Genomic DNA, 139300 nt, shown 5'->3' on the forward strand with positions numbered 1-139300 from the left:
ACACCAGTCCCTTAGCAGCTCAGTTGCCCTCTGATGGCTTTGGCAAGGGTCCCCCCAACACCTCTGCCAGTCTGACACCTGAGGGGGCTGCATGAGGTGATCTGGCCATGCACAGGCCACCGTGGAGTCCTCTAGACAGCACGCCTGCTCTGCCCTCTGCCAGCAGATGCAGTGCCTGTGTCACACCAAATCATGTCCCAGGCTGCCCTCTGGGCCCACCGCGCCCGCACCCCAGACGAAGAAGGCCCAGCTCTCCGGCTGGCATCTGTCTCGGTGGGAAGGCCGCAGTTAAGTGGCCAGATGTGCAGCTGTGTGTGAGTGGGGGTGCTGTGGATTCTGCCTTCATCCCAGCGATGCAGGAAGCTGCCTGCACAGCAGAGTCCTACCCGCCCCCTAAGCTTCGCCAGGGACTGGCCTGGCCTTCCTCCCCGAGCAGGCTGTCCCTGCAGGAGGCAGAGAGCTTGGAAAGGGTGAGTGAGAGAGAGGGAGTGAGGGATGGGGTGAGGATTGGAGGGAGTGGGCTCGAGGCACAGTGTCAGCACCAAGGCAGGGGGTGGTCCAGGTAGAGGACGCTGGCCCCTTCAGGATGGTGATGGTCACCTATGTGGTCATGGTCACACCTGCAACTCACACCTCTCTGCTCACACTTGTGGGTCGCGTCTGTGGGTGTGACCCACAGACCCTCACCTGTGGCTGGTGCCCAGAGAGCAGCAAGCATGCACGCCAGCCCCGCATGTTCTTAACCCGCACCCCTCTCCTGCTGGCCCACCTCCGGCGCTTGTCCCACAGTCGAGTCACGCCCTGCTGCCAACACTCCCACTCTGTCTCCATTCATGATACGGGTGACACATCTGCACAAAGCTGAAGTTACACCAACTGTGTTAAGCCTTGTACCGGATCAGAAATGAACCCATCGCGAAAGGCAGGCGTCATCTCCTATTCTGACGTGTAGGTGGGTGGGGCTGGCCCAACAAGCTCGGCAGCCAAGCAGGCTGTCCTGGCTAGTCCGGACACCGGAGGCACTGGACGGAGGGGAAGGGGCGTGCCTGCGGTGCTCACAGGCCGCCAGGACCATCACCCTCCAAGCCCACAGCATCGCCGCGCTTCATTCTGCTCTGTGGACACCAGCGACCACCACTGCCTGGCACTGTCTGGCCCCCCAGCTGGGGCGCCCAGTGTCGGCGGCGAGGGGACGTGTCTGCAGCACACACGGAGGGGGGCCCAGGGAGATCCAACAGGGAGCCGGATCTGCAGGGTCTTCGTGGAATGCTGGCGAGGTTCCACTTCTACCCCGCGAAACGAGGCTGCTGCTTGTGGAGCACCTACTGCCCACTTGCATTTGAACTTAGTCTTACTTAGTGTCCATCCAGTCAGGTCCAGATAATGCCTGAACTTTATGCAGGAGAAATCAAAGGTTCCGATAAATAAGTTTCCTTAAATTATATTGCAGGTACCCAGCCCGGGATGTGTTGCTCTCAACTTGCCTTGTTTTGTTCTGAAAGATGATCTTCCTCCACCCAGCTATGCCTCTTCACGCGTTTTCCACCAATGGAAGCTTGTTGGGCAGTCAGCGACGGGGACGCTCCCGGAGGCTTTCCTACAAGGAGAGCTGTGATTCTGTGTGTCAGGACCGATTCCTCCATGGAAGCCTCACCACTGGACTCCGCTCCCTGCTGTGTGGACGGGCCTGGCTTAGCTGCCAGGTGGAAAGAAGTCCGTGCGTTCATGTGCCCAGGAAGCTCCAGTTATGAGACTTAGAGAAGTCACCAAGAGAGGACATCAGCGAAGTGATGCGGATGAGAGACCTCCAGGGCGCAGTGTGACTGGCTCCCAGACTGCGTGATCAGACATAGCTGTAGGTGCGCGTGGTACGTCAGACGGCTGACATTGTTCGAGCAGGAAGGAACCCAACGTTAGCATGCGACAGACAGCTGGAGGTGGATACAGAGCCGAGTTCCTGCAGTTGGCTCCGTGGCTGAGATGCCCCTCGAGGCGGCTGCAGCCCACATCAGAGTGCCAAGTGTGGGCTCCAACTCTGCCTCCACTTCCAGCTTCCGCATGCCTTGGGAACAGCAGCTGCACGAACTCCTGGCACCCCTGACACCCCGTGGGGACCAGCACGCCGTGCCCGGATCCCAGCTTCTGTCTGGCGTAGCTGTTGCAGAGACTTGGATGGGCAATCTTTCTGTGTGAATCTGCCTTTCTAGCGCTCTGCATTTACAGAAAAAAAAAATCAATATTTAGAATATTATTTTGATTATTAGGATTTGAAAGAACACATTTTTTTTCTTTGTTGTCCAGGCTATGAAAACACAACGTTTGCTTCATTTGAATTCAACAAAAAATAACAAACTCCTGTTTATGGATTTTTGCATATATTCATATGACTGTTGTATTTTAAAGATTAGAGGGCTAGGGTCCCGGCATGATAGCGTAGTGATTTAAGTCCTCACCTTGAGTGTGTGGGGATCCCATATGGTTCCAATTCCGGTGGCCCCACTTCCCATCCAGCTCCCTGCTTGTGGCCTGGGAAAGCAGTTGAGGACAGCCCAAAGCCTTGGGACCCTGCACCAGCATGGGAGACCCAGAAGAAGCTCCTAGCTCCTGGCTCCTGGCTTTGGATTGGCTCAGCTCCGGCCATTGCAGCGGCTTGGGGAGTGAATCATGAGATGGAAGATCTTCCTCTCTGTCTCGCCTCCTCTCCATATATCTGCCTTTCCAATAAAAATAAATAAATCTTTAAAAAAAAGAGTAGAGGGCTAACATGGTATTTCAGGAAAAACAAGAATACCAGACACGCTGACATTCAGTCCTGTGGCAGCTGGTTCTGGGCTTGATCTCCCAGTAAACCACTCAACGTTCCGGAAACAGATGGAGCGGCAGGGCTGGCTCCGGGCTGTGTCCACAGGGGACTGTGGCCGGGCTGGCTCCGGGCTGTGTCCACAGGGGACTGTGGCCGGGCTGGCTCCGGGCTGTGTCCACAGGGGACAGTGGCCGGGCTGGCTCCGGGCTGTGTCCACAGGGGACTGTGGCCGGGCTGGCTCCGGGCTGTGTCCACAGGGGACAGTGGCCGGGCTGGCTCCGGGCTGTGTCCACAGGGGACTGTGGCCGGGCTGGCTCCGGGCTGTGTCCACATTGACAGTGGCCGGGCTGGCTCCGGGCTGTGTCCACAGGGGACTGTGGCCGGGCTGGCTCCGGGCTGTGTCCACAGGGGACAGTGGCCGGGCTGGCTCCGGGCTGTGTCCACAGGGGACTGTGGCCGGGCTGGCTCCGGGCTGTGTCCACAGGGGACAGTGGCCGGGCTGGCTCCGGGCTGTGTCCACAGGGGACAGTGGCCGGGCTGGCTCCGGGCTGTGTCCACAGGGGACTGTGGCCGGGCTGGCTCCGGGCTGTGTCCACAGGGGACAGTGGCCGGGCTGGCTCCGGGCTGTGTCCACATTGACAGTGGCTGGGCTGGCTCCGGGCTGTGTCCACAGGGGACAGTGGCCGGGCTGGCTCCGGGCTGTGTCCACAGGGGACAGTGGCTGGGCTGGCTTTGGTTTCCAGAGAGAGAGAGGACATGAGCTGGGGCAAGGCAGGGGAGGGACAGGGGAATCTTTTTTTCTCAAAGGGATCTCACAAAATAAAAACTGCCATTAAAATAGCAATTACAGAGACCTACCACAGTCACACCACACACACCACACTGTTGGTACACACAGGCTCATCCCCACAGCACACACACATCACAGACACACTGCACACAGGTACAAAACCCCAGAAAACCCCTCACACCACACATGCATACCATGCAAGACAGATGCACTTCATAAAACATGCACCACCCACCCCTCACACCACACGCCTCCAATACCACACACTCCAGTTCCTATTACATGTTTGCTACATACATAGACACACATCGCAGAAAACACACACATGCAGATAACACACACAGCACGCACTTATCCCCTGCCACACAGATACAACACAATTATCACAGATACACCACACATTATACACACAAGACCACACCAAAACATACAAGACTCACACACGTACCAACACACATAACAACGTACCGACACACAGCACATGTACCGATACACACCACAAATCCACAGGTATACAAAACACCTCCCAAGAACACACCCATGTCACATCCGCACAAGCCCCCACCATATACACACATACACAGCACAAATATCACATTAACTTCACATGTGTTCACCACACACCACATATACTGCTAACCCTGTATCCACCTCACACACACACACACACACACACACACACTGCTAAGCCTGTAGCCAACACACACACACACAGAGTTAACCCTGTATCCATCACTCACACACACACAGACACAGAGTTAACCCTGTATCCATCACACACACACACACACACACGGTTAACTCTGTATCCATCACATACACACAGTTAACCCTGTATCCATCACACACACACACACACACACACACACACACGGTTAACTCTGTATCCATCACACACACACAGTTAACCCTGTATCCATCACACACACACACACACACACACACAGTTAACCCTGTATCCATCACACACACACACACACACACAGAGTTAACCCTGTATCCATCACACACACACACACACACACACACACACAGAGTTAACCCTGTATCCATCACACACACACACACACAGAGTTAACCCTGTATCCATCACACACACACACACACACACACACACACGGTTAACTCTGTATCCATCACATACACACAGTTAACCCTGTATCCATCACTCACACACACACACACACACAGAGTTAACCCTGTATCCATCACACACACACACACACACACACAGAGTTAACCCTGTATCCATCACTCACACACACATACACACAGTTAACCCTGTATCCATCACACACACACACACAGAGTTAACCCTGTATCCATCACACACACACACACACACACACACACACACACACACACACACACACACACACACTTAAGCCTTGATGCTGACACTGATGCTGCCCCAGACTTCTGCACTTGGAAGCTCGGGGTCTACTGAGTCGCTGTGGTTGGGAGTTCTCTCCCCACGATGCTGTGCACTGGGGTTTTAGCGTGGGTGTCTGCCAGCGGGTTAGGTTCAGCCAAGCAGGCTCCAGGAGATCTGGAAGGACTGTGGGTTTCCGCGGGGGAGGCAATAAGGGCTGTGGGAGGGCAGGGGCTGCCTAACTTTCCCCGCAGAACAGCTGGGCTCCTGGGTGCTCAGTCCTGCCCACTGGGAGTCCTTCCACATGTCCGGGATTCAGAGTCAAGTGCATGGAAGGGAGGGGACAGCTCTACTTGACAAGAACCAGGAATATCCTGGTCACGTGGCCCCCAGGTGTTGGGAACCCAATGGCCTCTGGGTAGGAGTGGAGTGGGTCTGTCTGCAGAGCTAGGCGACTCTGTACTCCTGCCCTACTTTTGCTCCTGGAAGAGGGGGCTGGAAGCGGGCAAAGGCTCTGTGTCTGCTGCCTGCAAGGGTTGGGGTTAGGGTGGCAGAGCGGAGGGACTAGGTGGGCCAACAGGCACATTCCACAGACCAAAGGTGCATGTGCAACAGGAAGACAGGGCCTTGGGGTCAGTCTCAGGGGCTTCTGTCCAGCAGGTCCTCGACCACAGAGGGCTGAGGCAGTAGAGGCAGAACGGGGGGGCAGAACCCCCAGGGAGAGCCACGTGGGCTCTGCGCTGTCTCTGCCGCCCGAGCCACTGACAGCCGCAGCGTCCATCAGGACCAGCTCCTCTGGCCAACGGTGCTGCGGAGACCCTCACGGGACAAGCTGGCCCTGCTCCTCCACGGACCCAGAGGCTGCCTGCTGGACAGGGCAGCAGGAACTCACGGCAGGTGACACAGGCAGCCGCCCATGGCAGCCGAATCACGCTGTCCGGTCTCTGCCTTCTGGAATTCGGCCCCTTGGCACTCGCTGGTTTGGAGACCCCAGGTCCAGAAACCCTCAGCCCTGCCCAGGTAAAGCTGGTGCTCATTCCCTCACAGCCTGCTCCGCCCATCGACACAGGGAAGGAGTGCCCACAATGCCCATTGTCCATGCCCCAAGCTCCCCCAGTGCCCTGGGCAGAGCTGCCAGGCCTGCTGTCACCCAATATGGGGGGTCTATGTCCCCTTGAGAAGTAACATGTGCTCGGTCATAGGTGCTTCCCCTGTGGGAAAACAGAATGAACCCTGCCACAGTGGCCGGCAAGATGGGCAGCGGAAGTGGCAGGCAGTCCAGCAGAACAGCGGGGGGGAGGGGCTGGGGGCTCCACTGCCCCACCCCTCTGTTGGAGCCAGGGAAGAGGGACAGGGCCACGTGTGATGTGGGGCAGGTTAACGTGAGACAGGCCATGACGCTCTTCAGCAAGAGGGAGGACTCGGTGGGCTCCAGGGCTGTACAAGCTCAGACTGTAGCGTCCGCCCATCTGATGGGTGGGGTCCTGCAGTCCCTGCGGGCTGCTGCTGCCCTGCCTGCGCCTTCCGGTTCCTGCCCTGCCCTGCATTGTCCACAGTCAGCCCTGCCCACGTGGTCAGGAGGCCATGGGGACAGAGCAAGGCACTGTGCCCTCTGGCCTGAAGCCAGTAGCTGACATGGCATGCCCTGGGCTGTGTCTGAGGCACGAGTGGACACACCTCCCCTCCGGTGGCCAGTGAGGTGGTGATGGACGCGCGGACCCAGACGCGCCTCACACGCACACGTGTGTGCACACACCACACACCCTGGATGGGCTGAGGGAGAACTAACCCGCGGGGAGGGGCTGCACAGTAGAGCCAGCGCAGCGGGCAGCAGGGGACCCCCGTCTGGAAGCTGCAGGCCTGAGGCTTCCTCAGAACAAGGCACAAAGGTGGCAGAGGAGGGAGAGACGGGGTGGGGAATGGAGGACAGGGAGGTGCGTGTGGGGCTCCGCCCAGGAGGGACAGGGTAAGAAAGGGGCACCAAGGCTGGCAGGGGCAGCAGGAACGGGAGTTGCACGGGGCTGGGCACCAAGGCTGGCAGGGGCAGCAGTAACGGGGGCTGCACGGGGCTGGGCAGCCAGAAAGGAAGCCAGTACCTGTGGGAGATGCCAGTGAGTTATGCATTCATAGCTGTCATTGTAGGAAAGATGAAGTTTCCAGGCCAAAGTGCCTGTTGAATGCCCACCACATGCCAGACCCTGGACCTCAGAGGGCACCTGCAGACACAGGGGCCCCATGAGAGCTGGGCAGTGAGCCTGGGCTAGAACATGCAGGTACATGTGTTCACACATATGCGAACACGTACACACACAGGTCAGGGGCTGGCAGCCAAGCAGGACAGCGTGCACACATGTGTTCACAAGCACACACACGTACACAATGTGGTCTCACATGCACACATGTATACAGTACTCCCACATGCATACTTGTTCACACTCATGCACACAGAACAAGGTCTGGTGGCTGAGCTAGGACACCATGCACACACGTGTAACATGGGAAAGGGGCTGAGAGAGCAGGGAGGCCCGGGTTCAGCTCCACATCTCACCGCACAGTGGACACATGTCACACACGGCCACGCATTGTCAGTGCATGCTGACCTGTGTGCACACACACGCAGTGGGGTTTCCTGGGGATGTGGGATCCCTTTGAATGTCCATGTCGAAGTTCTGAAGAGAAACACTGCCCCCTGGTGGGACTTCTGCTCTAGCGCCACCTCCTGAGACCTTGCCTGTCCCTCTGCCAGCCCACTGTGACCCCAGCAGGCTCTTCTGCTAGCCGGCCAGGCCTCTCCCAGCTCTGGGCGAAGACCCAGAGTGAAAGCACAAATGTCGCTACTTAGAGGCCTGCGTGGCTGAGTTCCCTGCAGGATGGGCGGGCTTGCGGGGCCAGGAGCAGCCAGCAGGACATGAAGCCACAGCAGGTGATAAGAGAAGCTAGGCAGCAGCTGCCATAACTGTCACCCTCAGAATCCATGAGGTTCATCAGGTTCTGGTCGGAGCCAAGAGGGCGTGCAAGTGGGCCTGTGTGAGAGGGAGAGCGGGGAGTCGGCCAGAGGTCCTTGCACGCCCTGATCGCCCTCAGTCCTCCCCGCCTATATCCTCCGCTGTGTCTGAGCTGCCACCCACAGTCAGGGGATTCTCGGTGAGTGTGGGAGCCAGGTGGGACTCTGAGGAGAGAACTCGGGGAGTCGGGGTCAAGAGACACCTTCTGAGGCCGCAGGGTCCTTGTGTCTGCTGGAGGGAGGGGACACCCCAGGGGACGCAGCCCAGGCGGCCACTTCAGGTGCGTCCATCCAGAAAAGCGTTCTGGGACAAAGGGGGAGTTTTTGCCTGCTGGGCCACAGCTGGGAAGCAGGTGGGACATGCTGCCCACCTCCCCAGTGGCCCAGCACGGGGACAGTCTGCGGCTCTGCGCCTGCTGGTGTCACGGGGGAGTGTCGGAGCAGCCCATGGCTCTGCGGGTCCCCAAGGACTGTGTGGCCCGATGTCGTCATTGTCATTCACAGTGCACCCTCCATCTGGACGCGGCCTTCGGCACGGTCAGCTGCGCCCGAAGTCTGGCTGCAGGATTACCACAGACCAAGAGTGCTGCAGTTGGCTCTTGTGCATTCAAAAGGCGTGTGGGCACCGACCGGGCAGGCTGGCAGCAGCGCTGGGCAGGGGCGGAGGAGCCAGACACGGGCCATCTCTCTGCCCGGGTCCTCCTGGGCGGGCTGGGGGCAGCGCCCGGAGGTGCTCCTTCCCGCCTGCCCTGCCCCTCGCCCCGCCCCCAGGTGGGAGCCAAGGGCCCGTTGTCGTTGTCCCCGAGCCGCCTCCCCCTCGGACGGAGCACTCCTGTTGGTAGCGGAGCGCGGCAGCCAGGCAGCCAGACAGCTCTGGGCCCCAGCCTCCAGTTCTGAGCCCCTCCTGGATGAGGGCCAGACTCCCAGCTTCGGCCCAGCCCAGCTCTGGGCGGTGTGCGCCAGCAGAGGGCACCCTCTGAGCTCTCATCTTTCCTCTCTTTCAAATAAGTCATTACTAATCTTTAAAATAAATTTGCTTGTTTGAACGTTACAGTTACTCAGAGAGAGGGACAGAGAGCTTCCATCCGCCGCTGCACTCCCCAAAGGGTCACAGTGTCGAGTTGATCTGATGTGGAGCCAGGAGCCCAGAGCTTCGTCTGGGTCTCCCATGGGGATGCAGGGGCGCAAGCCGCTGCCATCCCTGCTGCTCTCCCAGGTGCACTAGCAGGGAGCTGGGTGGGAAGCGGAGCAGCCGAGACACGAGCCAGAGCCCATGGTGCGGGTGCTGCAGGCAGCGGCTTTGTCTGCACGCTGGGCAGTTGTATCTTTAACGCGTCAGCTGCTGCATTAGCCTCCTTGGGGAGTGACACGTCCTTCAGTGAGCACAGCTCAGAACCTCACTAGACAGGAACAACTCGAGGCTTCTGTCCTGAGCCCACCTGCTACCCATGAGGCTGGGGTCTGCGGCCTGCTGGCCTCTGAGCCTCCAAACTGAGATCTCATGCTGTGTGACCTTGGGCTGAGGGGGCTGTGACCTCAGGCTGGGGGGGGGGCTGTGACCTTGAGCTGGGGGGCTGTGACCTCACGCTGGAGAGGCTGTGATGTCACAGTATTGGCCTCACTGGGTGGACACATGATGGGCTCTTAGCAAGACTCACTGTCAACAGGAGCGCTCTGCCCTGGCATGCTGAGGTTCCTGAAGATCACCTGTGGAGAGCAGCCTTGGGGGTTGGCCAGTGTCTTCGCCCCGCACGGTAGGACATAGGTCACTGGGAGCTCTGGGACAGGTCGCAGGCGCTTGCACCTGCCTGCCACCAGAGGGCACCACGGGCACTGCCCCGGGCCTCTCACCTTGGACCAGCGTCCACTTCCCAAGGAGGGACGTGAGGGGCAGCAAGGACGCCTTCCCCCGTGGAGCTCAGGGCAGCTCCTCAGGAGGGACGAGGCTGACTGACTGACGCCGGCCTCCTGCCCATGGTAGAGCCTCAGATCCAAGCCGGGGGCCAGGAATGCCTCGCTCTCGTGGCCCCAAAGCTGGACTGGCCTGGACACGGTTCAGGACCGTCCCAGCTGCCCCAGTCGGCCCCTCTTGCAGTTTCCTAACTGGGCCTCCCTGTCTGGGCCTGAGAAGGCCCTCCTGTGGGACTGGCGCCAGCATCCCACATGGGCACCTCCCCAAGCCCCGGCTGCTCTGCCTCCCATTACCTTACTACTCACGGGCCTGGGAGAGACAGACAGTTCAAACACTTGTTCTCTGCACCCCGTGGGAGTCCCAGAGAAGCTCCTGGCTTCAGCCTGGCCCAGCTGTGGCCATCGTGGCCTGCTCTGTTTCACTCACTCTGTCTCTCCAACAAGTAAGTGCGTCTAACAGGAGAGGCCACGCCTCCCCTTCTGACCTCGAGGTAGCAGCTGGGAGGCCTGCATGATGCCTGGCAGGGACCTTGCTGTGCAGTCAACGGGATCAGGGCAAAATGGGGGGCACCTGGGCAATGTCGCTGAGGGTCCCAAGTGGGCCATAGCCCTGGGAGTGTGGTCAGCCAGGCTCATTGGGCACATCTGTCTCAAGCCTGTTACAGCGTTAACCCCACGCTGTGCCATCAGGACCCTGCCCTGTCATCTGCCAGCTCAGTTGTCCCCAGGAGGCTGGCTGGGAGCCAATGTGGAGGTGACAGCAGCCCTCACCCGCCAGAATCCCCCACGTGGAGGTGACAGCGGCCTCACCCGTCAGAATCCCCCACGTGGAGGTGACAGCGGCCTCACCCGTCAGAATCCCCCACGTGGAGGCGACAGCGGCCTCACCCGCCAGAATCCCCCACGTGGAGGTGACAGCGGCCTCACCCGTCAGAATCCCCCACGTGGAGGTGACAGCGGCCTGCACCTGTTGGAATCCTCTCTGTGGAGGTGACGGTGGCCTGTGCTTGTCCGAATCTCCTACACGGGCAGTGAGGACTCCAACCAGGAGCCAGCACTAAGGTGCAGGGGAGGACCAGTTAGCAGGTGCAGGGACGCAGCCTCAGGTCAGCAGGCCCATGCGGCTCCTTAAAGAGAAGCGACTCTCGGCGGGTGGAAGCTGTGAGGCCCTCACACTCAGGAGCCTCCTTCTGTGTTCCCGCCCACAGAGGTCTGGGAGGGTGATGTGTCCATGTACAGTGGGTTGCGTGTGTGTTCTCGGAGCCGACATGGCTGCTTCTCTCCCCTCTGGCTTTGCCCGTCTCCTGGGTGACCTGCGGCCCTGCGGGGGCGGCTCCCAGCCCCAGCCCCTGCTTTCCTGCTCGGCCGGTTGTGCCAGTCACCTGCAGCCTGCGCACCTCTTGTGTCTTTGTGTCTTCCTATTTCCAAGCTTGACCTGAGGATTCCAATCCACTTCTGAGAGAGCTGTGTCCAAGGCCCACCTCAAAGCACAAGTCCAAGGACACCGCAGTGACCTCAGCCAGAGATCTGGCACGCCCCGAAGGCAGCCAAGGCCACGTGTGGGCCAACGATGGACAAGGGCCAACACTCCCTGTCCTATCGGGACCCAAGCATGGCTGATGCCAGCACCCATGGCAGGGAGGGTATTGTCCTTCCACTTGGGGTCCTCCTCTCTGTTTATTCCTCCACCGCACGGGAAAGGCCCAGGGACGGACTTCTCTTTGCATAACAAGGGCCTGTTTGTTGCTGGCTGGCATTTTCTTTCTTGGGTGGTTGGCAAAGCTAATACACCCCACCCAACCCCCTGATAGCTCTGGGTGGGGAAGACACCGCCCCCTCGGCGTAGCAACAGGGAGCCCTCCTTCCTGTGGGACATCCACCTGGTAGTCAAGCCCAGAGAAGTGTGCATGGCCTGCGAGCCGCTGGGAGTGCCACCTGTGCCCCGGGCAGCCGCACTGCGAGTCCCACACACCCTTGGCCTCCTGGCCCCACTAACATCATGCCCATCACCCAGGAGCGGCTCTGGTGCCAGCACACTCCCCATGCCCAGGACCAGGCTGCGAGTGTACTGGGTTCTGACAGCTGGTCCACAGTGACAGTGGGGACAGCCAAGGGGAGGGGGGGCCGTGTGAGAAGGATCCCTGTGCATTCGGTGCTGGCCACTCTGGGCTATCACCTGCAGGATCACACAGCCAGGAATAGGTCAGCTGAGGTGACCCAAGCCGTGCCTGCGGGGTGAGAAGTCACGGGGGAGGGCGAGCAGAGACACGGAGGTCCTGGTGCTCACTGAGGGTGGCTTTGTGGGACAGGTAGGTGACATGGACCAAGGGGAGCCTGCAGAATCGGCTGCCTGCAGTGTGACCCTGTGACCTGAACACGGAGGGCGGGTTGTTAGGGTGATGTTTCCCTGACGACAGTGGAGGTCAAGACGAGCGCTTGCCCAGTGTGGAGGCCTGACAAAGTCGGGGGATCACAGGCAACGGGTGGGGCAGATACTCCTGCAGGGGGACCCGACCTCAGCCATGGGTGCTTGGCTTCTGTGGGCGCCGTGGCCAGAGGAGGCACACACATGGGAGGAGGTAGGGTAACTAGGCCTACAGTGGGACTCTCGGGGTCAGATCCAGGGAGAGAGGCAGAGCGGGGTTTGGGGCAGGTGTGGGCGTCATGGAGGGTGGGGCAGGTGGGCATCAGGGGAGGGTGGGGCCGGTGTGGGCGTCAGGGCAGCATGGGCCCCTCCCCACATTTCCTCCTTCACACCCCCTCCCACACACACCTCCTCCCCAAACCTCCTCCCTATACCTCTTCCCTCAGACACCTCCTCCCTCACACCTCCTCCCTACACCTCCTCCTCCCTCACACCTCCTCCCTACACCTCCTCCCTCACACTTCCTCCCTCATCTCCTCCCTCACACCTTCTTCCTACACCTCCTCCTCCCTCACACCTCCCCCCTCAGACATCTTCTCCCTCACGCCTCCTCCCTACACCTCCTCCTCCCTCACACCTCCTCCCTCACCTCCTCCCTCACACCTCCTCCTCCCTCACACCTCCTCCCTCACCTCCTCCCTCACACCTCCTCCTCCCTCACACCTCCTCCTCCCTCACACCTCCTCCCTCACACCTCCTCCCTCACACCTCCTCCTCCCTCACACCTCCTCCCTCACACCTCCTCCCTCACACACCTCCTCCACCACACCTCCCCCCTCAGACATCTTCTCCCTCACACCTCCCCCCTCACACCTCCCCCCTCAGACATCTTCTCCCTCACACCTCCTCCCTCACACCTCCTCCCTCACACCTCCTCCTCCCTCACACCTTCTGCACACCCAGGGCAGACGTGTCTCTTCACAGTGTCTCCTCACAGCTCCCTTGGGGGCGTCAGACACTCTGTCTAGACCATGGCAGATTCTGCAGGCTGGTTGTAAAGGTAGGGACCCTGGGATTTGGGTGCCTCTCTGGAGCAGGGGAACATGGGGTCCAGCGTGGTTGCCTAAGGTGAATCCCACGGTGTTGGTCTTTGTGGGGATCGGCATTTTGAGTTCAAGGATCCATGTTACAGCCAACACTTGCTGTGCAGGACACAGACCTCAAGCCAGCCCCTGCTCACGGATGCTGCCGGGAGAAAGCTGCCCAGAGAATTATAAAAAAAATCAAGCCAAAGCCACATTTATTTATTTATAAGGAGAAGCAAATGAGAGAGAGAGAGAGAGAGACCGTCTGTCTCCTGGTTCATGTCCTGAGCAAAAGTGACAGAGTTGTTCACCTACCGGTTCACTCCCCAGACGTGGCGATAGCCAGGTCTGGGGCAGGGCACAGTCAGAAGCCAGCATTACATCTGGGCATCTAACGTGGGGGCGTCTCCAGCTGTCTGCCCAGGCTAATCTCTCCAGTGTGAGATGGCGGCATTGCCCGTGGTGGCTCAGCCTGCCACACCTGAGGCCTGTACCCTTAGCAGACTCAAATGAACAGGCTTCGTGGGGGAAAACAGGCCCTTCCAGGGCTGTGCGTGTTGCCTGATTGTTTATCAGCTTCCCTGTTTCCTGGAGCTGCAGGAGTGAGACGTTAACCTCTGGAAACCTGCTGGTTGTGAAAAACACGTTGGTCTACAGCATTGTGAAATAAACTTGATGCAGCTGGGACTCAACTGACTCCCTGTGGAAGGGTGAGTACGCCAGGTATTAATGGATTTCACATCTGTTAGCAGCTTCACTTGAATGTCCCTGAACCCATTCACATATGTGTACTCATGTACCCATGTACACACATGCACACACATGTACTGCTCTGTGTATCTGCGTACACACATGCACATACCTGTGCACTGGCTCTGTGTATCCATGCATACACACGCACTTACAGATATGCTTGTCCTGTGTATTTGTGTACATGCATGCACTTGCGCATGTACTGATCTGCGTATCCATGTACATGCATGCACTTACAATGCACCGCCCTGTGGATCCATGTACATGGTGCACATGTGTGCCATGCATCTGTGCACATACATGCACTTACACGTGTACTGCTCTGTGTATCTACATACATGGTACACACATGTGTACCATGTATCCGTGTACATACACGCACCTACACATGTGTATGTGGTCTCCTGTCCCAGTTCTCACGTGAGTCAGTCTACGTAGCCTCTTGTGTCTTCACTGATGGATGAGCTGGGGACAACCTTGACACGTGTCCATTACAAGGGAGTTGTCCTCAGCCAATCCCAGATTTGCACACTGACATGGCAGGGTCGTCCAGTCCATGGCAGCGAGAGGCAGGCTCAGACCAACAGCAGCCCAGACCCCGGCACTTGGCCACCAGCAGTAGCTGTCTGAAAGGAAGGAGGACTTGGAGTTTGACACAAGGCTCTTTTACAGTGGCTTCGGGAGATGTGAAATGGGCCACTAGCTCCTGACCACTCCTCTGACCCGGATGGTCACCACTCCACTGCGTGTGAGGGGCGCAGCCAAGGCCCTCTGCCTCTGGAGTGGAGGGCGGGACCTGACCAGGACAGGGGGTGGCTTTGTGGAGGAAGCTAGTGGCCACCGGTGCACCTGCTGGTCCCTGGGTGGCCTGTAGCGGGACTTGGCAGGCCTTGTCCACCAGCCCCAGCAGCCCTCTCACAGGCTCTGGGCTCATCTGGGGCTGGCTAGAGGAATGTTGGGGAGAAAGTATGCACTTGCTTGAGGGAATGGAGAAGGTCAGCCACGCCACATCTCCCCCAGAACCCCAGGATGATGCCCCCTGACACCCCACATCTCCCTCTTTGGCTGCTGCAGCAAGAGAAGGCCTGTCTTCAGTTAGCAGCTGACCTCCTGCCTTCCACAGCGTCCCTTGGGGCCCAGCGGTCACACCAGACAAGGGTCACCCGAACAAGGGACCTTGGTGGGGGCCCACCCCTGCCCCCTGGGTTCTTCCTTGCTGCTATTCTGGCCAGCACCAGGGACTCAGCAAGCTGCCTAGGCATGGAGCGCAAGTACTTGGCAAGGCCAAGGCTTGCAGCCATGTTGGCCTGCAGTGCAGGAGCCTCAGACCCAAGCCCAAGGTTGCCCAAGCAACCCACGGCCCACCCACGGCCCAGCACAGGTGTCCAAGGAGGGAGGCGGCACCCAAGAACCTGGCGTGGTGTGTGGATGGAGCAGCTGCGTGAGAAGGGATCCAAAGCCAGGGCCCTGGGCAGGAGGCACTGTCTCTGGAATTCCTCGAGTTGCCTTAGACCAGAATGCAGAAAGGACAGGTCACGTGCTACCTCTCGGGTCAGGGCGACGGGCCCTTGGCAAGGGGCTGCCAGAGGTCCAAGCCAGGCGTGGGTGCCAAAATTTGGTCACACCCAGGGAACTTTGCTTTAACCCAGTTCTTCCAGGGACAGCATCTCTCCCTTTAGCCCTGTTCCTTGTAGGTCACAGACAAGCCCTCCACATTGCCCTCACGCCCCAGGCTCCCCTTCCTGCAGGGACAGGGGTTGGGTGGACCACACAGGAGCTGCTAAGAGCTAGGAGCCATGCTGGGAGGCCCCCAGCACTTCCCCTGTGTGTAGCCTGGCTCCTGGGGTCCCCCCCACTAAGGTGCCAGCAGGTCCGCATGGCCCATGTCCCTTTGTGACCTGGGTAGGGCCTTTCATTCCCCAAAGCCTCAGCAGGCAGGGACGGGAGTGGGAGGCAGACAGAGTGGCAGCCAAGGTGGGAGGCCAGGTCTGTGTCTTCATTGTGAATTCACACAACAGTGCCCTGGGGGCCCTCGGAGCCAGCACTACTCACCCGAGGGTGGGGGGGCTTTGGACAGCCATTGTCCCTCGTCCTTCACCAGTGGCTCCGGGCACCGCCCAGGACACAGGCCACTGCTTGGAACAGCACAGTTCTGCTTGCCCTGCCCACCCACGGCCCAGGCTCTGTGCCACCTATGGAGGACCCTCGGGGCAAACTGGCTGCTGCAGCTCCCAGGGCCCCGCAGGCAACACCCCCCCCCCAGCAGCTCCCAGGGCCCCACCCCACACGGAGGTCCTGCTAGTGAGTCGCACCTCTCTGGGCTCCCACAGGTGCTCAGCCAGGCTCCTCCCCCTTTCCCGCCCACAGCCCCACCAGGAGTCAGCTGGGCAGGGGCGGGGCTGAAGGCTGAGCCAGGAGCAGGTGTTTACCCAGGGGAAGGTGGCTGGGTAACTGGAGGCAGTGGAGAGCGAGGCCCGGGGCTGCTGGCACCCCCACGAGGCAGCCCATGGCCATGGGCTCCTGCTGAGGGAGGGGCCCAGGGTGTGGGACTGCGGGGAGGGTGGCTGTACGGTCAGCAACTGAACCTCATCCCACCGGCTCGACCATACCTGCTGCTTGCTCCCAGCTCCTCGGAGACAGGTCAGGCTCCAGGCAGCTGCCCACGGTGGGAAGCCAGACTCAGCCACAGCCGAGGAGTGGCCAGGGCTTTGGGTCGGCACCCTTGAGGGCTGCCTGGGGGAAGGGGGTGTGGGACGGACATTGGCGTGGAGCATGGCCAGGTGGCAGCTTCTCCACGTTTGTTGGTACAGGCCCAGGGGACGCAAATGAGGCTGTGCTTTGGTTTAAGCTTCAGCCCTTCCTGTAAGAAAGCTTCTTACAAAATCGTGCTGGGTCTGGTGGGGAGGGCTTAGCCCGTGGTTAAGCCGCTGGTGAGGGCCCCAGCGTTCCTGGGCTCCGTTCTCAACTCTGGCTCCGGAGCGGCTCCCAGCCGAGCAGACCCCGGGAGGCAGCGCCGAGGGCTCCGATGCCTCCCACGTGGCACAGCTGCCTTGGATGGGAGCCTGTGGCATCAGTCGCCCAGTCCTGATGGTTGTGGGCATTGAGGAGTGAATCATCACGGAGCACGTTCTCTTGCCCTGCCAGTGGATAGAACTTGTAGTTTTAAGAACATTATTTTATAGCGTGGACACTCTTTCTGCAAATACGGAAATAATCTAAAAGGACCACAAAGACTGCCCAGCCCTTCTCCACTGACCTCCACTGCACGCTGAGGGCTGAGCCGTGCTCACACACGTGTGCAAGCTTCCTTCCCTGCAGAATGCACACTGGGGCACACGTGTGTGACTTCTCTAGACGGACTCATGCCACTTTCTGCTGAGACGGGGCAGTCATGCCTGAGGATCGTGGTCACTGGTCTAGCCCCTCGTGTCCGGCACCCTCCCCGTGGTTTTGCCCCTGATCTCCTCCAGAGTTGGCACTGAGAGAGCTACAGCCTCTGAACCGCCCCTTGCCACCGCTGGCGTGGACCAAGGCACTGCACAGTGGTTTCCCACAGTACTGTACCAAGGGGGCCATACAGGGCAGGACGACGCCCCAGCTCTGTGGGGGCTGTGGCACACAGTCATCTCCTGGGTTGCTGTGTTGTTTAGCATCACCACGGCTCAGCCCAAGCAGAGTGACCTCGTGGAAAGTCCCAGAACCTGGCCCACAGCCTGTGCTCAGCTCCCTACCTGCATTCCAGCGTTTGGCTTCCCTGCTCAGCACCATGCTGTCCTGGCAGGTGCCACGAATAATGGGGCTCTGGGCAGCTATAGAGCCAGACCGTCCAGTTCTGCCAGCGCGAGAGCTGTGTGCCCAGCTCAGCCATCCGTGGCCTCCACAGTTGACACATTTTCCATGTTAGCTACAGAGCAGGGCATTGTGGTTGCTCGGAATGTGAGTGTGCCTGGGATGGAGTCCCATCAGCACTCCTGGTCCGGTTTCCTGCTGGGTGCCATGTGAGGCAGCAGGCAGTGGGTCCCTGCCACTCACGCAAGACCTGGGCCCAGCCCTGGCTGTCGTGTGCCAGCAGATAGAAGAGCTCTCTCTTTGGCATTCAAATAAATGAAGATGAGACAGACTTCAAAAAAAAAAGAAGAAGGGAAGAAGGCACAGATTTAAACGCCGAGAACCCCCACCGGAGTCTGCTGACGGGAGAGCTTCGTCTGGACCAGGCTGGGGCTAGGCTTACGTCAGCAGCAGGTCCTCAGCTGCTTAGCAGGAAGCCTCTGATTCGCTTTTTTTTTCAAACAATTTAGTATAATCATTATTAGTTTTTAATTTTTTTTGAATGTGAAAAGCAAAGCTACAGAGAAACGGAGAGAGAGAGAGGGAGCGGGGGGGGGGGGGCGATCTCCCGTCTCCCGTTGACTCCCCAAATGGCTGCAGCAGCCAAAGCTGGGCCAGGCCAAAGCCAGGAGCCTCTTCCAGGTCTCCCATGCGGGTGCAGGGCTCAAGCGCTTGGGCCTCCTCTGCCTTCCCAGGCCATCAGCAGGGAGCTGGATCCAAAGCGCAGCCGCTGGGACTGGAACTGGTACACGGGATGCTGGCGACCCAGGTGGAAGTTTAGTTTGCAATGCCATGGCATTGGCCCAAATCTTCTGATTCAAATGTGACCTGACAGCACTCAGAACCTGGAAGCCTGTTGGCCTCCAGTGGCTGCCGACGTGGTTCATGCTGTGCAGTGGCCTGGGCTCTCTAGAACATTCCATCTGCAGCCATGTCCCCACAGGCTCCCCCTTGGACCTCCAGGAGGTGGTCGTGGTGGGGGAGCAAATGTCCAGAGGGGTGCCCGTCTTGCAACTGAGGGGTGTGGCCTTTGCGTTACGGGGCTGTGTGCCAGATGCCAGCCTTCGGAGGCCTGAGCCAGGCTCCCGGCTCCTGGCTCTGCTGGCCACAGGCAGAGCAGCTCTGAAGGTCAGGCCAACCTCAGGCATCCTCTCCCCGTCTGAGCGCACACAAGGGGACAACACAGTCAGGTGGGTGTGGAATAAAAGAGTCTTTAGAGCCAAAGTTCTTGAAATCCACATGTAACTTGTTAATAATACCCATTTCAGGTGAACTTTTTGAAGACCTTTCAAAGGCTGGAGTTCAAGGTCATTGCCATTAAAATAAGCTTTTATTTTAGAGAAAAGAGAGATTTATTTGAAAGGAAAGAGTGATAGAGAGAGGGACAAACACATCAGGAGATATTCCTTCCACCGCTTCACTCCCCAAATGGCCACAGCAGCCTAGGCCAGGCGCACGTCAGCAGCCTGGCACTCCATCCTGGTCTCCCACGTGCGGGCAGGGCCCCAGGCCGTGGGCGGTCTGTTGTTGCGTCTAAGGAGACGTTGGCAGCAGGTGGACTGGGCGAGGAGCAGCGAGACACCCTGTGACTGTGCAGCGGGCGCATGCGTCGCTGGGGCACCGGGCCCACAGCTCGCCCTGCCTCACTCCGAAGCTTCTGAAGTACTCTCCCCACCCCCACAAGAGTGTGTAGGCTGATGAGGAGGGCCTGGGCCCCCCGTAAAGAGCAGAGAATCCTTGGCCGCAGGTGGGAGCCCTGGGGTGGCCCCATGCTCCTCACAGCAAGCAGGACTTGCACCCTGGGTCTGCTTTGAGGGCCAAGGCCACTTGTAAAGCACCCTGATGGCTCGTCACGTAGATGCAGAGACATGGGGTGGGAGCGGCAGGCCAGAGCCAAGCGACTCAGATTGGAAGATGGGCAGTGGCAGCGAAAGGTAGGCGGGCCTCGCGAGCACGGGGTCCGAGCTGGGGCTTCGTGTTTTTTATTTATTTTGCACCACTGTGTTGCTTTCTGGGAGATGTGGGCTGACTGTGCAAAGATCTGGGATAGAAGCTTCAGAAAATTGCTCCCCAGCCCCTGGGCAGATGCTGTACATGGCACTGGTGAGATGAGGCGAACCGGAAGGAAGGGCAGCAGGTTCCAGCAGGTCCCAGGAAGGGCTCACGGGCAAGCCCACTGCAGGTAGCCACTGCCCGCTGGAGTCCAGACAAGTGGTGCCAGGATGTGGAAGGGAAGTCACTGTGTAAAAAAGTCCCCACCTTGCTGTGTGTTCCACATCCTTACAGTTCTCTCCAACTGTGTGTCCCTGAAGGTCAGCTGTCATCCGGTTCACGGTTGGTGGTGGTCAGCAGGTGCCACGGGCTCTTCCCAGCACCCAAAGCCATTCTCTTCCTGTTCCACAGACCCTGCCCTTTTCCAAGAGGAGCCTGTGGATCAGGCAGTGGCGAGAATCCTGAGGCCACCCCACGAAGGGCTCCCAGCCTGGGGCGTGCACCGACAGTGTCACACGTACAGGGGAACCTGCTGCTCTCACGTTGGCCTGAGCATGAAGCTGTGTGTGGAGTCGACGCAGAAACCCCCACGTCTCCTGCCTAAACCCCCGTGTTCCCAGGACTGAGCTGGGCTACAGGACTTGGCTGATTTCTGACTGGTTCGTATTCTGTTGTCTTTCCAGGCCTTTAGCAGGGGGTGGGAAGGAAGTGGAGGAGCTGGGACTCTGGTGCCCATGTGGGATGCTGGGATTGTAGGCAGTGGCTTTACTACTATGCCCAAGTTTTACTGACATTTGCATGGGAAATGGTTTTTCATGCTTACCAGCTTTGAAATTTGGAGCTGCCATTCTAATGCAGAGTTGCTCATTACACGTGGTTAAGTAAATTTTAATTAACTGAAATGAAATGTAACTTAGAATTCAGCTCTTCAAGACAGGTATTGTGGCACTGCGTGTAAAGCGCTATCTGAAGTGCTGGCAGCCAGTGAGGGTGCTGGTTTGAGTCCCGGCTGCTCCACTGCCAATCCAGCTATCTGCTGGTGCATCTGAAAGGGCAGAGGACAATGGTTCAGGTGCCTGGTCCACGTGGCCGGTGTCTGTTCCCTCCCTGCAGCCCTACAGTGCCCTGGGGTCGGGTGTGTGGTTGCTGTCTGATGCCCTTGTGGCACAGCGCTGCCCCACGGCACAGGGAAGCCACACCGGGCGGCAGCAGGAGCGGGAGGGCACCTGGCCAAGATGTGCAGGGCTGTGCAATCCCAGGCCTGAGGGATTCTGAGACTTTGGCCTGCACGGGGCCCCTGTCACCAGGTCAGCCTGTAACAGACAAGCGTTTTCCTGTTTGGGAGTCGACCTTTATGCTTTGCTCTGCAAGACTAAAGTCTGCTCTACTCCTGCCCCGACAGCTCTGGGTGTGGAAGACAACTCCATCTCGGGGTGTCAAACAGGGCGTGCCTGTTAGCAAAGCCCGGGGAATTGTGCGTGGTGTGTGAGCTGCTGGGAGCTGTGATCTGTGCCCCGGGGCAGGCTTGGCCTTGCAGCCCCACTAATATCTGTGTGCATTACCCAGGAGCAGCTGTGGTGACCAACACACTCCTAGTCGGCAAGGCTGCCGGTGCCCAGCACCTGCTGCTCCTGTACAGTCTCCTGCAGGGGCGTGGCAGCAGCGTGCCCGCCGGCTTTGGCGCGATGGAGCGGAGCCTGAGGAACGTCCTCGTGGTATCCTTGGGGTTCCTGCTGCTCTTCACAGCCTACGGGGGGCTGCAGAACTTGCAGGTGAGTGCTCTGTCAGGGTCTGCTGCCCACACATGTGCCAGCTGGAGGGCATGAACAACCCTGGTGAGAGACCCCGGGCCTGGGACACAGAGCTGCGAGAAACTGCTTGTCTGTGGGGGCCTCAGGGAAGTGCTGGTGGCGTGCACAGCTCTAGCCGTGGCTTGTTTGCCCACCCTCAGGGGGCCCCTGCCGACGACACCTGCTCCAGGTAGAACCATGAGCTTTGGCAAGGCAGTGTCTGTGCTGTGAGGTGTTTTGCTTTGCCTTGGCTATGAGCCACGGAAGGCTGAGGCGGGGCTGCCACCGCCTGGGAGGTGCCTTGGGGTGGGCTCCGCTGCAGCCTGAGATCCAGTCCCCAGGGAGCCTCTGATCGCTCCCAGGGGCTGCCACCCCAAGCCTGGGGTGTGGATGGGCAGGGCCGGTGGCCAGCCAGCCTGGGGAACGCATCCTGCTGGCTGGGGCAGTACAGGCAGGCCAGCCTTCCTCCCCAGTTGGCTGGCGGCCTGGGTCGCTGGGCAGGGAGAGGAGGGCTCCGTGCTGCCCACAGCCTCGCTGGCTCTGTGGCCCTGCTCAGGCACATTTGGCTGTAACAGGCATCCACCGGGGGATCAGAAGCTCTCGTCCCCACTCAGCAGTGCTGTCCTCGGTCTGTGTGGCTGCTGGCCTCCTGCCCACCATTCCAACGGCCCTTTGGAGCCCAATGCCAACTCCCTGACCCCCACGTCCGGAAGCTGGGGACTGGGCCAGGTGCCCCACAGGCCCACTGCTGTGGCTGGCACATTCTTGATGTGTGTCTACCCCAGTCCCTCACCACACCCTGCCCTTGCCTTGTCTCCACCCCTTGCACACTTGGCCTTCAGGCCTTTGGCCCTCTGGCTGCCTGGCCATCCCGTGCACACCTACCCCAGGGTCTCAGCCAGACAGCGGGAGCTCATGCAGAGCTGTGGCGGGAGGGTCCTCAGGGGTCTCCACGGGTGAGTGGACGGCACACAGGACTGCACAGCAGCTCTCCCGCATGGAGTCTTCATGTAGACGCATCTGTGGGTTGGCTCACGCAGCACATGCAAACCCCGGCCCTCTAACACCGGCACCGCAGAGCAGTCAGTGCGGACTGGCAGCACTGGGTGTCCGCTTGGGAAACGGCCCCACCTGCGTCATCGGGTCTTTGAGGTGAGACCCGTCCGTGCTACAGCACGCAGCCCTCTGCCAGGCCGTGTCTCCTGCTCTGCCTGGACACCCCCTGGGACAGACAGCTCCCTGGTGCCCAAGTGCGGTGTCCTGCAAGTCACAGAAAATAGAACAAAGTCCCAGGCAGGTCCGGATCTCCCACCCCCATGTCCTAGCCCCTCGAAAGACAGTCAGAAAGTTCCAGATCACCCTCCTTGGGGCAGCCAGCGCTCAGGCCCCTTCTCCTGCCGCCCCACCCCTCGGCTGTGCCCCGCTGCCCCTGCCAGTGCACGCGGTTCTGTCTCCACAGAGCAGCCTGCACAGCGAGGCCGGCCTCGGAGTGGCCACGCTCGGCACACTCTACGGCGGCGTCCTCCTGTCCTCTCTGTGCCTCCCGCCCATCCTCATCCGAAGCCTGGGCTGCAAGTGGACCATCGCCGTCTCCATGTGCGGCTACGTGGCCTTCTCGCTGGGCAACTTCTATGCCAGCTGGTATGGGGCCCCACCCCAAGCTCTGTCACACTCAGCCAGCCCCCCGGCCCACCACTGTCCCGGAGTGCCCTCATTGCTGGGACGGCCATGGCCTCCCTCTCAACCTCCTGTCGGACCTCCACCCCCACCCTGTCCCTGGAGCCCATTGCGGCAGGGGACCCCGGTAACCCCAGAAAGAAAGGGAATCAGGTTTGGAGGGAAGTCTCAGGGATTCAACCAGGGCTGGGACCTGCAGGCCAGACTGTACCTCAGCCCCGCTTGCAGGGAGTGAACCACGCCAACTGGTGCCTCCTCCCCCGAGCTGAGCTCCCCAGGTGCCAGTCACGGCCCAAGGCACCATGTTCCACATGGGCCCAGGGGGCATCCCCACGTGATCCAGCACGCACAGGTCATGGTGGCCTCGCTGGCATCTCTCCTGTGTGCCTGTGCGAGTGCCCATCCTGCCAACAGCCAGCAGCCAGTCACAGCACGAGGTTGTCGAAAACGGCTGCAGGGGCTTGGGGCTCCACTCACGAGTGGGAGTCAGGACAGACCTGGGCCCGTGGGTGGGGACAGGGTACAGCCTGCGTGTGCCTTGGTGCAGGTACACGCTGATCCCCACCTCCATCCTGCTGGGGCTCGGAGCAGCGCCCCTGTGGTCCGCCCAGAGCTCCTACCTCACCGTCCTCGGGCACGCCCACGCGGAGAAGACAGGCCGCCTCAGCAAGGATGTGGTGAACCAGTACTTTGGCCTCTTTTTCCTCATCTTCCAGTCGTCTGGCGTGTGGGGCAACCTGATTTCCTCTCTGGTGCTTGGCCAGACACCCACTCAGGGTAAGGGGAAGGCGGCCACAGACCGACCTGCCCACTCACCTAGCAAGGTTCTGTCCACCGGCCAAGAGCCAGGCTCCAGCCTGTGGCGGGCGCTGCTTGTCCAGGGCTAGCGGGAGGGGCTGGAGAGCATCTTGCCCTGAACCAGGCAGGTGACTCCTTGGGAGGGAGGCTGAGATGCCCCGGGGATGGGGTACCCTGGTAGGCCACCTCCGTCTGCCTGGCCACCTCCATCTGCCAGGCCTCTGTCTGCCTGGCCGGGCTCGCCTCCCTCAGGCTGGGTGTCAGCATCACATGTTAGGCCCACGATCCTGGCACTGACGGGAGTGACAGGTGTCCTGGCTCCACCCAGACCCCCACAGGAAGTGTGTGTCCAAGTGACACCTCTACCCGGGACAGGAAATGCTGCCTTGGCCTGAGCACAGCGCCGTCCCAGCCGGGCGCCTTAGGCCACAGCTGTGCAGGTGTGAAGGTGCATGTCAGCTTTCACGTGGTGTACGGGGGTTCGGAGACCGAGGGGCGGGGGTGCCCGATTCCGCACCCGTTTCAGGCACTGCCCCACACTTCTCTGTTCTGTGCCGTCCGCCTCCGACCCCACAGAGCCCGTCCCTGAGGAGCAGCTGGCATCCTGTGGGGCCCGTGACTGCCTCATGGCCACCACATCCACCAACAGCACCCAGCCGCCCTCGCAGGGGCTCATCTACACGCTTTTGGGCATCTACACAGGTAAGCACCCTGAGAGCCTGCAGGCCACAGGGAATGCTAGACCTGGCCATGCACCACCAGGGGCTGGGTGGACACTGCCTCTGTGGAGCAGTGGGGACCACGGACTCCGTGTGAGGTCCTCAACCCGTGGCCCTGTCCTGTCCCTGCAGGGAGCGGGGTCCTCAACCCGTGGCCCTGTCCTGTCCCTGCAGGGAGCGGGGTCCTGGCTGTGCTGCTCGTGGCCCTTTTCCTGGAGCCCATAGACAACGAACAGTCCAAGAGGGGAGGAGAGAAGGCGCCGGCCGTCTGGTCCACCTTGCTGTCCACCATCGGGCTCTTCCGGGACAGGCGCCTGTGTCTGCTGAGCCTGTTGCCGCTCTACAGTGGGCTGCAGCAGGGCTTCCTGTCGGGCGAGTACACCCGGGTAGGAGCCGAGCTGGAACGGCGCCGGCTGCAGCTAGGCCAGGACCACAGGGCTGGGCCCAGACTGCGGCACAGGGCTCCTGCCACCCCAGCCCTGCCCTGGCGGGCTTTCCCATTCAGGACGCCCGCTTTGGAGATCCCCTGGACTCCCATGAGCCCCTTATGTCGCTAGGGTGCCATCTTGCTTGACCTTGGCCTTTGTGGGGAAGGGCCAGGCCTGTATCCCTGATAGCCACTTGCAGGGTTCCTGGGGAGTCTCCCTGTACCCTCGACCTGCCACGTTCGATGTACCACCAGGCAGGTTCTCACACAAGTGTGGCCATCTCGACAGCCTTGGGGCTGTCCTGGCCCTGTTCAGAGGCCACATGGCCTGCAGCTGCTGTCCACCTGCCCCTGCCCGAGCACTGCGGGAAGAAGCCCAGGGCTGCTGGACACACTCTGGCCATCAACCTGGGACTGGCACAGTCCGAGCTGACCCTGGCTCACTTGTTCACATCCTCAAGGCCTCCAGTGTGGTGCAGCAGGCACCTGGGACGATGCACTGGGTGCCTGGCCGAGTCCAGGGCCTTTCAGATGACATCAGGGCAGCTGGAGGCGGCAGACCTCCTCCCCCAGGGGGCACGGGCCCAAGCCCCCACCTCGGCTGCCAGGCAAGGGAAGAAGCAGGTATGAGCCACTCCGAGCTCCAGGGTAGCCACACTCAGGGGCATGAGCGGCCCTGCGGGAACAGGTGTCTGATCCTCCTGCTAGTCCGCACACCCACAGCCTGGTGGAGACTCGGGCAGCTTCGAGAGTGACAGGAGGCCAGAAAGGCCACTGGTGTGCTGGCCATGTGCCAACAGGGCTCCTGGGTGGGGGACTGGCCTGACGCTGCTTCTTCCGCAGTCCTACATCACCTGCGCGCTGGGCATCCGCTTCGTAGGCTACGTGATGATCTGCTTCTCGGCCACAGACGCACTGTGCTCCATGCTCTACGGGAAGGTCTCACAGTTCACCGGCAGGATGGCCATCTACGCGCTCGGTGCGCGGCCGCGGCTGCAGGCCCAGCTCCAGACCCGAGCAGGGGGCGGGGGGGGTCTTGGCGGGGCACAGAGCCCTTTGAACTCGGTCTGCAGTGAAGCCCTCCCACCCTGCAGCCCCCACCCCTGCTCTCCAGCCTGGCTCTTTCCCTGCCACCCCTCCCCCCCTGCTCCTGCCTCCCTCCCTCCGCGCTCTAGCCCTCCCTCCCACCACCCTCCCGTCTGCCTGCCCTCCTTCCTCTCCCCCTTCCCTCCCTTCCTCCAGGAGCAACCCTGGCCAACACAGAGCCTGCTCTCTGTGGGGTCTCTGGGCTGGAGACCACAAGGTCTGTGGGGACACACACAGGGACACGGCGGGCTCCAGGCCGTGGGGTGGGGTCAAGGGCGCTGAGGGATGGCATGGCCTTGGCTACATCTGCCTGAGCCCAGCGGCCACCTTCCCGTGTGACTCCAGCTTCCCCCACCCTGGAGCAGGTGCCGTCGCCCACGTCTCCTGCATCCTGGCCCTCCTGCTGTGGAGTCCTCACCCCAGCCAGCACGCCCTGTTCTTTGTCTTCGCTGCCCTCTGGGGCCTGGCAGATGCCGTGTGGCAGACCCAGAACAGCGGTGAGAGTCCGGATCCCACCCTCGGCAACAGAACTCGCTGGGGGGCAGGCAGGGGCTTTGGGGAGTCCCAGTGTGAGAGAAGTAGGGGTGGAAATCAGGTGTGCATGTCGGGTGCTGGGACAGGGGGGATGCTGACAACGGGAGAAGGATGAAGGTAGGTTCCCTGTGTGCCCAAAAGCACCATGGAAGGCTCCGGAAAGGGGAGGTGTTACAGGCTTAAGCAGGAAAATTCTGTGCCTCTGGATGAACTGAGTCATGACTGAGGTTCCCCTGAGAAGGGGACAAAGATTAGAAGACATTATGAAGGTGAGACCTTCGTCTCTTACCTCTTCCTCCTCCTAACACCTCCTCCTCCTCCACACCTCCTCCTCCCTCACACCTCCTCCCTCACACCTCCACCTCACACCACCTCCACCTCACACCTCCTCCCTCACACCTCCTCCCTCACACCTCCTCCCTCACACCTCCTCCCTCACACCTCCTCCACCTCACACCTGCTCCACCTCACACCTCCTCCCTCACACCTCCTCCTCCACCTCACACCTCCTCCACCTCACACCTCCTCCACCTCACACCTGCTCCACCTCACACCTCCACCTCACACCTCTTCGCTCACACCTCCTCCACCTCACACCTGCTCCACCTCACACCTCCTCCACCTCACACCTCTTCCCTCACACCTCCTCCACCTCACACCTCCTCCACCTCACACCTCTTCCACCTCACACCTGCTCCACCTCACACCTCCTCCTCCCTCACACCTCCTCCACCTCACACCTCCTCCACCTCACACCTCCTCCACCTCACACCTCCTCCACCTCACACCTCCTCCACCTCACACCTCCTCCACCTCACACCTCCTCCACCTCACACCTCCTCCCTCACACCTGCTCCACCTCACACCTCCTCCTCCCTCACACCTCCTCCACCTCACACCTCTTCCACCTCACACCTGCTCCACCTCACACCTCCTCCTCCCTCACACCTGCTCCACCTCACACCTCCTCCACCTCACACCTCCTCCACCTCACACCCCCTCCCTCACACCTCCTCCACCTCACACCTCCTCCACCTCACACCTCCTCCACCTCACACCTCCTCCACCTCACACATCCTCCTCCCTCACACCTCCTCCCTCACACCTCCTCCACCTCACACCTCCTCCACCCTCACACCTCCTCTCTCACACCTCCTCCACCTCACACCACCTCCACCTCACACCTCCTCCCTCACACCTCCTCCACCTCACACCTCTTCCACCTCACACCTCCTCCACCTCACACCTCCTCCTCCCTCACACCTCCTCCCTCACACACCTCCTCCACCACACCTCCCCCCTCAGACATCTTCTCCCTCACACCTCCTCCCTCACACCTCCTCCCTCACACCTCCTCCACCTCACACCTCCTCCACCTCACACCTCCTCCATCTCACACCTCCTCCACCTCACACCTCCTCCACCTCACACCTCCTCCTCCCTCACACCTCCTCCCTCACACCTCCTCCACCTCACACCTCTTCCACCTCACACCTCCTCCACCTCACACCTCCTCCTCCCTCACACCTCCTCCCTCACACACCTCCTCCACCACACCTCCCCCCTCAGACATCTTCTCCCTCACACCTCCTCCCTCACACCTCCTCCCTCACACCTCCTCCCTCACACCTCCTCCACCTCACACCTCTTCCACCTCACACCTCCTCCACCTCACACCTCCTCCTCCCTCACACCTCCTCCCTCACACACCTCCTCCACCACACCTCCCCCCTCAGACATCTTCTCCCTCACACCTCCTCCCTCACACCTCCTCCCTCACACCTCCTCCCTCACACACCTCCTCCACCACACCTCCCCCCTCAGACATCTTCTCCCTCACACCTCCTCCCTCACACCTCCTCCCTCACACCTCCTCCACCTCACACCTCCTCCTCCCTCACACCTCTTCCTTCCTTACACACCCTCCCTCACACCTCCTCCCTCTCCAGGAATGTATCAACGATTAGAGACTACACTAACAGCTTCAATGAAGAAGCCCACATGCCCTCCCAGGACCTGACTTTTCCTCTGCTTAGCATGAGCAGCCCACCATGTCTTGGTGTGCCAGACAGGACCCCAGGCCGTCCTTCCTTCTTTTCCATAGATGGCCTGCTGGTGGATAGTGGGAGGGGGCACTGATGGGCTCCAAGTCTCAGCCATCCCAATCTCAGGGCTCCCCAGGACCAGAGCTGCCTCTGTGACCCCCAAATTGAGCCTGTGTGTCTGCCCCTCCCTTGCCCTCAGTTGGGCCTGGGGGAGCTGGAGGGAATCCAAGTGCCAGATAAGTTATTCCCCAGCCCCTTGAAGGATCCCTGACTTAGCCCACCCACTCGAATGCCCATTTCACAGCCTGAAACAGAGAGGGTGTCCGACCTTTCCTGCCTTCTCCAAGTGCAGTCTCAGAGCCACCCCCAGTGCCCCACGCCATGGCTCTCCAGACGGCCAAGGTGCTGCAGTCAGCCACGCCTGCTCTCCCTCCCAGAGCAGGCGAGCCCCCGGCTCAGCTGCCTTTCCCTCAGTGAGCTAGGGACACGGCCAGGCCCTGCTTGCGCTGCAGGTGCCTCAGCGCCAGTAGCAAGTTCCTCAGAGTGTGGAGTGAGCTTGTGAGGCCAGGAAAGAGGCACTAACAGGAAATGACTTTTGCACTTTGTTCAAAGACGAAGTTCCCACAGCAACTCCCCCACACCAGCGCACCGCCTCAGCGCAGGCCAGCTGGCTTGGGGTTGTTCCTGGGGAGAAGCTAGCCGTGGGCTCTCTCAGACAATGCTCTCCTGCCCTGTCTGCAGCTGACAGGATCGCCCGTGTGCTGCCTCTGTGTGCCCTCATTCAGGGGTGAGAACCAGCTCTGGCCACTTGGGCCTGCCAGCCCAGGGAGATGAGGTAGTCAGGCCAGCTGAGAGCTGTGCTGCCTGCCTCTCACGCACATGCTCGTTTAACAGTCCTCTCAGATTTACGCAGAGCTGACAAAACCCTTCCCCGAGAGCCTGTGCCCAGCACGCCCTGGTGTGACCTCTGGTACAGCCAGGGCCCTAGGCTGAAGTAGAAATTATCCCTGCTCAGTAGGTTCCAGAAAGTAGGGGTGACCAGAAAGCTCCCAGATAACAACACATGACATGAACGAACAAACAAAACCAGGCACGGATTTCTGTTCTCAAAGATTTACTTATTTGAAAGGCAGAGGGACCTTCAGCCGCCAGCTCAGGCTGCACGTGCCCACCATGCCCAAGAGCCTGAATTCCTGCGGGTCTCCCACGTGGGTGCAGGGCACCAAGCCTCTGGGCCATCTTCTGTTGCTTTCCCGGACACATCAGGAAGGAACTAGACCGGAAGTGAGGCAGCCAGGATTTGAACTTGCACTCTATGATAAGACCAGCATTGCAACAAGGCAGTTTAACCCACAGCACCTCAAAGCCAAGGCCCAGATTTCAACACTTACTGCGCCAGACACCCTGTCTGTGATCCCAGCCGTTATGCGGACTTGCTCTGAATCCTTCAGCTTTCCCACTGGCATGGTGGTCTGCCCGGGATGCCCCCCTGGGAGCAGGGTGTCCGAGGAGGTCATGACTCCACAGCTGTCCCCAGCAGCCCCTTCTTTTCCCTCTTTCCCATCACCTCCCCGCGTCTGAGGGTCACCGGGTCTCAGGGTGTGTCCGGTGCCCTTTACAGGCTGGGCTGGGGAGGAAGCGCCCCGTGGGGAAGCAACTGCCCACCCTCTGGTGTCAGGTGTCCCCCGAGGGCCGTGTGCAGACCATGCCACTTGGTCAGCGTGCCCCGGCCAGGTCTCTGAGGGCACTCATTCTACTTCACCCTCTCGACCTTCAGTTCTCGGGAGCCGCCCTCCAACCTCTGACCTCCAACCTCCAGGCCGCCAGGGGATGGGAACAAGTCCCTGCCTGCAGGCGAGGAGCGGCCACGTGGGTGCTCTTTCTCCTTGTGGAGTGTCTGAGCTTTATCCTCCTCACTCATTCCTTCTGCCCCGTTTCCCCTCCGCATTCACTTGTTCTGCCCCTGACAGACACCAACCAGCCCAGCTGTTCCTCGCAGGGCGTCTCCATCATGTCACCCACTCTGAGCACTAGGCTTTGCGGATTGGACCTCTGTCCACGGCAGCTCCACCTGGCCGTGGGACACAGACTCACAGTGCGTCCATCCTCCCTACCACTGCGGGCTTTCCCAGGCACACCCTGCGTGTCTCCTGCTGGAGCCCGAGGCTCAGCCATGCCTCCAAGCACCTCATGTTGCTTCAGTGGAGATCAATGTGAAAAACCCGAGACACGGGTGTGGGCTGTGCTCCTGGCTCCTGAGGCTGGGCCCTCTGTGGATGGTTGCAGGGCACGTGTGTGGACATGTGACCTGCCCCATGCACGCCCATCTCCTTCTCTGCTTGTGTCAGCACGCACAGGGGACACAGCAGGTCCCAGCACTCACTCAGCCCCGTGTGCATCAGCACGCTTGGGCCCAGCTCCCCTGCACACATCCCCAGCAGCTCTGGCATCCCGTTCCGCAGACTGTAAAGTGCTCTCCGAGTTGTTGAAAGGCCGTGTTAGCTGACTGCGTCACTGTCCTCCCCACTAGCCATGAGTCCCTACAACGTGACGTGACACTCAGCCACGCTTCTGTTTAGATTCAAATCAGACTCAAGGTGGGGCCAGGAGTGACCTTGGCATTGGGAACGAGGGGCTGCCCGGCCTGTGTGCTGCAGGGTTGGGGGGCTTCCCAGCCAGCACCAATTCCCCTGCACCTCTGAGGGCTGTGGGTGGGGCTGGTGGAGCCCCTATTTCAAAGAGCAAGAGGTGAGTGGCACAGTGGGCTGACTGAGGGACATAGCACCCAGTGTCAGCTGGGGCACAGGGCATTGTGCCCAGCACCAGCTTCCGGGCCCCTCGGGGTTGCACAGCGCCTGCTTCCCACCTGCCTTGCAGCTCTGTATGGAGTCCTGTTTGAGAAGCACAAGGAAGCTGCCTTCGCCAGCTACCGCCTCTGTGAGGCCCTGGGCTTTGTTGTCGCCTTTGGCTACAGCACTGCCCTCTGCGTCAGTGTCAAGCTCTACGTCCTGCTGGGGGTGCTCACCGTGAGCATGGTGGCCTACGGGACGGTGGAGCACTTGGAGGCCAGGCTGCCCGGCGAACTGCCAGCTGCCGGGCCCACGGCCCATGCGGAGCGGCAGGAAGTGCAGACAGCCATGTGAGAGCCGCCGCATGCCGGAGGCCTGGCAGGAGGCGCTGCACATAGCCCTGCATGGCCATGGAAGGTCTGCAAGCTTGCTTCTCCGTACTGCCTATCCACTCTGACGGATCTTCAGCCTCGCAGCAGAGACCAAGGGTGCACGTGACGACACAGTCAGTGTGGTCCGAGTCTGCACAGCCGGCCCTGCGCACTTGGCCAAGGCCGCTTGCTGTGGGCCGTGCTTGCTCCTAACAGGGCGGCCTGGCATCGTGCGTGTCACACACATGGCCACGCAGGTCACAGCGGGGCTTAGGGGTAGGAGAGACAGTCACACGCAGATCTGCTTCCTGAGGGGAACAGAGACTCAACCAATAAATAAATGTAGTATTTCATGGACTTCTCATGTGGCCAGAGAGATTTCTTAGAGCACTTACCACCTGTGTGTGTGCTATTCCCCACACACAGATAAAAACACAAAACCAGGGATGTCACCCACCATACACAGATACACAAATCATCTATGCCAGTCACCACCCGCTCCATCACCACCCGCTCCAATACCACCCGCTCCATCACCACCCGCTCCAACACCACCCGCTCCATCACCACCCGCTCTATCACCACCCGCTCCAACACCACCCGCTCCATCACCACCCGCTCCAACACCACCCGCTCCATCACCACCCGCTCCATCACCACCCGCTCCATCACCACCCGCTCCAATACCACCCGCTCCATCACCACCCGCTCCATCACCACCCGCTCCATCACCACCCGCTCCATCACCACCCGCTCCATCACCACCCACCCGCTCCATCACCACCCGCTCCATCACCACCCGCTCCATCACCACCCGCTCCATCACCACCCGCTCCAATACCACCCGCTCCATCACCACCCGCTCCAATACCACCTGCTCCATCACCACCCGCTCCAATACCACCCGCTCCATCACCACCCGCTCCATCACCACCCACCCGCTCCAACACCACCCGCTCCATCACCACCCGCTCCATCACCACCCGCTCCAATACCACCCGCTCCAATACCACCCGCTCCATCACCACCCGCTCCATCACCACCCGCTCCATCACCACCCGCTCCAACACCACCCACCCGCTCCATCACCACCCGCTCCATCACCACCCGCTCCATCACCACCCACCCGCTCCATCACCACCCGCTCCATCACCACCCGCTCCAACACCACCCGCTCCATCACCACCCGCTCCATCACCACCCGCTCCATCACCACCCGCTCCAACACCACCCGCTCCATCACCACCCACTCCCCTTGCTGCACCCATGCATCGCTTTCCCTTCCTAAGATGGGCGACTCTCTGCTCTGAGGTATTTGCTCTCTCTTAGTCCTCAGCTCTCTGTCACTGATCCTACGTGAAGCCACAGCAGCCTGAGCACCCGTGATGACCTCTGACCCTGCCTGGGCCCGGAGACATGAGTGCATGTGGCTGAGAAAAGCTGAAATACAGCTGTTACGTGTGTCATGGAGGCCATGCCCTGCACACCGCACAGAGCTGCGCAGCACGCAGCCACCTGGTGGAGGGTGGCCAGGTAAGCCACTTGTGCCTGAGGTTGGCTCTCAGACCAGCCGGCCCCTCCCTCCTGCCGCTGAGAGCCCTTCATCCTTGGCCAGCTTCTTATCTCCTTGGATTATCAGGATAAGCCAATTCAGCACAACCAAGGCCAGAGTCAGTCCACCGTCTGCTGGGTCCAGAGCAGCTTTCCAGCCTTAATCTGGTCTGCAGGGACATGTGGTTCCTACGAGCAAACCCACCACTCTCGTGCATTTATCAAAACAGAACAGACCCCTGTCCAGAGCCACTTCGGGAAATGTCTAGATTTTTTTCCCCTACAAAGCCCAGAAAGTGCATTATTCCTGAGCTCTCCTTAGGACTGCTCCGTGCTGAGCAGCACAGCACATCACGGCACTGCTATGGCCATGTCTGCTGCTCTCGAACACGTGTTTGAGAAATGGCTCCTCTTTTGTGTCTTGGGACCTTCTATACCTTTTAATACCAAAGTTCTGTGGCTGCAAATTTGTGTTTGTATTTTCTAAGAGACCTGGAAGACAAGGGAGGAAAAGTTTAAAGCTGTCAAGCTCTCGCTGGGCAGCACCAGGCCAGATACTATGCCACCCCCTGACCAGGGTGGGACCCCTGGGGTCACTGCCCAATCCTGGGGTCTCCTCCTTGTTCATCGAGCATAGGCACATGTGCTGGGATGCAGGGATCCTTGAGGGACACGCTCAGACACGAACAGCTGAGGGACCAAGCTTTGAACTAATTGCAAGATCCTTGCCCCCTGTATCCACCTCTGCAGCTGGGGGATGGAGCTCTGAGCTAGTCACAGGATCCCTGCCACACCCCTGCAGCCGGGGGATGGAGCTCTGAGCTAGTCACAGGATCCCTGCCCCCTGTATCCACCCCTGCAGCTGGGGGACGGAGCTCTGAGCTAGTCACAAGATCCCTGCCCTCTGTATCCACCCCTGCAGCTGGGGGACGGAGCTCTGAGCTAGTGTCACAGTATCCTTACCACACCCCTGTCCCAAGCCTTCACATGGCAGAGCTGATTCAATGCGGAGTGGGGACAGGGCTTTACAATCAGCTCCTGTCCTGAGCATCTTCCTAGTCAGGGTGCAGTATCCCTCCCCTCTTCCAGTGCAAAGCAGAATCCTAAGCTCGGGGGAGGGAGGGTGGCTCCAGAGTCCCCAAGGCGGTCAGCACCAGAATCCCCCCTGCTCTGGCCACACACGTACAGGGGCTTGGGCACCAGGCGGCATCCATGTACTACTTGTGGTCCAGGATGGTACGTCCAGTCTTGTCTTTGACCCTCACCCTCCCAGATGCAAACTTGGTCTCCTGGCAGCCATTGCAGTACACGGTCTTCACCGTGCCATCGGGGAATTGCCGCCTCTTGAACTGTGCCGTGTGGATCTCCCTCTGCCCATTGCTGAGCAGGACAGTCCTGTCACCATTCCTGCAGGGAAACAGCTGGTTAGAGGACCAGCCACAGCCAGCACCGAGGGCGTGTAACCGAAGCTGGCAGCCAGTACCCAGGCTCATGGCCAGGTCACAGGTAGGAGCATCAGCAGTTACAGGCACAATGGAGTGGAGGCCAGGAGTGGAGAGCCAGGGCTGGGGCTGGGCCAATCTTGAGACCCATGTGATGGCTGTGTGGGAACACAGAGAACACTGGTGTTAGCACAGGATGACATGTATGGGACAGGCCAAGGCTGCACAGAGGGAGGGGACCCTGCAGAGGGAGGGGGTCCTCGCAGAGGGAGGGAGTCTCTGCAGAGGGAGGGGTCACTGCAGAGGGAAGGGGTCACTGCAGAGGGAGGGGTCACTGCAGAGGGAAGGGGTCACTGCAGAGGGAGGGGTCACTGCAGAGGGAGGGGTCACTGCAGAGGCAGGGGTCACTGCAGAGGGAAGGGGTCACTGCCGAGGGAAGGGTCACTGCAGAGGGAAGGGTCACTGCAGAGGGAGGGGTCACTGCCGAGGGAAGGGGTCACTGCAGAGGGAGGGGTCACTGCAGAGGGAAGGGGTCACTGCCGAGGGAAGGGGTCACTGCAGAGGGAAGGGGTCACTGCAGAGGGAGGGGTCACTGCAGAGGGAGGGGTCACTGCAGAGGGAGGGGTCACTGCAGAGGAAGGGGTCACTGCCGAGGGAAGGGGTCACTGCAGAGGCAGGGGTCACTGCAGAGGGAAGGGGTCACTGCAGAGGGAAGGGGTCACTGCAGAGGGAGGGATCACTGCAGAGGGAGGGGTCACTGCAGAGGGAAGGGGTCACTGCAGAGGTAGGGGTCACTGCAGAGGGAGGGGTCACTGCAGAGGGAAGGGGTCACTGCAGAGGGAGGGGTCACTGCAGAGGCAGGGGTCACTGCAGAGGCAGGGGTTAGCACTGTGGTCCCCTGCTAGGGTGGGGAGCATTCCCACCGCCTCCGGGCAGCCACACTCAGGTTCCTGGGTCCCCACATGGAAGGCAGATGCTGCTGCTGGCCTGGCCTCCGTGGGCCCTTGCATTGCTGACCTGCTCACTTGAACAGTGGTCCCATCAGGAAACAGGGTTTCCTCGTGACCGTCCCTGAGGCGTTTCACGGTCCCGTCTGGAAACACTATCTCCTTGGAGCCATCGGGGTACAGCGTCTCTAAGGAACAACGGACAGGGAGTTGTTTCAGAGCCATGTCAGTGACGTCAGAGCAACATCAGAGCCATGCAGGCACATCAGCCCTGGATGCAGCACCCACGTGAGCACGGAGCAAGCAGGAGCCCCTGCCTGCGGGACTGCAGGGCCACGGCACAGAGGGTCCCGACTGAGGCATCTCGGGAGGGTGTCCCTGACTCGGTAGAAGCTGAGCTGGGGGTGAAGAGCCTAGGTGTTTTCTGCTTTTGTGATTCTGCCTTAATGGCTTGGCTGGGGGCTGTGTGAACTCCAGGCCTGTCTACGTGACACCTGGCAGGACACCTGGAGGGTCACGTAGGCAGACCACTCGTCAGGAAGGAGGTATCTGGTGTTTGATAAGATCCACTGCCCTATAGCTCATCGATTTGTACCTTTTGAAAGTTGCTTGCTTCAAACTCACCAATAGAAGCCTGCTAAATCATGACTGTATAATTAATAGCCTGAAATGGATAAGAACCCCTGTGCCGTTCATCCGGGGGTTCTCTCTCTCTTTCTCTTTTGTCCTCCCTGCGGATCCTGCAGCAGTCTCGGCTGCGCCTGCCCCTCCCCCACCCGGCCCTACTGGGAGGTCTAGGCTAACCTGAATAAACCACCTTTATGCCTTAGCTCCGACTTCAGACTGGATGATTTTCTGGGAATATCAAAATCCAGCACACCAGCAAACAATGGGCCTTGAGTCCACATCTGTGCTTGTTAAGCTGGCCAGCTGACTGGACAGGCTTAGCAAGTAAGAAAAATAACTCTCACCATGGCCCATAAAACAGGGGCTAAAAGACCCCAAGGCCAAAATCCGGTGAGTGGCCTGAGGCCAGCAGCCATCATGGGAGGTGGTGCCCTTCCCGAGTCAGAGCCTGTGCTGGCAACATTGGAATGGAGGACACAGGAGCCCACCCCAACCCCCTGAGAGCACCCCAATGCTCACAGCGTGAGCTGCAGGGGAGGGTGCACAGAGGCTGTGCCAAGCAGATGGGGCTCTAAAGCTGCTTCCATTGGCCAATCTCAGTGCCTAAGAAACTCCCCTTGTATGGCTCCACCAAGGCCTGGGCCTAAGAATCAGGCCAAGGCCAGGCAAGAAGGGGACACCCTCAGAGGCTGTAATCCCAGAAGAGCCTCCTGCTGGGCAAGGGCGGCCACAAGCCTCACCAGCCTCTCCCCTGGGCCCATCACCTGCAGGCCACACCTGCCTCTCCCCTGGGCCCATCACCTGCGGGCCACACCTGCCTCTCCCCTGGGCCCATCACCTGCAGGCCACACCTGCCTCTCCCCTGGGCCCATCACCTGCAGGCCACACCAGCCTCTCCCCTGGACCCAGGATCTACATTCCATCACCTGCAGGCCACACCAGCCTCTCCCCTAGGCCCAGGATCTGCATTCCATCACCTGCGGGCCACACCTGCCTCTCCCCTGGGCCCTGCATCTGGACTTCCTTCACCTGCAGGCCACAACTGAGAACTCAATTGCTGTGGGCACAGGCAGTAGGGCCCCTGACTGCAGCTGTGGAGTTGGGGTACAAGGCTGGGTGGCAGGGACTTACTCTTAACAGCAGTGACAAGGGAGTTTCTTAACTGTCAGCATAACCGCTATGTTTGGCTTCTGCGACCGTTGCCTGGCTTTGCTGCATGAAGAGCAGGACTGACGCCATGCTAGGCCTCAGGTCGGGGAGTAGGCCTAAGAGTCACTTCACTTCAAAGTTGCATTTTCCTCAGAGTGATGGAGTGGGCAGAGGCAGCGACCTTGGAGATGGGCCCATCGGGGCATCCGCACGTCTGCAGGCAGAATGTGTTCTGCACTGGCACGGGTTGCACGGGACGTGGCCTACACCGGTACGAGTTATACGGGACCAAGATAAGAATGCTTGCTGGAGACGTGTTGTGCGTGACTAGGAGGGCATAAAAAGAGTCCGAGGAGACCAGCGGGGTCCTCGTCAAGACTCTACTGTGATGGATGAGACTCGGACCCCAGCTCGAGCTAGCAATAAAGTTTCTTGGCCCTTGCATTGCTGCATGTGGAACCTGTCTGTCCGTGGTTCGGGGAGCTTTTGGACCTAACGAAGCGAACACAGAGCCAGGGGTGGATGCCCCATGCCAGCCGTCGGGAGCGAGGGCCTGCCATGCTCAGGAAAGCTGCCACAGGCACTTGGGGTGTAACGAGCGCATGGAAAACTGCTCCACTGTTCAGATTAAGCAAATTAAAGACACCCATGTCCATCCCCCCCTGCACATGGTGACAGCTTGGCTTCCCAGGGCACCGGCTGCCCTGTCACCCCAGGAGACATGGGGCACGGCCCCTGAGCCTGCTCTGCCCCGGCCATGCGCTCCACCTCAGGCCTGCAGTCAGCACCCCATGCCGGGTGGGTCTCTGCTTTTCCTGAAGACATGAGAAGCCTTTACATACTGGGAACCCAGAGAGACATCCAGGAGACCTCACGTGCTCACAGCTACTGGGAACCCAGAGAGAAATCCAGGAGACCCCACATGCTCACAGCTACTGGGAACCCAGAGAGACATCCAGGAGACCCCACATGCTCACAGCTACTGGGAACCCAGAGAGACATCCAGGAAACCCCACGTGCTCACAGCTACTGGGAACCCAGAGAGACATCCAGGAGACCCCACGTGCTCACAGCTACTGGGAACCCAGAGGGACATCCAGGAGACCCCACGTGCTCACAGCTACTGGGAACCCAGAGAGACATCCAGGAGACCCCACGTGCTCACAGATGCTGGGTGGGACAGCCCAGCATCTGCTCAGTTTTCACCTCTTTGTTCTGAAAATGAGGACACCCCACCCACTTCTGACACGTTGCAAGGGGCTGCGGCTACTGAACGCCCGTGTGGCTACGGACAAGAAGGCCAAGCCACAGGGCTACCCCGCAGACGCACTGCTCAGCGCACCTGGAGGTGCACAGGCCAGGCCGTGCTCAGTAACCATACTGCTCCATGTTAAGCCCTTGGCTCAGGGGCGGGTGGCAGGCATTGGCAGCATCTCAAAGAACACTAGGATGTGATGGGGAAGGTCCAACACCCAAGGCCGGCTCCAGGCAGGCCTGTTCCACACGCACCCACAGCAGCAAGGTCCGTTTGTTTCGTAAAGACCTCGGGCTTAACCATTCTTGCTGCTATCCTGTAGCGCACGCACGCGCACACACGACCATTGGGGCAGGGAGAAGAGAGCCACGTGAGCTAAGCACTGTTTGGGGTCTGCTGTAGAGGTACCTGTCCTCACGTGGCTGACGCACTGACTGCTGAGCCTCCCCTTGCTGGGGACAGATGCTGAGCGTCTGTGTGAGGACACAGGGGGAGCAGGCAGGAAGTGGGACTCCAGGCAGGGAGGGAACACGTACAGCAAGTTAGACGAGTCTCCCCAGAGGCCCCAGGACTAAACCTGGCCACTCTGTGAGAGCAATGATGCCATACCACATGGAAACATAAGCCACGCCACATGATGTCAGCCATACCACGTGGAAACATGAGTCACGCCACATGATGTCAACCATACCATGTAGAAACATAAGCCATGCCACATGATGTCAGCCCCAATCTGTGCTGAGCCACCAGGCTCCCTGAGTGGACTCTCACCTGTTTGCTTGTTGGGGAACTGCACCACCTGCTCTCCGCTGGGGTAGGTGGTGTGGGTCGTCTGTGCCTGAGCATAGTAGTAAACCTGAGGGTATGAGAGAGCAGGGTAGGGCAGGGCATGCCTGCTCGCTGGGTCACCCCAGGAAGGAATCACAAGAGGCTGCACCCCATAATGAACTCCAGGCAATGAGAAAGGGCCAGGGGTCGCACTGCCGAGTAGCAGCCAGAATAGGAGTATGCTCCACAGTCCCAGACAATGAAACCCACTTCTGACAGCGGCCTGAGACGGCGCAGAAAACACTCCAAACTCATCATCAGACCCAGGACAGAGCCTCACTGTGCCTCACTGTCCCTCACTGTCCCTCACTGTACCTCACTGTGCCTCACTGTGCCTCACTGTCACTCACTGTGCCTCACTGTCACTCACTGTCACTCACTGTGCCTCACTGTGCCTCACTGTCATTCACTGTGCCTCACTGTGCCTCACTGTGCCTCACTGTCATTCACTGTGCCTCACTGTCCCTGTCCCTCACTGTGCCTCACTGTGCCTCACTGTGCCTCACTGTCCCTCACTGTCCCTCACTGTGCCTCACTGTCATTCACTGTGCCTCACTGTGCCTCACTGTGCCTCACTGTCACTCACTGTCCCTCACTGTGCCTCCCTGTCCCTCACTGTGCCTCAGTGCCATTCACTGTCACTCACTGTGCCTCACTGTGCCTCACTGTGCCTCACTGTGCCTCACTGTCACTCACTGTCCCTCACTGTCCCTCACTGTCCCTCACTGTCTCACTGTGCCTCTCTGACCCTCACTGTCCCTCACTGTGCCTCACTGCCTCACTGTCCCTCACTGTGATTCACTGTGCCTCACTGTGGCTCACTGTCCCTCACTGTGCCTCACTGTCACTCACTGTCACTCACTGTGCCTCACTGTCCCTCACTGTGCCTCACTGTCATTCACTGTGCCTCACTGTGCCTCACCGTGCCTCACTGTCACTCACTGTCCCTGTCCCTCACTGTGCCTCACTGTGCCTCACTGTGCCTCACTGTGCCTCACTGTCATTCACTGTCCCTCACTGTCACTGTCCCTCACTGTGCCTCACTGTCCCTCACTGTGCCTCACTGTCCCTCACTGTGCCTCACTGTCCCTCACTGTCTCACTGTGCCTCACTGTGCCTCACTGTCCCTCACTGTCCCTCACTGTCCCTCACTGTCTCACTGTGCCTCACTGGCCCTCATTGTCCCTCACTGTGCCTCACTGTCCCTCACTGTCCCTCACTGTCCCTCACTGTCTCACTGTGCCTCACTGGCCCTCATTGTCCCTCACTGTGCCTCACTGCCCCTCACTGTCATTCATTGTGCCTCACTGTCCCTCACTGTGCCTCAGGAAGTTCTCAAGGGTGCTGACACTCTTAGTTCACAGGACAGGGCTATGAGTGTGAAAAAAAGCAAGAGAGCACCTGGAGTGTGGGAGGAGTTACAGAGGGACAGGTGTGTGGAGGAGGAGTTACAGAGGGACAGGTGTGGAGGAGGAGTTACAGAGGAACAGGTGTGTGGGAGGAGTTACAGAGGGACAGGTGTGTGGGAGGAGGAGTTACAGAGGGACAGGTGTGTGGGAGGAGGAGTTACAGAGGGACACGTGTGTGCGAGGAGGAATTACAGAGGGACAGGTGTGTGGGAGGAGTTACAGAGGGACAGGTGTGTGGGAACTGTGTTAGGAGGGAGATGTTTGATGGTTGAGCTGTGTTTTCAGTTTTTCGCCATTTGAACTGCGTTCCACACATCCAGAGACAGGCCTGACTCATGACTCAGCAGAGTAGTGAGATGTCCGAGCAGGAGGTTGGCCCAAGGTCTTGAGGCCTAGGGAACTGAAGGAGGCACCCTGGAGTGGGAGAGGTCGTGCACAGAGGTATGTCCAGTCCTACGCCTGGGCTCTGGTGTGCGCGTGTGGGCGCTGTGCTAGGCCTGGGCTCTGCCCATGCCCCTGTGGTGTGCGCAGGTGAGCCTGTCCTAAGGCTGGGCTCTGGCTGCCCCACTGAGCTGTGCATGGGTGGGCCCTATTCTAGGCCTGGGGTCTGCCCGTGCCCCTGGGGTGTGTGCAGGCGGGCCCTGTCCTAGGCCATCTCTCTGCCCGTGCCCCTGGGGTGTGTGCTGGCGGGCCCTGTCCTAGGCCATCTTTCTGCCCGTGCCCCTGGGGTGTGTGCAGGTGGGCCCTGCCTTAGGCCATCTCTCTGCCTGTGCCCCTGGTGTGCGTGGCTGCTCCTCTTGCCCCAGTGGCTCCCATGACCCTGCAGGCAGGTCTCAGGTGCGCACCACTCTCTGGTCTGGCTTGATCTTCTTTATGTCTCCGTTGAAAAACCGGATGGTGATGGACTTCCTGTCGGCGCTGACCTCCTTCTGCGTCCCGCTGGGGAAGGTGATGACTGTCCGGCCGTCGCCCAGGGTCTGCTCCCCCTGCGGGCACACACGATGCTCCCAGTGAGAGCTGCTCCCTGCCGCCTCATTGTTTATTTTCTTTCCGATCCGTTTCCTGTTTGCCTGCTGCTGGCATGGCACTGCAGGCATCGGCTGTGTTATTTCCATGAAAACACACACCAGGGTTGCCTCAGTGGGCTCCCAGTCTCCCGTCTGACGCTGCTGGGTAGGACGGGAGAGGCCCGTGGTCTGTCCCCACCCAGGTCTAATTTGCCAGACCCATTTGCCACCGTCCACATTGTCTTGGCCACTGGTTGCAGCTCATCTGGGCCCAAGGATCTGCAGCAGTGCTCCGGTTCTTTCCTCTCTGCCCCTTGCCTGGGCCCACAGCCCATGCTGCCGTGCCCCAGAGGGTGGGGACCCTCAGCATGCATGCCGCTAAGCCGGGAATTCACACCAAAGACACCTGTGTAAGTCACCCAAGAAAGAGAGCCTGATGGCGATCTTGGGGATCTCCCGTGAATCCCTGGAAACCACGAGAGTGGTGCGATTTCCGTAGCTACACCCCCTGCTGCCCCTGCCCGTGGGCAGAACACCAAACTTACCACAGGGAAACTGCAGTGGAAGCCGGCTATGCAGGCACAGGGCCCAGCAGCCAGGGGACTCGGGCCCCAGCAGCCAGGGGACATGAGCCCAGCAGCCAGGGGACTCGGGCCCCAGCAGCCAGGGGACATGGGCCCCAGCAGCCAGCCAGGGGACATGGGCCCAGCAGCCAGGGGACGCGGGCCCCAGCAGTCAGCCAGGGGACTCCAGCGCACACCACCTGCTGGCTGTTTGCACAGCTGAGCCACGCCCCCAGGGGTGGGACACTTAGTTAGATGGGGCAGGACTCCGTCAGGGTCGCTCAGCACAGCCTCCTGACGGAGTCCTGGCGGCCTCACCACAGACCAGAGAGACAGAACACACTCCCTTGCTCAGCTGCCATGAGAAGAGCTGAGAACTGATGGGGCCCTGCCCTCAGGCTGTGAACCCCCGCAACCAGCAGCAGAGTCAACCCTGCTCTCTGACACTGGCTGCCTCAGGCATCTTGTCGTCATCCTCAAATCTGACGAGTGCAGGGGCGGGGCCAGGCATCCACGGCTGGGGCAGGAATGAGGTGTGCAGAGAAGCATGTGCAGCGGAGCCTCCCCGTCCTCGGGGTCTGCATGGTGCTCCGTGTGGCCCCCGCAGCTACTGCGGCTTCCAATCCCTGCTGAGCTGCTCGGGACCAGGCGTGGGCCTCAGGGCTGAGGCAGACAGGACAAGAGGTGCTGGGCCTGTAACAGGCATGTTTTCCGCTTCGCCCTCATCGCAGGGATCAGGGTCCCGACCTGGCTGTCTGGTGGCTGGCATCCCCGCCTTCCTGGGGTTGTATCTGTGGGGCGCTGCGCCTCTCAGGACGCCGCTGCCTGCGCAGGAATGTCCTGCAGCCACGGCAGACCCGCGGGGCCGTCACGGGCAGCACACTGGGGCCTGGGCAGAAGAGGAGAGCCCAGGAGCAGCTTGCTTGGGTGCAAGAGACAGAGGCATGAACTATGTGTCCGAGAGGCCGTGGACAGCATGTGTCAGGAAGACCACGGTGCGTGGGAGCACAGGTGCTCGCCTCCCTAGGCTGTTTTCCACACACTTTCCCAAGTGCCCACAAATGGCTGCACCTGCTGGTGGCCACACGGGGCTTGCCCTGCACAACCACTGAGCCCCGCTTGTGTGCTGGACCCGGCTCCAGAGTCACGCCAACCCTCAGCTGTGTGGCTCTGAGGGGAGCCTCACGCCCTGAGTCCCCCCGAAAGAAAACCTAGACGAAACACCAGGGCACTGGCCCTGCTGCTGTGGCCGCCCCATCCCAGGATGCCGGCGAGGGGATGCCGTTCCCTGCTCTCTCCGGGCAGTGGCCACGCACTGCTGGCTCGGCTTGGAGGTCATTTGCTAACCTGCCTTTGGCTCCTCTCTCTCTGCCAGAGAGTTCTCAACTGAACAAGAGAGCGAGCTTGGATCTGGGGAACTCGTAGGCCATCCCGTGGCGCCACGAGGGACGTTTCTGGCTCAGGTGGGGTCCAGCCAGAGTAGGAACCTCTGCCGGCGCCCCTGCTTGCCGTGAGCGCTGGAAGCTTAGGAAGTGCCAGCTGTGCCTGCCCCAAACCCACTGCCCTGCAGCTCAGCCTGCTCACCTGCGGCTCGCCAGGGTCTGGGGAGGAACGGGTGGGTCCATCGGGGGGGACGCTGGTGGCCAGTCCATCCTGGGGCCCCGACGTCCCTGAAAGAGCAGAGCAGCTGGACTACCGGGCACAGTGGCTGCTGAAAGGCAGCTGGACTACAGGGCACAGCGGCTGCTGAAAGGCATCTGCTGGTTGGTCAGGGGTTCACTCTGCGAGCGTCCAGCAGCCTTGCAGGCGCCCTAGGAGCCACACGGCCCACCAAGTAGATTGTGTGTGTGTGTGTGTGTGTGTGTGTGTGTGTGTGTGTGTGTGTGTGAGTGCTGCAGTGGACAAGGCACTGACCTGGCCTGAAGGTGCTGATGCTGCCCGGGCCACACACGGGGATCAAAGGCCAGCATGGTGCGGGTGACTTGCGGTCAACAGGAGGAGTGGGTTGGGGCCCATCAGGGACTCTGGAGGGTGCAGGTGCTGTAGGTCCGGTGGGGAGTGGACACCCACAGGAGTGCAGGGACGAGAGGTGCCCCATGCTATGCCAACGGGGAACTGAGAGCAGCAGCACAGCTAGGCAGGGAGGGAGCCGTGTGCTGAGTGTGGGCCATGTCCACGAAGCCCGCTCCAGAGCCAGGAAGGCACGTCGCAGGGCAGGGTCACTGTCTACCAACTGACCTGGCTGGCCAGCTCTTGGCCTGTCCTCCCCACGAGCTGGCGCCGCCCATCTCCTGCCAGGTAGTGTTTGTGGTCCTCGGGAGCACGCGTCAGGCACCTGAGAGTACATCAGTCAGAGACTCACACGTCACTGCCCTCCTGCCCTCCCAGCACAGCCCAGGCCTGGGGACACAGAGCCTGTGACAGCTGTCTGGGTCTTCAGCAACCTTGCCCACAGGCTGAGCTCGGTAGTGTGAGACACACAATTGAAAAACACACAGGAGCTGGCGCTGTGGTATGGTGGGCAAAGCTGCTGCCTGCAGTGCTGGAGCCACCAGTTCCTGTCCTGGCTGCTCCACTTCCCATCTAGCTCCCCGTTTAGGGCCTGGGAAAACAATGGAGGATGGCCCAAGGGAGGTTCCTGGCTCCTGGCTTCAGACCGACTTAACACTGTCCATTGCAGTCATTTGGAAAGTGAAGTAATGGGTGGAAGATTTTCTCTCTCTCTCTCTCTCTCTCTCTCTCTCTCTCTCTCCTCAACCCCTCTCCCAACATTAATTTTGACTTTCAAGGTAACTAAATTAAAATAAAAAGCTGTTTAAAGAAAAAAGGGGAAAAGGCAGAATACGGCAAAGCAATATTTTTATATATTTTTTGCAATTCTAGGTGCGTTTGAGAATATTCAATTTGCAATCTGCGCGAACAATTATATCTGAGACATGGCTCTGTCCACAGTGGGGCAGCCCCTGTGTAAGGTCACCTGGCCATGGCACCCGACCCCTCTGCCAGGGGGCAGACCTCCCATCCAAGTACTGGGGACCAGCCATCCTGCCATCCACCAGGGGGCAGCTCTTCCGCTGAGCACTGGGACACAAAGCCGTCCTTCTCTCCAGTCCCAGGGTGGACTCCTGCCTTCAGATCCGCTGGCTGGAAGGACCAGCGGCCATCGGTCTGCATTCAGGACCATCCTGTGATCCAGATCACAGCATCACACTGTCCTGGCAACGCACGCCCTCAGAGCATGGAAGGGACAGCCTCTCAAAGATTCCTTTATTGGAAAGGCAGAACTACGAAGTGCCCATCTGTTGCTGCCCTCCCTGGTGACTGCAGCGGCTGGGGCTGGACCTGTCCGAAGCCAGGAGCTTCTTCCAGGTCTCCCAGGAGCCTTAGCGGGGAGCTGGATTGGAACTGGAGCAGCCAGGATTCGAACCAGTGCCCGTCGGAGATGCAGGCAGAGGCTTAGCCCACAGCACCATGGTGCCAGCCCTACATCTAAATGTTGATGGCTCTGACGTGTGTGAGCCACTGTTCTCTCACTGGACCACACGAGAGCTAGCCGATGACACAATAGACACCCAGTTAATCCCGTGGAATACAGAAACACAGGAGGACACATCTCAAAGGCACCAGAGCCCCTCGCCCTCCCATCCTCTCCCTGTCTGTCCCTCTCTCTCCCTCCCCCCCCCTCTCACTCACTTTCTCTCTCCATCTCTCATGTTCTCTCTCTCTCCCTCCCCCCTCTCCCTCTCTCTCTCTCTCTCTCCCTCCATCTCTCTCTCTCTCCCTCTCTCTCTCTCACTTCTCTCTCTCCCTCTCTCTCTCTCACTTCTCTCTCTCCCTCCCCCTTCTCTCTCTCTCTCTCTCCCTCCCCCTCTCTCCCTCCCCCCCTCCCTCTCTCTCTCCCCCTTCTCCCTCTCTCTCTCCCCCTCTCTCTCCCTCTCTCTCCCTCCATCTCCCTCTGCCTGTCAGAAAGAAAACCAGCAGACAGCTCAAAGCATGTCCACCTGCATCAACAGACCCTAAACATGGCGACGGTTCCCCGCGTGGTCACCCCCACCGCGTGTGCCCCCAGGAACACTGCCAACAGGAAGTGGACTCTGCCCCAGGCCTGGGCGCCTGTGTGGGGATGTGGTGTCCCTGCGCTCCGAGGAGGAGCAGTGCCCTCTGGGGCGGAGCTGCAGACCTGCCACTGCCCCCCATGAAGTGTGAGTTCCCGGGCTCACCGTGACTGGGGCCAAGCTTGGCTGTGATTGCTTCTGCTCCAAGACCGTGGTGCCATGGCTGCCACTGTCCCAGCGCCTCGGTGTCATTTCCTCTTCAGCTGCCAGTGTTTTTTTCCCACAGGAGGAGTCTGATACCTGGCGGGTGACGCAGTGCAGGCCCAGCTCTGGGACGCTCTGACAGAGCCGGGCGGTAGGGGCCGCCGGGTAAATGCAAAGTTCATTGGGCAGCAATGGAATGCTCCAGAACAAGGGAGATGCTACAGGCCAGTCTTGGGCTGTTGATAGGGGGGGCGGGTCCCCAGAGCAGGTGGAACCCGTGGGCACTGTGTCCGTCACTCGGAGTGACCCCAGTGTCAGGGCTGCTCCATCCTTCAGTTTAACCCCAGGGCACATACCCAGTGTTCACAGGATCTGTGTGCCACACATGCCTGGTCATGAGTGCACGAGGAGCGAGCCCAGCACCACCCCCGTGGCCATGACCGCTGCAGTCACTGCATCCGGGGGAGGGGGCCCCGCCCAGGGAGCGTGCGCTAAAGAACACTTTGGTACCGGATGGTCCCACGGGCATCCCGTGAGGTCCCTGTGGCCTTCTGGCTGCTGCCTCCGGGCAGCCGTCAGCTCACTCCACAGCCAGAGGTTCTGCCTCCCCAGCACGTCCACCTGGCCCTGGAGCTGGCTGACCACCGCCGACCACCGCCACTCATGCTGTTGGAGCTGCCGCTGCAGCCTGGCCACTTGCTGCTGCAGGAGCTGCCACGGGGACTGAGGTCATGATGCTGGGCAGCGTCAGCCCTCCAGCCCTGCCCACCCGCCCAGCAAAGCTCACCAGCCAGCAGCCTGGCAGCCCCTGAGGACAGAGGCAGGGCCTCAGCGCAGCTCACCCTCATCTCCTGGGCCTGGCTGTCTCTCCTGGGCAGCCGGACTGTGGCAGCTGGTGCCTTGGGGTTGGGCCCTGCTGCCCGGCTGCGGTCCTCCGTGCCACCCACCTCTGCTAGCTCCCCAGCCTCCATGTAACCTCTCGGTGTCCTATCTGGAAAAATGGTCACAGAGTCCTGTGCCCAGCCAGAGGTGTGGGGTGGACCCCATCTCACCCTGGGCTGCTCACGCTGCCCAGCCCAGGACTGGCCAAGCGGAAGGATGGCCCGGAGTGGCAGGGACCCGCAGCACACTCATGGCCTGAGCTGGGCATGGATTCCCACAGGTCCCATGGCACATGTCTCCTGACGTCAGGGTCCCAGGGGGCTCATGGCCAAGGCCTGGGTCCCGCTGGGTCCCTGGGAGGGCCAGGGGTCACATCTCAGAGAACACCCTTCCCCTCAAGCCCCCTCAAGCCCCCTCCCCGCAGTGAGAGAAGGCCCCACCTGCCTCACCACAGCCACCCCAGCCGACCACGTGGCACCGTGGCCCACACCCATTCCTCCTGCCTGGTCCCCTGCTCACCTGGGCTGCGGAGTCCTACCCTGCAGAAGTCTGGGCCATTCTAAACGGACTCCTGTCTTAAAGGGGCAGCCCGCGGTCTCTGGCGCTCGTGCGGGTGAAGCACTCACAGGTCAGAGCTGTGATTTGCACGCATGAGCGCATCGCTGCAGGACACACGTGTGCACACGTCACGGCAGAGCCAGGTTCCCCTCCTGCTGAGGGAAGTGGTCTGTTTCCTGGTCTCACTGTGGGAGGGTCCAAGTTCAAATTCTACCCAGATATGGGCTCCTTGTAGTGCCCTGGTCAGGCAGACCCCGGGGTCTCCTGCCTGGGTGGAGAAGCAAGCGTGCTGGCCGTGCTGGGCAGAGCTGGACATGGCGTGGACGGGGCAGCCTCAGAATCCTGGCAGGATCTCCCAGCCCCACCTGCAGACTCAGTGACAGGGTCGCCCGCCTTACTGAAGCCGGAGGCTCTCCCCACATCTGTGTGCAGAGGGCAGGCTGACCACATGACCTCCACAGAACAGGCACAACCCAGGTCCCAGGGCCACTAGCAATGGACACTCAGCTGTTGGCACAAGTGACGGGACAGGGGCTCAACCCTCTTTATGAACCTGGGCACACAAGTTACCTGTGCTGCTGCCAGGTCCGAGCCTCTCCACTGGGCTCGGGACTGCCGTGTGCCCCTGCCCAGGCCAGGCTTCCCTCAGCAATGCCTGTCTTCATTCTCTTTTCTCCCTTTCATTCTCAGGGCCCTGAGGAAGCCGCAGCTGGGGGAAAGGTGTGGAAGGCTGAACAGAATCCCCAGGGGACACCCTCTCTGTCATACCCACTCTCCTAGCTCTCAGCTCCCCCTGTCCAAAAGCATGAATTGTCAAAGCTACACCTCCTGCACTGGTCTCCATGGCAACAGCATCCCCCACCCTCTGGGTATGTGATGACACATTCCTCTCCCATGCTCATCATGCAGACCTCCAGCAGGCCTGAGGCCCACTCCAGAGACGTGGAGGGCTGAGTTCTTCCTGCAAGCCTCTCCACCAGCACCCCGGGCCTGCAGGGGCAGCGAGGCTCTGGGTGTCCAGTCCTAAGCCCCCCAGATGGCTGTCACCCCAGGGCTGTGCCATCTGGGGTCACCCCTGGAAAACCCCAGTGGAGCCTTGGAATGGGTCTGTGCCCTAAGCCCCTGGGTGACCCCTGGGAGGAGCCCTCCACTCTGATCGGCCTGGCCCTCCCAGGGTGGGCACCAGCCCCCAGGTCATGCCAGACCCAGCCCTGGCCTCGGTGAGTATGGGCAGATCCTCCGGCTGCCTCTGCTTCCACTCACGCACCAAGATCTAGCCAGGATCTCAGGTCACTGGGCAGGGACTCAGGGGCCAGCAGGCTGCTCCATCTCACCTCGCTCTGCAGCCTGTGACAAACCACAAGAGCAACCTCAACTTTCCCCGTCTGTGAAATGGGACACACACACACACACACACACACACACACACACCCTGAAAGTACTGGAAAGTTCAGTTAGCAGCACAACAAAGCCCTCGTCCAGGTCTCAGAGGTCAGCTGGAGTTTTGGGTGCCGCCCACAGCCGTGGCAAGGCCTCCCCCATCCTTACACAGGCCCTGCCCATGGCCCTTGCTCATCAGCAGATCACCCCTGGACCTTGGCCTGCTCCCTGGTGGGCACAACTCACTCACAGCTTACCTGCCCTTGACCCGAGGCACTGCTCCGCCATGCGGGTGGACATGACTGGATGGTCTAAAGGGACAGGAATGCCTTCTAGTCAATTACGGTGACGTAGATTGGCAGGAGTCGGGGGGACTGTTGGGAGATGCCCTTCTGTGCTCCGCTTTCCTAGTCTATATAAGTTTGTGCTGGCTTTACAATAAACGGACATTGCCCACCAGATGTCCCTGGCAGATCCTAGGTCGAAGAACACCGTTGCCTCACGCCCTGGTGGTTTTGGGGCCTGCTGGGAGGAATTTAGCCAAGATTCCTCTGCAAACAGGATGCTACAAAACGCGGTGCATCCCAAGGTTTGCCACTCTCGCTCTTGTCCAGGAACACAGAGATTTGCTCAGATCTGGATGACTGGGTTCCATTCATGGCGCTTGGTGGAGACTGCTCTGTTGGGATGGGGTTGGAGGACAGGGAGATGTACGGAGGACATTATCACCCCTGCTATGGAGGGAAGGGCGGCCGACCAGGACCATCTCACAGCCACACACATGGAACGGGCCCCTGTGGCTCTGAACTCCCCAAGGATAGTAAATGAGGAAAGTAGGTCAGGCCTGGTCAGCACCAACATCTGGGTGCCAGAGGGCAGTACTGCAGGGGGAGGGCAGAGCCCAGGAGGGGACCAGAGAGGGCACTAGGGCAGGGGGAGGGCAGAGGGCAGAGACCAGAGAGGGCACTACGGCAGGGGGGAGGGCAGAGCCCAGGAGGGGACCAGAGAGCTGGAAACAAGGAGGAATGCCGCATATGTGGAACTGGAAAGTGAACAGTCCAAAGGGAACAGAGAACATGTGCCCGTGTCCCTCTGTCCTTAGAGGACAGTGCCCGTGTCCCTCTGTCCTGTCCTTAGAGGACAGTGCCCGTGTCCCTCTGTCCTCAGAGGATAGTGCTCGTGTCCCTAAGTCCTGTCCTTAGAGGACAGTGCCCGTGTCCCTCTGTCCTTCCTTAGAGGACAGTGCCCGTGTCCCTCTGTTCTTAGAGGACAGTGCCCGTGTACCTCTGTCCTGTCCCTGGGGACAGTCTTCATAAGAAGTCTACTGTTTGCTTCTGGAATGCGTCCTGCAGGAGGACGCTTCTAGCTGAGCTCTGAATGCTTGTGGCCTCAGCCACTGAAGCCTTCTGGGACACAGTGCCAGTCCGTGTTGAGGCCTCCTTGGATCCTTGTGTTGGTGTGCTAGAAATTTCCCTGGCTTGCCTATGGGTCACTGTGGAGCCAGGTGGCACACACAGTCACTTTTATACCTGTGGTGTTGGCAAGCCTTTGGTTAACGCTCTCCTTGGATCCCTGTCCTGTAACTCTAGGGGTGAGAACGGACCTGCTGAAGCCCCCATATGTGTGCAGGCACCGGCACGTATGTTCCACGCAAGCTTAGCCCGCACCTGGGAGCCACATGCCTGCACACGTGGCCAGTCGTCTAGAAAGTTCTTGCACATGTGCCCCCGCCTCCATCCTCAGCAGCACCTTGAGGCAAATGGCGGAGCCAGCAGTGCTGCCCCCTGCTGAGGTGACCCTGCCACAGCTAGAGGAGAACCAGGAGCCCGGGAGAATTATGGCTGTGTGCATTTGTAAACACACACAGGTACCATGTGGCAACAGAACAATCACATGTTGTGGCGGTACTAATTATATATAGGGATCACACGTGTGCACTCAAACATCGATTATGGGTTGTTTATTAATAAGATAGATGCAGGTCCTAGCTCACCTCCCTACTGCCACACAGCTGTGCCAGGTGCAGGTGGGTGGGGGCACAGGCAGAGTACGGGGACAGGAGGAGAAGGCACACAGGCCTGGCCCTGCAGGGGCGAGGCATGGCCAGGGAGACAGACAGGGCAGCGGTGGGTGCGTAAAGTCCAGGGTTTAGTAAGACTCTGGGGAGACCTGTGCTGTGGACGCCTTGTAGCTGGACGCGTGAGGCCTCATTGCCGTGACCCGCATAGTTAGGTGAGGGAGCAGAGCCAGCTGTTGGCTGTGTCCAGGAGCAGGTGGGCCAGGCCCCAGGCAGGTTCCCCACATGCACTCCCCCTGGGTTGAGGCCACGCGCCTGTCAGACAAACACGAGAGGCCCAGCCACATTTCTTTCCCGATCTCTGGGGTCTGGGCGAGCATCGTCAGGAGCTGTAGGGCGTCGTCCTGCGTCTCCTGGCAAGGCAGAGGCCGAGGCTTGATGAGCAAGGCACACGTGTGCTGGCACCTCCGCCCTTCGTGGTGGGACTCTCCAAGTATGAGTGTTTCCACTGTGCAACCAGTGTCCCATTCCTGAATGGGCACCATGGCCACTTGCCACCCTGGGCAACATGCTGACTGCCTGCCCAGCTGGGGTGGCCACCGAGGGCCTGGAGGGAGGAAGGAGGTGTGACTCTGCTCTCCCTCTGACTTCTCGGGTGTCAGTGGGGAAATGTGTGGGCACTGCCGGACGTAGGCTCCGTCCTCTTCTCTCTCTTTTTTCTGACCACTTTTTTTTTTTTTTTTTTGAGATTTGTCTGTAGGGGGCAAAGTCAGAGATGGGAGAGAGAGAGAGAGAGAGAGAGAGAGAGAGAGAGAGAGAGGAGAGAGATCCATCTTCCATCCTTCCATCCTTTGGTTCACTCCGCAAATGGTTGAAAAGGTTGGATCTGGGCCAGGCTGAAGCCAGAAGCCAGGAGCTTCTTCTGGGTCTCCCACGAGGGTATAGGGTGCCAGAGATCTGAGCCATCCTCCTGTGCTTTCGCAGGCCGTTGGCACGGAGCTGGAAGTGGAGCAGCCAGGACATGAGCTGATGCCCCTGTGGGATGCTGATGCTGCAGGCGGCAGCACTTCATTGTTAAAGCTGTGCACAAGCCGGAAGTGGCCAGCTCATACTGCTTTAGGAACTTGTCTGGAAACGTCCAGGCTTGCAAACAAGTCCCTGTGACCCAGTTTGCCCAAGCCCCAAGGGGGTGGCGGGGTCTGGGTTCACCAGCATTTCTTGGGAAGGACATTTGGGGATCTCACAAGGACCCATGTGACCCGAGAGCACGCTGCAGCCCTGGCCTAGGACGAGGACACCGGCCACATCCTGTCGGGCATTCCCCTGTAGCCATGGTGTCCTCCACCCATCACATGGTAAAGGACGACACATTGTCGTTGTCCACGGTCTCACTGGCCAGCCTGGCGGCGCCAGTCTCGGAGTAGGCCCTAGAGGAAGAGCTGCCGGGCACTGGGCGCTTCCTGCCCAAACACCAGAAGTCCTTCATGATCTTGAGGAAGTAGCTCCTGAACTTGTGGCCGATGAAGGCGTAGAGCACGGGGTTGAGGCAGCAGTGCAGGAAGGCCAGCACCTCCGTCACGTTCTTGACGTAGCCGAGCAGACGCTCACGCTCGCAGGAGCGGCCCGTGCGGCCCAGGTTGGCAGCGGTCACCAGCTGCACCGCGTTGTGGGGGATCTGGCAGGCCAGGAACACCAGCACCACAGCCAGAATGACACGGATGGCTCTGTGCCGCTTGGAATTCTGGGCCTGCACCAGCGTCTTGACGATGAACAGGTAGCAAAAGCCCATGCAGGCCAGCGGCACGAAGAAGCCGAAGAGCAGCTCGAGGCCCAGCACCAGCAGCTTCCACCGGACCGGCTCCAGCACAGTCTGGTACCTGGGCTCGCACACCTGGCGGCCCTGCAGCTCGTACTTCTGGCTGAAGGTAAAGGCCGAGCTGGAGATGACGATGGCCAGCAGCCACACGGCCAGGCAGACGGCCTTGCTGTGCGCCAAGGTCCTGGAGCGGAGCCGGAAGGACCTGGTGGCCTGCACGATGGCCACGTAGCGGTCCAGGCTCACGCAGGTGAGCAGCAGCATGCCACAGTGGAAGTTGACAGCGTAGGTGCCCTTCAGGACTTTGCACAGGGCGTTACTGAACACCCACGTCCCAGCTGCATGGTCGACGGCCCAGAACGGCAGCGTGAGGACAAACAGCACGTCGGCCAAGGCCATGTGCAGGAGGTAGACGTCTGTCATGGACTTGGCCTTCTTGTAGCAAGCGAAGGTGATCACCACCAGCGTGTTGCCCAGCAGGCCAAAGACGCAGATGAGGGAATAGGCCACAGGTACAAACACCCGGGAGAAGTCCCGCGCGCCCTGCTGGGAGCAGAGGAGGGCGCCGTCGTTGATGGGGTAGTAGGAGGCATTGCCATAGCTGGTGTAATCGCCCTCGAAATAGTAGGCGTCGCTGGAGTTCAGTGTGTCCTACAGCACGGGACAAGGCAGAGTTAGCAAGGTGTGAGTCCCAAGGGGCCATGGCCCACCCAGAGGACCCCGCCCCCTGCAAGTGCGTGGGAGAGCCTCACCTCGTCCATCGTGCTGTTGGGTGTGGCCTGGAAGAGGAGGCGACAGCCAGCTCAGCCACGCAGGCTCGTCGGCAGAGGGGACAGCAGAGCAGGGAGGATCTGAGGAGGAGAGGAAGCAAACGCAGCCTGGGTGAGACTGGGCTGCTCAAGACACAGGTCATGTTGCTAGTGCCGTTGGAACACGGCACTGCACGCATTTCACACGCCACACACGTGGTCGCTGGGAACAGGCCAGCAGCCTGAAAGTCACTAGCAACCAGTGCCACTGGAACGTGGCGCTGCACACAGTCCCTGGGAACAGGCCCTGCGTCCTCCTGTCCAGGCCCCGTGGCCTCTGTCACGGTGGCTCAGCCGGGCTTTTGCAGCCACTGCCTGTTGAGTCCCGCTGGCTGCAGGCTGAGCACCATAACCACCAAGTGCCGGGAGGACAGGCTGAGCTGGTGCAGTCACGGAGGCCCCTTGGGGGAGGAGGCCGCGGCAGAAGGAGCAGAGCAAGCTCTCCCACTGGCCGCCAGGCTGAAGCAGAGCCTGGTCAACAGCCAGCAGCCGCAGGGAACGGCGACAGAAGCCGGGCAGGCTGCGGCCTCAGGCACCACAGTGACCAGACCAGGAAGCCAGGCAAGTCCCTCCTCTGTGATTGGCATCCGCTAGCATCTGCTACCAGACCGTACCAAAGCAGTGTGGGAAGTCATAGGTTTCTGGGAGTGGTTGGGAGGTGGGGCAGTAAGGGGCTGAGCAGGGACACAGTGTGGGGGCTGCCGCTGGGTCTCCTTAGGGTAACTGGAGCCGCCATCGTGGGCACATGGAGGACACTCCTGGCTTTTGGCTGGCCAAGCCCTGACTGCTGCTGCCAGCTGCGGAGCAAACCAGCAGGTGCAAGCTCTCTCTCTTTGTTTCTGTCTGTAGCTCTGACTTCAAATAAGTGAATAAATCTAACGTCAATCACTTGAAACAGCTTCAACACCCTGGGGCTGCCTGCCCAACTCCAGTGACTGACGCCTCTGGGCAGGAGCACAGACTGGGGCAAGAGCCCACAGCTCTGTGGCCGAAAGCGAGGGAGACAGCACAGTCAGGCTGGGCCAGGATACATCTCCTAAGGACCAGAGCCAGGCTGGGCCCGGGACGTGTCACTCAGGAGGGACAGAGCCAGGCTGGGCCCGGGACGTGTCACTCAGGAGGGACAGAGCCAGGCTGGCCCAGGGTGTGTCACTCAGGAGGGACAAAGCCAGGCTGGCCCAGGGTGTGTCACTCAGGAGGGACAGAGCCAGGCTGGCCTGGGACATGTCACAGAGGAGGGACAGAGCCAGGCTGGGCCTGTTCCTTGGGGCCACGTGGGCTCACTCATGTGGTATGCACACCAGCCCCCTTCCCATGCAGTCACATCTCAGCAAATTAAGGAAGTGTAGACCCGTGACTCAATCTGAAATCTGGATGTCATTGAGATGGGGAACTGGTTTGCTTGTGGTAGGGACAGCTCGAGGTGGTGACAGCTGCCCACATGGGTTGCTCCACTGGGGAAGACCTCCAGGCACCGGGCTGACAGTGGGAAGGTGGCTTCCTGCTGCAAGCGGCGGCGAGGGCCTCCGCCCTTTCCCTGGAGATGTTGCTGACATGCTGCAAGAGACGAGAGGGCCACCACAACAAACTCCAGATGGAACCAGCTCAAAGCCGGAATGGCAAAATCCAGCAGGGAGCACAGCAGACCTGGCACAAACGAGTCTACCACCTGAGCGTGTCCCTACCGTGGCAATGAGAGCTGGGTGGAGGGGCCGAGTGAAAGGCATCAAGCCGGGCCTTAGCCTGGCCCACCCACGTGCTCCACCCAATCCCAGCTGGGCTCAGGAGTGATACAGAGGGAGTGTGCGTTCAGTCCTGCAAGTGTGGAAGGCAGAGGGGCCCGGCCACACAGCGTGGGCTGCTTCACGGTGCTTGCCAAGGAGCAGGAAGACAGGCATATCAGCTCTGCCCACGGCCGCCGAGCAGGGCGCGGACCCTCCCCTGGGGCTCTGCCGGCACCGTGGATTTTGGCCTAGGGAGACCTGTACAAGATCTCAGAGCCAGGGGTGGGGGTGACCAGCTGCGAGCTTCGGGAGCTTCACGTGGGGCAAGTCACCAAGCCACAAGCCTGCACTGAGGGCCACAGCCTGGGGAAGGCAGCCAGCAGCTGACATTCCGGCACTGGTAGCAAAGCCGGCAGTCCATGGTGCTAAGTCAAGCCACGAAAGACGCAGCCACAGGAAGCAGCGGACACAAAGCAGCCGCAGCGATGAAAACCCAGCCCAGGTTGGAACCAGATGTTCAGGCCCAAACCAGGGGAGGCAGGCAGATCAGAGCCATCCACTCCTCTCCAAACAGGCTCCAGGCATCCCTTCCCCGAAGCACGTGGGGCTGCAGAGTGACACGTGAACCTCAACTCAGGGAGACAGCCCAACCCCCTTGAGTGGCCTGTATCGGCCTCACTCTGGGGCGGGGCGATGCTGGGTGGTGGCTCAGACCTCCCAGGATTAGAATGGTGGGATTTTTCAGAGCAAGGGGCTTGCAGGGCCGCCCCTCTGCTCTCCCTGCCCGGGCTCCCAGAGCCCTCCACAGACTTTCGTGGGAGGCAGCCGCTCCTTGGCTGGGCCATGCTTTAGGCGGGGCAGCCACAGGCCTGAAGGCTCCTGGCACTGTCCACGCTGGAGTGTGGTTGAGGGGCACAGGGACCACAGGAGGAGAGCACGTAGCCAGTAGGTGCCAGTGTCCGGGGGCTACCCTCAAACATATGTGCCCCACACAGGGCGTGGCGGGCTGGCACGGGCCTCTGCCTTCGGCATCGTGGAGCACTCAGGTGGTCAAGAAGCCCTGTTAGTGCCACGGGTGTCGCTGTGGGGTCTGGCACTTCACGTTAATCTGGTCTGTACTGCACCCCGTGTGGGGGGTCGGTTCCTTCAGAGGGAGGCAGCCCCCGGAGTCGAGAGCAGCATTTGGAAGCGGTCCTAGAGACGCCGAGGGTGGGCGAGGGAGGGGCTGCTCCGCTCTGCCTGGCCTGTCCGCCAATCAGGGCCCAAGCAGCCCACCCTCCCATGGAGCCCTCAGGCTCAGGGTCAGCTGGGGGGGGGACAAGTGGCCTCCTTCCCTGTCTGGAGCCAGGCCCAGTGGCTTCTGGGGCTAGCGCTGTGCCCGCAGCAGGAAGCAGGGCAGGCCATCACTGTCTGAGGGTGCCGAGCACGGCCACGGGGACCCTCACCCTGGCGCAGCAGCCCCGTGGAACTGCGGCGTGGGTGCCTCCCACACGCACCTGCGGGTTCTGTGCTCTGCACATCGCAGACCTGGAAGTCGGCGGTTGTGAGAAGCAGCCATGAACGGTCCTCTTCCTCTTTCAGAGAGAACTGTGATGACCTGGGTCTTCCTGTGGCTTTGGCATTTCAGGTTTGACACTGTGGGAACATGCCACCCTTGACACTGAAACGCAAGGTGCGGGATCCACCAAGACGGAAGGTGAGCACGCTGCACCTGCGGCCACTTGGGGTTTCCAAGGTGCTTTCTAATCTGTGACCCAGAGGGCTCTCCCATCCACAGGTCCACTCCTCAGATGCAGACGAGGGCCCAGCAGGGGCCAGGAGCCGGGCACTCAGTGCAGGGCTCCCTGGTGGGTGGCAAGGCCCCCTGCTCCTTCCTTGGAGGAGCAGGAACTTGCCCACCAGGCCAGACCTACACCTTGACTTTCATTGTCCCAATGATTGCATCATGGCCTTGGAGAAGCAACTGCTGCTTTCAGAGAACAATGGGACCTTTTCTAACAGGACACTTAAAGCGCTGACTTGTAATTGTAATCCAATCAAGTCCTGTGGCTTCCTGAAGCTGTGCTTCCTAAGTACAGAGAAAAATGTCCCACAGAGTGGCAACCAGTGACTCATTCAGAGATGGCAGGAACCCCAGTAAGTGGCCCAGTCAAGACCCATCCCTCACCAGGAGACGGGGGAGGCCAAGCAGAGAGCCCTCAGGCATCGAAGCACCTGCCAGCGGCTCCCTGGCAGGCTTTGGGGTCCTCCAGCCATGGGAGGTGACCCCAGCAGGTGAGCAACAACCCAAATCCTCCTGTCACCCCAAGATGAGCCCTAGTGTGGCCAGTCCAGGGCAGATCCGGCAGTGGGCGGGGCAGAGGAGCCCTGGGGGATCCCGGAGCAGGCAGGAGGGGCTTGGCCCAGGGCTGACCTGGCCAAACACACCAACATGGGCGCAGCGATCACGTTGGCAACATTGTCCGAAGGACTCACTGGAATCCTCATTCGATGGGGTAATCTCTGGTTCAAGTCCCACCGGCTCCACTTGTGGTCCAGCTCCCTGTTAAGTAGTGGAAGGCAACCCAGCTAGCTAGGGCCCTGCACCGTGTGGGAGACCTGGCTGAAGCTCAGGCATCCTGTCCCAGCCCTGGCTTTGTGGCCATTTGGGGAGTGAACCAGCAAACGGAAAACCTCTCCCTAACTCTTTCAATTAAATAAAGCTTTAAAAAGCAAAGCGGCTCGAGCGGCTGCGCCAGCCTCCGCTGACCTGAGCTCTGTGCGTGGCCCCACGCGGGCCTGCGGGCACCCAGTGAAACGTGGCCACTTCCTTCTGCTTTCGGGCGGCCAGGGGGAGCCAGGTTTTTTCCAGTGATTTGCCTCGTGGTTTCTCATTTCTTGGCTCCTTCTGCTTCTTCGAGGCTCACTTCACATCTTTTGTATTTGCAGCCATGGCATCCCTGGCCTTCCAGCAGTGCCTGCCCGCCCGCCTGCCTGCCCGGGCTGGGCCCCGGAGCTGCAGCTGTGAGGCAGCAAGCGCTGTCCGTGGAGGCGTGCTGCTGTGACCGGAGGCCAGCTTCGGGACGGCACCTGCAGTGCTATCAGAGCCGGCCCAGGCCAGAGCTGAGCTCCCCTGCCACCCCCAGCCCTCATTGCCCTCCAGTCAACCCCACTCCGGTCTCCGACTCGGTGTCCTGGGTGCACGCATTGCTTGCTGCCTCCCAAACACCTCCCGGCCAGATCTGCCACAGTCAACCTGTGCACGTGCTCAAACAAAGAAGCGTGATTTTCTCCAGCCTGCAGCTCACAGCAGCAGCCAGCCATGCTACCACGCTACCAGCCATGCTACCGGGCCAGCACACCCTGAGGGGAGGGAGTGGCCGAAAGCAACCAGGACTTTGGGTGCAGGAGGGCGAAGACCCGTTCTGGGGTGAACAGGCTGCTGGCGGGCCCCTGGGACTGCTGGCCAGGAAACTGTCCCACCCCCGACGCTCCTGTCCAGCTCCGGGCCACAGAAGGGAGTCGGGTGTGGCGAGAGCAGCCTCACTTACCTTCGGAAGTGCTACGGTCCCAGGTGCCTGGCCCCCACAGCCCCAGTGGGTTGGCCAGCCCACCAGTCAGACACAATCTCTGATAGGCATTTACAGGTCGTGTGAGGCGAGGGCCTGCAAAAGCAGGCTACTTACTGAGTTACCACTTCCTATTTCAAAGTTACGCCTATCTGCCCAAACGCCAATGGTTAACCATGTACATCCTGTCGGTGATAAAATGATCCCTGAGAAACGGGCCAGCAGGCCGAGGCCAGGGGCTGCCCCCAGCCTGATGGTCCCCCAGGAGCCCGCTGCACAGGCCGGCAGTCAGTGGGCAGGACTGGGAGTGGAGCCAGGGGCCCCAGAGACGCTGGGGACCCCATGAGCCCTGCTCTCAGCTGACAGGCCTGGGAGCCCATGGACAGGGCTGGGAGCAGAGCCCAGAGCTACCGTGAGCCCCGCCCTCTGCTGCTCAGCTGAGGCAGGAAAGCCACGACTAGGGTGCCTGAAGACTCAGGTGTGGGTGCCCATGTGGTTGAACCCAGAGAGCAGAGGGAGTCCCGAGACACTGGCATTGCCGTCTGCGGCTGGGAGCCAGCATCAGGGATCACGACAGGGTGTCCAGCAAAGAGATGCGGCCAATGCCACAAGCAGGCCTGGACCGACCCGGGTGTGCGACAGCAGGTCTGACCATGCAGGCCTGCCCATGAACCTGGACCGACCCAGGTGTACAACAGCAGGTCTGACCATGCAGGACCGCTCATGAACCTGGACCGACCCAGGTGTGCTACAGCAGGTCTGACCATCCACAGCTCCATCGGTCTGCCTTAGCCCTACCCACAGAACCCTGATGAACCCTGTCTATCCCTGAGCCCAGTGCAGGCTGGCGCTGGCCCCCTAGGACTTGGTGGACAAGAGCGAGCCCTTGGCAAAACCCGCTGCTGCCCATCTCCCAGCTCGTGCCCCGGTCCCTGGTCCAAGGCCGCCTGCTCTGTTGGCTGGCACACCTGGGCAGTGCCTGGGATTACAGGATTCTTTGGCTGCTCTGTGGGTACAAATCTCTCCCTCTCCCCTCCTACCCCGAGGCCTGTGGGACCCAGCCCTACTGCTCCAGGAAGGAGCCCTGTGGTGGGAGCTCAGTGTCCCTTCCTGACAGCACTGCCCACAGGGCGGGCAGTGCGGGGAGGCCATCCTTCTCCCTCAGCCCCACCACGATGACGCGTCTGCTGCTTCCTGGCGCGCGGGGGCACCAGGAGCATGTGCCCAGGGCACGCGGCCCTGTCCTTCCTGATCTGTCCCTGTCTCACAGACAGGGCCTTCCACATGAGGGGACGAGGTCATGCCTCCCTCCACACATCCTCAGCCCTGTGCATGGCCTGCCCAGGGACAGAGAGGGGCAGAAGGAGCTGGGGCTTCACTGCACGCTGCCAACCAACAGTAGACAGAGGCGGCATGCTGCGCGTGGACCATGGACACAACTGCCCTGGACCAGACATTCTTGGCATGGGTGGACCAACCACCAAAGGCAAGGGGAAGGAGAAGCTTCCTCAGGAGTGGCCTATTCCATCTGCCCTCTCTCGCCAGGGGAAGTGAGGGGACAGGCCCGTCCCCACCTCCACCCGCGCTGTGCCTCTGCTCATGGGGCCAGGTATCCTCTGCCCCCATCTCAGCATGAAGTCCGCAGCACGGTGTACACATCCTGAGGGGCCCGGGCCCCCGCTGTCCTCTCTCCGGGGGACCCTCACTTGGAGAGCTCAGACAAAGCCTTCCTCACACTGAAACCTGCCTGCCGACCAGGACAGCGCGAGGAACATCACAAGTCCAGGGCTGATGCTGTCGAATGGCAGCTGAAACTGCCCTGCTGCGTCCCTGCTGCCCTGCTTTGCTCCAGCTCCCTGCCTGTGGTCCAGGAGGGAGCAGGGAAGGACCCAGTGCTGGGACCCTGCACCCATGTGGGAGACCAGGAGGAAGCTCCTGATTCTTGCCCTGGCCACTGTGGCCATCTGGAGGATGGACCGTGGATGCAAGATCTCTGTCTCTCCCTGTCTCTATGTAACTCTGACTCTGCAATAAAAAAATCTTGAAAAAAGAAGAAACAGCAAGTGCCGCGGGACACAACCTCACGCTCTCCAGGAACTGCTTCCCTTCTGACAGCTGATGACGAAGCGGAAAGTGCATCGGGGCTGGAGCTGTGGTGCCGTGGGTGAAGCCGCCACTGGCCATGTCTGCATCCCACAGGGGTGCCAGTTCAAGACTAGGCTGTTCCACTTCCAATCCAGCTCCCTGTCAACGAGCATGGAGAGCAGCAGGGATGGCAGAAGGCGGAGAACAAGTGCATGAGGTTCCCGGCAGCTGGGTCAGTGCGAAGCCCAGCTGTGAGGACAGTGGGTGTTAGGGGCTACAACAGGGGGGCGCTCAGACCGGCCAGTTCACCCCGGGCTGCAAAGGCAGTCCCTTCTCCTGAGGGCCTGGGGACACCGGCCACGGCAGAGAGGAAGGGACACTAAGGGGGTGCTGCTCCTTGTACGAGTGAACAGACGCTAAGAGCAGGCAGCAGGGGCCGGCTCACAGTGCTCCGGCCAGCCCTGGGACGCACGGCTCCTTCTCCCTGCTGCAGAGATCTGAGTTCAGTGCGGTTTGGGTCTGCCCCGTGTGCTCACAGCCTCCTGTTTCCTCTATGTCACAGTAAAGAGGTAACTTACAGATGATGTCAGCAGAGTCCCCAGAAGCAACACAGCACATCTGATGGATGGCATTACCCTGGGGTTTTTGCAAACGTCTGCCAGACTGCAGGTTGGGGCCCTCCGCTCACTGAATGCCCCACACCCAGGCGGTCCACTTTGTGCATACACCTTGGTGATTCAGGGGGGCTGCACAGAGCCGACAGTGGGACACAGAAGAAGGTCCCTCGCTTCGTGCCCTAGGGAACACACACAGCTGGGGTCGAGCACACCCTGGAGCTAGCAGTCCAGCATGAACACCAAGGCCCTGTGTGCCCTCCAAAGGCTGCAGGTGGAGGGGCTCCGTGAGGCTCGTGAGGACAGAGGCTCCGTGAGGCCTCCTGGGACTCCGATTGGAGCCTGCTATGTCACTCAGCCTCTTGCTGGTCCTCCCGGGACCAGGGCAGTGTCAGCCTGGCCAGGGTCATCCGAAGACAGCTGAGAAAGTCAAAACTCACTGAGAGAAAGCTGCTCCCTTGAACTCATGCACCTAACGCCAAGGAGCCAGAGCAACAGCTATGTGTGCTGGCCCCAAAGAGCTGCACCTGCGGACAAACATGGGCAGGAAGTGGAATCCAGAGCCATCTCCATTGGTCAGGAAGGGGGAATCAGAATGATGCCGGTGCTTCTCTCTGGACAGGTGCAGGTTAGCCAGGCAGGAACACCTGGCTCAAAGCTGGAGAAGCAGGTGAGCCCAGAGGGGACACGGAGGGCACGCGCTGGGCAGGTGAGCCCAGAGGGGACATGGAGGACATGCGCTGGGCAGGCAAGTGAGCACCAGGAGCCCAGAGCCTCTGGGGTGCCCTGCAGTGGCCATCCAGTTGAGCCCTTGGCGGGTGGACAGCCTACGCCATAGACTTTTGAGTCTACCACGAGACTCCAAGAAGACACAGTTGCGGAGGCAGCATGATGGTCGAAGAGCTTCTGCAGCCCTGGGGAGTTGGCGGGCAAACCATTGCTACCCAGCAAAGGCACTGGCCGGCTCTGACTCCACCTGCAGCTGCAGAGGACAGAGACACGGAGACCCTGGGGAACACCAAAAGGGGAGCCAGAGACCCCCCAAGGGCCTGCAGTGGACTGGCACAGCAAGCCAGTCCTAAGGAGTTGGCTGAGGTCCACCTGGGAACTCAATCGGTGCTGCTATAGGATGTTGACCTGGCAGGTGGTGGCTCAAAGAACTGTGTTGTAATGCCAGTGCCTTGCTCAAACTTTTAAAAAACACCAGCCACCCGTTCCCTGAGGGCATGGCAGGCTTTTCTGGAAGAATGGCTAGCCAGCAGGGTGAGGGTTCTGGGAAGGCAGAACGTCCATCCACTCTATAAATCCAGAGAGAAAGCACGGGGCCCAGAATGCCTCTCCATGTACGTCCCTGCCCTCTCCTGCTCCGGGAGCCCACCCTGGGTCAGCAGGGAATGGGCAGCACCCTAGCTGGCCATATGTCTGGACATGGACATGCCACATGTCGCAGCTTCAACCCATTTCTTAGAATCAGCACAGACATAAACTGAGAAGGCCAAAAGAGAATGACTTGCTCCCTGCCCAGCCATAAGGCTCTATGTCCAGTGTTGCTCACATGAGCTAACATGCCTGCTGGCACACCAGCAAAAAAAACTGTAAGCCAACAGCCTTCCCGGGCAGGGTGGGAGCTTCCAGTCAGACACGGGGCACTGGGTAAGTCAGAGGGAGGACGTGTGTGAGCCTCGTACCTCCTTACCGCTGCCCGTACGCCTTGCGGGAAGAGCCGAGCTGACTTACAGAGCTGCTACAGAAATGAGTGAGGACACCGACCACAGAAACACCACTGTTCCCGGCAGGCAACACCGCCGCAGCCTAGGACAGGCAGGGCCCGCAGCTGGCCGGGGCACAGCAGCAAGCCCGCCCCAGCACAAGGGATCCCTGGGCTAGGCCTTCTGCCTGCAGGTGTACTGTGTTGGTACACACCTCCCAGACGACCATGGGCCAAGCAGGTGTGACAGCCGAGACCTTGCCATCCACACCACCTTGGGATGGCTGCTGGGCAGGACCCCCTGAGCAAGAAGGAGCTAGAAGGGCTCAGCTTAGTTCTTGGAAGCTGTCACTCACTCAGCCCAGAGGCTCCGTGAGTGCCGAGTGGCAGTGAGTAAGAACAGAGCCTTGGGAGGGCTGGACGCCGTAGCGAAATCAGGGCCCAGACTGGAAGGGCAGGGGCTGCCAGCTGCTGCCCACACCAGATGCAAGGTAACCTGAGCAGCCTCCCTGTGCATTGGGGCCTCTTGCTGCGACCGGGCCACAGTGACCTGCCGCTGTCCCCGGACACAGACGGCCGCCACACCAGCCCCTGCAGCGCTTCTGCTGTTCATGAACCTTCTCGCTTCAGCGGCTCCACCTGCTTCCCTCGTACCATTTCCTCCTCCGGATCCTCTCACTCCACTCTCCAAACACAAACAGCAGCGAGGAGTGTGCCTGCGCCCGGACGCTCGGTCCTCTGGGACATGGAGTCTTCCTCAGACCCTGAGGTCTGGGCTGCACTGGCTTCCTCCCTTCAGCACCCTGGCAGGCATCACTCGGTCCTCGGCGAAGCCTGCACATTGCCGAATCGGAGGTCTGCAGGGTGAGAATCTCGCTGAGCCACATTCTGGGCATGGACATGGCACATGTCCATGTGTTGCTGCCGTGGCCCAGCCCTGCTGGCCCTGGGCGGCCTCTCGGCAGAGCTGCACCTGTCTGAGTGTGCACCTGAGATCTCTCCTGGGAGGAGCGCCCTGTGGCACGGGGCCTGGACCCTTGGCTCTATTTTTGCTGCAGAGTCTTCCGGCCTCGCTTCCTCTTTCTCAGCTTGTCTTGGAGGTTGGTGTGATTAGAAGAGAGCCCTCCAGGTACATGCGGGCTGGAAGGTTCCGATGTCTAAGAGCAAAGGACTTCAGAGAGCGCCCAGAGTGTGCACACGCTGGACACATGAGGCCCAGGGTCTCCGGGAAGCCGTGGCTTCCACTCGGAAGAGAAACTGTCACGGCCCCAGCCCTTCACTCTAACGGGCAGCCATGTGTGCAAGTGACATAAATACACCAGCCCACAGCACTGTGACACACATCGCTGCTGTTTGTCACTTTCACTTGGAAGCTGATGTGGTCACAGAACCCCTCCTGGGAGCTGCAGTGCCTTGGGGGCTCCTCTGCCACCCTGGGAACGAATGCTGGGACCCACATCCACAGGGGGCACCTATGCTCGCCCACAGCCCGTAGCAGAGCTCCCACTCCCGGCCTGCCCCGGGATGGCCTGCCCAGTGTCCCATCCTGCCACACAGCCCAGAGCAGCTCCAGGAGCCCCCTGTGCTCAGCTGGCCAGCAGCACCTGCGGGGTCTTACGGAGGGTGGCTGTGGCCCACAAGACTCCAGCCAGTGCCACAGCTACCGTGGCCATGTCTGGAAACCACAGCAGCAGAAGCGGCCAGCTTTAGAATCCAAGCGACGTGGGCCAGCCCTGCATGCTGCATGCACGCTGCCTGAGCCTTCAACTCAGTCTCCTCAGGTGGAAGACAAGCACCCAGCCCTCCTGCCAGCACTGCGCCGCAGCCACCCCTAGGACACGGGCCAGCCCAGGTCACTCAGAGCACACGGATGAACCCCCTTGCAGAACACACATGCAGGACACATGACAGAAGTGGGTATCTCTGCCACCCCCGAGGGTCATTTAAACTGTGGGTACTCTGTCCACAAAAGGGGCCCTTGCGCCCTTCTGCGACTCCCTGTCACCCCCAGTGCACCCATGCTGCCCAGCACAACAGCCATGCGGCATTTTCTGAAACAGGAGACACACACATACCAGTGACCGAGCAGCCTCCGGGGCACGCACTGGTAGTCCGGGATTGGCGTGACCTCACTGTCCTCCTGGCTGGGCCTGGGCCGTGGACCTCGGGACCTCCCACGCAGCCCTGCTCTCCGCCACACACACTGTAGAGACCTGTTCCCCACAGGCATGCGCCTCACATGGTATAAAGTCACAAACAAGGCAGAGGGAGGGCGCGAGCTTATGTAACTAGGTCACTCAGCAAGTTCAATCTTAGATGCAAATTTTTTTTTGTTTCAGAATTATAAGTCTGTGGAATATTTCTTGGTTCTTCCTGGAAATCACCCCTGAATTATAATGGTTGCAGAACTCCACATAAAACCCACACAAAACTCGACACCAGCCGCCCACATTCCCGGCCTTAAAACAATATAAACCATGAAAGCCCAGAGGACAGAGGCCCCCAGGATGGTGAAACCCGCACAAGGGGGAGCCCCAGACCCCCACAGGAGACCCCCAGCCTGCCTCGGCCGGGTACCTCCCGGGCCCCTTCCTCAGCTGTGGCCACCTGCTGCCGCTGTGGCTGGGTCAGCTTCTTGGCCGAGCCTCCCCGGGGGACGCGGGGCTGGGCCTCTGCCGAGGACCCCAGCCAGCAGCACCAGCTCAGCGCCGTGTGCGGCCAGGGCACAGCGGCTTCACACCTGTGCCTCCAGCCTCAGCAGCAGGACGTGGCCCTCTGTTTGATTCCGCACAGACGCTCCAGGCCTGTGGGGACAGCCAGCAGGACCTCAGGCCTCTTGTCCTTCCCTCAGCAACAGTCACTGAGCCAGCTCCCGCCGTGGTCGGCCACACTGCAGGGGCGAGTGGCGAGGCTCCGCCAACCCTGACCTCGAGGGACTCAGCCCTTGTCTCAGGAGGCCTAGGAGTAACAGACATCAAGGGACAGCATCCGGCCCAGGGTAGCCACCAAGATGATCGCACGTGGAGGATGACAGACACCGTCCTGGGCGGTCGTGCTGTCCGTTTAGGGGCTGGGAACTTTCACTGAAGACTTGGTTCAGAGCCTGGGCCAGTGCCAGGAGGAGCAGCCCTGTGGGCAGCCCTGAGACTGGAACGTGCCAGCACACTCAAGGAGGGAAGGTGGCCAGAAGCTGCAGGGGCCCTGGGAGGGCAGCAGGAGCTGCGGGCACAGAGTGGGCAGGCCTGCCTGGCACACGGCCCACTTAGAGGCTGCAACCCACCACGCACCCGCCACTCACCTGCCACTCAGGGGTTCCCTTCTCCCGGGGTGGCAGTGGGGGTACACTGTGCACTGGTACCTGTAGGGGACCACCGGTGGGCAGTGCTGAAGCCGGGTGGGAGTTGGGGGCCCTGAGGTGAGGCCTGAGGGGACATCACAGCAATAGAGACAGAAGGACTGGGAACCCAGAGCTGTGCAGGCGCCGCAGGAAGTGGGAGCAGCGATGCGGCTTCTGGCGACCCTGGTGTGGACAACCGGATTGGCAGCCGGGCATGCCATGTCCGCGGACGGCACAGAGTATCCTGCCTGCATATGTCAATGTATGTCAGGGAGTGTCCTGGCTGTGGCAATGCTCCCTCCTGCACCTTCCCTGGGTGAGCAAGCCGAGTCCTGGCACGGAGCCGTGGACGGGGCCGTGGACAGAAGCTGTGGGTGCAACGGGCGATGCCCTGAGGTTCCCGTACTGTGGATGTACCAGCAAGCCAGGCCTCAGAGCGGGAAGAGGAGAGGAGGAATGAACCCCAGCAGGGGCTGGGATGGTGGGCCTGGGGCCTGGAGCGGTGGGCCGTGAGAAGGAGCAGGTGTGCACCGCGAGAACGGCCTGCGTGGGTGCAGGGTTGCGTGGGAGGAGGTTGAATCCAGCCGAGCTGCGGCTTGGTCAGTTGAGTAAGACTGAGAGGGACCCAGGGATGGGGGTGTGAAGGCCGTGCCCTCTGTGGACCCCATGGTGCGGAGACCCCAAGGCCAGGGCAGGGGACGGAAGCTGCAGCCCCAGCTCGGGTCCCGGTGCCCGCAGGGACCTGATGTCCTCTGTCGGCTAAAGCACACAGCCAAAGCACGCTGCCTTCGAAGCCGCCGGGGTCCCCGGCAGCCCCCATGTGCTGGAGATTTCTGCTCACTTTGGCTTCGCCCCTTTCTAAGGATGGCGAATTGCTGGATTTCACCGTCAGCTGAAAACACAGCACTTCGTTTCTATTTTTTACCTTAACTTACTTTTCTCATGCGCTGTGTCATTCTGACATTCTGGCGTTTAGTCAGCAAACCCGCAGGTGGCTCAGCAGCGGCCTTGCTGCCCTGGGACTCAGCTCCTCGCAGGTGAGGGCTCTGAGGGCTGGTGGAAAGTCGCATCAGAAGGTGAGTGTTCTAAACATGGGCCAGCCTTGTCAGGACACGCTTCCTGACGTGCATGTCCCACCGCCATGGCGAGCTCCCCTACATATTTTTAAAAAGTGAAAATGTTATTAAGCAGAACCCACTGAGGCATTTTGAGCAAGATGATGTGTAAGGAGTCATGGAAACTGGTCCTCGTCCCAGGAAAACATTGCCTGATTGTGCTCTTGGTTCGAAAATTCAGCCCCAGGAGCCAGCCTGGGCTGCAGGTCGGGAGCTGCTGGGAGCCAGCCTGGGCTGCAGGTCGGGAGCTGCTGGGAGCCAGCCTGGGCTGCAGGTCGGGAGCTGCTGGGAGCCAGCCTGGGCTGCAGGTCGGGAGTCCTGGGAGCCAGCCTGGGCTGCAGGTCGGGAGTCCTGGGAGCCAGCCTGGGCTGCAGGTCGGGAGTTGCTGGGAGCCAGCCTGGGCTGCAGGTCGGGAGCTGCTGGGAGCCAGCCTGGGCTGCAGGTCGGGAGTCCTGGGAGCCAGCCTGGGCTGCAGGTCGGGAGCCCTGGGAGCCAGCCTGGGCTGCAGGTCGGGAGTCCTGGGAGCCAGCCTGGGCTGCAGGTCGGGAGCTGCTGGGAGCCAGCCTGGGCTGCAGGTCGGGAGCCCTGGGAGCCAGCCTGGGCTGCAGGTCGGGAGCTGCTGGGAGCCAGCCTGGGCTGCAGGTCGGGAGCCCTGGGAGCCAGCCTGGGCTGCAGGTCGGGAGCCCTGGGAGCCAGCCTGGGCTGCAGGTCGGGAGCCCTGGGAGCCAGCCTGGGCTGCAGGTCGGGAGCTGCTGGGAGCCAGCCTGGGCTGCAGGTCAGGAGCCCTGGGAGCCAGCCTGGGCTGCAGGTCGTGAGTTGCTGGGAGCCAGCCTGGGCTGCAGGTCGGGAGTTGCTGGGAGCCAGCCTGGGCTGCAGGTCGGGAGCCCTGGGAGCCAGCCTGGGCTGCAGGTCGGGAGCCCTGGGAGCCAGCCTGGGCTGCAGGTCGGGAGCCCTGGGAGCCAGCCTGGGCTGCAGGTCGGGAGCTGCTGGGAGCCAGCCTGGGCTGCAGGTCGGGAGCCCTGGGAGCCAGCCTGGGCTGCAGGTCGGGAGCTGCTGGGAGCCAGCCTGGGCTGCAGGTCGGGAGCCCTGGGAGCCAGCCTGGGCTGCAGGTCGGGAGCCCTGGGAGCCAGCCTGGGCTGCAGGTCGGGAGCCCTGGGAGCCAGCCTGGGCTGCAGGTCGGGAGCCCTGGGAGCCAGCCTGGGCTGCAGGTCGGGAGCCCTGGGAGCCAGCCTGGGCTGCAGGTCGGGAGCCCTGGGAGCCAGCCTGGGCTGCAGGTCGAGAGCCCTGGGAGCCAGCCTGGGCTGCAGGTCGGGAGTTGCTGGGAGCCAGCCTGGGCTGCAGGTCGGGAGCCCTGGGAGCCAGCCTGGGCTGCAGGTCGGGAGTCCTGGGAGCCAGCCTGGGCTGCAGGTCGGGAGTCCTGGGAGCCAGCCTGGGCTGCAGGTCGGGAGTCCTGGGAGCCAGCCTGGGCTGCAGGTCGGGAGTCCTGGGAGCCAGCCTGGGCTGCAGGTCGAGAGCCCTGGGAGCCAGCCTGGGCTGCAGGTCGAGAGCCCTGGGAGCCAGCCTGGGCTGCAGGTCGGGAGCCCTGGGAGCCAGCCTGGGCTGCAGGTCGGGAGTCCTGGGAGCCAGCCTGGGCTGCAGGTCGGGAGTCCTGGGAGCCAGCCTGGGCTGCAGGTCGGGAGTCCTGGGAGCCAGCCTGGGCTGCAGGTCGGGAACCACCATTCCATACAGTAGAAGACCTTGACCTCGGCGGAACTCGTCAAGCCCCAGCCTTCACCGTGAGGCAGCCAGCAGGTCAGTATCCCAAATCTCCATTACATGTTGGACCAGGGCTGGCCGTGCAGCCAAGGCGGGATGGTGAAGATGGTAGCCGCAGTTGGTGGCCAGCATGGAAGGGACAAGTGGCACTGGGGCCAAGGAGATGTCAGGGCCCGGGCAGCCAGAAGCAGAGGGGCTGTACCTCGGTGTCTACCCCGGGGGCACAGGGCCCCTGGCTCCTGGCACTGTGTCCTGTGCTGGCACATGCCGCGCTGGGGGCCTTGGCAGCATTCTGGGGAAGCAGACAGGGAGCAGCTCTGCATGTTACCACTTGAATGAGTCGGTCAGGTGAGAGCCTGCAGAGGAGCAGGTGCGGCTGGCCTGGCCCTAGCCATGGCACACCTACAGACACTCTGGACGGGAGAGAGGCCAGGGGCCAGGGCAGGGAGAGACCATCCGCCATCAAAGGGGGCACAGGAGGAGGCGGCCCGAGGACTTGAGCGCAGCAATGGACGGTCCTCGAGCCGGAGAACGTCTGAGTGTCTGGTGTTTGAAGCAGCCTTATCGACTGCAGAGCGTGCCCGACAGTCCGTAACAGACACTGCGCCCCAGGATCCTGGGGAAATGGCTGACACCCCTGCTGAGCTGCACCCTGCCCCCGACTGAGGGTCAGTGGTTCCAGGTGGTCTGGCAGAAGAAGCAATCGGCAGGACAGGCTCCTCATGTGGTGTTTACAGCTGCGCCGGCAAGCAGCTGGCACCTGGCCCCTGGCAGGAGGCACCTGCTCACTGGCAGGGGGCACACAGGCTCCCAGCTGCGTGCGTTTCTCTCTCACTCAGCTCTGCCCAGCACAGCCTGCGCTGCTCAGGACTTCCTTGTGGTCCGTTGGCGAGGGCTCAAAGGCTCAACTCAGTCAAGTCCAGAGTGCACCACAGGGACACGGGCCGGAAGTAGCCACCACAGCTGAACCAGGGCATCCTGGGGTGCAAGACGGTAGGACATGGTCCTGGGGAAGTGACCCTCAGGTGACCTGCTGGGTGCGCGGTCCTGTGCAGAGACTCAAACGGAACGGAAGTGGCAGGCTCAGCAGGAGCGCCCCGAGACTGCACTGCCCGTGGCTGTCATGCCAGCCCTGTCGCCTGGTCCTGGTTGTCACTGACCCCAGAGGCCACACTGTGCGCGTGCCAAGGGGCCCCGCAAAGGCCGATGCCAGTCCTGACCGGTAACGCAGCCTCCTGCAAGCCACAGCCCCTAGCCGCCGCGGGGGGGGAACACTCTCCTGGAGTTGGCTTTCCTGCTGACCGTGCTGCTGCCCTCAGCCAGGCCCCCCTGCAGGCCTGGAACTGCCCTCCATGAGTGGGGAAAGAACTGCCGGACAGACACATTGCAGACAGTTCAGCCCAGGACTGCCCAGGGCCAAGGGCCCAAAGTCAGTGTGCATGCCTGGAGCTCAGGGCCCTGGCTGTGTGCAGGCATGGCAGCTGGCATTACCTGCATGGCTGAGCCCCAGGCCTGAGTCCACAAAGCCCAGGTGTCCTGGGCAGAGCCCCCCACCCCTCCCATGCCCAGCACACAGCAGTGGCTTCCCAGCCCAGTGCAGGCTGCCCTGTAGGCCAACAAAACTGATTTGGATGCTGTGAAATGCTGGGGCCCTCCGCAGCATGTTGCTGGGATGCTTTGGCAGAGCTCGTGCCCACAGACCATGGGGTAGGGCTTGGGGAGTCTTGCTCCGTTGCAATTAGGAGCCACTCCTGGCCCCCCAAAGGGTGCTGAGGTCTTCACCTGAGCACCAGGTTCCCGTGGGGTCTCCAGGGTGCCCGGCGTCATTGTCCCCCCTAAGGGAGAGCCCAAAGGTCCTTAGGAGAGTGTGCCCGCTGCCAGCCCAGGAGGCAGGCCCAGAACCAGACCAGACCAGAGGGGGATCAGGAACTGGCCCATGCCCGCTGCCAGCCCAGGAGGCAGGCCAGAACCAGACCAGACCAGAGGGGGACCAGGGACCGGCCCGTGCCCGCTGCCAGCCCAGGAGGCAGGCCCAGAACCAGACCAGACCAGAGGGGGACCAGGGACCAGCCCGTGCCCCCTGCCAGCCCAGGAGGCAGGCCCAGAACCAGACCAGACTCCTGCTTCCTTCAAGCTCTTATCACACCTGTGTGGGCTGAGCTACCCACCCTGACCAACCATAGGTTGGCCCCAGAAAACAAGGGCATGGCCGCCTTCGTCCCCCCACCACCCTGGGCAGCTGTGGGAAGCACTCAGACCCTCAGCAACCAGCAGCCCCTGTTGGGGGGACCAGAGTCCAGCCAGAGAGGCTGGGGGTGCCCGTGACGCCTTGGAGATGGCACCTAGTGTGTGTGTCTGCCTGGGACAGTGGCAGCTTGGGGATCAGGCACAGGAGTTTGAAGGGTGCCAGGCTCAGACCACAGCCCTGGCTCAGCAGGATGTGGCACAAGTCCAAAACCCAAGGTTCGCAAGAGGTTGGCCGAGGGCACGAGGAGCAGAGCCCCAGCAGCCGCCGCCCTAGGCCTGGCACACCTGCTCTGCCAGCCTCAGGCAGGTGTGCAATCATTGGTGTTGCCAGCAAATGAACAGAGATGGAGCCTCTGCACTCGAGGGACAGACTAAGAGCAGGAGGGAAGTCAAGTCACACCTCAGGTCCCCTCACCAGCAGGACAGTGAGACCCGCTGTCACTCACCTGGGCCAGATAGACATAATGCTGTCGCCTGTGCAGACAGCTGCAGCCCCTGCCCTGTACCCGCCAACCCACTGCCGACACTGACCCCTTCAAGCCAATGTGGACTTGGTTTCGGTCGACATGATGAGCTGAGGACAGCTCCCTGATAATGGCCACTGATGGGAAGAGATGAGCACTTCCAGAGCCATTCCCTTGGTGCCCCGATGCCCTGGGCAGAGGGTCCCGGGCATGCCTGGGCCACCCTGGGAGTGACACCCAAGGAAACATGAGCTGAGGAGTAGCAGGTGGGGCTGGGGGCAGCCCTGGGGCAGAGCTGCGGCCCACTCCCTCACTTGTCAGTCTCCCTGCCGCCCTGGAGGCATGCAGGTGGCCTCTGTGCTTCCTCGGCCCTCCCTATGGCTGAGCATCCAGCTTCATCTGTGGCCCTCTGTGTGCAGCGCTCCGAGGGACGACATCTCTCACTCCTGTGTCATTGTCAGTTGTATCGGCCCTGACTCCGAGGGTGGGGCCACCACGGACCCTGAGGAGGACGTGACAGGAAGGCCGGGCCAGGACACTGGTCCACCCTCCCACACTGCTCTACGGTGCCGATGGGACCTGTCGCTGCGCTCCTGTCTGCAAGCAGCTCGGCCACCACAAGGCGCAGCGTCCAGGGCTCACTGAGCAAGTCGCTCTCCCTCTAGCCACATTCCCAAGAGTTGCTAGGTGCTGGCTGGGGACACCCGGCCCCCCAGGCCTTCCTGCCTGCCCTCACGCCCCAGGAAGAATGGTGGTCCCTGCGGCCAGACCTCAAGGAAGACACTTCCTGCCTCCCCAGCTGGCAGCATTTGTCTCTCTGGCCCGTGGCTTTGCTGTCCCCAGCTGCGTGTCCCTGCGGCCAGCTGTGGCAGCACCAGGGCAGCACCATGAGCTATTCTGAAAGACAGACAGTCACCTGACCCAGCTAGTCTGTGTCAGAACTGTTGTGTTTCATCCCAGGTCCCGCTGGGCCTTGAGTGTCCCGGTGCAGAGCCCGGATACATGGCCGTTCTGCCCACTGGGGTCTTGGAGGTGGCCCAGTGAGGAAGAAGACAGTTTCTCAATGACTTCTGTGAGGACTGCCAACTCAGCCAGCAGCTTTTTTTTTTTAAGATTTATTTATTTTTATTACCAAGTCAGATATACAGAGAGGAGGAGAGACAGAGACAAAGATCTTCCATCGGATGATTCATTCCCCAAGTGAGCACAACGGCCGGTGCTGTGCTGATCCAAAGCCAGGAGCCAGGAGCTCTTCCAGGTCTCCCACACGGGTGCAGGGTCCCAAAGCCTTGGGCCATCCTCAACTGCTTTCCCAGGCCACAAGCAGGGAGCTGGATGGGAAGTGGGGCTGCCGGGATAAGAACCGGCGCCCATATGGGATTCCAGCGCATTCAAGGCGAGAACTTTAGCCACTAGGCCACGCCGCCGGGCCCCAGCCAGCAGCTTTTAAGGCAATGTCGCAGAGAGAAGGGACAGAAAAAAGATCTACCCTCTGGTTCAGACCCCAAATGGCCAGAATTGAGCTGATCCAAGCCCGGAGACCGCAGCTTCTTCCGGGTCTCCCACACAGGTACAGGGGCCCAACAACTTGGTCCAATCTCCGTTGCTTTCCCAGGCCATATGCAGGAAGACGGACCAGCAGTAGAGCAGCCAGGACACGAACTGATGTCCATTAGGGATGCCAGCACCACAGATGGTGGCTTGGCATGCTAGACCACAGGCGCCGACCCCAACAGCTTCAACCACGCCCACCCTTGCTGTGCAAGTGCAGACTCTGCCTCCCAGCCTGTGACGGCCATGACCACAGCTGCATCTCCAGGACAGGGACCCTGGCCCCTTTCCACCCTCTCCCCCACTGAAACACAGTGTCCACTGGGTCATCGGTTGGAGGACAGGGGACCCCGCAGGGAGCCAGGGAGCAGAGCTCATTCTGCGGCGCTCTGAATGGGTACTCAGCCCAAGTATGGGTGTCTGAGGCCTGTGCGGCCGGGAGCTGGGAGGCAGGAAGGTGGCATGGCAGTGAGCTGCAGAAACCAGGGCGTCTGCAGGAGCTACTGCCGCCCGCCCCAACCAGGATGCCACTTCCTGTTTCCTCGCACACGGGAACTGGGCGCCAGCCCTGAGCTTCCGTCACTGGGCCCACAGCCCCCTGGGGCAGCTTCCCAGGGTTTCACCAACTCACCCCCAAGACCCTAGCAAGCTGTTGCCTGATTCCCACAGCACAGCTGATTCCTGGAGGAGCTGCAACAGCCTCAGTTGCTTCAGACCGCCTGGGCTTATGGCTGCTGTCAGAAGCAACGCCCCCTTCAGGCTCCCTCCACTGCGCTGACACCCCCAAGCCCACTGGAAGAGTTGCTAGGGAACCCGAAAGCCGGGTCTGCTGGCCAATCACTGCTGTCGAGTGGCAGGGAGAGCAGGTGCCGAGCCAGGGAGCTGAGGCTTGACTGCCCGGTGTCCAGAGGAAGGCAGGTGGCAGAGAAGCTGCGGGTGGCCAGCTCATGTGTGGACCAAGGTGGTCCTCGGTGAGTGTGGCCTTACTCTGATCAGTGGGAGGGCAGTAAGTCTCCTCTGGAATGGCAAAGATGAACTCTAGGAGGCTGCTCTGGGGCAGGGGAGGGGGCCAGCCTGGAGATGCAAGCTGTGCTCACCACAGGGGCACCTGAGTCGCTGCTTTAACTCCAGGAGCTGAGCCTTGCTGGTGAGGCTTGACAAGCTGAGAGACCAGCGGACCCCATAAGCCCCAGAGGTAGTGGGGCTAAAGGGCTCAACCTTGGCACCAGCCTCACCTAACATAGGGCCCACGTGCCACACCAGAGGTACCGGGGTTGGGGACACTCACCCCTCCTAGCAGGACAAGCCCTGGGTAGGTCCTGCACCCCAGGCCAGCGTGATCCATGACTCAGGACCCTGCAGCCCTGCCGGCCCTTCGCAGCTGTCACCACTGGCACTGCTGTGCTGTCAGCCGGACCCCGGTCCCAGCATCACCCGGGTGGCTGTTACCAACGCGAGCTCCAAGCGAATACCACGCCTGCTCATCAGTCATGCAGCCAGGCAGGGTTAGTACTCCTCCAGGTACCAAACCCTCAAACAGACAAGACAGGGGACAGGTGCTGGGGCCTCCTGGGACCTGTGAGGAGCAACTGGTCCCGGGACCACGCCACCACCTCTCTGCACTCTACCCCAGTGACCACACGCGACAGGATGGCTTTGTTTTGATTTTCCTTCTTGGGGAGGGTGAACAGAAGCTGACAGCTGCTTGGAAAACACAGGAGTCAGCAGATCCAACCAGGAGCTCATGCCGCAAGAGACACACAGTCACGTCAACGTCCTGCAATGCACGCTGGTTGGAGGGGGTCCATCCACCGGGCTCACAGCCCCACCACCGGACAGCCAGCAGACAGCCCCACCAGCGGACAGCCAGCGGACAGCCCCACCAGCAGACAGCCAGCGGACAGCCAGTGGACAGCCAGCGGACAGCCAGCGGACAGCCCCACCAGCGGACAGCCAGCGGACAGCCAGCGGACAGCGAGCGGACAGCCAGCGGACAGCCCCACCAGCGGACAGCCCCACCAGCGGACAGCCCCACCAGCGGACAGCCAGCAGACAGCCAGCAGACAGCCCCACCAGCAGATAGCCCCTCCAGCGGACAGCCAGCAGACAGCCCCACCAGCGGACAGCCCCACCAGCAGACAGCCCCACCAGCAGACAGCCCCACCAGCGGACAGCCAGCGGACAGCCCCACCAGCAGACAGCCCCACCAGCAGACAGCCAGTGGACAGCCAGCGGACAGCCAGCGGACAGCCAGCGGACAGCCCCACCAGCGGACAGCCAACGGACAGCCAGCAGACAGCCCCACCAGCAGACAGCCCCACCAGCAGAAGCCACACCAGCAGACAGCCCCACCAGCAGAAGCCACACCAGCGGACAGCCAGCACAGCCCCACCAGCAGAGTCTGACCAGCAGGCAGCCAGCAGGAGCCCCACCAGCGGACAGCCAGCGGACAGCCAGCAGACAGCCCCACCAGCGGACAGCCCCACCAGGGGAGAGCACGGGAGGCCAGAGCAGGGAGGCGCAGAGGGAGCAGCACCCCAAGTGGGAGCACAGATGGGTGCGGTTGGGGAGGGGTCCACGGCATCTGCACGTGGCTCTCAGCTGCCACATGTCCACCATGGGGCTCCTCTTCCCCGGTGCTGGAGGATAGCCATGTGCGTCATGGGAAATGGGTGTGCTGGATTGGCAGGAAGACAGAAACAGGGCAAGTCCTCCAGCTCAGGGTTCCCCTAGCCCCTGCCTGGACCCCGTAGCACTGTGACCCCCACCTCAGTCAAGCCTGGGACTAAAGGAGCCACAAGCAGGCTGACCCCGGCAATGTCCCCTGACCATACCCACACCCATTCATCCCTTGAACTTGGAGCTGGTGCTAGGGCATAGCAAGTTAAAGTGCTACCTGCTGACTAGCCAGGCAAAAACCCACTGCTGAGCCTGGCCGCACCTCTCCTCCAGGCCCTCTGGCCGCACCTCTCCTCCAGGCCCACTGGCCGCACCTCTCCTCCAGCTAGCTGGCTGCAAGGACACCCCTGTTTTCTCGCATCGCTCCTGTCCAGCTTGCTTGGGAAGGGGCTGGCCCCACTTAGGCTTTCTGGCAGCCGCTCTAAGGAAAGTGAAAATCGTGATCCATGTGTGATGATCTCCCTTACGGCAGAAGGGTCAGCAGTGAGGAGTTCCCGCTGCACCAGCAGGCATGTGCCTGCTGCAGAGAACACACAGGTCAGAGGTACTGCATGAAGAGCTCCAGGGTCCACGTGGTCAGGAGCCACCAGACTGGGCAGTGCATCTAAGGCCCTGGCTTGTGTAGAGGTGAGCAGATGCAGGCCTGAGCTGGGGTCGCAGTGGGAGTGTGGTGTGCCCACCGTCCTCAGCTGAAGGAACTTGGCACACGGAACAGCCCTGACCCCTCCAGGGTGCACAGCAGGAGGCATTGCTGCCACCCACGAGTCTGTGGGGCCAGCAGGTGGGCCTCCTGGGCACAGTCAGCACACGGAGCTGCTGCTGGGCACTTAAAAGGACCAGCTCATCTGCCCGTGCACCCAACCCCATGTCACTTTGCCCAAGTGTGCCCATGAGGTATGCAGCGAGCGCTGGGGGATCTGGGACCCACACGCCAGTGCATTGGCCACATTCCATCCAGCGGTGGCTTCATGGTGGGAAGAGCCAGCTTGCAGATGGGAGAGCCATAGGCTCATAGCCCGTAGGTCAAGAAGTGGAGTGCATGCTTGCTGGGGGCTCCGTACTCCCTACCCCCGCCAGGACAAGGTGCTCCCTGCCAGGATAAGGCTGGCTTTGGGGAGCGAGGGCACCCCAGCATCCCCTGCCCACAACCTGAGCAAGGTGCTCCCTGCCAGGACAAGGCTGGCTTTGGGGAGCGAGGGCACTGTCACAGGTTTCTCTGCAGACCGGGGACAACTATTGCAGGTTTGGATACCGTGTCTCAGCGGTGCTGTGAGCTGTGTTCAAGAGTGGAGGCTAACGGTGCAGCATTTGGGGCCCGGCCCCTTCAGAAGGGACTAGGAGAGCAGAGAGCTTGGCTCAGTCCTGGTCACTGCACGTTGACCCAGCTGCCTGCTGATGGCCTGGCAAAGCAGGGTGGCCTGAGAAGCTCCTGGCTTCAGCCTGGCCCAGCCCTGGCTGTTGCAGGCATTTGGGGAAGTGAACCAACAGTCAGAAGATCTCTCTCCCTCTCCCTTTCTCTCCTCTCTCCTTATCTCTGTCCTTCTTATCTCTCTCCCACTCCCTGTCTGTGTCATTCTGAGACTTTAACAACTAGATAAGAAGCTGAGTCCCTCAAAGAGAAAATCCGGAGCCCCGAAAGGCACGTTTACACGGAGGGGCTCTGCTACTGAAGCACACTGCCTCACTCTCGGTTTCCTGGAAACAAGCTCGCAGACCGGGAGTTATGTTGGGCGGAGACACAGAAGGACAGGGCTGTTCAGTGGACAGCAGCTCATCCCAAAGCCTGCGTCACAGCTGGCACAGCAAGCCGCTCCTGTCCAGACACCTGCCAGGGAATCCCTGACGGCCATGTCCTGCTGCCCAGGGGGCAGCCCCCTACACAGGGGGCTACTGGGGAGGGGTGTCGGAATGCCTGCTGGTGGCCTCACAGCTTGGCAGTAGAATCCCCTGGCCACATCTTGGGGGACATGCAGCTTACTACAGATGCTCGGAGCAGGGACCAGTGCACCTGCTCTGAGTGGGTGTGACAGCCCAGTTTGCCCTGCATGTTTGCCATGGAACTGGAGCTGGGGATGGTTTTGCTACAAGGAGGAGAAAGAGGCACAGGACACAAAGGCTTTCAGTCCTGGGAGGCAAGGAGGCAAAGGGGAGATGATACGCAGGCTGCGGGGCTCTGGTCTGTGCCATGTGCAGAGCCCTCCTTACTGGCGACAGTGAGACCAGACAGGATGCACAGGGGCCCCAGACCGTTCGCCAATGGCTGAGAACTCTGCTCCCGGACACACAAGGACAAGAGGACACTGTCTGGATTGCTGCGTGCAGACGTGGAACCAGCAGTTACAACTGCCGGAACCAAGAGCCAGAGTACCACATGGAGACGGCGCACCTTGGACCGCCAGGCCTCTGGGTGTGGGAGCCAAGGACGAGGGCCAGGGCTGTGGGAATTCTACCCAGCCAGGAAGCCTGTCCTGTCCACACTGGGTGCCAGCGGAGGCATGAACAGCCTTAGACCCTCCTGGGGAGGCAGGGGGTGCCAGGCTGCAAGGGACCCCGCTGGTGCTTCTGTCTGAGCTGGGAACCAGCAGGAGGAAACTGAACTCTGCCTTGGCATCCCTGACAGTTACAGTCACTCCACCTGCAGGCCTGTGGCTGGAGGAGCCTCCTGCACCTCCAGGAAGAGCTGTGGAGAACAGGTGGGCTGCATTCATGGCCGCATTCTCTTCCCACTCAGGACCGACCCCAGCCTCCTCCCCTCGGGGTGCACACGTCCCCAGGGTCCCACCCCACCTTGGGCCATGGATCCACCTGCCCCATGCCCTCTGGGGGCTGCTCCCCAGCAGCAGAGAAAACAAGATGGAGTGGTGCCCGGAAGGACCCCGCATCCCGCGGTGCGTTCCCCAGCCTCGGATGAACGCAGTCACAGAGGACCAGGGAAAATAGGGCGTGATTTTAGAGCGTGATTTGGTTTTTCAGTGCTTATCTGACTTTTGCAACCATCTGCAGACTGATCTGTGATTAGGCCGGAACTGATGAGAGATAGGACAGGCAGCAGCCATCTGGGGCAAGCCATCTGAGGGGGTGTCACCTGAAAGGGGAAGAGGTTTGCACCGGAAGCTGAGACAGCCTGAAGCAGGACGCTCAGGGCTTCCTCGAGGGCCCATGACACCCACCCCAGCAGCTCTAAAGCCACAGAGCCGTAGCAGCTTCTCGTCCAGCTGGGCTGTCCAGCTGACAGCCACTTCTAGCGGATGGCAAACACGGCCCAGGGACATGAGTGGCAGCCATGTTCCCCACATTATGGCTGAGCTACCTTCCCCAGGCCGGAGCGCTCTTGGGTACAGTGCTAAGAGCACAAAACCCTGACACATGGGAGTAGTGAGACAGGTGCCAGAGGACAGGAGGACGGGGGTGTGGCGTGTCACGCAGCCTGGGCACACAAAGCATGCTGGACCATGAGGCAGGAGGTGATGGCGCTCAGTGTAGGGGACCAGACGTTGGCATCTGAATTTTTTAAAAATATACTTATTTGTTTGAAAGGCTATGTTATAGAGAAGAGAGAGGCTTTCATCTGCTGGCTTACTCCCCAGATGGCCACAATGGCCAGGGGGTCCAAAGCCAGGAGCTTCTTCTGGGCTTCTCACATGAGAAGCCAGGAGTACAGCCAGCGCCCATATGGGATGCTGGAGTCACACGCAGGCACCAGCTACAGAGCAGGCCCTGAGGTCTTTGAATCTTGACCTGTGACAGTCTCGGTGACACCATGCATGTGTCCAAGTTCCCCCGCGCGTCTGTGTGCTGTGCGACCCAGCTGCTGCAGGATGCTGGGCTGTCACGGGCTGCCCGGTTCCCCGCAGCAGAGTCCCTCACCGTGCACTCGCCCAGTTTTCCAACATGTGATGTGTGCGGGTCGGGAAGCTCAGAGAGGGGAAGCCCACAGGCTCATGTGTCCCGGAGTTGACCTGCTCACTGCCAGCTGGCCTGCCAGGACACTCAGACATGAGGGTAGGGCTTATGAACAGGAACCCTGACATGGAGGAAGTGGGCCCTGGAGGGCCAAGAAAAGAAGGGACAAACAAAGTAGCCTAGCGCCAGGCGGCCACCCCCTTCCTGCCACCTGGAGGGGGTGGCGCGGCTGCGGGAGGCAGAGCCTGGCCAGGCGGGAAAACCCCCGCACCTGTCACTCCCCACAGAGAAGCAGGCGCTATGGCTTCCTGGGCCCTGAGGGACTGTCCTGCCCCTTCCCTGTGCACCCAGGGACCCCATGTAGCCGTGCATTTCCCATCACATCCTGTTCTTGGGGGTCTGGATGAGCGTTCCAGCTTCCTGGCTGGCCTGTTAGCCTGCCACCTGGAGCTGGCCTTGCCCAGCCCTGGCTGCTGTCCTCAGGGGTGTATAAAGAGGGATCGGGTGCCTGGCCTAGCCAAATGGGGGAGTGGGCCTCTGACAGACTGGCAAGCCGATGGTGCTGCGGGTCTCACATCCCTGGGAGAACCTGTCTTCGGGCTTTGGGTGCCCCCTCCACCCTGACCCCATCCTGCCACAGCGGCTGGGAACTGGTTAACTGCTGGGACTCCCCACCCTGGCCCAGCCCAGCCGGGGCGCCAGCCAGAGAGACCACGCCAACAGCGCCGTGTGCTGGGCTCGCTGCCTGCTGCTCCTGCCCGTCCCTGCAGAGTCCAAGCCAGACCATGGGGGCTCTGGTCAAACTCAGCGCACCTCTGGGGAGAAAACTGGGGCTCCTCATGCTCCAGGACCCAGAATGCTCTAAGAAATCCACATTGCCAACTTGCCTGAGGCATCCTAATGTTGGCTGCATTTGGGAACCACAAAGTAAACTCATGTATTGTGAAAATAATAATAATAACTGATTTGCAAGAAAGAGCAAGATAGAGAGCCCCATCAGCTGACAAGCCAAACGCCCACATCAGCCAGGGCTGGGCCAGGCCAACACAGGGGGCCAGGAAGTCCACCCAGGCCTCCCCTGCGCTGTACCGCCTTGGGCGGTGTCCTCCGTGGAGGACACTGGGTGGCTGTTTGGTTTCAGGTGCACGCAGGTGGTTCTCTGGGACACCCTCGGGTCCAGGGGTAGTCGTCTGGTGTCGCCTCTGACTTTTCAGCCACCATCCCTTCAGACATCCGGCTCACTCTGCTCCTCCCCGGGTTCTGGGACTTAGTGTGAGCGTGACAGGGGAGCTGCTACTCCCCTTGGGTGCCCTGCGTGTGACTGCTGCCCAGTCGTGCTGTGACTTGGTTTTGCTGACTCGCCAGGTCCACCAAGGAGCCTGCCCAGGCAGGCTGCGTCTCCATGGTCTTGCGTCTGCCTGCCCAGCAGGGGCAGAGCCTCGGCTGCATTTTCTGCCCGTCCCGTCCGTGCCTCCTGCCCACCAGCCTCGTCCTCCAGGTCCTTTGCATTCGCAACCTTTGCAATCCCAACCTTTCTCCGTCCCCAGGGACCAGCAGCACATCCTCTTGGCTTCGGCCACGGGTCGGTGAGGGTTGTGCCCACCACTTCCCTATAGAGACTCAGGAAGGCAGGAAGGGAAGGCGGGCCTCCCAGGCACTAAAGCCCAGTTGATGTCTGGAGTCAGGGGCCAGCTGGTTGTTAATCTGGCCAGGAATTCAGCTGGATTCAGGGCCTTCTAACCATTGTAAGCTTCAGCAGGCCCCAGGCCTGGACCCCTGCGGGGAGCGGCCCTCCTGCCCCAGCTTCCACCCGTTGCCGTGGCCACACGCAGAGCTGAGCCTGGCTTCTGCCCCTGCCTGCAAGATGGCTGCAGCTCTCGGGAATGGAAGAGGGTCTCCCTTTCGCGGGTCTGAGGACAGGGGCCTCGGGGTCACGGCTCCTTGGGCAGCCCCCCCCCAGCGGGAAGCTGGGCCGCAGCTCTGTGGTGCGTTGCTGTGAGCGGCAGCAGTTTCTGTTCCTCTGGCTCACTGAAGGGCTGTGGGCAAACACTGTGCATCTTGCAGGCCCCCATGTCTGTCTTGTGGCTGGGATGCCAGCAAGGCCTGGCCCCTGTGGCCTTGGAGGCAGGAAGAGAAGTGGGGTTCACATCTGTATTTAGCACAAAGCACGGTGTGTGATCCCCGGCCCTGGTAAAGACAGGCTCAGGTGACGATCCAGGAAGGGTCCGTCTCCCCTAAGGCCATGGGCTGGGGAAGCCCTTCGGGGCTCAGGAATGAGGCCTACAGAGAGGGGAAGGATATGGGGGGCTGCCTGGGGACTGTGAGCACAGGCTGGGCCCCTGGGAGGACATGAAGGGGCCTGGTAACAGGTGCAGGGCCAGCAAGTGGAGGGAAAGCCACAGAGGTCAGACACTGGAACCAATCCCGGCAGGGCTGCTGAGGCCAGGGTCCCAGGAAGGCCAGCCCAGAGCAGGGGCCTTCACTCCCCGCTCAGCAGAGCAAGGCTTGGGGGCAGCCCGGACTGGAGGGGCCCTGGGCACAGAGTCTTGGCAAGCCCACCTCTCCACCACTCCCGGCTTTCCTGGAACACAGGCCCAACACGGGAGCCAAGGCTGGGAACCTTGGAAGTTGCGGGCAGGGTGTGCTCACGGGGCGGCAATGGGGACATGGACGTCATGGGAAGCAGGTGTCAGCTCAGCTCAAGGACCCAAGCCGACACTCAGGACATCTGAGCCACCTGGGACTCTCAGCCCCTGAGGAGGAGCCAATGGTGGCCAGGCCCCAGATTGCATGCCCAAGCAAGATTCAGGCCACGAGTGTCCTGCTGCTCAATAGCCACCTGCTGGGCCCAGCGCAGACACCACAGTCCACGAGCAGCTCCCTAGGTGACACCGTGAGCCTCGGCTGGAGGGTTCCCGTCTGTCCTGCAGGCAAGGAGCATGAACCGGTCAGCCTGCTGCTCATAGCGCAACGACTCCTTTCTGGGCGCCCCCGCACGTTGTCAGAATGCCAACCAGCCAGTTCTGTTCTACAACACTGCTGGGCCATGGCCTTGCAGCCTCCAGGACCGGGAGTGGCTGTCGGCCCATGTCTCAGGGACTTGGTGACAGCACACGGCAGGACTGAGGGCTCTGTCCTGGGCCCAGGTCACTCCCTGCCAAGGACAACATGAAGAGTCCTGGGGACCTGCTGTGTGCTGCGATGTTGTCTCACGCTCACAGCCTTGGTGCCAGGAGGGTGTTCACTCCCCTTCACAGGTGTGCGAGTGGAGGCCTGGACACAGAAGGAAGGGCTTAGCTTGTGAGGACGGAGCTGTGGCATTGCCTGTAGCACCAGCATCGCTTACAGTCACTGGTTCAAGTCTCAGCTGCTCCACTTCCCATCCAGCTCTCTGCTAATGCACCTGGGAAAGCAGCAGAAAGTGGCCCAAGTGTTTGGACACCTGCACCCACATGGAAGCCCTAGAAGAAGCTCCTGGATCCTGGCCCAGCTGTAGGCATTGTAGCCATTTGGGGAGTGAACCAGCTGGTGGAAGATCTCTCTCTCTCTCTCTCCTGTCTATGACTGTCTTTCAAATAAATATATAAAACTTTCAAAGGAAGAAAGATAAAGTGCTTTGACCGGGTAGGCAGCCCGGCCGGACCACAAAGCCGAGCCAAGGAAGCTGTCCAGCTCTGGCCAGTCGTGCCTGGGCGCTGTCCCCCTCCTGCCATCCTCTGAGGTAAACAGAAAGCATGGGCAGACGCCTCTGGCCTCTGGCCTGTAACCCGTTAAACAGGCACGATCCCTGCCCAGAGTCGGGGACCCTCAGAGAAGTGCAAGCGGTGGGGGGCTGTCATGGCAGCCGGCCCTGGTGAAGGGGCTCCTTCCTCACACACTGGTCAAGTCGGAGGGCCTGCCAGCTGCAGGCACCACAGAGCCCCGAGGCCCAGGAGGGCGTGCCCCGCACGCTGCATCATGCGTGGCTGGGGCAGACCAGCAACTGCACCAGGCTGGGCTGCAGGACGTTTTAGAACAGGTTGGATTGAGCTGGTTTTGGGCTGTTGGAGCACCATGGCACACTCTCAGGCCAGTTGCCATGAGCAGTACTGAATCTGCTGACATTTTGTCTTCCAGTGTTTCTGTGGAACATCACCATGTTGCTTTCTTAGGCTGCTTCCTATGTCATTGTGATGCCGGCACCTTTAAGGATTTATTTGAAAGACAGAGTGACACACACACAGAGAAAGACAGATATTCTATCCACTGGTCAGTCCCCAGAGGGATACAATGGTCAGAGCTGGACCAATCCGAAGCCAGAAGCTTCTTCCAGGTCTCCGTGGGGCAGGAGCTCACGGACTTGGGCCATCCTCCACTGGTTTCCCAGGACATTCGCAGGGAGCTGAATGGGAAGTGGAGCAGCCAGGACTCCAACCGGTGTCCACACGGGATGCCAGCAGTGCAGGAGACAGCTATGTTGGCTGCCCCAGTGCCAGCCCCTGGTGTGAGTTCTTCAGCTGTCTGTCCACGTGATGCTGATCACAGGGGGGGTGGGGATGCGGACTCTTTTCTGTGTTCCTGTGAGCATCAGGGATGGCTCTGTTAGTTCCTCTGCACGTCTGGTAGTTGCCTTGTTGAGTGTGGCTATGCAGGGTCCTCGCTCATCGGGCCCCTCTGGCCGCACACTCACCCTCGTTGTCACAGGACCACGGGGCACAGTCATGTCTTCCTGAGTGGATGCTGGCAGCCATATCTGACTCCCTTGAAGTGGCCCTTAAGCCTGCTGCTGGCGTAGGCAGCATCACCGCTTTCTTGGGCACTCGCTGTCTGTGGGATCCACGGGAGACCTCGTCTCCTTTCAGCAACTTGGTCTTGCTGCTGTCCCTCAGTTCACAGAGCTTGATGGACATTGTGAAAGGCGGAGGCCTTCCTGGCTCCGTCTTATTTTTCTGCTTTGTTTCATTGGTTTGGCCCCCGTGGTCTCTGCATTTGCTCCTCCTCCTTTAATTCCTAAGGGGGCTGGAGAGGTCTCTGCTGGAAGACCTGACTGGCGCCAGCTGCCCTGAGCAGGCTGCCACACAGCCCTACACGTGCCTAGGCGTGCACTTTCACTCTGTTCAGATCCAGTCTCCAGCGGGGGAATGCGCTCTTCCAAACTTGAGAGACTTGGGAGAACTCTGGCAAAGTATCTTGCAATAATACCACTCAACTGTTTCCTTTGCTAATATCTTGCTCAGTTCCACACTACTGGAGACATTAGTCCTGTCCTTGGCCCTGCTACCTGTGGTAAAGGCTTTGTAAATATTTGTGCCCTCCACTGACCCCCTGTGCGCACAGGGAGTCCTGGCATGCTGGCTGGCACTGGGGAAGGACTCCCCCAAGGTGCAGCAGGTGTCGGGGGCTCGCCTCTATCCCCCCCGATTTCCGATTGCATCAGCTGGGAAGACAGCCGTGCTGGAGCCCTGCAGCTGTCCCTGTGCTCTGCTCTGATGTTAGGGATCTTCTGAGTGCGTGGACACTCCTGACACCCCACACCCCACATCGCACACACTGTACCCTCACTCCCCACATCCCATACCACCACACCCCAAACTCAACATCACAGCCCACATCCTACACGCCACACCCACACCACTGCATACACCACACCCCACACCTCTCCATACGCCATACCGCACACCCAACATCCTCACACGCCACACACACCTCGATACCGCACACCCAACATCCTCACACCCCACACACACCTCAATACTGCACACACACCCTACATCTAAAACTTGCTGTATCCATTTTTCCTTTATTCACACCTCAGGTCATGAGGATTCATGGTCTCTGATGGCAAGGTCAAAGTCAGACTTCACTCTGTGTCATTGAACCCAGCACCCTGTCTTTCCCCCACTGCGCAGCCTTGAAATCTTCGACAGAACTCGGTTGGCCGTGGGGCCATGCCTTGACTCGGTGTCCGGGTCCACCAGCACGCGTTTCTGTCTGAACCAGCGTCACGGTCTCGGTTGCCTCGGCACTCCAGTGACTCATCATCTTTGGGTCATTTCAGCTATTCTGGACTTCCTGTGACATCCTGCGAATGTGTCGATGTCCCCAACATGTCAGCTGGGCTTCTCCAGGGTTGTGTGCAGGCTGTGGAGCCTCTGGAACATTCTAACGCCACTGGGTGCTGCAGCTGCTGAAGGGGGACATGCTGCTTTTACTCTGCACTGCTCGAGTCCCTCATGCTTTGCAGTTCCCAACTTTCACACCTGCTAACTTTATTCTTAACTGCTTTTTCTGTCGCTTTTATGAGTGGAACTGTTTTCTAATTTTGTTTTTGGATACAGCAGCTGTATAAAAATCCAACTGATTTTTGTGTGCTCATCTACACTGTGGCACTTGGCTAAGTTCCTGTATAGTTCCAGTACCATTTGGGTGTGGTTCGTTCACCAAACTCCAGAGGGCTTAAGCCCCAGAGTTACAAGTGAGCAGCACTCCGAGGGAGAAGTCACCGCATGTGGGGGTCGCCCTGGTGGGGCGGTTTGGGGTTACAAGGTGGCTCCAGGGGCTGCTGCTGTGGTCAAGCCCACCCAGCGTGCGGCGCTAGCTTCCCCAAGGATGCCAGTCCGGGTCCTGGCCAGCTCCCTGCTTCCGGCCTAAGGAGAGCAGTGGAGGACCGGCCAAGTGCTCAGGCCCCTGCAGCCCCAGGGGAGACCAGGAGGGAGTACCCAGCTCTTGGCTGCAGCTGGTCCAGCCCAAGCTGTTGTGCCCACTTCGGGAGTGAACCAGCAAGTGGAAGACCTCTCCCTATCCCTGTAACCTTGCCTTTCCAATAAATAAATCTTAAAAAAAAAAAAGAAAAAAGAAGAGCAGTCACTAACAGACGTACATTTTAAATATATTTTCAGCATCCAAGTCACTGAATCGTGAAGAGAGAACTCAGGCGCGGGGGCATGCTGTGGTGAATAACGTGAGACCAGCTCCGGCACAACGCGCGGGCGCCGATGGGCAGGTCTATCCAGCGGAAGTGCCACCTGCTCCGGAACAGCACAGGCGGGCACACGCTCATGTGAAAGCACGGAGAGCACAGTGCCAAGGCCAGCTGCACTGCCAGGAGGACCTCCCTGGAGCCACCTGGGTCACAGGTGCTGGTAATACGGCAAGGGGGCTGTGATGGTCCCGTGGGTGGGGGCCCAGCGGGAGACGCTGCGCGACACCGGGTGTTGGGAAGCAAATAAAGCGCCAAGGACTCCAAGGAGCTTCACCAGCTTGTGTCTGAGGAGAGGCAGCTGCCACCTGCTCGTTCACGTATGGACAGGCACATAGGAGGCCCAGTCCATGCGCGCTGCACGGGTCGGCCACCTCCTCGGCCCGGGCTCCAGCATGGAAGGTTGCTGCACCAGAACCTTCCATATCTGATAAGCCAAGGAAGGTGAGGAATGGGGAACTGGGGTGTGCGTGGGCTTCCTCGTGCGCCTCGTGCAGGATGTCTTGGCTGGTAGCGCAGCGGGACAGCAAGCAGCAGCCCCGAAAACTAGCCCCCGGCCCCTCCCTGGGGCTACCCCTGCTTCCCCCATCATGATTTGAACACACAAACCAACTGGATTCTTTCTTTGCACAAGTCCGTCAGCCACCACTGCTTCCCGCCAGGCACCGGCCGAGGACAGCTAGCCACGCTGGGTCTTGGCAGACAAATGCACACTGTTGCCAGCCCCAGCCGTGTTTTATTTGTTCTTCTCTGTTGTGGAGACGTGTTGGGAAATGCAGATCACCCATCCCCGGACGTGGTGGCTCACGAGCAGCCAGGGGAGCGACCTATTTTCAGCAAGGCTGTGGCTGGTGTGTGTGCGCAGTCTCGCTGGGGTGCCCTGCGCATGACCACAAACACACCTGGGGCTTGCATGCACCTGCCTGGGGCAGGGGTACACCAGCAAGGCTCCCAGGCCTGGGAACCCCGACCCCCCACCTGCTGAGCTACATCCTCACAGGTGCCACTCCCTGCCCTCTCCTGCCCCCTCAACAGTCCTGGCTCCCTAGGCAGAGGTAAGAGGCAGATGGGGCTCTGCCAGGCAGAGGCTGAGCGCCCCACTTCCAGTGCCTGGGGACTTCCTCCATCATGCAGGTGGCATTGCTGCTTCGAGGTCTGTGCATCGGTAGCGGCTTCTCCCAGCAGTCACCGTGACGGCCTATGTTGGCCTTGTTCCTAGAGGCCAGAGCTAGACTGGGGAAAGCCCAGACTTTCAGAAACGATCATGGGACCACACCGCAGCCTACAGGGTAAAGCCACTGCCTGCAGTGCAAGGCAAGTCCTGGCTGCTCCACTTTCCATCCAGCTCCCTGCCAATGTTCCTAGAAGATGCTCCAAGTGCTGGGGCCCCTGCACCCAGGAGGGACCCCCAGATGAAGCCCTGGCTGTTACAGGCATTTGGGAGGGGAACCAGCAGGTGGAAGACTGCCTTTCAAATAAAATAAGTGACTCCAGATCCAATCTGTGGAAAACTCACCTTTCAGCTTCACTGTCAGCGGCTGGCACATACCTGTGATGCTATCAGCCCCACCCTGCACCGGGGCTGCTGTGGCTGGGACCACCCACTTGACCTGCAGGCCCTCGGCTGTGGTTATAGCCAGGCCCACAGCTGCTACGTGGAGGCCTTATGGGCAGTCGGAGAGCAGGACAGGGAGGCTGAGGGAGACGGAGGCGCACAGAAAGTTTGTAACGCCCAGCTCAGCATCCCAGCCGCTCCTCAGCTGCGTCCTGCCTCACAGGGACAGGGGCAGCATGACATGCCCACAGGACAGAGCACGTGGCTGTGAAGGAACCACAACATGGAAGGGCTGGCGCACGCCATGGCCATGCACAGAAGAGGCCCTGGGAACACCACGGCAAGCGGCTGCCTCTCAGGAAACGTGGAGTGATACAAGCAAGTGGTCAAAGTCGACCTGGGACAGGCGGGTTCCAGAAACACACCAGCTGTGACCACGGCCGGCACAGGGGACTGCACGCTGCATCTCAGTGAGCCAGCCCCGGGCAGGACGCAGCGGCTCCGGCCACACTCTGGCAGCATCCCGGCCCTGAGACCTGTCCTACTGCTGCAGCCTGCTGCTGGCCAGCCCTGCCTTTCCCGTTGGGCCCAACACTGGCAAAGGGGATCACGGGCCATGGGGAAGGCAGCTCCACGCCTCCATCTGGGCTGCACGAAGCCCTGTAGCCGCTGAGAGGACAGCAGGCGACGCCTCTGGGACTCTCATCTCACGTGGCCGGGCCTGAAGGTCAGCAGTCTTCTGCAAACAGTGAGGACCCAAAGCCCCTCTCCTTTTCTTCTTGATTTGAAAGGTAGAATTAGAGAAATAGAGAAAGGTCCAATCCCCAGGGTCACACCCCACGACTCAAGCCAGGAGCCAGCAGCTTAGCCTCCCATGTGGGCACAGGTGCCTGAGCCCTCGGCCTGTCCTCTGCTGCCTTCCCCGGCCATCAGCAGGGAGCCGGCCGGGAAGTGCAGCAGCCCGGGCTCCTGGTGTCACAGGCGGTAGCTTTAGTGGCTAGACCAGCCACCAGCCCCTCCTCCTTTCCTTTGGATTTGTGAGACTGAGTTCCTTTCCCCCTCTCCAAAGTGGGAAATACGTGCAGCAGACGCAGGAGCGCAGGGTCCTCCTTGAACAGAGCACCCCGTAACGGGCAAGGTGGCCTTGCTGGGCCTCCTTGAACAGAGCACCCCATAACGGGCAAGGTGGCCTTGCTGGGCCTCCTTGAACAGAGCACCCCGTAACGGGCAAGGTGGCCTTGCTGGGCCTCCGTGAGACGACACGCAGTGCCATCACAGATGAGCAATGAGCAAGCCGTGAATCACACGCACACTACAGCCTGACGCAGTATGTCTAGCACAGACCTAGAGGTGGCTCATGGCAACATGGGCTCCTGGTGGCGCTCACACATGGGCTGCGGGCAGGACAGGGCTGAGCGGGCCCTGAACAGGGGGATGGGGCTCCGTGGCAGAGCGGAAATTACAGATAACATGCTGTATTTTTCTCCATTTGAAACTGATTATTACAATTTGGGATTTGGGGTACACCTCAAGTGGGAAATTCCTGCATCCTGTTACCCCATGTGAACAGCTCCTACATGGTATCCCATATGTCTTTCTGTCTACATGTTCAGAAATACCTCCTAGCACGGTTAGATTGGACTTGGCCCTTATGGGTCACCCAGGAGCACGGCAAGTCTGGAGGTAAGCCTCACCGGGGTGCCAGCCCAGGCCCCCCTGAGGAGTCACACCCTGCCCCGCTCATCCCACTCACCCCGCTCACCCCACTGGGGCGTCAGCCTAGGGCCCTTCTGAGGAGTCACACCCTGCTCCACTTACTCCACTGGGGAGTCGGCCTTAGGAGTCACACCCTGCCCCGCTCACCCCGCTGGGGCGTTGGCCTTAGGAATTACACCCTGCCCCGCTCATCCCACTCACCCCGCTCACCACACTGGGGCGTCAGCCTAGGGCCCTTCTGAGGAGTCACACCCTGCCCCACTCACTCCACTGTGGAGTCGGCCTTAGGAGTCACACCCTGCCCCACTCACTCCACTGGGGCATCAGCTCAAGGCCTGCAGGCCAAGAAAGAAACCCCCACCACAGGGGTCCCACCTACTAACACCATAGGAACTTGGGGTACACAGGCATACTCATTTTCTTTGAGCCTCCCAGCCAGACAGGCCAGTCACTCTCCTTGGCTTTGGGCCTCCCTGCTGACTGCAGACAACTGTGAAATGAAGAGTGTGACCATGGCAGAGCATGCAGGGCTTCCTGCTCAGCCCTGCCTCTTGCAGCCACTCTGCCCAGAACAGAGGGTGGGCAGGTGGCAACAGTGACCATCAGGGGGCTGTCCGCGTCTGCCCTGCCCTCCCATCACAAGGCCCTGAGGGTTGCAGGAGGCTGGGCCATGACCAGGGAAATGCCTTCAGGGGCCAGACAGATGTCCCTGGGCCTAGGAGTGGACACCCCATGTGACCCTGGCAGCCCGATGCCGCACACCTTCAGCTGGCACTGAGAAATGCCGCCATGGTCACGTACCTGTGGGGCTCACAGACAAGAGACACAGACTGAGGAGGGATGCAGAGCAGACTGGGCAACTGGGACGGACCGAGGTGTGCGGGGCCTGCAGGACGCCGACACTAGGCTGTGTGAACGTGGGACTTGGGGGAGGAGCGGAGGGCAGGGGACACCTCAGACAAGAAGTGGCAGAGGCCAGTATCTGCTCCTCAGGGACAGGGTACCCCTGTGCCCCCGGCTGCTGGCTCTTGTCACACGCTAGACAGAAGCAGTCTAGGCTTTTTATTCATTCCCAGTGACCAACCAGATAAAAACATGTGGTGTTTTCAACCACCACCGCGTGACACGGCCCACACAGGTATCTGGTGTGATTCCCTGCACACCTGGCACTGCCCTGCACTTTAACAGGTGGCCAAACACGGGCATGGCCGCAGCTGAGTCTGCAGTCACAGGCCTGGGCTGCAGTTACCCACCTCCCAGCAAGCCTAACGCCAGTGTCTCAGGGTGACAGGAAGGGACCTGTCTCACGCACCACCATCCAGCAGCCCCTTGGCCACTTCACGGAAACCCAGCTTCCACCCAAGGGCAGAAATAAACTGCACGTCTGGCTGAGATGTGACAGAGGACACAGTGAGGCGGGCCGTCTCCAGCCTGCCGTCTGCTCACAGCACTCGGCTCCCCACGCTGGGCACCCCAGCCCTCCCACCCTCCGCCCTGCACACCCCAGGGCCCAGTCTGTGTCTTGGCCACGCTCAGAACCATTCTGCTTGCTGGCATCAATGAACTACGTTGGACCTGATGCTTTTGTTTTAAAAGAAAACTTTAATAAAAATCCATAATTTAGCTGAAATTAAAATGTATAAAAAATTAACATGGTCATAATACTTATATAAATAGGAATATGCATGCATCACTTTGCTTCCCTGTTTTGCCCTTTTCCATTACAAAGGTCAGTGACCCACACCACAGGGCAGCCACGGGACGGCCAGGCTCAGCTTTGGAAGGGTGACACGACCCCCTGCCTTACTCCCTAGGGTCTCAGGCCCTTACACCTAGCTCATCCCGACTGGACCTCTCCTGTGTTCACCTGTAGATCTGAAGTGAGAGCCCGGCTCGGGGCTCGGGCTCGGGGCCCTTCTGACAGCAGCGTGTGCGGGCTGGGTGCTGGGCACTGCGCCGGGCGGACTGCAGAGGCGACCGCACCGACACACGTGTGGCCAACGGCCCGTGAGGGATGTGCTGGCATTCTCATGTTTCTTTAAATCAAACAAAACTGAACAGTACACACAAGTAGTTTAATATAACCTCAATGGTCTAACACACCTTCCAAATGGAAGAAAATACAGAATAAAGACACATCAAGTCTAACTTACATTAATGTGCTTCTATTTCAAATTCATGGGTCACCTGGCCGAGTGTATAGACCTGCGTGTAGACCTGTGAACACACTGCGGGGTGAGCTGCCCACGGTGTGTGGGTACACCCACGGCCAGCAGCCCCACAGCCCTGTCCGCGGCTCTGCACACTCCCACGCTCCTGCTGCCCTCCCCACAGCATCCACCGAGACGCATGGCTCAGCCAAGTGAGACACTGAGGCCCTCACACTCACATAGGCATCTTGTTTAGTAAACTGAAAACTTCATCTTCCAAAATGCTGCAGTCTGAGCCCAAGGCACCAACGGGGAGCCGGCACAGCGCCGCTGAGGACGCCACTCGCCACACAGGACACCCGGTCCTGCTCAGAGCCACTTCCAGGGGGGCTAGGCCACATCCTCCAGGTAATCGGCGACGTCACTGAGCTGAGACACGGTCAGGTCTTGGGTGAGGTCCTCAAGCTGCGCAGTGACAGAGAGATGATCAGGGCTGGGGCGGGAGGGCAGAGCGGGAGGTTAGGACAGGAAGCTAGGGTGGGAGGCCAGGGCGGGAGGCCAGGGCGGGAGACCAGGGTGGGAGGCCAGGGCGGGAGGGCAGGGCGGGAGGCCAGGGCAGAAGGGCAGGGCGGGAGGTTAGGACAGGAGGCTAGGGTGGGAGGCCAGGGCGGGAGGGCAGGACGGGAGGCTAGGACGGGAGGCTAGGGTGGGAGGCCAGGGCAGGAGGGCACGGCGTGAGGCCATGGCGGGAGGGCATGGCGGGAGACCAGGGTGGGAGGGCAGGGCGGGAGGCCAGGGTGGGAGGGCAGGGCGGGAGGCCAGGGTGGGAGGGCATGGCGGGAGGGCACAGAGGGAGGGCACAGCATGAGGCCAGGGCGGGAGGGCATGGCGGGAGGCCAGGGCAGGAGGGCACGGCGTGAGGCCATGGCGGGAGGGCATGGTGGGAGGCTAGGGTGGGAGGCCATGATGTCCACACCTCCTCTCCTCTATAAACCAGCCCATAAGGCCACGGCCACGGTGTCACACCTCATTCTCTATAAACAGTCTCCAACTTTTACAGCAAGAAATCAAGTGCCCCCTCCTTCCCCAGCCCTGCTCTGTGCTCCCGCCCTCCTTCCCCAGCCCTGCTCTGTGCTCCCGCCCGCTCCGTCATCTCCCCCAGCCCTGCTCTGTGCTCCCTAAGCCCTGCCCCGAGCCCTGCCCCGTCATCTCCCCCAGCCCTACTCTGTGCTCCCTAAGCCCTGCCCCGAGCCCTGCCCCGTCATCTCCCCCAGCCCTGCTCTGTGCTCCCTCCTGCCCCCTCCTTCCCCAGCCCTGCTCTGTGCTCCCTAAGCCCTGCCCCGTCATCTCCCCCAGCCCTGCTCTGTGCTCCCTAAGCCCTGCCCCGTCATCTCCCCCAGCCCTGCTCTGTGCTCCCTAAGCCCAGGATGCCTGACACAAGGTCTCGGCACGGAAGTCTATGGCCAAGCCTCCCCCACCTGTGGCCAGCCCTACAAGGTCCGGCCCCGGGCATGTGCGGAGAGCTGGCACAGCCCATGCCCAGGGCTCCTGCACTCACTCCCAGCACGGCTGTGCAGGCGGCCATGACGGATCCACTGCACACTCACGCTCTACTCTGAGCCCGGGGCTCAACTGCACATTAACATCATCAAAAAGCGCTTGGGCTGGCTCGTGGTGCAGCGTGTCAGCCTGCTGCCTGGAATGCCCTCAGCCCTGGAGGCCCGCAGAGGTGCTCACAGCAGAGGGAGACCTGGCTGGGCACCCCGCCTCCTGCCTGGCCAGCTGTCGGGAGTCAACCAGTGGACAGACTTTTCTCTGTCTCCAACTTTTCAATAGATAAAACGAACAATAGGTAACGTAAAGGGAAACCAGCTGTTTCCAAGCCCGGCCCGACTCTGAAGCAGTCCCGGGTCTCTGCAGGACGGCACAGGCCAAGCGGTGAGACAGGTGCGGCCACACGCACCGCACAGGCCCGCACCGCCCAGGGTGCACAGATCCCCTGGCGCCGCCCTCGCCAACGGGAATGCCCCAGAGGAGGGCCCACAGCGCCAGCCACTACCAGGGAGACCCCGGAGCAAGGCACACAGCACCCACCCCAGAGAGCAGGCCTCCAACAAGCCGCCCCGCCCACCCCTGCTGCCGGCAGTGACATGCCTGCCTAGAGGACACAAGTGGGCCCTGGGGTGGGCATGGCCTCCGCACTCTGGTCTTAGCAGGGCAGCTCCGAGTGCAGCCCCGAGTACACATCTCCGACGCTCTGAGCGTCGAGGTGGACGGCCCCCAAAGCCAGCAGCGCACAGCCCGCTCCGGGAAGGCGGCCACGCAGGGCAGAGGCGTGCGCCGTACTTTGTCACTGGTGTTGATGTCGTCCCCGCCCACGGAAAGGTCCTCTTCAATCTCCTCCCCGATGCTCAGCTCGCTTTTCTCTGAGCGATGGCTGGTACTAGTTCAGGAAAAAAGAAAGATAAGAACTCCAAAAGCAAACATTTTGAAGACTACTCCCACTACTCTAACCTTGACATCCACTCTCACCTCCAACTGCAACGGCAAGTGTCGTGACGCCCCCGTGGCCCTGACGTGGGGTGGCGGGCAGAGGTCAAGCCCACGGAGAACTAAGGCTCCCCTGGGACCGGCAAAGGCCAACACACTCTCCAACCTCTTCCACACTACAGGAAGTCCCAGTGAACCAAACACTCAGGGATCGAATTTAAAACTTCAATGAACTGCACAGTAACAGCTGACTCACAGACTAAGGAACTCAACAGAAACCACAGAGGCGGACGTCATGAGCAGACGAGCCATGCCAAGTGCCCAGTCCCTCCCTGAGACGCCGAGGACACGCCAACCCGCCTCCAGCCACAGGAAGCAGGACACACGCCTCCTAGCCCAGGGTGCATTCAGGTTCAGTGAGGGTGACCTGAACCCAGCCCACCAACCAAGCCCTGCTGTTGTTCGGCCACCCTCGTCTGCAGTCACAATTCACACACAGCACGGCGCCGCACGTGCAGCCCGTGGGCTTCCTTACCTATTGAAATCGTCTAGGTAGTCCTCTTCTCCAGGCCCTGATAAATTCAAGAGAAGACGTTAGGGTTGCACTGTGGAGTTGGGGGTGCAAGGCTGGGTGGCGCGGATTTACTCCAAGCAACAGAAGTGTTAAAAGGTTATCAGGGATAAATAGTAAATTAGTGTCCAGAGGCAAGACTAGTTCAGCATGTAACAGTAGGAGTCCAAGGGCGCTGAGCAGGGATAAGGCAGCCTTTCAACTGTTAGCCGCTCTACTTGGCTTCTGTGATTGTTGCCTGGCTTTGCTGCATAAAGAGCAGGACCGATGCCATGACAGGCCCGAGGTCAGAGAGTAGGCCTAAATTTCACTTCACTCCAAACGTTCATTTTCCTTAGAGTGACAGAGTGGGCGGTGGAGAACAGCCTTGGGAACTGGGCCAACCAAGGGCATCCGCACGTCCACGAGTGACGTGGCTAAGATAAGAATGCTTGCTGGAGACGTGTTGTGCGTGACTAGGAGGGCATAAAAAGAGTCCGCAGGAGACCAGCGGGGTCCTCGTCAAGACTCTACTGTGATGGATGAGACTCGGACCCCAGCTCGAACTAGCAATAAAGTTTCTTGGCTCTTGCATTGCTGCGTGTGGAACTTGACTGTCAATGGTTCGGGGAGCTTTTGGACCTAACAGCACAGTCACACCACATGGGTTACCTAGTCAGGGACTTTTGGGGGGCCCCAGGCCCTGGACTAGGAGGCCCACAAAGCCACCTGCTGCCACACAGCAGCACCTGACCCAGCTCCTGCAAACGCGGACCCTGAGGGTCAGTGCTGATGGCTCAGGTAATGGGGTTCCCATCACACACTGAGCAGAGCCCCAGGCTGAGTTCCCGGCTTCCAGCCATCACTGGATGAAAGACATGAACATGCGGCTGGGGCTGTCTGTGCCTCTCCAGTACATACACACCTACACACAGACTGCATAGACACACACCCAACGACACGTGTGCACCCATACACACCTACACAGAGACTGCATAGACACACACCCAACGACACGTGTGCACCCATACATACCTACACACAGACTGCATAGACACACACCCAACGACACGTGTGCACCCATACACACCTACACACAGACTGCATAGACACACACCCAACGACACGTGTGCACCCATACACACCTACACACAGACTGCATAGACACACACCCAACGACACGTGTGCACCCATACACACCTACACACAGACTGCATAGACACACACCCAACAACACGTGTGCACCCATACACACCTACACACAGACTGCATAGACACACACCCAATGACACGTGTGCACGCATACACACCTACACACAGACTGCATAGACACACACCCAACGACACGTGTGCACGCATACACACCTACACAGACTGCATACACACCCAACGACACGTGTGCACGCATACACACCTACACAGACTGCATACACACCCAACGACACGTGTGCACACATACACACCTACACAGACTGCATAGACACACACCCAACGACACGTGTGCACACATACACACCTACACACAGACTGCATAATAGACACACACTCAACGACACGTGTGCACACATACACACCTACACAGACTGCATACACACCCAACGACATGTGTGCACAAACACATATCTACACACAGACTGCACAGACACACACCCAACGACATGTGTGCACACATACACACCTACACAGAGACTGCATAGACACACACCCAACGACACATGTGCACACATACACACCTACACACAGACTGCATAGACACACAGCCAATGACACGTGTGCACACATACACACCTACACACAGACTGCATAGACACACAGCCAATGACACGTGTGCACACATACACACCTACACACAGACTGCATAGACACACACCCAACGACACGTGTGCACACACACATATCTACAGACTGCATAGACACACACCCAACGACACGTGTGCACACATACATACCTACACACAGACTGCATAGACACACACCCACATGACACGTGTGCACACATACATACCTACACACAGACTGCATAGACACACACCCAATGACACGTGTGCACACATACACACCTACACACAGACTGCATAGACACACACCCAATGACACGTGTGCACACACACATATCTACACAGAGACTGCATAGACACACACCCAACGACACGTGTGCACACATACACACCTACACAGAGACTGCATAGACACACACCCAACGACACATGTGCACACACACATATCTACACAGAGACTGCATAGACACACACCCAACGACACGTGTGCACACATACACACCTACACACAGACTGCATAGACACACACCCAATGACACGTGTGCACACATACACACCTACACAGACTGCATAGACACACACCCAACGACACGTGTGCACACACACATACCTACACAGAGACTGCATAGACACACACCCAACGACACGTGTGCACACATACATACCTACACACAGACTGCATAGACACACACCCAATGACACGTGTGCACACATACACACCTACACACAGACTGCATAGACACACACCCAACGACACGTGTGCACACATACACAAACCACACAAACACAAACCTACACACACGACATGTGTGCACACACAGTAAACACACCTACAGAGACTACATATACACTCACACCCACATGACACGTGTGCACACATACATACACACACCGCACAAACACAAACCTATACACACGACATGTGCGCACATGCATATGCTGGATAAACATACCTACACAGATGTACACACAGCATAAACATACCTACATACGTATGCATACACCACACACCTTCACACATGTGTACACATATACTGCAGAAACACACCTCCACAGTGTACACACATATAACACATAAACACACACCTATTCATGTGCATACATATGCACATCCACATAGCACACACACCTATACACCGCATAAACACACACCCACACAGGGCCACACATACATCTCATAAACACACACATAACACACATACACACCTACACACACCTACCATGTGTACACACATATAACACCTAAACACACAATACCACACAGAGATATATAAATACCTACACGCACCACATGTGTACACATATATACCACAAAGATACATACATATACTACATACATACATATACCACATATGTGTACACACCACATAAACACACCCCTACACACATATACACACATATACTACATAAATACACACACATGTGTATACACACACCTCATAAACACACCAAACATAACCACACCTAGACACATACATGTGCACATATATACTTCATAAAACACATATATCACACATGTACACACATACATATTGCATAAAACACATCTACCACACATATTTCTACTGCATAAACACATACATGAATATGCCTACACTACAAACACATGCATACCCCACGTGTGCGCTTACACATATACACCATACACACACGTGCATGCCACACACCTAAATACATCTACAAGTGTGTACACTGCATGAGCTCATGTGTAACAGACACACACTTGTTTAATACACATTACACAACAACATACAACATTCAAAAGCAATGGACTGGCATCGGCACAGTGGCTTGCCAGCTGCCTGTGACGTCAGTAGACTAGAGTCCCAGCCGCCCAGTTCTGATCCAGCTCCCAGCTAATGCGCCCGGGTGGGAGAGCCCTAAGGCTTGAGCCCCTGCACCCAAGTAGGAGACACAGATGGTGTTCAGACTCCTGCCTTGGGCCAGTCTGGGCAGTGTGGCCACCTGGGCAGTGAACCAACAGATGCAAGACCCAGCTGGCTCCCTCTCTCCCAGGGCTCCCGTCCAGGTCAGAGGCAGCTCTCCTCACGCATGGGGTGGGTGCACACGGGACGCCTGCCCATGCATGCCGGCTCAGTCAGCTTTTGGCCTGACAGAGCAGCTCCCTCTTAGGGTCCTGGGGGCCCCAATGGAGGCCCTGTGGGGCAGCTCCCTCGGAGGCCCTGTGGGACTCCCAGCTCACAGAGCACACAGCTGCAACCAGCCATCCCAGTCTCAGCCTCGTGCCCACCGGGCCACAAGCTCTCAGCACCCCACGAACGGCTCGGCCTCTGCACAAACTCTGCCACCAGACCTGAGCTGTGTCCTTCTCCCTCGGCCAGGTCCTCCTCACCCACCTGTCTCAGCGCAGAAGTCTCCCCAGAAGCCGAGCCAGGTGAAGGTCACCCTCAATCAGACAACAAGCTGGGAAGACTGCACACAGCCGAGGGTACTGCTAAGATGTCCAGCTTCCCTACCACATTTTTGTTTAATACTTACTTATTTGCAAGCAAGGTCAGACAGGGAGAGAGGGAGAGGTCTGTCTTCACTGCTGGCTTACTCCCTGGATGGCTGCAACAGCCACGGCTGGGCCAGGCCCAAGCAGGAGGTACAAGCCCTGGGGCGTCCTTCTGTCCTCTCATGTCATTCACAGGGAGCTGGGTCAGAGGGACGCAGCAGGGACATGGCCAGCAGCTGTATTGGGACGCCAGCATCACAGAGAAGGCTCTACCCACTACACCACAGGGCCGGCCCTACAAGACAGGGCTCTTGGTGGTTGCTCCAGCCACCGGCACAGCGTGTAGCCCTGGACACACACAGCTGTGCAGGTGGCTGCTGAGCGAGCCCCGAGCAGAGCACAGAGCAGACTGAACCACTTCACCACGGTTTTACCCCAAATTCAAACACTTTAAAACAATCAGCACTAAAAGTAGAAGTCTAGTTACCCAATCCAAGAGATCCGATTTTATCATTGACTATTTTCAGATCTTTCAAAATGCTGCTTCCTCTTCTGCCTGCAAACAAACACGCGGTGAGGATCCCAGCGCCTTCAGAGCCCGGCATCCGTCCGCCCAGCCAGCGCCTTCAGAGCCCGGCATCCGCCCAGCCAGCGCCTTCAGAGCCCGGCATCCGTCCGCCCAGCCAGCGCCTTCAGAGCCCGGCATCCGCCCAGCCAGCGCCTTCACAGCCCAGCATCCGCCCAGCCAGCACCTTCAGCGCCCAGCGCCATCTGCCCAGCTGCCTGTCGGCCCTGCCGGCAGGCCTTCCACATGGGGCATAGCAGACTCCAGCTGGGTGCTGTGCTGGGTGCTGCGCTGGGTGCTGTGCTGGGTGCTGCCGCCACGGTGCCCACCACGCGCAGTCTGCTGACTCCCCAGCGGCAGCACAGCCTGCTCCGGAAGCTGCTCCCCGAGCGTCACTCTGCGGGCTACGATTGTGTCCCCAGTTTCATTTTGCCTTGTACAGGCTGCTCCCGTCTCCCAAGCCTGCCTGCTGGCTGCTTCCACTGCTAGGTCCTCAAGCTCCTCCCCTGGTCCCTGTAGTCACAGGCAGTGACAACATCACAGCAGGAAGAGCACTACGGAGGGCCATGCATCCCACCTGAGGTCGCACAGCACCTGCCAAGCACAGACAAGCAAGAGCCGGCACTTCTTTGGGTTCCAGACGCACTGCGCCAGTTACAGCGTACAATACAACAACGTTGGAAAGAACTGCAAAACTGAACAAAGCCTGCCATGAACCCTAGGGGTGTACTCCAGGCAAGCCCTGAAACACCCGCTGCTGGCCAGCACCCAGAGCACGGGCGCCACCTGCTGGGCTCCGCCTGTCAGCACCGTCACGCTGAACATGGCTGTTCTGCGGCCAGCAACTGACCTCTGACCCTGCTAAGCCTGACACCCACGTGCGGGCCACGGCCCGAGGGCAAACCGAGCGCTCCGTCTAACACTGCTACAATGATCACCATGGCACCACAGAACAGATTTTTGAAAAATAACAACTTAAACTCCACTCAATTCAAGCCAACAGGCAACAAGAGAACTGCTGGTGGCGCTCGGCCGGCAGCGGGTCGTGTCCTGCCAGACCCTCAGGACCCTCGCGGTCTGCCGTGCGCGAGCAGCCTGGGGACACACCCAGCCCCGCAGTTCCTCCTGGCGACCCCTGCCCAGCGCCATGGAGAGAGCTGCACCGCTCGCTGACGCCTAGCTCGGGCAAAGGTCAAAGTGAAAACTCAAAGCAGTGTCGGAGTGCAAGGTGCCTGTCCACGCAGCGGGGCTGAGAACAGCGCACGACGCAGTCAGCTGCACAGCCCACGCCTCGGGACTGTGAGGCACGCCGAGCCCCGGCGGAGCACGCCTGCAGCACCCGCAGCCCACGGGGCGCCGGCCGGCCGTGCTGTGGCCTGGACAGCAGCGGAGCACGGCCCACGTACTTGGGTCCCTGTACCATGTGGGAGGCCCGAGAAGCACCTGGCTCCTGGCTTCAAGGCGGCCCAGCATCAGCCGTCGCGGCCGCGGGCAAGCAAACCAGCAAACGGATGGTCTCTCTTGGCCGCTCAGTCTTGCTGTAAACTCTGCCTTCAAAGGAGCTAAATGTCTTTAAAAAATAATCGTAACGGCTTCCGGTACTTACCCTCGGGGTCCTTCAAGGCGGGGGCTCCCTCCAGGGGGCCGAGGCCACTCCGCAAGGGGGGCGCGTCCGAGAGCGAGGCCAGGCCTGCCCCGGGCCTCCGGGCTTCACGTCTCCTGGCAGGAAGCAGGCCGCGGTCACACACGGGCAGCAGGTGGGCAGGCCGAGAGCGAGCGCAGGGGCACCCCGGCCCGCGGGGCCAGCCCTCACCCTCCCGCCCTGCCAGCTGCCACGCTCCCACGCCCCCGGCCACAGGGCACCGCCCGCTCCCCGCTGCAGCCCCGTGCTCCCACTCCACCCGCGCCCTTGAGGACCTGCGCGCTGCAGCGCCGGGTACAGGGCACCGGGCACCGCTCACTCCCCGCTGCAGCCCCGTGCTCCCACTCCACCCGCGCCCTTGAGGACCTGCGTGCTGCAGCGCCGGGTACCGGGCACCGGGCTCCAGCCTGATACACCCTGCTGGGGAAGTCAAGGCCTGCTGCCCCGTGGCGTGGTGGCTCAGGATCCGGCCACTCAGCCGACAGCTCCCCGCCGGGGACAAGCAGCAAGCAGCCCACGGAGGGAAGGCCTCGGGGCCTGCTGCCCACGACGCCACTCGGGAAGTCCCAACCTGTCCGCAGCCCGGCCAGCCCAGCGCGCTGCAAATGCTCAGCAGTCATGGCGGACAGAATATCTCCACCACCTTCTGCTTTCCACACACACACACACACACACACACGTGTGCATTCCTACACACACTAAGGGGGCCAGCACCATGGCGGGCAGGCTGGGCTGCTCAAATACACCGCCAGCCCATGTGCCGCTTCAGCCTCCAGCTGTCCTACTCTGAATCCAGCTCCCGATGCCCTCCCATCTCTCCCGCCAGCTCCCCTGTATCTCACCTCAGGGCCCCACACCGCCATCACCTCCCCTCCCCTCCCCTCACTCACCTCACTCACCTCAGGGCCCCACACCACCCTCCCCTCACCTCCCCTCCCCTCACTCACCTCACTCACCTCAGGGCCCCATACCGCCATCACCTCCCCTCACCTCACTCACCTCACTCACCTCAGGGCCCCACACCACCCTCCCCTCCCCTCCCCTCACTCACCTCAGGGCCCCACACCACCCTCCCCTCACCTCCCCTCACTCACCTCAGGGCCTCACACTACCCTCCCCTCACCTCACCCTCCCCTCACCTCCCCTCACTCACCTCAGGGTTTCACATCGCCCTCCCCATTTCTGGAGCTGAGGGTCCCTTTTGGAGACCCCTGTCTTTCCAGCCCCCTTCCCAGGACTGCCCTGCCCGCCCCGTGCAGGGCCCCCTCCGACAGGCTGACCCCTCCAGGGCGCGGGCTTCGAGGGCCGGCCTCTCCCTCGCCTGCAGACTCCCGGCCGACTCCGGTGCGGCTGGCGTTGCTTGCAACGTGAGCAACTTTGGCCACAAAAGCGGGTTTATGGAGTCAACAGTCCAAGAACAATGAACACTTAGACATCACTTTTCAAGCCTTAGTGCGGCATTGCAGCCACAGCTTACTCACCAGCCGTATGTTTTCTCTGGCTTAGGAACAGGGTCGTCAAAGAAAGAGTCCCCCTCCACGTCGTCTTCGTGCGGACGGAGGCCAGCCTGGCCCCCGGCGTCCGCAGGCCTGCTGCCCAGGAGAGACCCGACCTTGTCCTCACGGCCCTTCAGCTCTGACGAGGAGACACTGGTGTCACTGTGACTGGCCTCACTGCTGGCCTTCTGCAGGGGGGAGACAGAGGCCGGCTTAGCGGGCAAGAGCTCTGACGACAACAGCAGAAATAAGGTTGTGTGTGTGCGGTCTGCACCAGTAAACGGCCAGCCCATCTAGGTGAGCCTTCTCTCCCTTAGGCTGCCACGCTGCACAGTCCTCCGCGCCCCCCGGCGCTTTGCTGAGGCACCTCAGGCATCCGCAACCTGCTCCTTCCTCTGACACATCTGTTACCCGTGCATCAGCGCTGAAGGAGCGCGGCAGGTGCTCGCACGTTAGTGAGCCTGCAGCACGCAGCAGAAGGAGAGCAGCAGTGTTGAAGGAGCGCCAAATCCAGGCGACCCCAGCTCCGAGCCAGAGCCCGGAGCCCATGAGGCGCCTCATACCCACCAACAGCCCTACATGTCCTAGGCCACGGGGAGAAATTGTCATGCATCCTTGCCAAGCCTTCCTGATAAACGTCCACGTTCTACTCTTGACCAGGCTTACTTCTGCCCTTGGACGTGTCACGTCACTAAACACAACAAACAATGCAGCTGGCATTGGTGGAAAACATGTACACCTCCGTGAGTCTTCACTGATTGGTTCGGCAGCCCTGCGACCTGGGCTAGGTGCTGCTGCTGCCGAGGTCATGCCAAAGCACCCCTGAGCCCTGGCAACCATGACCCCCAGTTGGTGGCAGAGCAGAGCTTGACTCCAGTGGTTAGCTCCCAGTGCTCGCTAGGCTGAACTGGATGAAATCGCGGGTGTGTGGGTTAAGAACAGAAACCTGCTCACCGTCAGCCCTCCACACACAGGGGCAGTGCTGCCAGAAACACCTGCACTGCTCTCAAGAAACAGCAAACTGGGGAGCCAGCACTGGGGTGTACGGGGGAAAGCTGCCACTGTGACACTGGTATGGCAGGCGGGCACCAGTTCAAGTCCCAGAGGCTCCACTTCCCACCCAGCTCCCTGCTAGCAGCTTGGAAAAGCAGCGGTGGATGGCTAAAGTGCGTGGCAGACCCAGATGAAGCCCCTGACTCCTGGCTTCAGCCTGGCCCAGCTGTGACCACCGCAGCCAAGAAAGACACACCAACCCCAGCCTCCCAGGATTTAGCGTGGCCCTAAGACAGGGTCACCACCGATGGCGCCTGTCAGAATGAGGCCACGCAGGGCCTCGGAGGAAGTGGGGTACACGTGGAGACCCCATGCTGCTTCTACATGCCTGCAACACCACCACTAGCTCGGGCTGGGTAAGGCCCTGCTGACTCACACCTATCTGCAAAGCCTCTACAACAGTGACAATGGATTGCTGTCGTGTTAAACCACTCAGCTCTACTGTTGCAGCAGCCACGGAAACAGCCACCTGGAACATTTCCATCTCGTCTATGGAGAAAGTCTCTTCCAACCACCACCATAGCCACTGCCCTCTCTTGTTCAAGTCAGGGACAGTAAGGCTGCCAAAAACTCAACTGCTGCTAGGAGGTCTCCTGAACTTGTCTGCACTTTGACAGAGAGTCTGTATTTCAAATGAGTCTGTGGGCACACAGGTGAGACAGGAGCCAGGAGCCAGGACTACCATCCTGGGCCAGGAGAGACAGGGCAGCAGAGAGACCACAGCAGCCAAGGCCAGGCCAGGCCGCAGCCAGGAGCCGGGCCCACCATCCGGGGCCAGAGCCTGCTGCCTCCAGCGTGTGTGTTAGCAGCAAGCCAGACCAGACGAGCCAGCCCTTGAACCAGGTATTCCAAGACAGGACTCAGCTGCACACCTCACCCCGCCCCCAGCACTTAAGAACCCCAACAACTTTTGCTGAAGACTTAATCTGCACTGTCCACAGCAGAAAAAACAATGAAGCCAAAAAACTATCCCAGGCCTACGCAAAGGCTCAAAAGAGCACCACACAACACTTCCTTCTTCTCCCCGGCTGGCGAAAGGCAAGTTCTGCCGCACGACTTACTAACAAGTACTAAAGGAACTGTGTGAGTTCTAATAGACACACATTGAAAAGCCCACCTTGCTCACCTAGAGCTCACTGGCTCACAGATCCTGCACCTGTGGAACTACCCTCTCTGTCTCAAGATGCCTGTTGGACAGCCTCTCCTGCCCGTTGGGCACTCACTGCCCACACACATACACCTGGGCTCTGGCTTGGCAACATGCCTCGGGGCACCCACAGCTGCTCCTCCCGGCCGAGCCAGCAGCAGGCGGCAAGGCAGGGGCTGTCTGGCCGGACAGAAGTGCTGGGCCAGGGCTCAGGAGGCGCGGTGGGGAAGACAGCACTGCGCTCACTTGCAAGACCCTCAAGTGACTCAAGAAGACACAGGACCCAGACAGGCAGGCACTCCAAACACTTTAGGGAAATGGAATTAAAACCTAACTTTTGGTGCTAAAAAACACTGACATTCATGCACAATTTTTCCATAATAGGCATTGCCCATAAACTGCTTGAAATACCTTCCTACACACAACATGATCACCATCACTGCCATAAATCAACACAAACCTGGCTTACCTAGAATTCAAAAAGCAGAAAGGACATTTTAAGAAGGCTGTTTTAAGAAACCAAAGCAACCTCAGTGCACATCAGCTTTAAAACATTTGGAAAACAATAATAAAGACTTCTGGGGTCAGCACCACGGTGTAGCACGTTAAGCCACCCCCTGAAATGCTGGCATGTCATGGGAGCACCAGCTCAAGCCCCAGCTGCTCTACTTCCAATACGTCTGGGGAGGAAGCAGAGTTGGCCCAAAGCCCTTGGGCCCCTGCACCCACGTGAGACCCGGAAGAAGCGCCAAGATTCCTGGCTTTAACTATCTGGGAGGTTAACCATATGGTGGAAAACTTCTCACTCCTGGCCTCTGTCTCTCCCTCTCTGTAACACTGCCTTTCAAATAAATGAAAAATCTAAAAAACAAATTAAAGCAACAACAATAACACCACACACACAGAGCTTAGCACAATCTGGGAACTGCTGCTTGCCTACTCCTGGTTCTCGGGGTCCTGCTCTGACAACCTGAACTGGCAGGTGCACTGGACCCATGGGTCACCGAGTGGGGCAAATATGCCAAGGGTGCTGGGAACCTGCCGTGGGCATTGAGCAGAAACAGTGGGGATGCACACCTCCCAGCAGCCTCTCAGCAACGTGGTCAGGAGGAAGAGTGGCCAGTTTCAAATGACCACAGAAGCGCACAGATTCAGGAGTACAGGAACAGTCAGGAGGACTGGGCCTGCAGACTAGACCCCAGACTCAGGCAGGGCTCGGAGCCGGAGCAGGAGGCGGGCCAGGGCAGGCAGCACGTAGCAGGCTGGGCCACAGCAGCCATGACACCTTCAGCCTGGACCCCCGGACCCTGGCAGGGCTCAGAGCTGGGAGCAGGGCGCCAGGCCAGGGCAGGCTGCAGGTAGCAGGCTGGACCACAGTAGCTGTGACACCTGCAGACTGGCCCCTGGACTTGGGCAGAGCTCAGAGCCGGAAGCAGGAGCCCAGGCCAGAGCAGGCAGCAGGCGGCAGGCTGGGCCACAGTACTGTGACACCTGCACAGAACCAGACCTGCCTCTGGGGTGCTCTGGGTTCATACCCAGGACTGACTCCTCAAATGTGTTAACTTGTTTAGGACCCATAACGTAAATACGATTATAAAACATACTGTGAAATATGCCCTTAACTTTTAACAAAACTCCGAGAAAGGCATGAGAAAAAATTATTAAGAAAGCACAATTTTACATGCTTGAGTTTTCTTTCTGCGGCTGGCATCTCTGCCCCTATGGGCACAAGGTGCACACTGCCAGTGACAGCAGACGGGCCTCACAGCTTCTCTGACAAACTAGCAGGTGCCTCAGAGGGCAGCAATCGGTGCTGACACAGACCAAAGCCCTCACACAACACAGTTCTTAGGGTCTCGAATTCCAAAGTTTCCAACTCAGTGAAGAGTTCTAAAGATAAGCCAGCGTCAACACACACTAAGTGAATGTCAGAAAAGTTAAACAATTTAATCCTATTTTACATACAAGCAAAAGCTTTAAACAAAGTTCCCAAGCCCTCTAACACTTATTTTATAAAAATAAATTAGTTTATATTTTCTTATATGCTTACATTTTCTTATAAGCTTATATATGCTTATAAATTTTCTAAGCATCTAATTACTAAGGCTTAGTAGACTCAGTCCACCTGAGTGACCGTCAGGGGAGGACGAGAGGCAGGGCCCGAGCAGCGTGCTGTGTCCACGCCCAGCCCACGGAGCGTCAGGACACAGCCACGCTGTGAAGGACAGGCTAATCGCATGCCACGGTCACAGCTTGGACATTTTCCTCAGATGAATCATTTACTTATATGTACAGTAACTTCCAATAAAGGAAAATGAATATTTCCAACTTGTTCGACTGCCAGCAAAACAGGAATTCTCAAATTAAAACTGAGCATATAATTTCTTTTTTTTTTTTTTTTTTTTTTTTTAAGATTTATTTTATTTTTATTACAAAGTCAGACACACTGAGAGGAGGAGAGATAGAGAGGAAGTGGAGCTGCCGGGATTAGAACCAGCGGCCACATGGGATCAAGGCGAGGACCTTAGCCACCAGGCCACGCCGCCGAGCCCTGAGCATATAATTTCAAAATATGTCAGTTATGATTTTCAACTGGATAAAACTGACAGTCTAATATTTTTGGCTTCATGACTGCTTCCTCGTTACAGATAAGGCTCGGGCCCCTTCCAGGGCAAGGCGGAGGCGGGCTACACAGCCCAGAAGGCGGGGTCAGGGCGCGTCCAGCACGGCCGCCCGCCCGGCTCCTCCCGCGGTTACCTGGTCACCAGCCTTCCGCCTGCTTGTCTTCTTCTTACCTGGTCCTTGATACCTTGGTATCTGAGCATGAGAATAAAATGACGTTTTACCAAGACATGCAAATCCTTACAAGTAAACTACTATTTCTAAACTAACAGAATTCTATCAGAAAAGTTCTTACAAATGGAAAATCTAACCCATTCCACTGCCATTCCCAAGGGTTCAGCTCCCGGCTCAATGGTTTCCGGCAGCTTCTCATGGGGCAGTCATCACTACTGGACCTCAAGGTGCGGACTCTTTCCCACACACGCCTCGCCCCAATCTCCGGCTCCCTCAAGGCAAGCCACACGCCTCGCCCCAATCCCCGGCTCCCTCAAGGCAAGCCACACGCCTTGCTCCAATCCCCGGCTCCCTCAAGACCAGCCACACGCATCTGTAAAACTGGGTCCTAAAAGACCAGTGCGGCCAGCACTGTGGCCCACAGGCCAATCCTCCACCTGCAAGCACCAAGATCCCATATGGGAGCTGGCTTGTGTCCCAGCTGTTCCACTTCCCATCCAGCTCCCTGCCTGTGGCCTGGGAAAGCAGTGGAGGATGACTCCAAGTCTTGGGACCCTGCACCTGCGTGGGAGACCAGGAAGAAGCTCCTGGCCTGTGGCTTCAGGTCCACTCAGCTCCAGCCACTGTGGCCATTTTGGGAGTTAACCAGCAAATGGAAGATTCTCTCTCTTTCTCTGTGTCCTTCTTCTCTATAAAATCCGCCCTTTTAACACAAAATAAATCTTAAATAGAAAAAAAAAATACCACGTTGCACATTGTGCACCCTGTTTCTGACCAGTGTCCCAAAGTCCCCAGTACTGGTGTTGAAACATCAGCACAGAATGTGCTCGAACCCCAAGTTCACATCCCTTAGGACTCTGGGGAATTGCCTGCTACGTGCCAAAATGGACAGCTGTCAAAACAGATGCCACCCAGCCCCACCAGTGTCCAGGATGCTCCTGAGGGTGTCACGGCCACCGGCGCCCCTTGAAGAGCCTACGTCCTCCGGTAGTAAGAATTCAGAGCAGTGTCTCTAAACTGAAGAACACGGAGCATTCCCAGATGGGAAACTGTGTACCCTAACTGCTGAGACACCCACTCACCCTGAGAGGAACAGGACTGCAGACCAACTCTGGCCTCTACCTGCCTGCCCACCTGCACCCTGGGAGGCAGTGACCAAGCAACTGGGCACCAGCCTGCCACACAAGAAGCCTCTTTCTACCTGGGCCCAGTCCCAGCCACCCAGGGCATCTGGAAAAACTGACACTGTGCCTTGAAGACACTCCCTAAGTCAGCACTACTCATCTGCATTCAAGCAACCCTAGCTCCTGTGCAGCTCACAGCGGCAGGACCTGCTGTTTCAGAACGCCCCTCACTCTCATCTCCCTGAGCCAAGTACTTTGACAGAACGCCAACCTCTCTTCCTTCCAGCAGAAGCGGGCCACGCAGACATCCCAGCACCCTTCACAGTCACAGACATCAGTCCCAAGCCAGCCTGCGCACATGATCTCAGTCCCCAATCCCCGCTCACAGCTGCCTTGGCAGGCCCAGACCAGGCAATCCTGCAGGCCCTGAATGGGCTCTTCATTTACAGGTAAAGCAGCTTTGAAAACTGACTCCTGGGCCCGGCGGTGTGGCCTAGTGGTTAAAGTCCTCGCCTTGAGTGCGCTGGGATCCCATAAGGGCGCCGGTTCTAATCTCGGCAGCTCCACTTCCCATCCAGCTCCCTGCTTGTGTCCTGGGACAGCAGTCGAGGATGGCCCAATGCTTTGGGACCCTGCACTCGCGTGGGAGACCTGGAGGAGGCTCCTGGTTCCCGGCTTCAGATCGGCGCAGCACCGGCCATTGCGGCTCACTTGGGGAGTGAATCATCGCACGGAAGATCTTCCTCTCTGTCTCTCCTCCTCTCTGTATATCTAATTTTGTGATAAAAATAAATAAATCTTTAAAAAAAAAAAACTGACTCCTGACCTTGCTCTGTCACCAAGGTCACTGTGTCCCATGAGCATCACAGACCTTCCCTGTAGCAATCTCAGAAGGAACACACACAACTTAACAGTGGGCTCTCTGCTCGCGAGATATAAAGCACAACCATTTCCCTGGGTTTCTAGGCTTCGACAATAAAAACGGCATTCACACAGCAAGTAACAGTGACCATTCAGCACGTGCTCCGGCAGACACACAGGCGATCACCACAGAGCATCCGCTCGGCTAACAAGAAGCCTCCACAGAGCTCCACCCCTCAGCCACGCTCGGGTCTCCCAAGAACCATCCCAGCACACACACCTGGCCTGTGCCCCCCAAACTCACTGCTGCACTCCTGACCCTACGAGGAATGCCAGGTGAGGGCACATGGGTCTCTGGCTCCCCGGAGTGGACACGCAGAGGCCCACTGTGAACAGGAGCTGGGGGCACAGCACGCTGCACTGCCATGGGGTGGGCCCGAGGGCCCTACTGCTGCGTGCCAGACCTCGCTCCATCGCTCTCCCCGACACCCTCCTGCGGCTCTTTCCTGTGCTGCACACACCCAGGATCTTCAAGTCCAACGTCTCCTGTACGTCCTGTTCTCAACATTAGGTCTTGTTTTTGCAACTCACCAACCTACCCAGACACAACTATAACCAGACAACATGTTCTTACCCGCCCGTGGTTCACAAATGTAAAACCATCAGAGTTTACTATCTAAATCTGATCACCCAGCCAGAAGTCCACAACACTCAACACAGAAATGTTACCTTCTAGAATCTATCATTTCTTCCTAAGCTAGGAATTAATCAAAGTAAACCTTGTTAATGAAAACAAAAAGTTAGGGTCATTCTAGTTCTATTTGATGGCTTATCCCTTTCGGTAAATATGAAAGTCAAGATATCACCAAGAAAACAAAGCACAGAAAAAAAACCACCTCACGAGACGAGCGGCCCTCACTGCAGAGCAGCCCAAGGGAGCTGGCCCACTCACCTTACTGGGTGTGCTGTGGGAATTGGATTTTCCATCTGGCGACTTCGGTGGAGAATGTACGTCAGACAGATCAAGTGCACCCTAAAATATTTACAACTTAAATTTAAACATATCTAAATATAAAACACAAATACACTAATTACTCTTGAATGAATTTTTAGCATTTGAAAACACTAAACAATGTTAACATTTTTATTTTTTCCTCATTAATGTAAATATCTCAATTTTTAATTTTACTAAAACATACTCATGGGGCCAGCATGATGGCTCAATTGGCTAATCCTCTACCTTCGAACACAGGCATCCAATTAAGGTGCTGGTTCATGTCTCAGCTGCTCCACTTCCTATCCAGCTTCCTGCTTATGGCCTGGGCAAGCAGTGGGAGACCTCGAAAAAGCTCCTGACTTTGGATCAGCTCAGCTCAGCTCTGGCTGTTGCAGCCATTTGAGGAATAAACCAGCAGATGGAAGATCTTTCTGTCACTCCTTCTCTCTGTAAAAAACAAAGCATCACACACCCAAATCCTAACTGCCTGCAGATACCTCAATTACCTTGACGAGGTCACTAGGCCTACACTGCAAACGCCCCAGGTCTACCTTTCCCCCTTTTAGATTTGTTTATTTGAAAGGCACAATTCCAAACAGAAAGGAAGATCTTCCACCTGCTGGTTCATTCCCCAAACAGCCACAAGGACCAAGGCTTGGCCAGGCTGCAGCCAGGAGCCAGGAACTGCGTTCGGGTCTCCCTGTGGGTGGCCATCGTCCACTGCTCTTGCAGCTGATCAGTAGGGAGCTGGCTGGAAGCAGAGCAGAGGGCCTTCACCTGTGCCTCTCTGGGATGCCAACGTCGTAGGCGGCCATGTCACAAAGTAGGCATGAGAACTCTGTATTCCTTTACTGCCTAATGGCAAGCACAACGTTCATCAAACACAAAACAGAAAGCTTTCAGGTAACTTATAAGCGCACAAGTAGGAGTGACAGGGACCACCCTCCTGCCCCCACTGACACCCTCTCTCCAGGCCCCGCCCACCTGACGCTCCACCCTCACCTGGGGTCCGACAACTGAAATGTGTGGACAGTCACGTCCACACTGCTTTACCTCAACAGCTCTCAGCTTCTTGAGGACAAGCAACTTCTCATTTTTATTTGAAATTCAGACACACAAAGACAAGTCTTCCTCAAATGCCACAACAGCTGGGGCTAAGCCACACCAAAGTCCAGCAGCCTGGCCTCAGTCCAGCTCCCATGGGGCAGCGGGGACCCAAGGGCTAAGCCACACCAAAGCCCAGCAGCCGGGCCTCAGTCCAGCTCCCACGGGGGTAGTGCGGACGGGGGGGAGGGGATCAGCAGGAGGCTGGGCTGGGAGCAGAGCAGGGAGCCCAGCAACTCCCACAAGCGATCCAGACCCCCAGCAGTGTCTCAGACACCTGACAGAGACTCAGGGAGGGGTCATGCCCACTGCCCGCGGCTTCCTGAGCCCAGCACTGCCAACATCAACAGCCAACACACGCGTTGCAACGGTGTCTCCACCAGTCCAGAGTGTGTATTTACACAAGTTGAGTCTGCTTCATTTTCAGGAGGAATCGTCTCTTTCCATGTAAACCCTGATTACCCACAGGCACTAAGCTCATGGTTGAACTAACAACACAGCGGGCATACGTACTTCTCCACTGCGGGGCCCCTTCTCCCTCTGCTGGCAGCGTCGAAGCACCTCCAGTAGCAAGGGCCCGCCCACAGTGCCTTCTGCCTCAATAATGCCTAAATCGCGGGCTAAGTTCTCTCGGCCTTCCAGACCTTGAAACTAACAAAGAAAAAATGGTAAGTGCACAGGAAGAGAGTTGAAAGCCAGCTCCACCTCACAGCCCACAGGGCCGCCGCAGGGCTGCAAGGCTTCCGCCAGCAGACACGCTCCCTGCTACGAAAAGCCACACACAGGACAGCAAGGGGCTGGTAGCTTCCTGTCGCGGCTGACTCGCATGCAGCGAAGCAGACTTGCTCGAGCAGATGTAGAAGCTTTTCTCTTACCGTGCTAGTTTCAGGTTGGAACACGGCCAGGGTGAAGTCAAGGTTGAAAAACTGAAGAAACTCTGCCACCAGGCTGGCCACGAGCCGGCCTGTGAACAAGACACAGGGATGGTCCGGCCTCCGGAGCAGCCGGAGAACAGGACACGGGGATGGGCCTCCACAGCCGGGGAACAGGACACGGGGATGGGCCTCCACAGAAGGGGAACAGGACACGGGGATGGGCCTCCACAGCCGGGGAACAGGACACGGGGATGGGCCTCCACAGCCGGGGAACAGGACACGGGGATGGGCCTCCACAGCCGGGGAACAGGACACGGGGATGGGCCTCCACAGCCGGGGAACAGGACACGGGGATGGGCCTCCACAGCCGGGGAACAGGACACGGGGATGGGCCTCCACAGAAGGGGAACAGGACAGCCGAACCTGTTTACCAATTTCTATTTTCTGAATAATACAAGTAAATACTGAAAAATCCCCAACTCCTCCTTTTTCCGTTAGGATCGTCAATGTCACCGTCAAAGCCTCATAAACGCCCTTCAGTGTCCTGTCTTGCTGTAAAATCGGCCTGAACCAATACCTTGCCATGACAAAGATATTTCCCAGCAACCCAACTGCTGCACCAGGGCCGATGCTGCAGTGAAGCTCGCAGAACCCTTCTCCCACAGGTGTGCAGACCGAGACCCCTGGTCCAACCCTTCTCCCACTGGGGTCTAGACAGAGACCCCTGGCCCAACCCTTCTCCCACTGGGGTGTAGACAGAGACCCCTGGCCCAACCCTTCTCCCACTGGGGTCTAGACAGAGACCCCTGGCCCAACCCTTCTCCCACTGGGGTCTAGACAGAGACCCCTGGCCCAACCCTTCTCCCACAGGTGTGCAGACCGAAACCCCTGGTCCAACCCTTCTCCCACTGGGGTGTAGACCGAGACTCCCGGCCCAACCCTTCTCCCACTGGGGTGTAGACCGAGACTCCCGGCCCAACCCTTCTCCCACTGGGGTGTAGACCGAGACCCCTGGTCCAACCCTTCTCCCACTGGGGTGTAGACCGAGACCCCTGGCCCAACCCTTCTCCCACGTGGGGTGTAGACCGAGACCCCTGGCCCAACCCTTCTCCCTCCTGGGGTGTAGACCGAGACTCCCGGCCCAACCCTTCTCCCACGTGGGGTGCAGACTGAGACCCCTGGTCCAACCCTTCTCCCACTGGGGTGTAGACCGAGACTCCCGGCCCAACCCTTCTCCCACTGGGGTGTAGACAGAGACCCCGGCCCAACCCTTCTCCCTCCTGGGGTGTAGACCGAGACCCCTGGCCCAACCCTTCTCCCACTGGGGTGTAGACAGAGACCCCTGGCCCAACCCTTCTCCCACTGGGGTGTAGACCGAGACTCCCGGCCCAACCCTTCTCCCACGTGGGGTGTAGACCGAGACCCCTGGCCCAACCCTTCTCCCACTGGGGTGTAGACAGAGACCCCTGGCCCAACCCTTCTCCCACTGGGGTGTAGACCGAGACTCCCGGCCCAACCCTTCTCCCACTGGGGTGTAGACCGAGACCCCTGGCCCAACCCTTCTCCCACGTGGGGTGCAGACCGAGACAACGGCCAGGAGGGCACAGCTTACCGTCCTTCGTATTCAGAAACTTTCTCAGGCTCTCATTGACTAAAGGAGCTTTGTTCTGTAAACAAAACATAATATTTTTAAGTGTCTTGTTTTGTTTTTAAAGATTTATTTATTTTTATTGCAAAGTCAGATACACATAGAGGAGAGACAAAGGAAGATCTTCCATCCACTGATTCACTCCCCAAGCGGCCACAACGGCCAGAGCTGCGCCAATCCGAAGCCAGGAGCCAGGAGCTCTTCTGAGTCTCCCATGTGGGTGCAGGGTCCCAAGGCTTTGGGCCGTCCTCAACTGCTGTCCCAGGCCACAAGCAGGGAGCTGGATGGGAAGCAGGGCTGCTGGGACACGAACAGGCGCCCATATGGGATCCTGGGACGCTCAAGGTGAGGACTTGAGCCGCTAGGCCACTGCGTGGGGCCCAAGTGTCATGTTTTTTAAGGATTATAAAATGTACATAAAAGCTTAATTTTTGCCAAAAATGTAATATATTGTCATAAAATTATAATATATACACATAAAATTATGGTTCTCTTAAATTCATTACAAAACTGTTAGTACAGCATATGCTTTGTGCTGTTAAAAACTTCTCAAAATGCATAAAATCACAAGTGAAAACATGTACCTCCTATTCATTTTTAGTGTTGAATAAATTGCTACTAAGCTGTTTTTGTAGGTGGGCAACTTCACACTCTTACTGAATGCAACTGAGTTTACTTACTTGAACTATTATTTCATATACATTGCCTGATGCTGCTCTCTTACAACTACCAGTCAGAACACAGTTTTAATGGGAATTGTACATTTTGATCCCCAGTTCATCTGGGATACATGAGATGACCTTACGTGAGATAAGCCGATTTTTCTTGATACACACAGAAACCACAGTTCTAGCACAGCAGCCCTGGGAGTGACACAGGCAGGTGGCACGGCGTGGCTACGGCTGCAGTCAGCGCTCCATCCGCTGACCACATGACCACATGGAAAAGGACAGTGACACTCCGGGAAGCAGACCCCCAGGCATGCCAGTGATTCCGCCTCTGGTCTGAGAGATCATACATCCAAACCAGAAATTGCAAACAGGGTCAACATGTCTTGGAAGGCAGCTGGGAGATGCGGACAGTAAAAAGCAGGCAGGAACAAGCAGGAAGAGGTCCACGGACACTATGGAAGGCAGGCTAGAGCAGAGAGGCGGGTGGGCAACACAGCCCAGGGTCAGACACCCCCAGGGAAGGTTAGCCCACAGCCCAGGGCCAGACACCCCCAGGGAAGGTTAGCCCACAGCCAAGGGGCCAGACACCCCCAGAGAAGGTTAGCCCACAGCCAAGGGGCCAGACACCCCCAGGGGAAGGTTAGCCCACAGCCAAGGGGCCAGACACCCCCAGGGGAAGGTTAGCCCACAGCCAAGGGGCCAGACACCCCCAGGGGAAGGTTAGCCCACAGCCAAGGGGCCAGACACCCCCAGGGCAAGGTTAGCCCACAGCCAAGGGGCCAGACACCCCCAGGGGAAGGTTAGCCCACAGCCAAGGGGCCAGACACCCCCAGGGGAAGATTAGTCCATAGGCCAGGGCTGACACCTGGCACCCCTAAGTGCCTGGAAGGCTAACTCACAGTCCTTAGCTCAGACAGCAAGCACCCCTAAGACCCTACTGGAAGGTTAACCCACAGCCCAGGGCTGACACCTCGCACCCCCAAGTGCCTGGAGGGCTAACCCACAGCCCGGGTCTCAGCCAGCTAGCACCCTAAGTCCCCATTGGAAGGTTAGTCTGTGAGGCTCAGGAGCCACCCAGTGACCAGAGAGCCCAGGTAAGCCCAGGACAGGACGCCGCAGGCTGAAGTGCATGGATGGTCCAGGTGGTAAAGCAACACCCATCAGGGCCCGTACTCCGCTTCCCAGCTGCTCACTACCCGTGCCCAGTCCTGGCCACTGAGCCACCGGGGAGTGACCCAGTGGACAGAAGCTCTCCCTCTCCCCCACGTCCTCTGAGACTCTGCCTTTCATGTAAGTCCCTTTAAAAAGACGATGATGCAAGGCAACACCAACAGAACTATAGCAGTCCCAGAGGTTAAGGGAAACACCCCAGCTGGGGAAGGCGTGGAGGCCGCAGCAGGCTGGGGCTCACCAGCCACAACCGTGTAGGACAGACGCCAGAGAGGCAGCCGCCAAGCACCCAGCTGGAGGGGAGACCGCGCAGGGCAAAGCTGGGGTCACTCTCGGAGGACACAGCACCTCCCCTGAAGCAGACCCAGGGACGCTCACCAGCGTTAGGGGGGCCAAGAGACTGGATGCAAGAGGAGGACATGGGCCAGGACTTCGCCCAGTAAAGGAGGCAACAAGGCAGCAGCTCCACGGGTGGGCAGTCCCACGGGTGCAGTCTGCTCGGCTCAGGCCCTTGCAAAGGCTGCTGTCCAGACAGCTGGCCTGCCTGCTCACCACGGTGTGCACGCACTCACAGGGCAGGGAGCAGTGTGTCCAGGGAGCAAGGACCCACTCTGTGCTCCCAGAACACACATGCCTGGAGGGCTGGGGGCTACAGTCCTAAGGTCCAGGCCACAGGGTCCAAACCAGTCCAGAGTAAGTGGCCGGGGACAGCTGGTGCTTGGACAGACCCCAAAACACCATGTTTTGATGATACGAAGAGCAGGAGCACATGAGGGCACTTCAGGGAGGCTCCCCTGCTGCGTAGTTCTAGCACACTTACTCAGGATGCTGTGTGGGATGAAAAACACCCACCGAGACAGAGTGACAGCTCATGCCAAACGTCACTTCCTGGCATCTCACCTGAGAATCCCATCCCCCATCCCCCCGGGGGTCCCTTCCCCACCCCCTGCCCACTTACCAATCACCTCAGGCAATCACCGGTGACCATCTCAGGCACCGATCCCTCCCACCTCAACGACATAAAGGGGCCCCCAGATACGCCCCTCTCTCCCACCAACCCCATCCCGTTCCTGCCCTGCTGGAAGGTAACCTCCTAAAGTACTCCTCGCGCCTGGTGTTTTCAGATAAAAGGACTTAGCTGTGGGAATCGGCTGTGCGTAAGAACTTCCAGTGCGTTTAAAACCTAACTCAATGTGGGGGACTTGGCCAGCAGGAAGGACAGTGCTTGCCCCGCATACCCAAGCAGTCGGGTGGCTGGGGAGCCCAGTGTGTGTGCAGCTCCCAAAGGTGCGACTCTGCAGTTACCAACAGCCGGATCACGCCTTCAGTAATTCATGGCAGCTTTTTATTTCTTTCGTCTTATCTGAAGAGCAGAGAGGCCGGCAGAGGTCTTCCATCTCACACACCTACAACAGCCAGGGCCGGCCAGGCTCCACCCGTCTCCTCCGGATCCACAGCACATTAGCGGGGTGTCCCACACACAGGCCTCAGGAGTCTCCGTGTTCCAGGACCACCTCTCTCCGACTCAGCAGACACAGCCGACAGCTCCCACCTGCTGCTCACTTCCCCCAGCCTATGACGAGGAGTCAGCAGCAGGCACCCAAGCCCCTGGGCCCTTCCCGCTGCCTCCCAGGTGTGCCAACAGCCTGTTCCCTCCCCATCGATGTCGGAGCGGCCTGAGTCCCATGGTACCTCTTGTTGAGATCATTGCTAAAATTTGGGCAGGAGCCATGGCCCAACTGCCTTACGTTCCACCTACGAACCCAAGCATCCCCCATGTCCCGGCTGCTCCACTTCCCGTCCAGCTCCCTGCCTGTGCCCTGGGAAAGCAGTGAGGACGGCCCAAAGCCTTGGGACCTGCACCCGCGTGCAAGGCCCTGAAGAAGCTCCTGGCTTCCGATGGGCTCAGCTCCAGCAGTGGCAGCCATCTGGGAAGTGAACCTGCTGATCGAAGATCTTTTTCCTTCTCTCTCTGAATCTGCCTTTTCAATAGAATATACACCTTCAAAAGAAAACGATCCCCCAAATCGGCAGCTGTGCAAACAGCATTATGTGGGCTCTGCCCCCAGCCCTGACCCACTGCCCCGCGCCCGTGCAGGTGGGCGCAAGCCTGCAGGGCTGCCTACCTCCACCTTCTCCTGCTCCTCCAGTGCCAGGAACACAGCCGCTCGGAGCTCGGCCTGGACGACAGGGCAGGGGAGAAGCCAGCTTACCCGCTGCAGAAGCGCAGGCGGGCCCAGCGGCAGGACCGCCATGCCCGGGAGCTGTCCGCCGCCGACCCCCGGCCCCTCCGCCGCCTCCCCGCTGTGACGCCCGCGGGCTGCGGGCCCCAGAGCCACGCCCCGGCGGCCCGCTCCCACCTTGATGCGGTTCAGGACCCCGCTGTTCTCCAGCGTCTGCACCAACAGATCCCGCAGCTCCGTGTCCTCCTCCGGGACCACCGCGGCCGCCGTCGCCGCCATCTTGCTTCTCCTAGACAACCGCCGAAGCCGCGCCAAAGGCCAACGGCCGCGCAGACGCCGCTCGGCGCGCGCGACGCACGGGGCGGGGCTGATGCGGGGGCGGGGCACAGGCTGACGCTGGGCGGGGCTCGGGCTGACGCACGGGGCGGGGCTGACGCGGGGGCGGGGCGCGGGCCGACTCTGGAGGCGGGGCTCGGGCTGGCGCTGGGCGGGGCTCGGGCTGACTGGGGGCGGGCCTCGGGCTGGCTCGGGGCGGGGCTCGGGCTGACGCTAGGGGCGGGGCTGACGCGGGGGCGGGGCACAGGCTGACGCTGGGCGGGGCTCGGGCTGGCGCTGGGCGGGGCTCGGGCTGACTGGGGGCGGGCCTCGGGCTGACGCTAGGGGCGGGGCTGACGCGGGGGCGGGGCGCGGGCAGACTCTGGAGGCGGGGCTCGGGCCGACTCTGGGGGCGTGGCTCGGGCTGGCGCTGGGCGGGGCTCGGGCACACGCTGGGGGCGGGGCCCGGGCTGGCTGGGGGCGGGACTGATTCGGGGGCGGGGCTCGGCCTAGGGCGTGCGGTTCCCGGGGTTCCCGGGGTTCCCGGGTGCGTGTGGCGGCCGCGGGCTCCGTGGTGGCGGCTCGGAAGGCCGCGCCGTGGCGTGGTAGCCGAGTTTTACGTGTAGATAATTCAGTTGCCATCCGGACTTCTCGGCTGGTAGAAGGAGCCCTGGCGGCCCACCCACCTGCTTGGCAGGGCCGGGGGAGCTTCCAGCTGTTTGGCAGGGCCCGGCGGATTTCTCTCTGACCACCTTGACACAGTTTCACCCCCTTTTTGCATGGACACTCAACCACCCCACTAAGAATTCTGTAATCTATTGAGGCATTGTTTGCCCCTGGGAGATGGCTTTTGCAACCAACATGAGCTTGAGAGTTAATGTTATTGATAATGTCCTGGTGAGTGGGCCTTTAACTGCGCACAGGAGTACAATTAAACCCATGCCATTTCTGGACACTGTATTGTGTGTGCTTACCCACTGCCCTGAAATCTGGCCCAGACATATACTATGCTTTCTGGGAAACGGCTTGATAAGAATTTTACAAACTAATGAAGTGATGGGAGTATAGACTGAGACTGCTATGACAAAAAATATAGCTACTGCAACCCTAAAGGCCATCCTGTTACCAGGACCCTAAAGGCCATCCTGCTATGGCAAAAAAATATCTAGTTACTGTGACTTTAAAGGTTAGCCTGTCCTTACGATTCTTTAGAACATAGAAAATGTAGTTGTTTTAGCTGCTTTCATAATTTTTTAACTAGAGGAAATATAGGGTGACTTTACTAACATCATACAGATATGCTTTTGATTATTGTTTGATTGTTTATGAAGTTGTACAGCCTGCAGTTACAGGGGGATTTAATGTTTGAAACTTTTTGTCTTAGATCTTTATGTTTTTTCTCTTCTGATATATTTCTCCCAATAAGTGATGGATAGGTTGTAAAATAAGAATTATAGTAGGAGTGTATACTGAGGAATTCCTGGCTGCAACATAAGAATGGATAATGCCCTGTCTTAAGGTGAAACAATTTGCAGAATTATCTTTGGAAGCACCCACTTGTCCATTGTAGAGCTGAAACCAAAATAATGACTGCAATTCCTCGCCGTTATAACTCCTGCTTTACTTACTTAGTTAACAAACTGTGTGAACTTACAGGCCCAATGTCCAATTAATGCCGATGACCCCAATCCCCATAAACCAAGGCCCCAGCCTTACTAACCCATAGATAATCCAAGGTAGGCATCTGGTTGTCACGGGGCGCCAAGGTTGGAGCCCAGACCTGAGGAGAGCAGGCAGAGGCTGGCAAGCCGAGATAAGCAAGGAATGTGTAATCCTCCCTCACTCACCCCAGCGGTTGTGAATTGTGCCCCCCTTGAAGCTGTATCAAACTGCCCCTAAAGAAAGCTTTGTAATTGTACTGCTCCGGGCCCGCACTCTGCGGTCAAGTGGATGCAACACCATGACGGAAAAGGTCTTGCCAGAGCGTGTGACTGCTTCTGTATAAATAAAGGGGACAGCTTTCTCGCATGGTCCACGATGATCTGGACTCAGCTGGAGCAGGACTCCGGCACTGGCCGTCCCCTGCCCAAGCCCACCATCTCTGCCCTTATGGCACTTCCTGAGGAGCCCAGACAGAGTGGAGCCAGCTGGACATAGGGTCCTGCAGTGAGGACAGCAGGACCCGTGTTGGTGACATGTGGGCTGGCCTGGGATGCGGGTGGATACGGAGGCACCTGCAGATACACAGGCAGTGTTGGTCTTAAAGGTCGTGGGGTCACTTTACTCAAAGAAAACAGGACAAACGTCAGCTGAATGCCGTCCCAGTCCAGCAGGCTGGAGAGCACCGAGACAGCAGGGCAGGAAGTGTCCGTGATGACCCTGGCTGGGCTAGGCGGAAGCCAGGAACCTCCTCAGGCTCTCCTGTGTGGGTGCGGGGGCCCAGGCACTCGGGCCACGCATGAGCAGGGCGCTGGAGGGCAAGTAGAGCAGCCCGGCTCCAAGCAGGACCAGCCCCTGCTTCGTCTCTATTGACCCTTATGGCCAGGCTGAAGTTACCAGTGTCCAGCGCTCCTGCCGTGGGCCCCTCTGTCTTCTGCGCTGTGCAGTGGTAAGCTGCCCCACCGAGCTCGTGGACTTGGTGGCCATTAGGTCTGCTCTAGGAAAGGCCCCCAGGGAGTCCGTTATTGAGACAGCTTGGGGGAGGGCCGTGGGGCCAGATGGCCAAGAGCAGGCAGATCCTCCTGCTAGTGGAGCGTGCTACGTGCGGAGTGGGAGGCCAGGGACATTGCTGCCCTGACGTGGGGGCCTAGGCTGAGTAGCTAAGGGCAGTCGGGGAGAACGGGGAGGCCCATCGAGCAGCGCAGCTTTAGACAGAGAAGAGGGTGTCGTGGGCAGAGGCCTGGAAGGCTGGGCCTGTCGGGCAGGGGCAGTCCTGGGGTCGGAGGTGCTGGGTGCGGCCCCGGGAGGCCCCGAAGGGCAGTGGCCGTGCGCAGGAGGGTGCACGTCCATCTGGCGTGTCACGTCGGCAGTGGGGCCAGGGAGGACTTTCTCTGTCCATGGCCACGTCCACGTCACGTGTCCACCGGGCCACGCAGAGATGATAATTTGGAAATTGGTTTGCTGAGGATTGAATGTGTGGGTCCCACCTGCAGACACCTTGGCATAGCAGCCCAGACGAGGCCCAGGTGAGGTCCCAGGCCTTAGGCATGGGCTGGATTCTCCCCATCCCTGCTCTCAACAGGACAGGTACTGTACCTGCCTCCTCGATTCAGGCAGTGGGAGGCAAGAGCCCGGGGTGCAGACGAGGCACTGACCGCAAGGGTTCCCGGGGGAACCGACACCCCAGGTGTGTGGGCAAGGAGCAGTTAGCCCTGGGTGCAAGCTTGAAATGATGTCCCAGGAGGACCAGAGAGCAGCTGGGCACCCACACACACCTTCACAGACACCCCTGAGTAACATGTGATGAGTGTCTGCGAGCCTGACACCATCACAGATGGTTCTGGAGCCTTTACTGAGTTCTCAATGAACCAGGACGCGTGCTTTCTCACCTTGGAAGGCAATGCTGGAATCCCCCAGCCCAAGCCTGTCTCCCCACTCCTCTCCTAGCACACGCCCTGTGGTACCCCCTCCGCTAGGATCAGCCTGCTGTTCCGACGGGCTCAGGCTGGTACAGAGGCGGGTGATTGACCAGGTCCTCCGTCTCCCTGCCCGTCCTGTAGGTGCTGCGGAAGCCACCCACAGCTGGAGAGAGAGACGGAATCCCCCACCCTGTGAGCTCATTCACCATTTACTGAAGTGTGTGTGCACTGTTAGCCACGGCGTGTGGGTCTCCTCTGGGGTGCCTGCTACGCACCTGCTCTGAGCCTCGGCACCCTGGGTAAAGGTGGGGGTGCAGTCTGTGTGTTGGGATGCGTGCCATACATGCAGGCAGCTTGGCTCTTGGTCAGCCGTTAGCTGTTCAGAATACCCAGCCCCGCTTCATTCCCCCACGTTCTCTGGCACATTTATATCTGAGATAACACCATTTTGTCTTGTTGTTCTTTTAAGATTTGAGCTTATTTATTGGGAGAAGTTAGACGGGGTGAGAAGGGGTGGGAGGAGGGAGGCACATCCTCCCCAGATGGCTGCATCGGCCAGGCCTGGGCAGGGAGCCGCTGCTTCCTCCAGGTCTCCCACAAGCATAGCAGGTGTGTTGGACCATCCCAGGCCATGGGAAGGGAGCTGGACTGGAAGTAGATCAGCCTGACACAGACTGGCACCCATGTGGGGTTCTGGCATCGCAGGCTGAGCTTTACCCATGGCACAACACCAGAGCTGTGATGTTTGATTTTTTAAAAACTTGTGTTTGAAACAGAGAGACATCGTCTGTCCACTGGCCACTCCCCAGATGCCCACAAACGCCAGGGACAGGCCACACCCAGGCAAGGAGCCGGTGCTGGGTCTGGATCCCGCCCCCTGGGGCCATCACTGCTCCTCCCAGCAGGAACCGGACGTGGGATGGAACCAGGACTTGACCCCCAGCTCTCCAGTAGGGGCTGCCAGGGGCATCCAGCTGCCCCTAACTCCCTGTTCTGAGGAGACACCTGGCATGCAGAGCCCTGTCCCGTGGCTGGCAGCCCGTGGTAAGCACCCACTGCTGGTCGTGCCATGATGTTTTCCTTGCCAGGACCCAGTAAAGGCAGGAACAGCTTTTGTTGCTGTTCCTGGAGGCCACAGACACGGTGGTTTGTAGAGGATGCACGCCTGTTTAGCTTGTGCCCTGCTGTCAGGGAGGCCCGTCCCTGCCATGCCAGTCTGCATCTCACTTCCAAAGACCCTGAGGCCGGGGGTGCTGGGGTACAGCAACCACCTCCACACACTGGGGTGGGATCAGCACACACTTGGGTCTTCAACAGGGGCACATGGGGCAGTAGAATGCTGGAGATGGCCAGCAGGGGGCAGTGTGTGGCAGGACACCCGGAGTGAGGCCTCCAGGACGCTCCCCCAGAAGGTGGCACCCAAAGGCAACCATCTTGGCAGCGAGTACCAGCGCGTGTGCGTCAGGCGCTCTGCTGTCCCCCGTGTGCATAAAAGCAGGACGCCACCTCCCTCCCGCCAGCAAGGACAGAAGTCAGCCGCTGAGAATGACTGCAGCCCCTCGTCAGGCGGAACTGGCACGGAGTGGGGTGGTCCGCTGGGAGAGCCTGACCACTCAGCCTCCCAGGAGCCCCATGAACTCGCCTTTGCTGCCCTAGGAAGCCAGAACACCCCCTTTCCTTCCATCCTGCACTCCCCCAATGGTGTTAGGGTGTCGCCCCAATAGACTGCGCCACACACCACTGAGCACCGGCCCACGTCAGTCACTTCTGAGATCCTGTCTCAGCTAGAGGCTCGAAGATGGGTGGAGGGAAGCCACACGTCCTCTGGGATAGCGGCATGGGGAGTGGACCACACCAGCTAACTTCCAGCGTCACAACACCCCGCCCGGGTGCCCACGCGCCTGGGGAAGCCACAGAAGGGACCCGAGTACCTGTGCCAAACCTGGACGGAGCTCCTGGTGCCTGTACCTCCACCCCGAGTCACTCTGCCTTTTGAGCAAATCAGTGAATACATCTTTCTTTGCTATTGCTGTCACCTCACTGTTGACTTAGTACTTAAATATCTGACATGCAGACTCAGGGTCTGGCCCACGGAGCAGGGCGGAGATAAATTTATAAAAGCACCAGAATCAATATATGTACCTTGTGAGTGAGTGTAGATCCGTTCTTGGACGTGCGGGGGCAGTGGGTGCTGGGCTGGTGTGAAGTCTGTGAGACTGAAGCTCACGGTGCCAAGTGAAGATGTTTCCCCAGTTAGCTTGTTTGTTGCCCCGCACTGAACACAGAGCAGCAGCTGGAGGAAAGTGAGAGAGGCACGCGGCGTGCCAGCAGCACGTGGCCCCATGTGGCCGCCCTGTCATGTGACAGCTCAGCCCACATGGGGACTGTCCTCATTGTGGCATCTGGAGCTACCTGGCACTGCCTTTTATCTTTCTGTGTCTACTCCAGAAACATGCTTCTTAAAACCCGTCTGGGCCCGGCGCAGTGGCCTAGCAGTTAAAGTCCTCGCCTTGAACGTGCCGGGATCCCATATCGGCACCGGTTCTAATCCCGGCAGCTCCACTTCCCATCCAGTCCCTGCTTGTGGCCTGGGAAAGCAGTCAAGGACGGCCCAAACCTTTGGGACCCTGCACCCGCGTGGGAGACCTGGAGGAGTTTCCTGGCTCCTGGCTTCAGATAAGTGCAGCACCAGCTTGGGGATGATTCACTTGGGGAGTGAATCATCGGACAGAAGATCTTCCTCTCTGTCTCTCCTCCTCTCTGTATATTGGCTTTTCCAATAAAAACAAATAAGTCTTAAAAAAAAAAAAAAAAGCTGTCTGCTGCCTCCAGGACCCATCACACGACAGCCTGGAAAGTCTTCCACACTTGGCCAGGGCCTTCCTTGTTGTGCCCAGCCAGCTTCCAATGCCCACAGGACAAGAAGGAAACCTTTGTGCTGTGGAGACCTAAGTCCTGGCCGAGACATCTTCATAGGTGTGGGGGCATGGAGGTTGGGGTGTACTAGGGGCCCCCACTTCCCACCCTGGAGGGCTGCTTCCGGTTCAGCTTCGCCCTGAGTGCCTGGGCAGCATTGGGAGCTGCCCCCGGGCCGGCAGTCCCCACCCCCCACAGGAGAGCTGGCCTGAGGTCCAGGGCCTGTCCTGCTCTCCTCTCGCTAGCCGTCTCATTCTGTTTGCGCAGGACTGTGGCTTTCAGGGGGCTGCCGTGCTCTTGCCTGTGGGCGGCAGGTCCCCAGGCTCCTGGTCACCAGGTTCCCCTCTGGGGGCTATCTTTAGAAAACACCTGTTTCCTCAATTGTCTTTTTTTCCCCCCAAGATTGGTTTATTTGAAAGGCAGAGAAAAGAGGAGCTTGAGCTTGCACCTGCTGAATTCACTCCCCAAATGGTCACAGCCAGAGCTGGGCCAGGACAAAGCTGAAGCCAGAACTCCACCGAGCCTCCCACGCGGGCGCAGGACCCACGCACGCAGGCCTCTCCGCTGCTTTTCCAGGCGGGAAGTGGAGCAGCGAGGACTCCCAAGGAGCACTCACGTGAGGTGCTGGCACTGGCTGACAGCAGCGTACCTCACTGCCCCCCAACACTGGCCCCCCACCTGTCTGGTCCAAACGGCAGATTCCTCACTCCAGCAGGGTTCACCCCTGACTCCTCTTCACCATCCTGACTCCTGACGCCCCTGAGAACATTTGCAGGAAACAGACTGGGAAATGCAGCTACCGGGACTCAAACTAGGCACTCGAGCACAGGCTGGAGGCGACTGTTAGGTGGGCCGAGCTGCTGCACCTGTGCCGGCCCTCAGAGTAACCTCTGTAGAGGCTGGTCATCTCCACGGGCGCCAGCCTGCGCACCAAGCGAGGGTGGTCTCTCCCACAGCAACAGAGGCGATAGGACCCCTCAGAGGCCGGGAGTGCAGTGGGGAGCACAGTTGGTGCTCAACCTGCCACTCCCAGCACCTGAGCTCCCAGACCCTCCACAGACGGGCCACCTGACACGTTCCCCAAAGGCTCTGTGAGGGCAGATGCTAAGAGGCTGTGGGCACCTGCGTCCTGCCAGGTTCAAAGTGTTTGCTAGTGAGCAGCCTTGACCAGGTTCCTCTGAGCCAAGACCCCTTCTCAGCCTCCACGGCCCAGGACCTCCACCAGTGTGGGACCTGGAAGCTCATTCCTCCTTGGGCCTAGGTGTGTGCTGCGGGGGCAGAGGGAAATGGGCATATCTGTGCAATGGGGATCAGAGTGGCACTCACACGTCACAAGTCTTGCTGTGGTTCCGGGAGCTGGCCTGGTAGGTGTCCTGTGTAGGTGGGGGAGCCTAGGGGAATCTCAGCAGCCCCTCTTCCCCCAGGGGGGCTAACAGGAAGGTACGGGAGGGACTCACTGTACACCCCAGGGAGGAGAGAGGACCCCTCAACAGCGTCCACACAACCCCCGTGCATGCTGCCGGGGCTCCCAGGCCTGGGTCCAGTCGCCCGCCTGGTCTGGCAGCTGTGTTTTTAGATTTCTTCTCCCCATTAAGCACCTGATCTGCCCTCACCATCAGCCTTTGCCGTGTGCCCACCGCTGCTCTCTGCCTCGTGTGGAAAACAGGAACCCGGAGCAGCCGAGCTCCGGGGGTGCCGACACAACAACTTCTCTCTCCCTCAGAGCACCTCAGCGGCTGTCACTGCGTATGGTTCACAGGGGAGGGCCTGGGCTCCCACGGGGGTGGCAGGACTCCACACTGGGGCACTGCACAGCACATAGCTCCAGGAGGAGCCCCCCAGGCACCCTGAGGTGAGGAGCGCAGGCTGTGCGTGCCTAGGACGCGGTCTTGAGGTCCGGGCCGTCCCTCTCACGCCAAGAAGTTGTGAGACTGGGCAATCCAGTGGCCATCCAAGAAGGCCCAGCCCCTGCTGGTGCCCCTGCCTGAGGTGCGGGAGCTGTCCGGTAAGGCTGACAGCCAAAGTTGCTTCCCAGGCAGTGGCTGCCGGCTGTGCCTGCCAGGAGGCCAAGATCAAGTTTCCAGCTGACAATGTTCACCTGCTTAGCGGGCCAGTCTGCAGTGGAAGCAGGAGGCTACATGCTGAAGTCCTAATCCCAGGAGGAGGTGTTAGGACACGGGGGCCCTGGGGGGCTGTGTGGGTCCTGAGAGTGTAGGGCCAACTGGGGAAGGGGTTTGGTCATGGTGGAGGAGCACCAGCAAAGCCCCAGAGTGGTTTCCCTGCCCTCCCACTTGTAGGCACAGAGCTTAACTGAAGATTCCCAATTTCCACGATCAGTGGATGCAAAGTTCACTATGACGTGTGATGCCTCTCATTCACCAAAGCCTGCCCCCCCACTCGCCATTCCAGTGCCTAGATCAACCCTGAACAACCCTCGAAGGGTGAGGCTCCATGGGCCCGGGCCGCTCCTTGGACCAGTGGACCTCGTCTGGGAGCACGGCTAATACTCTCTTGCTTATTGGCCATTTCTCTGTCTTTCATGGGCCGACCCCACAGAGAGGGCCCTCGTGCAGGGTGAAGACCCAGCAGGAGGGCACTGGGCCAGTCGGTCATCAGCATCGAAGCCGCCATGCACAAAGGGGCTTTCTCTGGGTTCTTGGTGTGTCGCCAAGTGAGCCAGGGCTGGCCCCACAGGCCCAACTTGGGATGTGGCACAAGCCAGGGGACAGGATGTGACCCAGGTCTCCCTCTGGATGGGCGGCGGCAGGGCAGGGTTTTATGATCAGGAGGGCTAGGCAGCCAGGCCGGTTCTTTCCTGACTGGCACAGCCAGGTGGGTTTGAACTCCGCAGTTCCTGGTCTCAGGGGACTCCCCGTGCCTGAAAGGGCCCAGCGCGGTCATGTTCCCCTGGCGCTGCAGTCTCTGGCTCCGCAGTCCAAGTCTGTGCTCCGCAGGTCTCCACATGCTGTGCCTCACTGTCCTGTGCCATTGTGTGCTAAGACACGAGAAACCCGGAAGGGTGTGTGGGAGGAGCCCCTCAACCACACAGAGGAGAGGGCACTGGGGAGCGGAATGGGGAACCGCAGCAGGAGCATTCTGAGTCTGGGCCGCGCCGGCCAGAGGCTGTGGGCCTCAGCCAGGTTGCACATCCTCCATGAGGGCGCTGCCGCCGCAGCGTGGGGCTGAGCGCTGGGCCCAGGGAGGGCTCCCTGTGCAGTTACAGACGGCAGCATGTCTCAGGGTGCGGCCATCGTGGGGGCTGCTCTCAGACCCCAGTCCCTTCTTGGCGGAGGTCTTTCCTGGACAGCAAAGAGGGTGTTGGATAGACCAGTGTGTTCGCTGGGCTTCCAGGCTGCTGTGGAGACAGATGACGTGCTAACCTTCAGCCACACGCCAGCAGGGCAGGGTCCCGAGTGGGCACTGGCAGGAGGGTGGCAGGGAAGCGATTCCTGCGGCTGCTCCAGGATGCCGCCGTGTAGAGATCAGTCTGTAAAGACCTGCAATTATCTTCAAACTTGCACTACAGGCCCAGGGCCAGAGCCTTTGAAGTTTGGTGCCCAGGGCAGCATAGATACCAGCCAGGGCTGGGTCTTCCTGACAGCCTTTGGTGGCAGGTCCCGGGGTCGGGCCAGGAGTCCACTGGCCAGGCAGCAGGCCAGTGACCCAGCTCCTTCCTTCCCCAGGTCCCGGCCCAGCCCAGGCCTCAGGCACTAGAGGCCTGCTGCTGGCCGCAGTACACTGGAAGCTTGCTGGTGAAACAGTGGCTTTCCCGTGTGAGGCGGCAGGGCACGGTGCACCTGCCCTTTGTGGGAGCCTGACAGCCTCTTTGGGGTCAGAAGGGGTCTGCTACTCCCACTCTGGGCTCCCGACAGCCAGCCTTGGAGCCACACTGGGAACATCTGTGTCTCCTGGTCAGGATAGTCTACAGCTGGCCAGCCCAGGAGGGCAGCCCGTGGAGACCCCTCTCCCAGGAGGACAAGTGCTTTGCTTCTTTGTGTCAAAGCTGCCACGGAGGGGTCCCCATCTTCCTCTGCTAAGGCCCCTGGCACAGGGCCTGGCATCCGGGGATGGGCAGCTTTTCCTGTCTTCCCAGCCAGGGGCTTCCCTTCCCTGGACACTGGGCTGCTTGCCCAGCTGAAGTGGAGCACTGGGAAGTGGTTTGCCCTGCTGAGGGAAGGCGTTTCCTTCCCCAGGCCTTTGGCAATAGTTCTTGACCTTTAACTCTAACAGCTGTGTGACATGGTGTGAGCAACTGCTCTGCCCAGCAGAGGGCTGCTGGAAAACAGAACAAGAGCCAAACAGAAACCAAGAGGGCTGTATTCTGAGGAGCGAGAGTAGGAGGTCTTGCATCTGCGGGTTCACTCTCTACATGGCTACAGCTGTCAGACCTGGGCTGATCCGGAAGCAGAGCTTCTTCCGGGTCTCCCACGCGTGTTCAGGGACCCAAGCACTTGGGCCATCTGGATGGAAAGTGAAGCGGCTGGGATTCGAACCTCATATGGGCTGCTGGCGCAGCAGCAGGGCAATGGGGTGCAGAGTCCTGGCCCAAAGCCCACTCCGGTGCTGTCTGGACCCGCCTCCCACCTGCTGCCCATTACACACAGCACCCTGTCCCTGCCCCTTCCGTCCACTGTCTGCGGCGGGCTGGGGTCCTGTGCTCCCTCACACAGGCCTCTGGAGGTGGGGTGGGAAATCTTGCTGACACTGTGTGGGTGAGCAGCTGCCCACATCAGAGCCTGCCCCAAGCGAGTGGGTGGGCCACTTTGATGACTGGGTGCACACTGGGAAGGGAGCCAGGTAGCATGTGGGCCGGCTGGGTCGGGACTTGGCCGAGATGAAAGGGAGAGGTAGAGCCACATGGAGCCAAGGAGGCAGACCTAGTCAGACAGGGCTGGCACCCTGGACCCCGTGGTGTGGGGCGCTAGGGTCTCCGGGCAGGTTTGCTTTAAATCAGCTGGAAGCCAACCAGACCCAGCTGGGTTCTCAGTTCTGTGCCAGGGTTGAGGACAGTGGCTGAGAGAGGCAGTGAGAGTCCTGGGTCCAGGACTGCTGGATCTTTGCTTTTAAGGTTTACTTCTTTAAAAGGCAGGATTACACAGGAAGGAAGACACACCCACAGAGAGAGAGTGCGTGCTGTGCTAGTCCACAAATGTCCATAAGAGCCAGGGCTGGGCCAGGTCAGACGTGTGTGTGTGTGTGTGTGTGTGTGTGTGTGTGTGTCCCCGACTCTGAAATAAACAAAGAGCAAGAGCAGTGCCTATGTTTCCACCCGGGGCTCCTCTGAACCAGGTCTGGCCCTGGCTACTGTGCCCCTGAGCTCCTCCAGCCGGCCTGCCTCTCACCAGCGCTTGCTCAGAGGCCACAGCCCTGGCCCAGAACAGCCCAGGACTGCCCAGCCATGGCCCTGGCCATGGGCCACTGGGGCTGCTTCCCTGGGCAGAGCCCGGCCATCATCTGCTCCTTGGGAAGATGAGTAGCGGGTTTCGGCTGAGACCTGAAATTCCGTGTGAGCTTGACAGAACTCTGCCTTGCTGCTGACTCGTGTCTCGTGGTATTTGGTTTTCACCAGGGCTTTCAGCCAAGCACCCTGCCGCTTACCAAGGCCAGGCAGTGGGGCACACCAAGAGCTGTGTGTGCCTCCCTATTGTGCTCTGGTCGTAAGTGAGGTCACACAGGGAGGCCGGCCCACTGTGCACTGCCTGGACCCCAGCCTGGCCTGGCACTTCCTCTCCTGGTGCTGTTAACACAACACCACATCGTGTGTCTGTGGAGCAGGTTTGTTTAGCTTAGCTTTGGAGGTTGCAGGCCCGTCCAGGGTGTCACACGGCCGGACCTGCGTGTGGGTCCCTGGCTGTCTCTCCTCACCACGTCATTTGGTGGCTCTGTCGAACAAGCCAATGGGATCCCACAGCCCACCCTTCCCAGGTCACCACTGGTCCCCCTTCTCGCTGCCTCCCTCCGGCTCAGCCCCCTGGGTGTCAACACACTGGCAAGCCAGCTCCCGCAGCCCACAGTCCCACAGGTGGTCGCAGCCCTGGTCCATCCTGAGCAGGCCTCCCCCTGGGTCTCTGTTCAGGGTCCTGGGCACCCTCACCACCTGCTGGTGACACTCTCTTAGGGGACAGTGGGAAGGAGAGAAAGCCAGGAGAGACCAGCCCGTCCACCGGTGCTCACTCCCTGGGCCCCGGCAGCCCACAGGGGGTACCGGTACACACTAGGGTGATGGAGAAGGCAAGGTGTTCTGGAGGCTGTGGAGCAGAAGGGGACACGGCAGAGAGGAGCAGACAGCGCACCTCCTGGCAGACCAGAGCGGGCTTCCCTGGGGCGTCGGCTTCCAGGTGAGCCAGCCTAGACCCCTGTCCGAGCGCTGACTCCAGGCCGGTGAGCATGCGGTATGGCAGCACGGCTAACGCGGGAGCTCTGTCTGGGACCCCCACCTGGGTGTAGGCGCCCACATGCTTGGGCCGTCTCCTGCTGTCCTGCCAGGCCACAAGCAGGGAGCTGGTCAGAAGGGAGCAGCCGGCCTGCTGTGCTTATTTTTCTTGTTTATAAAAATCAACTCATCTGAACAGTGTTTCCTGAGTCCAAGTAGAAGTGCATGAGTGTGTCCACATGTGTGGACGTCAGGATTTTATCCTTTTCTTAGGGGGCAGTCGAGAGGAGAGACAGAGGGAGGCCGTGAGAGCAGTGCACAGCTGCTGCTCCATTCTCCCACAGCCTTCCTGCATCTCGGAGGCTGCTGGGCGTGCTGTCGGTCACGCAGCGTTAGCAACGGTCACCATATCCTGGGAGCCAGGACAGCAGTGGACACAGATGTGCTGCCCATACAGGGCTGTGCTGTTCCGCAGTGCGTCCTGCCTGGTCCTCCCTGGGTCCCCTACCTGTTAATCTCTTCATCATTGTCCATGCACCCAATGTCAGGTCCATAGGCCCCTGGCTCCCCATCTGTGCTTACCACCCCCCAACCCTCACCACTGGTGTCTTACAGGTTGGGAACCTAGCATTAGGGAAACCGTGACAGCTGATAGGGAGTCCCAGGGTCACTCACTGGGGCCTCCCTGGAGGGAAAGCCAAGCCCTTCCCCCAGCTCTGCAAGAGACACAGCAGGTGTTTCACTGAGGAGGGACCTTAGGGGGTCACTGGGCCAAGCAGGACACCTCTGTACAGGGGGCTGGATGGGAAGCAGAGCTGCAGGGACTCGAACTTGGCACCCGTGTGGAGCGTGGGTGTTCTAGGATGAGGCCTAACGTGCTAAGCCATAACTGCTCTTTTTTTTTTAAGGTGAAGGTATTTATGTTATTAATTCTTGTAATAATTTGGAATGGACCCAAATTGTAAAAGATCCAGCTTGCAATACTGATTCCTCTTCTTAAGACTTATTACATTTTACTGAGAAGGCAGATTAGATTTCACAAGAATGATCTTCCACCTGCTGACTCACTTGCCGGAGTCCGGCTCGGCCGAGTTCGGAACTGGAGAGGGAGTCCGGCTCCGGCCGAGTTCGGAACTGGAGAGGGAGTCCGGCTGGGCCGAGTTCGAGAAGGATGCGTGGATGAGGTGCAAAGAGAGAGGAAACGGACCAATACGATTTCATGATCATCGTGGACAATGCACGAAAGCTGTCTGCTTTATTTATACTGAAGCAGTCAAACTCTGGCTCAGACTTTTTACGTCATGGTCAAGTGGGTGTTTCTAAGGATAATTCTGCCATTTGTTGTACCTAAAAACAATAGAAGTTCCTGCTACAATTCTTATTCTGCAACCCAATCTTGTATCACAAAGAAAAGGAGAAGGTAATCATGAAAGAAAGAATGAAACCCTCAATACAGGTCCCTTGATTAGCATAAGGTCGAAGGGGACAGTCGAGACAGTAGGAATAATAAAAGGCCCTTTTTGCAAGACGTTATTATTGACATTAGCCTCCAAGCTCACGTTGAGTAAAAGGCCAGCCTCACAGTAGCAGACAATGCCTGAATGGATTAGAATTCTTCCGCAGGGCAGTCCTGTGTCCATGCACAGGGAGGTGGAGCTGCATTCAGGTGGTTGTAGAGGCATCCCGGCCCTGCCGTATAGCGGGAAGTTCCTTGCGGCCCTGCCTGCAATGGAACAATATTCTTCACACCTTCCTGTCCCCACATCCACTGCACAGACCCCAACACTCACTCTCCAAATGGCCATAATGACCAGCGCACCTGAAGCCAGGAACTTCTTGTAGAAGGTTCTCCCTTGGGAGTGCAGAGTTCCATGGCTTTGAGCCATTCTCTTCTGATTTCTCAGGCCACAGGCAGGGTGCTTGATGCAAACTGGAGTAGCTAGGACACAACCAGGGCCCATATGTTATTCCAGCACTTGTAAGATGAGGATTTAGCCATTGAGCCATTGCCCCGGGACCCATCAAGTCTTCTTGTCTCCCACGACAACCGCTCTGTAACAAGGACTCAGGGGCAGGAGTTGAGCTACCAGCGAAGACCGTGGCTGGGACACCTGCTGCTCCCGCCAAGTGAAATGACCAGCAAGCGGCTGCCCGGCTCTCTGGAAGGGACACTGCTGGGGTGCAGGTCCAGGAGGGAGCCCTACATCCAGGGGGTGGGGGGTCGGGGCATGTCCACGGGGCCCGGGCCGCACCAGGGGCGTGTCCACGGGGCCGGGGCGGCACCAGGGGCGTGTCCATCGGGGCCGGGGCGGCACCAGGGGCGTGTCCATCGGGGCAGGCGGGCAGGCGGTCCTGCGGCGTGTCCTGCGCCTGGGCCATGGAGCTGGGCGCTGCGCGTCTTGCGCTCCTGAGCTGCCTGGGCCTGGTGCTGCTGCTCCGGGGCGGGGCCCGCGCGCCCGCCAGGTGAGTGGGGTCGAGGTGGGCGCTGCCCGAAGTACCCCGCGGCCTCGCGCCCCGATCGCTAGCCCCCCGCCCGTACCCTCCCCCTGCTTCCTCTTTCGCTTTCCGCCTCGTGGACGGCACACTGTGTACCCAGCCTCGGCTTTCTGCTGTGTAGACCTCTGGTGCGGGCTGGCGAGGCGGGGCCTCCCTCTGCGCTGGTTTTCCGGGTGAACTCTCGCCTCCTTTCTCTTTCCCCCTTTCCTCCCATCCTCTCCCCTTCCTCCGCTCCCTCCACACCTCCCCTTCTTTGTTTGAGAGGCAGAGGGGGGATAGAGAGAAGGGGGTACTGGGGTGGGGGAGAGACAGAGACTGACACGCTAATCAAATGACCATAAGGCCGGGGCTGGGCTGGGCCAGACGGAGCCAGGAGCCAGGCGCTTCTTCCTGGTCTCCCACCGGTGTGCAGGAGCCCAGAGGCTTGGGTCATGGTCGGCCCCTCGGGGTGCGCTTATAGGGGATGCACTGGGAGTGGAGCGCCCGGCTGCTGTCGTGCTGGTGTGGGAGTGTCACCCCCAGGGCACAGCAGGCCCCTCCATCCTTTGTGCAGGACCAGGCGCCAGCTGTTTGTGAAAGAGAATTTGTCCTGAGTTCAGCGTGAGCTTGAGCTGCCTCAGTGGGGGCAGAACGCATGGGGGGCCACGGTTGTAATCCTGCTTACCTTGCTCCTCATGAGGCCAGGTAAAGCTGCTGCCTTTGGTGCCGGCCCTGGTTCCTGTGTCGGCTGCTCCACTTCCCATCCCGCTGCCTGCTAACAGCCTGGGAAAGCAGTGAGGACGGCCCAAGGTCTCGATCCCCCGCCCACGTAGGAGACCTGGAAGAAGCTCCTGGTTTCACCCCATGTTGCTCTGTCCGTTGAGGCCATCTGGGGGTACAGGAGCGGGTGGAGGATCTCAGCCTTTCGCTGAACCTTTCGGGTAAACAAGCAGATAGATGAAAATCTGTTTTTTAAAGGGTGGACTAGCTGCCGTCTTCCTATTCTGGTCATCAAACTAGAAACTCGGTTTCTGGGGCAAAATGAACATCTTGCACACTTTTAAAGGGATTCCCTTTTTCCCATTCCCACAAGAATCCCGAAAACTGCCTACCCAGTTATCTTCTCAGGAATCTAGTAACAATAAAAGCAATGAACACCTGCAAAAGTTCTAGAATACATACAAGTGTGTATGTATATATATATTATGATGCATTTTGACAGTGGCAACCATGAGTGGAAAAAGCTGATTTTGGTTCAGCACTGGCCCACAACAGTGTGTGAGGTGAGTATGCCGGCCTGCCTGTGATCCCGGGAAGGTCCCAGGAGCTGGTCATGGGGCCCCGGGCCTGTGATCCCGGGAAGGTCCCAGGAGCTGGTCATGGGGGCCCCGGGCCTGTGATCCCGGGGGAGGTCCAGGAGGAGCTGGTCATGGGGGCCCCGGGCCTGTGATCACGGGGAGGTCCAGGAGGAGCTGGTCATGGGGGCCCCGGGCCTGTGATCACGGGGAGGTCCAGGAGGAGCTGGTCATGGGGGCCCCGGGCCTGTGATCACGGGGAGGTCCAGGAGGAGTTGGTCATGGGGGCCCCGGGCCTGTGATCACGGGGAGGTCCAGGAGGAGCTGGTCATGGGGGCCCCGGGCCTGTGATCACGGGGAGGTCCAGGAGGAGCTGGTCATGGGGGCCCCGGGCCTGTGATCACGGGGAGGTCCAGGAGGAGCTGGTCATGGGGGCCCCGGGCCTGTGATCACGGGGAGGTCCAGGAGGAGCTGGTCATGGGGGCCCCGGGCCTGTGATCCCGGGGGAGGTCCCAGGAGGAGCTGGTCATGGGGGCCCCGGGCCTGTGATCCTGGGAAGGTCCCAGGAGCTGGTCATGGGGGCCCCGGGCCTGTGATCACGGGGAGGGCCCAGGAGGAGCTGGTCATGGGGGCCCCGGGCCTGTGATCCAGGGGAGGGCCCAGGAGGAGCTAGTCATGGGGGCCCCGGGCCTGTGATCCCGGGGGAGGTCCAGGAGGAGCTGGTCATGGGGGCCCTGGGCCTGTGATCACGGTGAGGTCCAGGAGGAGCTGGTCATGGGGGCCCCGGGCCTGTGATCACGGGGAGGTCCAGGAGGAGCTGGTCATGGGGGCCCTGGGCCTGTAATCACGGGAAGGTCCAGGAGGAGCTGGTCATGGGGGCCCCGGGCCTGTGATCCAGGGGAGGGCCCAGGAGGAGCTGGTCATGGGGGCCCCGGGCCTGTGATCCCGGGGGAGGTCCAGGAGGAGCTGGTCATGGGGGCCCTGGGCCTGTGAGCACGGTGAGGTCCAGGAGGAGCTGGTCATGGGGGCCCCGGGCCTGTAATCACGGGGAGGTCCAGGAGGAGCTGGTCATGGGGGCCCCGGGCCTGTGATCACGGGGAGGTCCCAGGAGTTGGTCCCTTGTCAGGTGCTGCCTGGTGCTGCTGGCTCTCAGCTCAGATCTGCCCTGGGCCAGCTGTGGATGTCTGGGCTCCGTGCAGGGTGCCGACAACCTTTTGTCCACAAACACGGACTCTTTATTGTGGGAGACGTCTGTTGTTTACAGCACATACACATGTCTCCCTTGGCTCACACAGCTGTGGACTGGACTGGATTGAGGCAGACTCGGCCTGGCAGCTCAGCAGGGCGTGGGCCGGGAGGTGGAGTTGTCCTGTTCAGACCTTGAGCTGACCTTGTTTCCATCTCTGCTAGGAGAGTAACGACTGCAGAGAGCCCCCAGACTACTGGACCATCCACGGACTGTGGCAAGTGCTCCCTGCAGGGAGGTGGGCTGGGAGCCAGAGGAGCTCGCCGACCTGCTGGGGTCCCACCTGCTGCTGTGCTGGTGCCCATGTCGTGGGAGTTAACTCACTGGGCCAGACCCTGATTTTAGCCCCGGCCCAGCACCCCGATGCTGGTACTGCTTGCTCCTGCTTGCATGGGACGGTGACCATTCAGTTTAGGAAGATGCTCAGAGTACATGAGGGGCTTCGCATTGAGGTTATTCTTTCATTATTTCTTTAGGGCCTGGTAGTAGTATATGTGTAAAAGTTGCTGTGTTTGCGTTGTGTTGTTCTTGCTCAGACACCAAATCCCATATTTGGTTATGCCCGTTTCCCCCGTGTGCACACCAGCAAGCTGTGTGGCCACGGAGGGCATGCTGCTGTTCTGCTGTTCCTGTGAGGGCAGGGGCGCGTCGGGGCCTCGTGGCACATGTGTGCTCCCGTTGTAGCCCTGACTGGCACACACATGTTCCTGTTCTGGCCCTCCCTGGCACGCACGTGTTGCACAGGAG

At 59.7% G+C, this 139300-nt stretch overlaps 5 protein-coding genes across 7 annotated transcripts in view; 2 read left to right on the forward strand and 3 right to left on the reverse strand.

Annotated features, from left to right (window-relative positions):
• The first annotated feature begins 20530 nt into the window (after positions 1 to 20530).
• Positions 20531 to 32230, forward strand: UNC93A (unc-93 homolog A). Of its 2 annotated transcripts, none has more exons than XM_058670660.1 (9): positions 20531 to 20562; positions 21470 to 21675; positions 23153 to 23334; positions 23918 to 24147; positions 24745 to 24870; positions 25062 to 25273; positions 26158 to 26293; positions 26766 to 26897; positions 31857 to 32230. In XM_058670660.1, exons 2-9 carry the CDS (start codon positions 21589 to 21591, stop codon positions 32120 to 32122), a joined length of 1371 nt encoding a protein of 456 aa, XP_058526643.1. In that variant the 5' UTR covers positions 20531 to 20562; positions 21470 to 21588; the 3' UTR covers positions 32123 to 32230. The 2 variants fall into 2 exon arrangements, with proteins under 2 accessions (XP_058526643.1, XP_058526648.1); XM_058670665.1 differs by having other exon boundaries at positions 20532 to 20562; positions 23158 to 23334.
• A 1885-nt stretch (positions 32231 to 34115) lies between these two features.
• LOC131480971 (centromere protein J-like) lies at positions 34116 to 44887 on the reverse strand. The gene is made up of 7 exons (XM_058667553.1): positions 44869 to 44887; positions 44502 to 44587; positions 42193 to 42333; positions 39882 to 39966; positions 36150 to 36267; positions 34877 to 35097; positions 34116 to 34182 (listed from the first exon to the last, which is right to left on the reverse strand). Exons 1-6 carry the CDS (start codon positions 44885 to 44887, stop codon positions 34908 to 34910), a joined length of 639 nt encoding a protein of 212 aa, XP_058523536.1. The 3' UTR covers positions 34116 to 34182; positions 34877 to 34907.
• Positions 44888 to 53311: 8424 nt separating this feature from the next.
• Positions 53312 to 60129, reverse strand: CCR6 (C-C motif chemokine receptor 6). The gene is made up of 3 exons (XM_058670672.1): positions 59893 to 60129; positions 54582 to 54680; positions 53312 to 54480 (listed from the first exon to the last, which is right to left on the reverse strand). The coding sequence occupies exons 2-3, from the start codon at positions 54588 to 54590 to the stop codon at positions 53362 to 53364; spliced, it is 1128 nt and encodes a 375-aa protein (XP_058526655.1). The 5' UTR covers positions 54591 to 54680; positions 59893 to 60129; the 3' UTR covers positions 53312 to 53361.
• Positions 60130 to 94087: 33958 nt separating this feature from the next.
• Positions 94088 to 120711, reverse strand: CEP43 (centrosomal protein 43). Of its 2 annotated transcripts, XM_058674923.1 has the most exons (13): positions 120533 to 120711; positions 120299 to 120352; positions 116296 to 116350; positions 114684 to 114772; positions 114322 to 114459; positions 112660 to 112740; positions 109684 to 109743; positions 104712 to 104914; positions 103195 to 103307; positions 101511 to 101579; positions 96773 to 96809; positions 96094 to 96190; positions 94088 to 94212 (listed from the first exon to the last, which is right to left on the reverse strand). In XM_058674923.1, the coding sequence occupies exons 1-13, from the start codon at positions 120632 to 120634 to the stop codon at positions 94138 to 94140; spliced, it is 1173 nt and encodes a 390-aa protein (XP_058530906.1). In that variant the 5' UTR covers positions 120635 to 120711; the 3' UTR covers positions 94088 to 94137. The 2 variants fall into 2 exon arrangements, with proteins under 2 accessions (XP_058530906.1, XP_058531422.1); XM_058675439.1 differs by lacking the exon at positions 109684 to 109743.
• Positions 120712 to 135892: 15181 nt separating this feature from the next.
• The window catches only part of RNASET2 (ribonuclease T2), a 9329-nt gene continuing 5921 nt past the window's right edge, over positions 135893 to 139300 (forward strand). The window contains exons 1-3 of the mRNA XM_058670680.1: positions 135893 to 136000; positions 137235 to 137295; positions 138718 to 138770. Coding sequence (XP_058526663.1) covers positions 135915 to 136000; positions 137235 to 137295; positions 138718 to 138770 — 200 coding nt within the window. The 5' untranslated portion in view covers positions 135893 to 135914. The remainder of the gene's footprint in view (positions 136001 to 137234; positions 137296 to 138717; positions 138771 to 139300) is intronic.

Source organism: Ochotona princeps, chromosome 1, assembly GCF_030435755.1.
Source record: "Ochotona princeps isolate mOchPri1 chromosome 1, mOchPri1.hap1, whole genome shotgun sequence".
Classification (NCBI taxonomy): domain Eukaryota; kingdom Metazoa; phylum Chordata; class Mammalia; order Lagomorpha; family Ochotonidae; genus Ochotona; species Ochotona princeps.

Excerpts from the sequence above, each read along its gene's own strand:
- UNC93A (XM_058670660.1), top strand. The coding sequence starts at position 21,589 with ATGGAGCGGAGCCTGAGGAACGTCCTCGTGGTATCCTTGGGGTTCCTG. Across the intron at positions 25,274-26,157 it reads TGTCGGGCGAGTACACCCGG|TCCTACATCACCTGCGCGCT; the intron begins GTAGGAGCCGAG and ends CTTCTTCCGCAG. Across the intron at positions 26,898-31,856 it reads GTGGCAGACCCAGAACAGCG|CTCTGTATGGAGTCCTGTTT; the intron begins GTGAGAGTCCGG and ends CCTGCCTTGCAG.
- LOC131480971 (XM_058667553.1), bottom strand. Across the intron at positions 42,334-44,501 it reads CAGACCCTGGCGAGCCGCAG|GGGGAGCAGACCCTGGGCGA; the intron begins GTGAGCAGGCTG and ends GTGTGCCCGCAG. Across the intron at positions 35,098-36,149 it reads ACCACTGTTCAAGTGAGCAG|GAATGGTGACAGGACTGTCC; the intron begins GTCAGCAATGCA and ends GTTTCCCTGCAG.
- CEP43 (XM_058674923.1), bottom strand. The coding sequence starts at position 120,634 with ATGGCGGCGACGGCGGCCGCGGTGGTCCCGGAGGAGGACACGGAGCTG. Across the intron at positions 96,810-101,510 it reads AATCGGATCTCTTGGATTGG|GGCCTGGAGAAGAGGACTAC; the intron begins GTAACTAGACTT and ends TGAATTTATCAG. Across the intron at positions 96,191-96,772 it reads TACCTAGACGATTTCAATAG|TACCAGCCATCGCTCAGAGA; the intron begins GTAAGGAAGCCC and ends TTCCTGAACTAG.